Below are 143,672 nucleotides of genomic sequence, written 5' to 3' on the forward strand. Positions count from 1 at the left end.
ACTTGGGAATATTGTCAATCGGTTAGTACTCCGATATAAATAGTTTGTTCGTCTTATAAATGGTCATAAATGCCGCTTTGATGTGCTCATGTCCTTTTTGTTTTAATTAATGATGACAGTAATTATAATACTCATGGAAGCATGATGGTCAGTGGGCAAGAGTAGCAAATAGTATTGGCAGCCAAAGGAAGGAACACACCCAAGAGAATGTTCACTGCAGAGGTGGATCAATGAGATCAGCTCCTGTACAGATGCTAAGTGGATCGTTGCATCCCAGGACCGTGATAGACGGCGACTGCTTTGGGAGGCCTTCATCCAGCAGCGGCTTAATCGTGACTGACGATGTATAATAACAATTTCTCGCCTGCAGCCGCGCCCCTGGCAGCTGTCACTCGTCACCGGCCGAGGCTGTCGAGCGCCTGGGTGTCCCCGGAAACCCCGGGGCGGACCCGATGGTGGCCGGAGTGGGGGTGCCCGTGGGCGTGGGGGGTGGGCCTGGCATGCAGGTGGGTGTGAACAAGCCTGGAGAGGACTACGGCGGCGGAGGGGGAGGCGGCGGCGTTGGCCCCGGTGGAATGGACGGGCAGTCGTTGCCCATGGATCCGTCGGGCATGATGGAGCCCATGGGCATGGAGCCCCTGCAGTTCGACTACACGGGTGGCCAGGTCACCATGGAGTCGGGCGGAGGCAACCCCATGGGGCTGTTTGACTACGGGGCACAGCAGCAGCAACAGCAGCAGGTGGAAAAGCCCCCTTGCATGCGCCGACACCACTCGATGATTGCATTAAATAAGTTAGAACTCGGCCAGGTGCTTGCTCTAAGGTCTTATAGTTCAATGGCCCTTTTCCAGTTATCCTCGGTGACTTATGCTTGAATTCGCTCACTATATATTCTCATTGTTTACTGTAATATTGTCTTTTATTGACCCAGTTTATATTGTACTCTTAGTTATGTTTTATAACTCGTCCTCAAATGAAAGAGTCACTATTTAAGACCAATATAGTTTTTTTCTGTCCAAGGAGTCAGAACTCTTTCGTCCGTGCAGATGTTTCACTTGTACCGATCGTTTGGGTCGCCCAGCTCTGAATCGGCAAACGCGTGTGTTTCCAGCTTTTTCAAAGGTCCAGTGCTCTGGCGATGCAGCAGCAGATGTCCAGTGCACAGCAGCAGCAACAACAGCAGCAGCAACAGTATACCTTGGCCACTGCACAACAACCACCGCTGGGTAGGCACCCGCACACCTGTGCAGGACACTGCAATCGTCTTAACGTGCGCGCCCGCTCGTTCGGATTGCAAACACGTTTGCTTACTCTTGCGGCCTCGTGCTCCTGTTGAACAGAATGGAAGTCTCTGCGCGTGTCGCATTGTGCGCAGCTGCAACCTAGACGGCTCTATTTTGCTACTTTGCCCTTCATGATGCAGCCTCTCCTCCTCTCCTTCCACCAATGCTGATATTAATTTGATTCAAATGTAATATTAGATTGTGGAAGAGGCACCTATTTTTCCTACTTGGTGGCTATCACAAAGGGAGCTTTTGATGCAGCTAGCTAGCAAAGGAAGTACCATTTGTGCTCTTTAATTTGTTAGAAAGAGAACATGTTAATACTGTGACTAGCGTAATTTTTTTCACAAACCAGCATTTCCAGCCGTATGCACCTTTTCTTCAAACCAGTACTGCCGCAGTACAAGGTCAGCATGCAGGGACAGGCTTAAACTGGCGAAGACGTCCACTGAAATGTAGCTCTGGCCAAGCGAACATTAGAAGGGAAGAGGGCCTCACTGGGTACTCAATTTGCCAGCCTGTCGTTGGTTCCGCCGCGTGGATTTTTCAGTGTGCTCCGTTTCTGTGGTGTTCCCTCGGTAGGCATGTTTTCACCTGGCCTCGCCCCCGCCTTCATCCCCAACCCGTACATCATCGGTGCAGCCGGTCCACCTGGCTCTGACCCCTACTCATCGGGCTTGGCTGCTGCCACCCTCACGGGTAACCTTGCGTTTGTGGCCTGCCTGCTATATCCCTGGGCTTCTTGTTTGTACGAGTGTGTATCAATGAGGAAAACAGCCTTCTGGTATTATGTGTCTGTGGCATTTCGGTAGTGTGTTTTTTTTTATCCCCACATTTTGCCGATAGATGGGGGGACATTACATAACCAGCGGTTGGAGGCATACAGTTGCACAACTGAAAATGTTAGAGCATCAGCGAGGTGTTTATTTTTTTGGTTGTACACGGAGTGTTTAGAGACGACTGAAATGTATTGTGTGAAACTACAATATGGTGACAACTATGAATCTTTGCAACGTTTACAAATCAGCTGTATGGTTGCAATACTCCGTGAGAAATTTAATTTTCACAAAAAGTGTTCCTACGAGTATGAAACATGTGAATGGGACACTCAACTTAACTGGATCGCATTCATTCTACAATCCAGTATATAGTTTTTTTTGTTAGATGGGTTAGATTTTCGCGATCTAACCCCAAAAAACCTCTGGGTCATTTTGGTCGCAAAAGTGTACGTGTTTGAACTGTCAGTCTTCCATATCAGCCAGATTCCTAATTTAATGCAATATATGTTCTTATTGCATTAAATACTACCAATTTGTGAATGTTGTCATGATTCATAAAAACAATTATTTGACCATATATCACTTTCATAATTGGGGGTTTAAAAACCTTTTATAGTACAACAAAACGACAACGTTGACGTTAATCTTCCCGTTTTTTGGGCTGCCGGGTGCAGGTCCCACTGTGGTTCCCCCGCAGTACTACGGCATGCCCTGGGGGGTGTACCCCGCCAATCTCCTGCAGCCACAGGCGGCCGCTGCCATGGCCGCCTCCAACAGCGGCAACCAGCAGGGCAACCCGGGTCAGCCCAGCCAGCAGGTGAGCCCTCGTAGTCTCGTGCGCGCGCGTGTCTCGAGCAGTGGTTGCCCAGCGGTGTGTGAGCGTGCTGCGCTAAGAACCCCCGTCGACCCGAGTTCAAGTCCTACTTTTGTGACCAGTAACGCTGGCGAATACTTCAAACTGTCCTGGGCCTCCCATAGGTGAAAATGAGTGCCTGGTACAGCGTGTCAACGTCAGCACTGGGGAGACAAAGGCGGCCGGCCGTGATGTTCGCCACACTTCCTCTTGTTTGCCATGCCGGCCTTCACTGGTGCTTTCTAACAGCTCTTGCCATGGCAGTCTCTTAAAGGCTATACGAAGGGAGGAAAGGGAGTGGTTTCGTGACATGAAAACCATCTGCGACATAAAAACTGACAAAAACGGTGTTATTGAAACGATAAGTTCACCGAATTATCAGCTCTATATGTTGTATACATCTTAACTATTTTTATTATGCATTCAAAGGAGAGTATCCAACTGGAAAAAAAACCCACATTCTTTGTAGCCACTGTCTTAATTGCCACACAGGCCCTACTGCAATGACTTTCATAATGAAGGCTTTTGGGTTAGATCGCGTAAGTATAAATGTGTCTCAACCCTCCACCACCCGACACGGCCAATCAGTAAAAAAAGTGTCACGTTAACAAAACGCCAATTAGTTACTTCTTCAGCCCTCCGGTGTGTTTGAAGCATGAATCCACAACATTTAGAATTTGAGTACGACTTTTCGCTGGCAATTACATCCAGCATCTTCAGACGATTTGCCAAAATAGTGAAGACATCCACCTGCTTTCCGGTCTTAAATAGTGCAGGATGACGTCATCATTGAACCCCATCAGGTTTACAAGATCAGAGGTGGGGGGGGGTGGTTGCGACACATTTATTCTCACGCGATCTAACCCAAAAACCTTTATTATGAATAATACTGGTCGCGAAAGCCTACGCGTTAAACTGCTGTGCAACTTTAACGTCGTGCATGCACGTGTGCTTCTTTTAAAGATGCTGAGGGCTGGGAGTGGCCAGCGACCTATGACCCCTAACCAGAGTCCTCAAGGCCAGCAAGGGGACGCCATGGGTGCAGTGACAGCTGGGCAAGCTCTCGCCTTCGGACCGGGCCTCACCACAGGCGTACAAGGTGCGATGCGCACTCCTTTATCCCCCCCCCCCAACACTTATTCGAACTCGGGAGTGGCCGTGTGCGTGCACTCGTGCACATACGTGTGTCGACATTAATGTTGATGTTAAAAATGTTGAGGGTTCACCCTTTCACTTCCCCACGAAATCTGATGAGTTTTCACGATTTTGGGGTCAAATTATTTAATCCAATTATTTTGTTGTTTTTTATTGTTCCGTGTGAACTCCCTCTCGTGGCTATTACCTGTCTTGCTTGTACTGTCTGTTTATCTTTTTGTGTTGACTTTTTAGTACTTTCTCAGTTATGCATTATTTGTCACAGCCTAAATTAACAAAAACATTTGCGTACATATATGCATTGCATTATACATATGCATTGCATGATATGTGGGAAAACAAACTGTAAGATCTGTAAGAATTATACGCAAAAGCTATGCGAATGTTACTTTGAAGCAAATTGAGCCAACAAAAGCTATGAACAAATTACCATTGAGAATGTAAAAAGAACAACAAAGAACCCAAATAATCGACCCACGAATTTGTTAACAATTACGTCGAATCGCTGAGGAAAGGGGGGGGGGCAGAACCAATCGCCGCTCCGTGCCAAACACGGGTTTGTCGCTCGCCGTGTGCCCGTGTAATCACCCCCAACCCCCACGGCACAGGCTACCAGGTGCTGACGCCGGCGTACTACGACGCGTCGGGCGCGCTCGTCATGAACCCCGGCGCGGGCCGCTCCAGCCTGGGCGGCCCCGTGCGCCTCATGGGGCCCACGCCCGTGCTCATCAACCCCTCGGCGGCCGCGGCCGCTGCCGCCGCGGCAGCTCAGGCCGGTAAGACACCGGCCCCCCCCCCCCCTCGAGCCCCACCTCCACACCACCGCCCCCTTCACGCCCCTCGCACCCCCATGACCCACGTGGCTTGGGGAGTTCCTCATCTCACAGTGGATTGACAACGTTTATATTCTTGGTTCTTTCGGTATAGTCACGTAGATAGAAAATAAAAATAACAAATTTTATTCAAAATAAAAATAATCGAAAATAATAAAATAAAAAAACCCACGACGTTTCGATCGCAACACAAGCGGTCTTCATCAAGAGGGGGCAAGCCTCCAAATGCAACTGCTTATTATAAGGGTTTCCAAAGTGAGTGGGCGGGGGACGAGAGCTGGGAGGAGGAGAGCATTGCTTTACATTGTTTCGCATGTAAAGAGTAGCACAGAAATGCATGTATTGATGGTTAATCTCACATACAAGAGGAGATATAGTTGTTTGACCAGGGGTTCTCAACTGAGGGTACGCAAAGCCCTAGGGGTACTACATGGCAATGTTCCAGGGGGTACGTGAGGGTGATTTATACATTTGTGAAATTCTATCACGCATGAGTCCTTCGTGAATAATCATGAATGAATCTGCCAATATAACATAACTACAATAGAATTTAAATCCATATCGTAACCTAGAATGATATAAAAGACCTTTCTAACTCATTGATTGGAAACAATGTGGTATCCAAGAGTGACCAGCGAGTGCAAACAAATAACGGCACACGTGCAGGGTGTCCGCTGAATTTGTTTTATTCGCTTGCAGTTACTAGCTAGTTCGAATACCTAACAAAATGTGCAATTGGTTCAAATATTGATGTTCATTATTCATACATTTATTTCTCAGAACCATGTAGGGTCAGGCAAGGGGTGGGGGGGTTGTACAGTAGCCAAGCAAGGTTGAGAACCACTGTACATGCAGACAATAGTATAACGGCTCCTATCGTCCACACATATTTGCTTATCCACTCACAACGTCCGACCACATCACGGATGAGAAGATTTTCCACCGCTTTCACAACTTGCTTCGCACGCGGCAGGCGGTGGCGCTGGTGGAGCCGGCGGTCTGGCCGGCACCATCAACGGGCTGTTCCGCGGCGTGGGCCTGTCCAACCAGCATCACCAGCACCACCAGCAACAGCAGCAGTCCCAGCAGCAGCACCACCACCAGCAACAGCAGCAGCACCAGCAGCAACAGCAGCACCAGCAGCAACAGCAGCAGCAACAACAACAGCAGCAGCACCACCAGCAGCAGCAGCACCAGATGAGCAACGCGGCCGCCGCCGCAGCGGCCGCCGCCGCCCAGGGCCACCCGTCGGCGTTCTACGGCAACCACGGCGGCGGGATGGGAGGGCCGCTGTCCAGCCCGTCTCAGGGAGGTGCCGGCATGTCGGGCGGCGGGGGCGGCGGCGGCGGCGGCGGGGGCGGAGGATCGCTGTTCTCGCCCGGCCCGTCGCCCGGCGCCCACCAGCTCGGCAACGCGGGTTCACCGCTCGGGGGAGGGTTCGGCAACCACAGCGGCCAGACACAGGCGTCGCTGGGCGCCAGCATCGGCTCCGGACTGGGCTTTGGCAACACCGGTCAGTGCAGCCACTAGAAGCTTCAGCGTTTGTCAGGTTTTTCTGCTGGGTGGTGTTGCGGTCATGGTTTATGCCAGAATTTGTGGGATTGGCAGTGCGATCAGACTGCCAGGAGGTGGCAGTAAAGCAGGGGATTCTTGAATCCATCCGCGCAGAGCTTTTTTTTTATTGTTTTCATGTCGTAGGTACAGTCCCTCTCGTGTGTTGATTCATATTTTCTTTGGGTCAAGATTTATTTTAATCTGGTTTGCTCTCATGTGCCAAACTCGTGAACAAAGTCTTGAGACTTGAAAGTTTTCCTGGATTAAAAAGGTCAATTATTAAAATTATTTCCAGTTAACTGGCAACAGATTTGTTTCAAGTAGAAGGTATTTTCTAAACTCTTGGTTTAATTGCAAGTGCTTGCCCAGTGCAATTGCTTCTTCTCGGAACTGGGTAGTCTTTTACAAAAACATAAACGTAAGTATTTTTTATATCCTGAGGGGGCAAAGAGCACGGTCACATTATGCAAAAAGTCCTTGAATATTGCATGCTTAATAGCACATGATTCCATTTGCATGTATTTTAGAATGTGGGTTTGCAGTGAAAGGGCCCAAACTTTATCCATTAAACTCTTCTACGGACCTCATTAATATTCATGAACGTTTATTTGCCTATGTCTAGGGATGGCAATACTGCGCGCACATTAATATTCAGGGCGGCGTGCCCTTTAACAAGGTCGCCGTGCGTAGCGAGGTGCGTTCATGTCCTCCGTGTCGGCCCGACTTAGTTTTTGTGAGACAAACCTGGCCGTTGAAACGTGGAGCGCCAGCCCGCGCGACGTGAAGACATATCGTTCCGCTATATCCGCAGGCACGTCCGCCGCAAGCGGGGGGCCGCTGGGGTTACGACGTGACTCGCTGGGCGCAGCCCTTGACTATAAGCGACCCAGCAGCAGCCTGGCACCCATCGGGCAGCCCTTCTACAACGGCCTGGGATTCTCCACCTCGCCCGGACCACTCGGCATGCTGGGAGCCAGCCACGGACCACCCCACTCGCTCACTCCGCCGCCCTCGCTGTCCATCCCCTCGCATGGATCGGCGTCCAACCTCAACCTTGGCTGGTCGCCAGCCTTAGGTGAGTTTGCCCGCCTCTGCGCAAATCCGCTTTACCTACGTACGGCTCGTGTGCCCACATGAAACGTTTGTTGTACTTCGTGTATATACGCTCGACACAATTGTGTGCTGCATGGCAGGTGGCTTCAGGAGGCAGAACAGCATGGATTTGTCTGGTATTATATACACGGAGTTTGAGTCATTACAAATTGTTTTTTTTTAGAGGGCATGATCTGACGAGGAGAGCGGAGAAAACCCGATCTTAGTGGTAGAACTGACCACTGAGACAACAGCTTCTGCCAGCTATGAGTCGCAAAGCGATAGGCATTGAGCCAATACTGCTGAGTGTGCAACACTGCATACTCTTAGCAGGGATTGCAGGCCATTCATCACCCATTCATCGCGGTGAATTGACAACATCTTCAGACACGGCCGTAGTAGCGACATTGAGCCAATGGCACTGCCAAACCCAGTAATTTTTAATCGATGGACTTTTAAAGCACCACTGGCGCCTCTCCAGGCGACCCTGACGTACGGACTCGTGCCAACCGCCGCGATCTCCTCCCCAGGGGGTCTGACGAGTGGGAGCGGGCGCTTCGTGTCGGCGGCGCCAGGTGCCGAGGCCAAGTTCCGCAGCTCGGCCGGCATGGGCGTCGGCGTGGGCTCCGCCTCGGCGCTCTTCGGTAACTCGGGCAGCCAGCTCTTCCCGACCCAAGCAGCGGCCGCCGCGGCCGCCGCCGCCGCAGCCGCTGCGGCCGTCGGCGGGGGGAGCGGCAGCGCGGCGGGTGGGATGTGCGGCGTGGGCGGCGGAGCTCCGGCGATGCGGTTCCGTTACTGCGGCGGCGGCGGGGCCGGAGGTGGCCCTGGCGGTGGCGGCGGCGGCGGCGTCGGGGGAGGCGTCTGCGGCGGCGGTGGCGTCGGCGGCGGCGGCGTTGGAGGGGGACCCGGCGGGAAGATGGACGGACTGAACCCTGGTCGCAGTCGCCTGCTGGAAGACTTCCGCAACAACCGCTTCCCCAACCTGCAGCTGCGAGACCTCACGGGGCACATTGTGGAGTTTGCTCAAGACCAGCACGGCTCCAGGTGAGGGTGAATGCTGTGAAAGCCACGATGTACGAGGGACATTTTACGGCAAATCATCGCTGGCAGCCGTCACTGCCAGGGCATTTTGCTGTGAACGGTTATGGCAACTTGGTACGGCAATCCGATTCTGACAGTTCTGTCTACCCAACAAAAAATGTGTTTTTTTAAATGTGGTTTGTGAACATCAATTGGTTTACAGAACACACATCCACGGGTATTCATGCGACCGTTGTCACATGATTGGAAGTTGTCCCCATTTGTGGGCAAAAGTATATTTTTTACGATAAAAATATCGCAGTAACTTTTGCCGGTGGTTAGCTGAAACCAAGACATAGGTAAAATGATCAATTGCTGGTATATTTAGACGTGGCCTGGTCTGTAGCCGTGGCGTGAGGGCCTTGCATAGCGCTCTGCTCCTCCAGCAGCCGAGTGACCAATAGATCTGTCTCGCACGGCAGTTCTGTGTATCGGTGTCATTCAGAGTATCATTCAAAGTAGCCCCACTTTCCGCATGTTCACTTTTGAGCTGCCGGCTTCCGTTCGAAGAAGATTTCGATTGACACCTTCTGTTCCTGCGGGAAAGGCTCGAGGGCGTACCGGATCACTCGGCACCCGTACATCTGCGGCGCTAGAGGCAGATGGAGGATGTGTTGTCCTTCCCCCGCACCTCCGATTAGCACGGTTGGCTACGTACGGTGCGAAAAGGAGCTCAACGTACGTGCATACGTAGACGCGTCCAGGTTGACCGATGTCTCTCTGCACCAATGACGACGAGGTGTTTGGCATCGGTCGGCGCGCGCTTTGACGTCCGTTGCTATTGCATCGAGACGTCGGGCCTGTTGCTTGCTTGCTTGTCCGCTCGTCACAATTTTGTTCATTCACCACCCCCTCGTCTCTCCCCCACCGCCCAAGGTTCATCCAACAAAAGCTGGAGCGCGCGGGGCAGGCGGAGCGACAGCTGGTCTTCAATGAGATCCTGCAGGCCTCATACCAGCTGATGACCGACGTCTTTGGCAACTACGTCATTCAGAAGTTCTTCGAGGTGAGCAGTCGTCGAAGGGAGAGAGAGGCAAGAAAGATCTCCGTTTCATCATTGTGGGTCGCCATCGTTTGGCCAAAATCGGCGAGGTTTCCCCCCCCCCCCTCTTGGGAACCATAAAAACGGTAAACAAAAACAGTGTTATTGAAAGTACAAGTTCACTGAATTATCAGCTCTATACATTGTATTTATCCAAAAAAATTTTACATTTAAATGAGCTTCCAACTAGAAAAACATTCAGAAAATACACTCCCAACTAAAAAGAACAGCAGCAACCAATTCGTTTTTCAGATTGATCTTCAAGGTTCTCGCCTTAATGTCACTACAAATGAAAATCCAATAATGCCACTCGAGGTCCTTTCCCGCCCTCTCGATCTCTTGTTGCCTTTCCCAACTGCCCTGCTGACATCCGCCTATTTGCCCACTTCCCTCCCCCACCCCCACTACCCCCCCCCCACCTTCCCGCGTTACTACAGTTTGGCAGTCTGGAGCAGAAGCTGGCGTTGGCCCAGCGCATCCGTGGCCACGTGCTGCCCCTAGCGCTGCAGATGTACGGGTGCCGAGTGATCCAGCGTGCTCTCGAGTCTCTCCCGCAGGAACAGCAGGTATCAATGACATGTTTAGGGCGCTGACACTTTACCTGTAACCAAGTGTGGAAAGGCTAGATTCGGAGTGGTGTCCAGAGGTCCTCGTCGAAGAGGAGCAATGAAACGAACAAGACTGTTAAGCTGGGTCCACACCGGAGCAGTCCATCGTTTGACACCGCTTAAATTGCTCGCAATCAACGCAACTTAATTGCCCGCAGCAACCGGTTATTCGATTCTTCGCAACTAGTTGCAGGGACGTCCACGTAGAAGTCTCGCAGTCCCACGCCTACATCTGGCAAGCCCTGGTGGTCACCCATCCTAGTACAGTACATCCTAACACTGACCAGGCTCGGCCTCGCTTTGGGGAAGATGGTCATTGGCGTGTACAATACAATCGATATTAATTCTATCATGGGACCTTTTTGCCAGTATCAAAGTATGATGATATTGAACAATTGATGCGTTGTGAAATGGTAAAGTGGCGAGCGGTTGGCGGAGGAGTGCAGCGTTGTAAATTGCGCCTAATGCGTCTTTGCGCCATGCGGGCGGTGCAGACAGAGATGGTGGCCGAGCTTGACGGACACGTGCTCAAGTGCGTCAAGGATCAGAACGGAAACCACGTCGTTCAGAAGTGCATCGAGTGCGTGCAGCCGGTGGTGTTGCAGTTCGTCATCGACGCCTTCCACGGACAGGTAGGCTCGCCCGTCACGCGTGCGTCTGTCCGAATGTCGTTTTGGAAATCAAAAAGGGCGTGTTATTACAGGTCTCGTTAACGCTGCCTTAAATCGAGTTAAGTGGTGGGCCAATGTTTTGTGGGTAATGGTCAGTTCATAGAGTTGATTCATTTTTAGGTAATGGCTTGTCTGCAGACTATGCAATGTCCCTTTCGAGCAGGCTACTTCAGAAACATACTCTTTCTGTAAACATAAGGCCTGATTGTGTAGCACATTCTAAGTATCAGTGAATGTACAATTCATAGAATATTCAGTCACCAAATCGAAAACCATTTTATCAGGCTGTTCAACACACAATCGAAGCTTTCATCAATGAGAACAATTATTGAAAGTGTAACCGTCAACGTTACAGTCCCCTCTAGTGGTGCAAATGGGCATAACGCCCGCAACACGTGCGTCTTTAACTTCTTATCGCGTCTCGTGAACGAAGCTTCGAGCTTTACGCCTCGCAGCCCCGGGACAGAGGGCGTCGGGCAAACGTACAAGCCTAACACAGGCTCTCTACGTCAAACGTTTTGCTCGCTCTGCGTCTTCTAATAACACGTGGTACCGATCGGTTACAGCTGACGTGAAAATTCTGCTCGCTCACAAAAGGAACGAATAACTAATTCGTCCTCGTACACTCCCCCCCCCCCCCCCCGTAACTCCTCGCTGGGCCCGCGTGCGAAGGTGTTTGCGCTGTCGACGCACCCGTACGGCTGCCGCGTGATACAGAGGATCCTGGAGCACTGCACCCCGGAGCAAACCCTCCCCATCCTGGAGGAGCTGCATCAGCACACGGAGGCTCTCGTGCAGGTGGGACCCCTCGCCCATGAGCGCAACCGTCGGTTGTTTCAAATATCCCCGTGGGTGTGGGTGGGTGTGTGTGTGTAAGCGTGTGCCATTCCGGCCTTAATAGGTGCTCGCTAACAGCACTTGCCCCCCCACTGTTAAGGCTATATGGGGGATCTTTGTGTAAGTGTGCTGCCTACAGAATAACATGTTTAATTCGTCCATACTAAGAGGTTTTTTTCCCTGGGTTAGAGCGTGTAAATATAAATGTGTCGTTAAACCCAGCACCACCCGACACAGCCAATTAATTAATAAGCTTTGTCACCTCAACAAAACGTGCCAAATCCTTACAAGTGCAGCACACCGATATCTTGTTGAGTAATCCCAAAAACACAATTCGGTAATTACAACCAGCCTCATCGGGCGACAGCCAGAGTTGCATATCGCCTGCTGTGACGTATTTTATATACACACACACACACTGGAAACGTGGACACTGGATATTGCATACTATTCTTCTCTGTCTCCCCCTCCCCGTTTTAATTTTCGTCTTCCCCAATTTGCGCGAGGTCCCCAGCCTGGGATTGTTTATCCCGGTGACGTTCTGTACCCCATTGTTGGAACTTTTCGGTGTGGTTTGCCCGGGGCTCGCGTGTTGTTATCAAATTAAAAAAAAAACTCGCGCAACTTAGTGAACGCTTGTTCGCAAGTGACAAAAAATGTAATAACAAAAAACTTAAAATGCCGCAGCTCACGGCTTTTAATATTGAATCGTGTCGTCGCCGGCAGGATCAGTACGGCAACTACGTGATCCAACACGTCCTGGAGCACGGGCGGCCCGAGGATAAAAGCAAGATCGTGGCGGAGCTCCGGGGGAAGGTGCTCGCGTTGAGCCAGCACAAGTTCGCCAGGTACGCCTTGGCCCGCAGCTAAGCAGGGCGGCCCGCACCACCACCGCCCTGCGTCTGGCCTGTTGACCAAATCGCAAGGGGGTACCGCGAAATCGGCTACTTTGTGTGCGCCACGTAAAAAAAAGGAGAACGCAGCTTTCGTGGAATTTAAGACACGCACGAGAGATGTTTGGCTTTCATTGTGTTTAATTGGGCATCGGATTTGCGACCAAAAAAATATATATATATTTTTACGCTCGTGATAATGTGCGTTGAAGTTTGCGCGTAAGAATGGATTGTCGACAGTTGATGGAAATACTCAGCTTAACTGCTAATAATATGTTTAGGCTAACATGTGAAATGATAACCTCACTAACGAGACTAAAAACGAGACAAAACGGGCATTCTTCAATTGAATCTCTCCATCCCAAATGCCGAGGCGTGTTAATTACGCCTTGTGTCCATGGTAAGCGTTTGACAAAATAATATGTAGAAACAAGGAAGGAATAAGCATATGATAGCAATCTATCATGCATGTTAGAAAGCATTACAGAACACATGCAAGTGCATACATTTTCCCCAATACGTATTTAATTATCATTGGTAACTGTGCTGCTTTGGAATCTCCTCCCAGAGGTTGTTCTTCCAAACTCTCATAACCTTGCTCAATTAAGGCAACAAATACATTCTTAACTATTACAAGTGCAACACTGCTCTATCGATGGGACATTTTTGCCAGCATCAAAACTGATTAAAAATAAGAATAGTCTTTATCACGTTCTGGCTAGAAAACAGGAGGTGTTAGGATGTTCAAACACCACATAGATATATTTTGGAGGGCATCACGTCTGCATTAACCACACATACTTATGGCAAAACATGCAAATAAACATGCTCTGATCATATATGGCATTGTCTTTGAAACGTATTGACCGACACCAGCGACAGCCTTCTCCATGGCCTTGTCTCACCAGTATCAGACCGGAGAACGCTTAAAAGGCGAAACAGTACAGAGACAATTCAAGAATACTTACAGCTCGGATTGAGCAGTGAATGCACGCTTGATGCCTTGCAAAAGTTATCCAGTGTTCGAATGTCTTTCCACCTGTTTTATTGCCAGAAAGTGTAAAACATATTCATAAATGTTTTGAACAATGCTGTTTATTTGGGTCTCTGGAGCCTGTGCTCAACCCACCGTGACCAAAAAAAAGACGGGACCGATAATTAACAACGTTCAATCGGGATTCCTCCCGTCGGCAGCAACGTGGTGGAGAAGTGCGTGTCGCACTCGTCGCGTGCCGAGCGAGCCATGCTGATCGAGGAGGTGTGCGCGAGCGGCGAGGGCTCGCACGGACCGCTCTACGCCATGATGAAGGATCAGTACGCCAACTATGTTGTGCAGAAGATGATCGACGTGGCCGAGCCTCCGCAGCGCAAGATCCTCATGCACAAGGTGATGGGGCGGCGGAGGTTTTTGAGGGGTTAGGGTCGAGGGAGGGCGGGGGGTTAGTCCATTGCTGTCCGTGTTCAACAGAAAATTAGCGCCCTTAGGAAACGGTGGCAATGCCTGGGTCGATCGTCGCCAGCAGTCGTCGCCAGCAACGTATTTAATACAGCAGCTGGTTAAGAGAATGGGGTTTGGACGAGGCGATGGAAAGTGTGTTTGGTCAACGGTGCACAGCCTTGGATAGTCACGTTGGCATCTGTCTTGCGACTTGATTGTAAATTGGCTAAGCTGCCCACTCGGTGAAAAGAACGATCGTATACGATCTAATTTTGCCGACTACATTTTTTGCAATGGAAAATTGAGACAACCGTTGCCATTTACGCTTTGCCGACCATTGCCCTACATATTTTCCCCGAGTGCATCCACGGCATGAAGGTCTCCGAAGGTTTTGTTGACCGGCCGCCGCCCCCCCCCCCCACCTCTCCGTGCGCTTTCCCGTGTGCAGATCCGGCCCCACGTGGCGACCCTGCGCAAGTACACGTACGGAAAGCACATCCTGGCCAAGCTGGAGAAGTACTTCCTGAAGAACAGCGCCGATCTTGGGCCCCTCGGCGTGCCCACGGCCAACGGCATGATCTGAAACAGCGGCCGCCACCCACCCGTCGTCCCCAGCACCCACCCGCCATTGCCCACTCTCACGGGGCTTTATTCCCAGGCCGAGCCAGGTGAAAGGGCAGCCTTTCTTTTGCTCCGTCCTGCCTTCACCGTCGACCTGTGAGAGAGCTCATTAGAAAGGACCCCACTCCCCCCCTAAACGTCCCAGTGTAAAATTAACCAGTGTGTTACTTCCCGGGGTAATAATTTTCCTTTCTGTACATTATTATTTTTTAATATAAATAACCATCACAAAGACAAAACCTCTCTTGGTTCTCTTACTCCTGCCCACTCGCCACGCGATTCCTCCCAAGCGGCTGCGGCGGAGTTTGGTTTTTTAAAATCTCTCGCGCGAGCGTTTCGTCGGCACCAGCGCCGCGCGTGTTTCCTTTCTTTCACACGCCGGCGGTCCTCGCCGCGTGACCAATCGGCGCCTCCGTGTAGAAGCCATTTGTAAAATAGGTTTGTACATTACATTGGCCCCCGCATTGGGCACTGAAGGAGACGTTAAATCTTTAACCCACTCAGAGTTTGCCCACACAAACGGCCGCTTGCGAGGGCGATGCTCGGCGCGCCACTCACAGCCTTTAAATTGAGTAGCGTTTAATTTTACCCCGCGTTAACCTGTAACTAGATTGTCCATTTTTTCATAAGTTTGTAAAGAAATTTTGAGATTTGCAGTACAAGTTTTTAGTCGTAGATTTGCGTATATTTGAGGTTAAAAAAAATTTGTACAAAAGCATCGGTTTGTGATTTATCGTAGTGTCCATAGTGAGAAAAAAAAACCACAACATATTACATAGTTTGTGAATTGCTGTACATAACAAAAAGGCCAGGAGAAGAGTGGGTGTTAAGTGGTTCCTTACATGTGCTCATGTCCAGGGAAGCTGACTCGTGTTAAATGTCTTTGTAAAACTTGTCAGATGTTTGGACTCGATTTTTCAACAACAGATAATGCATATTCACGCGGTCTTCAACGAGTGGTCTCTCGGCTTCCCCCCCCCCCCCTTCCGTTGGTTCCCGGACCACCTTGTGCGAGTTGCACCCGAGTGTCGTCTTGTAGTTGCGGCCCCCCCCCCCCCACTGCGTCTGCCAACTCGTGTCAGACCACAACCGCGCGTGGCCGCTGAGGCCACACCGATTTCGCTCGACAGCGTGGCCATTCGGACTTCGTTCGGAGGGCGTCGATTGATTCGTTTGCATTTTTCAAAGACTTTTACCACCTATCGCTGTACACGTGTAAAGGTTCGTGTGGTGTGTGTGTGTACATGTGCGCTTGCCAAGCATACATATATATTTATACGTATACATATGTATTTTTTGGGGAGGGGGGCACGCGTTCGCCACCGACCTTTACGGGGTTACTTTGACCACCACAAGCCTTCCGTGCTTGCCTTCTTGAAAACATGGGAGAAGAAAGAAAGTTTGAAAACGAGACGACAGAAACAACACGTTGCGGGTAGTCGCGGGAGATAATAAGAGATGCGTCGACCTCGGACATTGGATTTGTTGCGAGTGACGACGAACGTGTCGCATGTTCTGCATCTTTCCACACCGCAGCCCCGAGCGGTGCGCACAGACATTGATTTGACCTCAAAAGAAAGTGAGGGATTTTTAAACATTAGCTTCTTTTTGTCACCGGTGGGTAGAGGAGGGGGAGGGCAATCGAACCCAGGGGGTGATGCATGGTACTGCGTGGTTTCAGTAGTAGCAGCTTTTTGCAACTTGTGCGGGTGTTTTCTTATTTTTTTGTAATTCACGGCTAACATCCGGAGAAGGGGATCTCGCTCGGGGCTGTCATTGTCATCATCCAGCATCTCTTTGGATTGACGACGCCAATTCTTATTTTCCCGTTCCACCCCTAACCCCCCCCCCCCCCCCCGAGGCTGAATGAGGTGTTGGGCTTTGCTGCTTTTAAACCACCTCCAAGCCAAGCCCAGCCCGGCTGGGAGTGGGTGGCAGGGCCTGCGTATCGAGGAAGAATCGACCGGTTCGGCCTCCTAGGGGTCTCGAATTGGGAGCCGACTTTGAGCCGTTGTGCTTTGCGTGCAGCCCCCCACAACGCACCTTGACACACCACGAGTTAGCCGGTCCCGATGCCGCCGTTTCGTTGGCACCATTTCGTAATATCTCAGTGGCCAGCAGATGGAAAGCCCCAAGTCTCTAAACCCTTCTGTCCTGCAGTGTCGTTTTTTCGCAGGTCTGTAAGCATTGTGTAGGATCCTAAGGCGTGTTGTTAACTTAGATACCATACATATATAGAAACCACGTTGGATTTTTATGTAATCTGAGATTGGATGCATTGTTAATTGTAGTATTGTATGAAATATATTAATCATGCTTGGGCTAATATTATTTTCTTCCCTGTATACAGTGTATGATGTCTTATTATGTATGAATAATACTGATGGTAATCAAAACAAACACTTCGTGTATGTTAGAGGTGCACAGTGTAATAATTAACATGATTGTACATTATATTTGTATACATTGTAAACCGGCTTACTGTATATGTGAAAATCTTGCTAAAAAAAGAAAAGAAAAAACAAACAAGCCAAGTTTGAATGCTGTGGAATCCTACATGTTGATGTACATTCTCTTATCTAGCTGTAATGTGGTGTAACATAAATTATACCCAAGTAACTTGAGTGGACATTTTTCAAGCTTTGTATAACTGAATGGGAGTCGTTCCCCTTTCGTGTCAATACTCTCGTGTAATTTTATTCTTTATCACTGTTAATACGTTTCAGATTACAGTTTTGTTTGGATTTTTATCATGGTTCGACTGCTGTGCATATACATAGTTAACGTTTGGCTTTATACTTTGCTCACCCCTTCTCTAACGTAGTTACCATGGAAAAAAATATAATGTAATGAATTTATTTCCTTGTAAAATCGGTGCCGATCCGGCTATATAAAGCGATGTACAGGAGGGAATTTGAGTTAAAAAGAAAAATGCACTCAAAACTATCTATATTCACCTTTTGCTTTCATCTTGGATTCGCGGTTAATTTTCAAAAGGGCACGGAAAGTTTCTGGTTTTTCACCCTCCCCCCTCAAGACTGTTTTTGAGTACGAAACCTGTGACCCGCGCGCGCTGCTCGTCACCGGCGTGGCAACTTTACGGCTCTTTCACGAACAAGAACACCACCACCGCCACCGAAACCTAAAATACGCGCAGAAAGTTACGAACCGTTCCAAGTGAAAAAAAGAGTCCGCTGTGTAAATGGGATGCATGCCCGTGAATTCCTTATCGTGGCTGCTACCGGTGCCCGCTCGCCCGCACGCCCTATTTGCTTTGTGAATGTGGTGATGTGCGCACGTTTTGGAACGCATCAAAAGCGAATCCCACGCATCTCTCTGGCCTTATCTTAAAAATTCAATTGCACCGTGTGTGCGTGCGTGCTGAAACTTGGAAGAAATGAAATTCAAACACGCCCCCCCCCCCGCCCATAATATTTGCCATCTTCATTTTGGGGACTCGCAAACACCGTTACGTGTCACGTACGTGTTAAAGGCTTCTTTGTTTCCATGGCAACTATTTTACTTACACACAAAAAACCCCCACGTATTACTGTAGTCAAATGGAGCCACGTTTTTCAACCCAGTGCCGTCTGCTTTTTGACCTCAATTTCACGCTTTTTTTCGCTCACCAAGCAACGATACTTATTAATACTGTATTAATGATGTATTAGTGATGCGTTGAGTATAAATTACGCTACTAATAAAGAAAGGAGAAAAAAACCCTCGGTTGTAACGATTTTGATTTTATTCGCTTGTGTGGCTTTGGTCGCTTGGGTGCGAGTCCACGGTGAAGACCGAGTGGCATTGGGCTCCATTCCCACAAACGGATCAAAGTGTCGGGTGTTGGTGAGCATCGTTATCAACCATGCTCTCTCCGCAGCAACATAAATCCAAAAGTTATCTCGTGATCCCACGATGCCAATTGTCCATCTTGCTGTTGCTACACGAGATGATCCCATTTTCTCCATCTGCTTTTGTGGTCTTAATTCCAGGTTTTGGATCGTTCGACTCATGCCATTGTCAGCCTCAACCATCGGTCATCATATCACTCTTCTTAATTCACGATTTGAAGCTTTTGTGACTGCAATGATTCATATTCTTAGGTTTTTTCGGTAAAGTCACGTAGGTAAAACATTAAAATTAATAAAAGTAAAATAAAATAAAAATCACGACGTTTCGGAGGCAACACAAGCTTCCGTCTTCAGGTGGAACCGTCACCGCCACGACACTTCTGAAGTCGTCTCTTAATTTGCATTGACGCATGTGTTCCTCTAAGCGTAATACCAACCATGCATCTTCACACTTTTCAGCATTTTTATTTGCTTTGTAGGTGTCTGATTTCGGTTTTCCTGGGGTAATAATGACAATTGTGAAATGTTTTTAGACGAATGTCCTTTATTTTGCGGTCGCCCAAATCTGTATCCTGAGCTTGTCTTTATTCAGGTACCATCAAATACGTTTTTATTCCTGAGAAGAATTGAATTGTGGTATGTTCGAGTCACTGGCTGACCGAACGAATCCTGCTGTGTCCGCCTTTCTCATCAGATCTGACACGAAGCAACATCTTACATAAAGGGCGAAACTAGCGTGTGTCGCCAGCAAACGTAGCAGGCGTGGGACTGCGAGTTTGCCAATAAATGATATTTCTGTTCTTGCCATCATGCTTTGTGGGGTTTCTCCAGGGTTTTCTGGATTCCTTCCACCACGACTGCGGGGGGAGTTCAAACATTTCCATCTGTGCATCACCAACAGGTGCAAACCGCATCTACTGCTGCCACGGTTTGTGCAGTGGATGCGGTTTGAGCTGAACCACGGGTATCGGTGGAAGATCAAAACCCAGGGAGTGAGGTTATTGGCTGTGGTGGTTATGCCTCAAACATTGGACTTGCACGTCCCATGGTTCCGTTCTGGGTGGCCACAGTCGCATCGGCTTCCCCGTGAGACTGTCTGCGTCGGGTCTGTAAATTTGTAAAGGCAGTACAGGGGACGAGCGGTCACAGGGGAGTAATGACAGGGGAATTAGCATAGGAAGAGACGAGGGGACAGATGAATGGGCAGACAGGGAAACGATCTGGGGTCTACGAGAAGGATCGAGAACAGGGGCTGTGGCCAAGTGACGGAAGGGGGCACGTGCGGATCAGGGACCGAGAGAAAGGGCGTGGCCACGGGTCAAGGGAGATGGCCACGCTGAGGATAAAGAGGGGTCGAGGAGAGGCTCGGAGCTGCTGTTGGAGTCGGGGTCTTCGTCTGTCGAGTGTGCGTGTCTTCAAACACATTCATGCGGAGCTGGTAGGAACGTTGGGTTGCTCGGTCAATGGCCAGGGTCAACGGCGGCGTGGTTTATTCCGCAAATATGCCCGACTGTGAGGGCGGGCACAAGCCGGCTTGAGTAGGTTAAACGTTGAGTTTTATAAGGGCACCACGGGGTGACCAGCCCCTCCCCACCCAGCCCCACCCACAACCTCCCCACCCAGCCCCTCCCCACCCTCCCCTCCCCACCCAGCCCTACCCTTCCCACCCAGCCCCTCCCCACCCTCCTCTCCCCACCCAGCCCCTCCCTCCCCACCCTCCTCTCCCCACCCAGCCCCTCCCTCCCCACCCAGCCCCTCCCTGCACGACGGACACAATAATCCCCTGTGGGCTGGTGTAACCAGAAGGTTCCTCCCAGTAAGATCACAAGAACAGCGTCTCGTGAAGTCGTTACACACTGATTTCAGTGTTGGCGCCACCCGGCGGACAGTGAGGAATTGCACTCAAAGCAAACATGGTTGAAGGGAAAGTCTTCACGAGAATCGGTCTCGAGCTAGACAGTTGTGTTAATATTTGCACACAAACTCGGGCTTAACTAACCGAACTGCTGATGAGGCCCACAGAGTCGAAACCGGTCTGGGGGTTTGCGTGCTTAAATGCTGCTGAATTTTGGTGTGGAAATCCAACAGGCAACAGATGAGAATTCAGTTTTATTCATGTTTCATTTACAGTATAAAGAAAACACATCCATAGGATGGTCTAGTAGCGGCTAGCGATAGATGAAGCAGCCAGGGCAGTAAGAGGCTAACTTTAATAAGAGATTAATTTCAATAAGAGACCAACTTTAATAACAGACAAACTTTAGCATCCTATCAGTTGCCAACAATAAGCACGGCCGCACCTCTGATGAGCAAGGTTGGCTACGTACGTACGGTGGAAAAGAAGTTCAACATACCATACATACCTTCAATTTCGAGAGTGCTGCTGTGAGTGGGAAACGGAACTTGAAATTCACTCAATGTTATTGGCAGGCCGGGGGTGTGTTGACACGGGGGTGCATTGACATCAAGTGCAGGCGTTTGCGATACAAACAAATCAGACCCAAATTAACAGATTCCACGGCGCATGCAAATGACAACGCCATGCGGTGTGTATATAGGAGGCCGCTACACTTTATTTACACAGCAGCGTACTACGTCCGGGGTAATGGATGGAACACGTTACAATCCACACAAAACGAAAACTCCAAATGCCTCTTTTTTAAAACCACACAATACAAAGCTAAAACGTAGCACAGTAGAATAGTGTTAAATCAAATGTCGAAAATAGAAACGCACTACATATATGCCGTCTGAACAAACTCCCAAACTAAAGAGACAGCTACATATATGGAAGAGAATGTCCTTGCACACGACAACCAAATATCTTCTGGGCCACCCTTACACGAAATTAAATAAATCATTCGGCCTTTGAGACAATTACTAAAAGCATAATTAAAATGACTCGTGCTGGGAAAACTTGTATTTTCACATCCCAAAGCCGCAACTTTGCAACATCATAAAATCTGCGCCCAGTGTACACGTGATCCACAGTCGTATATGTTTTTGGTGGTATGCCCCTGCTGGTTTGAAAACCATTTAAATGTTAAAAGAAAAAAGTCACCGGCTTTTTTTTCCCCGCTCCCACCAACGCAATATTCCACTAATGTCACGCTCACTCTCAAACGAAAGTTTCCACAAGATCCCTCTCGAAAGCACTTTATCGATAGTTCTCCCACGCGTTCTCCCGAGTTGTTCACAATGACGCCCACATTTTCGTTCCACGTTGCGGGGGAACTTCGTCAGTTCCAGTTCCACTCCGCGTGCGGCGGGAGCATCTTTGATTAAAAGTTCGCGAAGAAGCTCCCAAAGCACGCAGAGTGAAACATTGGGACACGCACACACATCGGAGAGCGATGTGGCCATATAACCGTGAAGACCTACGCAGTAGTATCATCACTTTTCCTATCTTCTAAAGACAGTACATCTAAAATGCATGTTGCACAGTCATCTTCAGGTTCACATTTGCTGCACACGTTTTTCAACATTATTATATTAGTGGTAGATTGAAACGAAATTAAATACTTCCTCAAAGTAAAATGTTCTGGAAGTAATGCTGCACAGCAGTGGCATGAGTGAAGGAACACACTACTGGCTTGTGCAATTACACCGGTGCATGCTATTTCATTAGAGTTTGGAATTGCCCTCTTAAATGTTCAATTGCCTTAATATTAGAATTCTGTGCCATTATCTTAGCACACACGGGTGTCGATATGAAGCAGCATCAATTAGATGCTGAGCCACAGTGTTGTTTGCAGTGCTGCGCAAACAAAAAAAAAACCCCAGGGTATTTCATTACGGGTGTTCTATAAATACCACGCGTCAGGTGCAGGGTGTGGGGGACCTGCAAGGCGACACAATCAAAAGAGTTGGATGTGCAACAGATGTAATCATGATGCCAACAGCCACACCTTACGTGTGGGATTAAAAACAACTCTGCCACGTAGGGAGCACAACACCAATTCGTATGAAGCGCTGCATTTGGCCTGGGTAAGGGTTGCAACCCTTCCCCACGCAATCAAACATAGGCCGGCCACACAACCTGGCAACAGCGAGATTAACAATGGCGTTTCTTAAGTGCTTTACCAAGTTATCCGTTAACTTTTGGGCAGATGTTTGCAAAAGGAACACACGACAAAAAAAAATTCAGCATTTTGTGTAATGACCGGATAGGAATTCAGGAAAAATATTTGGAAGGAATGTTCATGCTCGGGCCACCACTGGTAACTTTACTCTCAGCCTAACCATCAATTTATAGATGACACTATCCAAGCAAATGCAAGCATAGCAAGTCCTGATAACACTTTACTCGATGACCAGTAGATAAGCGTAGAGCTACGAACAATGCTAGTGAAAATAACTATCTTTTTAGAAAAAATACAAATAGCTAAACTGAGATTTCAATTAACTTCATAACCTACAAGACTGCAACACAATCTAGAGTTACCCCCACCCCTCCCCCCGTAACAATTCTGCTTTAAAAATTAATGTGACTAAACATTACACAAATTTAACACATTAGTATAAAAATCATAGGTTTTCATTTAAATGAACCTTTGCAAGTCTGTAAATACGTTACAGTGTAATACTATAAGCCCGTTATACTACAAATACCACCAACGCTTTTATTGTAAAGAAATTCTGATTGAACAGTCAATGCCCCAGTGTGAGTGAGTGTAAAGTGGGCCCACAGTCGGCAAACAACCATCAGGCAAAGTAACAAAGACGGTTGCACGGGGGGGGGGGCGTAGTTTTTTTGGGGACTCCTGCCCCCCTCAAAAACACCGACAGTAGCGGTGTTACAAGTCAGCTCGTCACAGTGGCACCGGGCAGTCTCCCGTCATTCTGCGGACGATGCAGACCACAGACCACACCGCGAGTGTTTCACGCACGCAAAGCTCCCCCACCCACACCACCAGCCCCATCGTATGGACCCCCTCTCAAGACTGTTGGGACGAGCGAGAGAGACCTGTGAAGGCGCGGACACAACACGAGAGGATCGGTCGTAGGGTTGGTTCGGCAAAATGCTCGGCCACCCCCATCGCAGCGTGAACGCACAGCATCAGATACTCATTGAAGGTGAGTTGAACCTGGGCAGGGCCCCGAGACCAACTGAGATACGTGCCACCGATGGTATCCATTACCAGGGATCGAACCCCAGGATTATCCAGATCTCAGCAGTGCACAAAAGCCACCGCACCACACACGCGCACGCGCGCGCACACACAGAACAAATTGTTTAAAATTAAATTAAAGTTCCCCAACAAAATGAATGTTAACATACATATAAATAGTTACACTTAAAAAAAGAACGCTTCAGCGATCAGTAGAAAACTATGCAAGGTGGACCCCCACTCGGTCGGCACGAAGACGCGCACCCCCTTGAGAAGCGAGCGGTTTCAAACTCCTGCTGCCGGGTTCGGGCCAACCCAAGTGAGCCATCGCCAAAACACTCCAACTGATCCAAGACACACCTCCATGTCGTCATACGGACCCTGCGGCCAGAGCAAGCAGAGACGAGTTCGGGGGGGGGGGGGGATCACAAGGAAGAGGCAGGAGACGCCGCCTCGCCCACGGCACCCAATGCGTGACCCCCCCCACCCCCCCGCCGAGAGGTGTCCCTCCACAGCCACAAAACTTTGGTTTTTTTTATCTCTCTCTCTCTAAGCGCAGTCTTGTGAGGTCCAAGATTAAGGTGCAACGGTGAATAACGATTAGGCATGCGATGATCTCAACTGCCAAGAAGATTCGATGAATTGCCATTATTCGAGGGTCTCCAGGATTAACATTGTCCCGTATTTTTTGTCGGGTGGCTTCGTCTCATTCGTGCAGTTTTGTTCACCGTATTAACCCGCACGCAATGGCAATTTATACCGCACAGATAATTTGCATACATTATAGTAGGTTGTCACATTCATGATGGGACGCGGACGCGCGCGTAACACTCGAGTGAACTCGTGAATCGACGCGCCGTTTGCATGCCTAACAATCGTCAACTTCCCCCGTGGCGACAAACAACAGAGCCTTGCGTGAGTTACGGGTCGGGCAAAGGGGGGTACACACACAGGTTGACGTGACGGGTGGAAAACTAACCAACGATTAAAAACGGGGAATGCTGACGACTAAAGATACAACCAGAAATTCCAATCGTCTGCATTGATATGGTGGGGGGGTGGGGGGCAGAGGATCACCGCAGAGGTTAGACCACAAAATAACCCGCAAATTGTTGTCAAGCGGGCGCGGTGTGCCGCCGATGACGGGAGCAGTTGCAAAAGCGTCAAGAATCCACGAATTAAAAAGGCACTCGTGGATTATTGGATTTTTTTTTTGCTCCAATTTCGGAAAAGCATTCTCCGAAAGACCAGCGCGATTCGAACCCGTTAACTAAAACTGTACCAAGACGCACCTGCAGCCTAAGCAGGCTGATTACCTTTCAACACGACGTCACCAGAAGCTGAATCCAAGGCGACCGTACATAATGTTAGTGGGGGGGGGGAAGAGATTTGGAACTTCGCCTCTGCCCGTTCTCACAGCTGTTCGTGTAACACAACGCTGGCTTACGGTCGCCGCCACTGCAGAGAACACTCCGCGTTTAATTTCCATTCAAACCCAATCCGTCTAGGGGGCAAACCCGCTGCTGGATTGGGACCTCATCCCACGCCCAAAGCCGTGGACTATTATTCCACCATGCTTCGCTACACTCGTCATTGCAGGTTGCAGGCGGGGTCGTAGTGATGCAAGCACGGTCATGGATGTTGAAACTGCTCGCTGCTGCGCGACCCATAACCACGCGAGCCTCTTCACGACTCTTTGTACACCCGTCCACGTACTATCCAGGCTCAAGCCCGCTTGCCACATTCCATGTAACTTGTCGAAGACATTGTGCATCTAATTTGAAGGAAAACAAACCTAAGTTGATGATGCAAAAACACATTATTATGTTTAACAAGCATACGCATTTCCCACGAAAGGAATTGGGTTATTTTTTTTGGCCTGGGCATTGGCACGTAAGGGTCTACTCCTGGCAGATTTCAGAGGGTCTTTAATATCCCTTCTACGGCAAACAGCGCACTTTGGTACTATCTCAGTTCCCAAATATGAACATACTGTGGCAAGATTTGCACGGTTCAACAAATCCCAACGAGCTTGTGGATGTTCCAGCTGCCAAGCCTGCACTAGAGGAAGTGCATTTGTCTCCCTAGGCTATCCGGCGAGCAGACGGAAAGCTTAAAAAACCACACACGGTTACAGCAACCGAGCGTTGGGTATGTACAGTCAAACGCAATGAGCCTTAATTAACGTTTGCAACTAAAAAAAAAAGCCTACATATTTAATAAACTGGTGTTAAAAGTTCCCCAATTCCATCTGCTTATTTTAATCTCTGTTTGCTCATCCTTGACCACGTTTCTAGATCAAGCCGTAATCGTCTTACTTGGTTGTGTACTCTGAATATCGGATCTCAACAACACTTTCTTTTTTCCCATGGACACACCAAAGGGAAGGTGATTAGTCGACGATGGATGGAAAAAGAAACGGGAAAGGATTTCGGGATAAAAGTGCCCAAGACGGACACCGAGGGCACGGCTCAAGATGAACAGCAGGGAGGAAAGGAAGGAGCACCTGGCAGGAAGGGGGAGGGACTGCCTGGGCCAAGATGTCAGTGATGAGAGAGGGTGATGATGAGAGCGGAGGGAAGAGGGAGAGAGAGAGAGGCAGCAAAGTGAGCCGCAGAGCGGCGTTAGGGGTGGCCACACAAACGTGACGCAATTTAAGTGAGGCTTCGGATGATCTAAACATAAACAAGGGCATCCAGCCACTCCGAAATGAGTCGTGCGCAGGATAAACGACGATGCTGCACGTGAGAAAGTATGCAAAGTGTCAAATAATATTACGAACCGCGTCGGGAAAAATTACACGTTATTTTTTGACAAACGTGACAGAAAAGAAACCGTTGAGTCACCTTGCAAACCGTTCTATGCCGATCAAATGGACCCACCGCTGTACCCAAAGGTAATTAAGAGACTGGATCAATACCTTGTCAAGTAAATTAGCACAGCACCTCATGTGAAATAAAACTGGACCCAACCGTTACAGTGAAATGTGGAGAACATTTAGCCTTTTTTTCTTTCAATCATCGTTAACCGACTACACAGTACAGCACAATTTAAAATAAATCTGTGCGCAGTACACCACCCACTACTGCCTCCCCCCAGCACCCTTGTTCAGCCTTTGTGCGATGGGATTTAGTTTCGCGCGTCACCTTTGTCGGGACGAGCAGACGAAACGCGCAGCTACGCCGACCAATGGGACCAGGCCAGCCGAGGTGTGCGATCCGCACCCCAACCATCCTTCTCACCCCTTATAGTCGACGTCACATCTGTCATTGTCCGCCCCCCCCCCACTGTAATTATTAGTCGAGGCTCGGACCTCGTAAATAGCGGGGATTGCTCCTCGTTTAATTACGTACGCCCTTCGTACGGCGGGGGGGGGGGGGGCCCTCCTCCTCGTCCCGGCCTTTACAATCGGATCGTCTTCGGCTTGCGGACGGAGCGCGTCTCCCCTCCCACAGGGCGCGACGCGGCAGAAGAGCAGTTAGCGTACATTCTCTCGTGTCCACGCGACCGCACGACGACGGTGAGCGCCATGGGCCCCCCCCCCCCAACCCCTTGCCCGCCCCCCACCCCTCGAGGCTTTTTGGTGGCACAGACTACCTCGACGCGGCAGCGCCGGCAAAGAACCACCCCGGTTACTGTCGGCTAGGGGTACGGTTGGGTTTTTAGCCGAGGGCCCAGGAAAAGGTGGGGGGGGCAAACACGACGCCACCACCGAGCCTCACTGCCCTAACCGCTTTGACAAGGCATTGGTCATACCCTATGCATATGCTAAATAAAGGCAACGTATACTTTATACACACGATGTTAGCAAAGGTGCTTGCCTCGTGTACAAACGGATCATTCTTTGCATTCTACGCAGGTCGCGTATTTTGCATGTTCTCGCGGTCACCACGGTGGTTGTTTTTCCGGACTGCGCGAGACAAAATGCAGACTTGGGTTTGAAAATAAATTGGCGCGCACACGGGGAGGGGGGGGGAGGCTTTCTGCTTGGAGATTGATTCAAGTGTTGTCTCGTTGTTATTTCTCATCAGCGGGCAGAGTGTAGATTCAGCGTACAGATGTGAGCATAAATTGTTTGGCATCCGATAGTGCAAAAAAAACACATCTCAGCAGACGAGCTCGCCCGTCCAGTTTCAGACCAGGCAAGAACAACATGTAATGCATGTTTGCCAGCGCTTGTTGTCATCGTCATCATCATCATCATCATCTGTAGAATTCTAAACCAGCAGTCCGCGTGCAAGGGGCGCCCCAGCGGTTAGCCGGACACTCCCGACATGTACAAACAACACACACCCCCATCAGGTGTGGCGTTAAGGCCATTTGTAGGAAACGCCGCCTACGCACGCCCGAAAGGATCCTTACGACAAGCATCAATCACCGCTGTTCGCACGTGCGCGTCTTTGGCTGCACACGCGAACGAAGAGCGTCGCGCCGTGGATGTTCCCCTCCGGCGTGCCACGCAGCGCTTTTTTTTTTTAAACATTCCGTTTATGTTTTTCTCCATCGCCACGTCACTCGAATTCGGGTGCTTCCATTTTGACGCTGCCACCGCCGCCGCTGCCGCCGCCGCCACCGCCGCCGCCACCTTGGTTGGCGAGCGCCAGGATGGAGTGGTTCACGGCCGCCATCTCCACCGCCAGTGAGATGGGGTCCGGCTGGTGCTCGCTCTGGCTCTCGTCCTATGGGTGCAGGGCAGATGGGTCGGAAGGTGGGGGCGAGAGGGTCAGAGAGATGCAAAAAAAAGTGGCAAGACGTACGTATGTAGGACTTCTTTCGCACCGTACGTAGCCGACCGTGCTAATCGGAGGCGCAGTTCAGATAATCGCGCGTGCCAATCATCGTGCTTGCAGGCAATTTACACGCAATGTGTCGTGCGTTCTAACCAGCCTGATGTACGCATGCGCTGTTGAGCCGTAGAACGTAATAGGCGCTACAAAGTCTTCTTCCGCGTTTTTTCCCCACTCACTCAGTCTGCATACTCCTCGGTATATTTCTCAACTCATTCCTGTCCTGGGCAACCATCTCCTGGTCCATTACAGCCCTTCGCATCTTGGCTCACAACTTCAAGCCACTTCTCCACCCCGACACTTCCACGTCCACCTCTTTGGCGATGCAATTTTCCCCTCTACTTGTGACAGACCCTAACTTGCCGAGTCCACTCGTTTCCAGGGGGTTAAAAAAAATACAGCCCCTCATATATATGGGCTGTCTGTTTGCCAATTTTGGTCAGCGTTTCGTAAAATGTATTCCACGTGGACCCCTAACGATGTAGTTGTCCGCTAATTGCTGATCTTTTCCATGCAAAGCCACTGCACATTACACACATCTGAGGGTTGGTGATCATGGAAAGCTGCACCATGGCATGAGATGGGGGGGGGGAATCACGAAGCTTAGCGTTTGAGAAACTAACTGTTAAGAAATGTAAGTGGGTTTGGGTAGCACTAGAAGGGCAGGTCATGGCTGCCGATGACGACAACACAAGTAAGAACGTCCACGGTCAAACAACGAGTCATAAACCGTAATGGCAGGAGCCCGCGAGAAATGATCACGCAAGCAGCGATAAACCCGGTCCCAGCACACCTGCTCCGAATACTCGGGACCCTCCACGTCGTCCGAGATGGAGTGAGCACCGGGACTCTGGACCTCCAGGCCGTGACTCTCCAGTATCGCTGCTTCTTTGGGAAAGACAAACGTGCTGTTACGACACTGCATATCGGGAACACATACGTCACGACACTGTAGGATTTCACAGATGTGCTTCACAGCTCTCAAATGAGTTTTCGGGTAATATCACGCGTTGCCCGGCTTGACGCCCGATGTACTCGCTCACGTGCCAGAAGCTTCTACCGAGACCTGAACCGAATTCCTGAAGAAACTTCTATCGCGCGGAGCGAAACGTCAGACGTGAGGCCAAACAATAACCCCGACAAATACATCGGAGAGCTGTGCGGTCGCGACCGCTGCAGAAGACCGTGCCTCCATCGCAGAGATCCTACGCTCGGTCCTTCGTTCCAGCACGAGACCGATATTCACGAGCTCAGCATTCGAGTAGCAATGTACATGGTGAATTGTAACAACTTAGGCGTCACGATTCAATTCTAGAAAATGCTTCGTCTTGTGATGTTACTATTTCCGTTGCAAAGGTTTTTTTTTCTCTTCTGTTCAGCTCTGTTTCCGCCCTTCCCCCCACCGAGCCTACATACAACATTCGTGTACTGATCGCCACAGCGCTTGCCGTACCACCACTGGGGCCGAGAGGGGGGGGGGGGGGGGGAGGTTTTGGCGTTGTTATTTTTTTTACAATTCTGCGCGATGGAAGCAGGGCCCATTGCCTCCGCCGCTGGGTTACAAGTGTGCGCCAAAATAAAGAAGGCCCCGAAAAAAGGCGAATGCCAGAAAAAACCGGGTCCTCCGGTTTTTCCCTCCACATTTTAGAAACATGCATTGGGATTATTTGGGTGCTATCAATGCCCAAACGATGGGCCACTTTGTTCAGCTGTCATTTGTCTCCAGCTCGCTTCTGAAAAAGTTAATATCGCAGTGGGCTTTGCCTGGTAGGATGGGGATGGTTTTTTTGTATGTGTTTCGGTGATTTGTTTACCTTTCTTGTACTCTGCACTAGTATCATGTTTTTGTACTGTTTGTTGTTGTAAAATTCTCACCCACCCGATTGGGACATCTGTGAAAAAGAGATTTATAGCTCATCGGAATCCTCCAGTATAAACAAATATTTCGATTCGATTTCTCTTACAAGGTCACGTCAACGCCAAAGGTGGCAAGTTGTTTTGTTTTGTTTGCTGGATCCCGGTGTTAAAAACGGCTTTGGTGGCGAACGCACCGGGGGGGCGGGGCGCTGGGTCATCGTCTAGCCGAGTCGTGGACAAGACGAAACGGGGCAAAGGTCGCGTGAACTCGAGGGCGTACCTATGTTGGCTCGCCTTTTGATCTCCTTCCGCCTGTTTGCGAACCAGTTGTACACCTTGAGTGGCGTAACTCGCTCCAGCTCGGACAGTTTCTTGCCTGTGATAGCAAAGCGACGGGGGGGGGGGGGGGGCAAACACGTTAACAGCGCAGCTGACGGGGGGAAAAAAACCGCTCCCCCCGCAACGCCAAGCTAGCGGGGAAAACTTACAGCGACCCCACACCGTTGATAAGGCCGGCTCTTGTCGAAATGAAATAACAATGCACGGATAACATGTGCGTGTAACTGTAGCAGCTGCTGTTATGATGTTTTGACTACTAGCCTTGAATTGTATTACTTCAATTGCCTGGTAACCCTTAACACCGAGCCAAAAATCGAAATTGTTAACTCGGTGTGCATTTTCTCAGTTGATGTCACTGGGACATCTCGACACAAATTACTCCACAACTTACGCGGTAATTGCCCCTCCCTAAAAATCAAGCGCGACCACACAGCACACGTAACATTCAGAGTTATTTTAGACCAGGCAAGGGGGGCATCAATCGGCACGTTGTTGGGAAGGCGCGCACACACGTACCAGGTTTTTGGATGACAGCATTGCAGGCGTTGGCTATCTCCTCCCTCTTAGCTTCATCTGGGTACTGGTTTTCACTGAAGTAGCTGCAAACATAAATCGCAGAGGCAATTTGGTAAAAAAAAACACAGAATTTGCCAGAGCAATCGCGTGCACAAAAGACATTTGAGTGTATTTATAACCGCAGCACCTGCGCTACTTAATGCAATCTGGTTTAACTGGTTTAAAGAGCAACTTCAGTAACAACAATCGCTGAAGCAATGCCTACTTCTTTTACAATGCGGTTACAACTAACCCTTTGCTCTATGCTTGATCTTGCTAATGTCAAAGTCATAACGTCATCAAGGCCCATGCCACTTTTACATCACTTCCATATTTTTGCTTTGTCCTGTAGTAGATCTCGAAAGCACGCTTTCAGAGCACCCCGCAATCTAGCTCGAGGTCTTTCCTTTGCTCACCTGGACCTCTGGGCATCAATCTAATGTATTGTAATCTTAGGATCAGAATATTTATTTATCCTGGAGGAATCCCATGAGCTGTAAAGCTCTTTTTCACAAATGTCCAATCGGGGCACGGGGTAAGAACGTTACAACAACAAACAATACAAATCACCCAAACGCATACAAATAAAACTGAAGCATCCCCATCCTACCAGGCAAAGCCTACTGAGGCATTAACTTCTTTTTCAGAAGCGACCTGGACACAAATTATAGCTTAACAAAGTAGCCCATCATTTGGATATCTGCCCTTTATGTGTCCTACCCCCATTACAACCACTCCTCCTCACCACATCTTCACTTTCTTGTCACATTACATTTAAAACTTACAAGACGCTGACCCGATTCTTACATGGAATTCCCAGCACCTTCAGTGCCTTTCACGAGTACATAAATTGAAAGACTATACACTTATTTTCTTGTTTCTTTGTCAAAGTCCAGCTTTCGGACTCGTACAGCAATACATAATTCATGCCTGTCAATATAACATATTGTGGCAAAATTAGAGAAAAATTAACTCGCACACGATTAGCGCTGTTGGCTACGTACGGTGTGAAAGAAGTTCAACTTACTTCCACTGCTGGATTATTATTTTTTCTGCCCGAGGACGACCGCTTGTGTTGCGATCGAAACGTCTTGATATATTATTTTTTACTTTTTTCATTTTTCTACCTACGTGACTTTACCGAAAGAACCAAAGAGTATGTACATACATCCGTCATGTCCTACGATATACGTGGCAGTGGTGTGGAACTAGAGGCGACGTGCTCAAGTGATCAGGATGAACTCTGGCCACTGCGTTTTAACACCGCCAGCGTGCAGCGATAACAAAATTACGCCATGAAACGGGCCCGGTTGTCGCTGGGGCGTACACACGCCAAAGCCCACAGAGGGATATGTAGAACCACCATGACCCAGAAGTTGAATGCGACTGTTGCCGACCTCAATAAAACGTTGTTCCACCAAAGTGGGCCAATTTCACTTGAAAATAATGTCACGTACGACAAACACTGCAAAGCTTTCAGGCCACGATAAATAACAAGCGACTTTACAGCAATCCGGTGTCGGCAAATTGTCACCGACAATGCATTCATTGCGAGCAACTATGGCAACTTGGAATGGCAATGGAAAAAGAGTGTCGGGATTTCTGTCTGGCCAATAAAAAAAGAGCGTGTTGGGTAACATCGCCTAGAGTTTGACCTCGGGGAGTCATGTGACCAGTCTGTGATTGGACTAGTAGTTACCATCCCAGGTGCCCACTAGAGCAGTCAAATTTGTCGATATCCAGGCGACTCAATAGGCAATGGTGCAGCAACTATTTGTCGATGTCAAAGAACAGTCCGGCACGCTCCATTCTACTGCTGAGAGCAGAACTCCTAAGTGGGCGGTGTCGGCAATTACACAGGAACCACGTGATCAACGACTACACTCCGAGTAAAATAGAGCACTAACAGGTTTATAGCCAACAGCATTTCGTGAGCACAGAAGCTAATCACGCAGTCTCCACCAACAAAATAATTCCAAAATTACACAGAATATAAAACAACGTCGATTGCTGGCTTGTGAAGGCCAACAGTTACTCAGCAGTAAAAATGATTTTTCCGGTCCCTCCACATTTACAATGCAGCTACTGCCCAAAGTCTTACAAGAAGCCCAGTGTTCTCTGTATATAAAGCAGGCGTGGGGAACGTTTTCCTTCATTGGAGGACCGAACAGAACTTTCAAATACCTCTGGTGCACCACACATAAGTTGACACAAAACTTTGATCACACGAGGACTGCATGCATTTACTGCGTGCTCGAAACTACTTGAAAGGCAAGAGCGTGCTGAAATAATTTCGCACATTTGGGTTTCGCTTAATTCTTTTTGTGGCAAGGCTATCACACAGGTGCTACGTTTCACGCAGTATGCAGTGGTAACAGGGAGCGCTGTTGCAATGTATAATCCCAATTGTAGGTAGTCTTCATGGAATTTGGCAAGCGTGGACCTTGACACCGACACGCCTGCTCATTTCAAATTACGCCAGGGAATGTTTAACGTCCATTGTGAAGCAGACGACGCTTATTTAGTGGTTTAATAGACACCGCTGCAATAACCAGGGTGACCTTACGGAGTCGAATCATGACATTCTCTACAACAAGCGGGCGAACGTGCTACCACTGGGGCCACGTCAACAGCCAAAAATATGAAAAACGGGGTTGCCAGGTCGAAAATATGTCTTACTTGTACTCAATTAGTGCAGCAAAGATGCCTGTGTTAAACTGATAAACATCATGTGGGCCTGGGAAATTTGAGGCCCGATGGGACACAGGGCCTGAGGATAAGGGGCATAACCAGTGCAAATTAGACCGGAGCTCGAATCGGAGAGATGGAAATTTAAAAAAATGCTCGTTTAGGTGGCCTCTAATGTTTTATTTTATTTATGTCAGGAGTGTTTTGGTTATATCCCCCCCCACCCTCGTCATCCCTTCCCCCTTACTTTAAATAACAAAAGTCACCCTGACCCCTTTCGGTGGGACCTACCCTGCCCCCCCGCCCCCCGTATGGTTTGGGGCAGCGAGCCCATTCCCCATCTTTCTATCCCCTGCTTTTCATAACCGGTTTGGCGTATTGTTGACGGTGTGTGTACGAACGTCACAACGTGATGCATCGGGCCCGCAAATTGCCTCAATAAAAAACATATTATATATATATATTTCACGTGAGCCGATGGGAAGCGAAAAAGCCTTGCATCGCCCACGCGCTGTACGAGACGACGCCGCGGGCCGTAGAGTGGGCTTCACCACCCAAGCTCTACTTCCCTTCCAACTGCAACGTTCAGGCGAAACGCATGCTACCGATGTCGGTGGGATTTTGGATGGTGGTGGTGGTGGGGGGGGGAAGGATGTCCACCACCTCTCCATGACGGTAAGGCACTCCTTGCGCCAGGTGAAGCGGCTGCCGCGCCGTACGCGAAGCGCTGCAGGGGTGCCCGTGCGCCAGTCTAATATTTCATCCTGCTGGTGCTGCTGCTGTTGCTGCTGCTGCTGTTGTTGCTGCTGCTGCTGGGGGCTGGGTGCAGGCCGCATGCTCAGGGTCGCTCCTACCAGAGCAAGTGCGCACACACACACACACAACACTTCATTGCCACGTTATCTTCTGAACGTCCACGCTGCTTACACTTTATACTTCTGTAAAAGAGTATTGTACTAATCAAGGAGCTGGAAGGACCGTTTATTGAGTCTGCAGCACAACATGTACACGTGGGGGAGATGTATTCCACATGGAGCCCCGAATTACCCCTATGCAGGTCTCATGTCCTCTCCCCAGACCTTCCCAAATGTTGCAGGTCAGCTCCTTTACCCTATCCTGAGTTTCCCTCCAACGGGTATCGAACTGACCCTCAATCACCATTTAAAATTGGCTACGTTTCCATCCTCCAAACTCGCCGTCCAATCGGAATAAAGCATCTGGCCCTGCTCCGAAAACGAGCAAGCCCTTGGCGAGCAGCCCATCAGCTCTCGCACCATGTACCCACTTGCTCTGTAGCCTAGAGTCAGCTCGAATTTCTCTCCTATCTCTCTCTCTCTCTGCCAGAAACATCAGCCGATTATATATTTTTTAAGTTACAAGTCGATGGTAATTATTAACACTCTCATTCCGATGATGCACACGCAACTGAAATAAAATAACTTTATCGGTACCGAGCCTCCCACAAGGCCATGCGGGAAGGGGCGTGTGGCACATTTTGATGCCAGCTATTACAGTGCGGTAGTGTCACTACAAGTTTTCTACGGTGAGTAGGCGCTATGCCTCTCTGAATAATATGAATGCTGCAACGCTTGCGAGATCCGAGCTTCGGCGGTGAACGGGACTCTGACCACCCAGCAAACTTGCTGATGTCACGGAACGGGCAAGGGTTCAGGTGGTGCGGTTTCAGGACGGCGTATTGGCTCTGTACCTGGATTGTGTTTTTCCAGCAGGTACCAGCGATAGAAGGCCCTCTTCTTCCCGTCGCTCATGTCGAGCCCATGCTGCAGCAGCCACTGAGAGATGTAGCTCTGGCTGATTCCTGCAAACACACGCAAACAGAGCCCAAGCTAAAAATGAATGGTCGACCAAACGTGACCAATCTCTGCCTCCGAAAGGCAATTAGCAGCTACAGATGCAATTCTCCGTGCAAGACAGTTCGTGTTGCTAATATTCAAGCGGCTATTTATTGATTTGTGTTGGAAAGCCTTGCCGAGTCTCAAGACGTTTAGTTTGTTTTTCCCACGAGGGTCCTACATTGGGATGTTTGGCCAATTCCGTTCAAAAATATTTTCAGGTGGGAGAAACCCGACTGGGCAAAATGAAAGGTCTGCACAGACGGGTTCCTAAACCCATTTGCTATTACTGCCATCGCCTGCAAACCTCGCTGCCCAATGGGCTTAGGAGTCTCACAATTATGTGATTCACCAATTATTGCCTTTCAAGTGGTGGATTAACGATGTGCACGTTTGTGTGGTGGTGCAAAACCATTAATTTGCAATTGAGCAGTTATCGTTCCTTAATTCTCCCCAACAAAATAGTTTATACAATCATTTTTGAAACTCTACATCTGATGCTAACAAGGCTCCCAATGCCACCTAAGAAGATCTTGAGCTGCCTGTCTCTAGGAGTGCTAAAAGCCGTGCTCCTAGGAGAGAGATTTGGGCAATTACAGGAGACCAGACGATTGCTTACTATACTTGGATGGGGCATAATAGGTATTATGCCTACACAGTTTTATAACATGGCAGTAAAGAAGCGAATCAATTCTAGATTTGAAGGTTTCGTGACTGCAAGGAATCATATTCTTAGGTTTTTTCGGTAAAGTCACGTAGGTAAAACATCAAAATTAATGAAAATAAAATAAAAACAAAAACAAAAATCACGACGTTTCGGAGGCAACACAAGTCTCCGTCATCAGGTGGGACCGTCAGCTAATGCAGCTAATTCGGCTGTGACGGTCCCACCTGATGACGGAGACTTGTGTTGCCTCCGAAACGTCGTGATTTTTTATTTATTTTTATTTTATTTTCATTAATTTTGATGTTTTACCTACGTGACTTTACCGAAAAAACCTAAGAATATGAAGCGAATCAAGCACTATCCACTGACGGTTTCAGGATAATGTTGAATAAAACAAATCTGTCACTGGCTTGCGATGGACAACATCTACTTGCCAGCAGTTAGGAAGCATTCTCTGGTTTCATCAGGATTAATAAACGCTGACAAGAAGCATCGTGTTCACTTTATAACTTCCCACTTGCCGTTTAAGACTTATTTATAATAACCACAATGTTTCGATAAACCTCGACAATTCTTGCGTGCAATTAATTTGACATGCTGACGTGATTTCTTGCAAAAGGTTTCTATGAGGTGTTTTAATGTCTTAACACATGTTTTATTGCCACAAATGGTAAAACCTAATGTTATTTTTCATACTTTGATACTGGAAAAAAAGTCTCAATTTGCAATTTATTACTTTGGAATATTTATAATAAATTATAGAGTTCCTGGCTTCATGCGATTAGACAAAACCTCATTTTTGCACAACAACGATTTACTAGGGGTACGAAGGTTCAGGTCACAGAATTCAAGTCGTGCAGGGAATATCCGATTCACAGTTCCATCAATTTGATCCTGGTCGAGGTTTTTTTGTTTTGTTTAACCAGGCAAGAAGAACTCACAAGACCAGGGGGGGGGTCTCATTTTCAAGAGTAACCTTGGTTCACCAAGACGATCAATTTGGTTTGCATTTTAATTAAACATATATTAAGCAACACTATTAAACTCAATTAATAACACAAACATCTAAGCTAATTATTATTTTAACCAAATTTCATTATTCATCCTGGAATATATCACTTCATGTTTAGCAAAGCATAGTAAAAAAAACATACATTAAATAATTAGGCTCATGCAGCCACCATCGATTCTCATGTCAAACATTGGTAAACATGAAGCGATTAACACATCAAACAAATCATGATGTGCATTTATTTTGCAAATTAAAAATTATATTTATTTTCTCACAGATGTAAAAACACATTGTTATTGTTGTGAGAGATCTTCATAAGTTACAACCTTGGTGTGCCTGTACGCCAACATGCAAACACACGCACACCGCAACGTCTCACAACACACTGGCAACTATTCACAAAGAAGGCCAACCTCGTACTATTCACAAAAGGACCCCTTTTCCACCCCACCCAGTTATCAGGGTGAATAGACGAGATTCGCCTGCAAATCTTTTGTTCCTCCGAGTCAAGAGCCGACAGTTTTCAGAAACTCTGGACGTGGCTTAAGGATCAAAGGCACTTTTTGCAACAAAGAAAATATGCACAAAACATGACGGCTCCCAGCCCGTTCCAAATTCTAAATCCCTCGCTGCCCTCCGTAAGACCCGCTGACTCCGTGTACATATTTCCATGACACCCAAAAAACACTTTTTTAAATAAAAAAAATGGGTTCAAATATAATGTTTAACTTAGAAGTCATGATCTCTGTATTATTGCGCCGATTTTAATCTCTCAACTTGTGCATCGTATAGTAACTGCAGATTACAGTTTCAGCTGTGAAGCGCTTGGTGAGGTTTTTCATCCTGAAAGGTTATCCTTTCTACACGTAATGGATGAAATGTAATTTCCACTCCTGTGCTCGGGGAAGCCAGTGGTGTGATATGGTTTCGCGCCCGGTCGGAGGCATGTCGCGTGTTTTTATTAGATCCCTCTCCTCCTCAGCCCAACAGCGGTCCCCCAATGGCAATAAAAAAAAATAAACCTCACACTGCCAAAACTCACTCACATGAGAGTTAAACACTGGTCATAAAAATCACTAAAACGCAAGCCAGAGGTTAAAGTATTAACTCGGCAGCAGTGGCTGGAAATACATTGTAACCTCTGTACTGATAAAATGTTACTTATTTTATTTGTGTAACACGGCTGTTAGACTTGGAGTTTGTTCAGCATTACAGGCTAGCCTCCATTCTGCTTCACAACGCTTTTCCATTGACGAGCAGTCACAACCACCCCCCGCCCCCACCTCTCTCTCTCCGCATTGGCATCCGTCTTGCAAAGATTCTAATCCCCGCGATTTGATGAATTGTCAAGAATGTTTCACTGTAAAATATGCCCACCCGTTCTGTATCGCATCTCGAAATGCAATTTCCTTTAAATGTCATGTAAGTCCAAAATGTATTGGATTTTAACAACCATTGTTTTCTACATTGGTGGGCTGCAGTGTCTCTCATACAGTTTATTCTAAACAAGCAAATCTTGCATACGTTATTAAATGCATGCATCGTAAGCAGAAAACATACATTTTAATACAATGAATTAAAGCATTGTTATACCTCTGACTGACAAACAGTTGGCAAGTCAGTCAGTTAGTCAGTCAGTTTATTTGGGCAAGACCCAAACAGCTATAAAGCTCTTTTTCAATGGCGACCCAGCCATGAAGGCTGATACGTTAGCAGACATGATAATAGGCTTTTAGCCTTTATTCTGGCAACAAAACAGTTGTGTTAAGATGTTAAAACACCAAACTGAAATCTTTTACAAGGAATCATGTCTGCATTAACCAAAATGCTTGTGGTCAGAATGCAAAAAAAAAACACACTTTGATAATATATGCATTGTCCTTGAAACGGATTGGTCCACACCAGACATCTTTCTTTTGAGCCTCGTCTCAAACGGTGTTAGACCAGAGGACGCCAAAAGGAGTACAGCCCAGAAAAAAGGGGAAAAACCTATCATCATATTTTGGTACTGGCAAAGGAGTTCCCATGATGTTAGCAGACATGTTACATAGGGACTGTTTACAGCGATTGCAAATAAAAGCAGGGAAATTATACACGTGACCAATAAACAAACAGACCGACGGAAAACGTAAACCTAGCTTGCAATCCGATATCACATTACGCACAACACTCGTGAGCACGGCTCAAACACTGCACGTGTCGGAGGGGCAGGGCGACCAGGGGGGTGGGCTTAATGTCCGTATCACTCACAATCCTCCCCTGTGCTCATCAAGTAAGAAGCACCCAAAAGACTGAGTGGCTCTGAGGTTGTGCTGACCTGTGACCTGTCCCACGATGGCCTGGGAGATGCGCCTGCTGGCCAGGAATGCCCTGATTTCTTCCTTGACCGTGCCACTGTCCCTCCTGCAGACCAGACCCAGGCCAGACACGCAGCGACGCCAATTTCAGAAAACGCACAAACACAGCTCTGCTCAGTCACACATACAAGTCCATGATCACTCGACAGCAAATTCAAACCAACAATAATTAATTTCGCACAAGATGTGATCATAGGAGTTACATGACCATAGTTCATGACGCTGGTCAGTGCAAATTGACGAAGACGAGCGTAGACGCGGGAGCATAGTACTGTACAACACATTTGCTGCACTCGTCTGCAGCCCGCAACATAGCCCCCAGCAGCCGACTACTACAGTGGCGTTCGACCTCGTCGTAAGATCTCAGAAGACAAGCAAGGTGGAGCCTGGATAAGTGCTTGTATGCACGAGTACAAGTATAAACAATTATTCCAAGAAAAGTGTTCAATCGAAACGCACTAAAACATTCCACATGCTCCGTTTTAGTTTCTGAAATAAAATAGTATCATCCATTGAAGCAATGGCTCACTTCTGCAATAAGATGCACAGTATTTTCACAATAAAGGTTAACAATATAAGTTAAGAATATTTTTTTTCCACGGCGTTGTATAGAAAAGTTCAGAGGAGCATTAGGCTATTTGCTACTATCCTAGAATAATGTTAGAAAAATCAATTATATACATCTAAACTTATCGATACCATACACAAATGACCCTAAGTGTATCATAACCATAATCAATTATTTGAATCTAGGAATTCTTAGAGCCCTTACAGAAATAAATAACACTGCAATGCATTTTAACACGTTTCTAATATACGACACAGAGTGCTTTTCTAAACGGCTCACAGATCGTATCATCAACGGGCTCAGTGTTTAAATGAAGTAAATCTATCCATATATCTAGGTGGGTATGTTTTAACACTTAATTTTAAATCAATGGATTTCAACCACACATCAAGATCCCACTTTCCCCTTGAACCATCCCAACCCCATTTCCTCCCTCCGCGCAGACAAAATGTGATTGTTGATCCCGTGCGACTCCCGTGATGCAGACCCCAATAAAAAACACACTCAAAGATCTGTGATCCGATTTGGGGTTAACCCTTCGAGCGGGGACCGAGCTCTCTCTCCGAGATGGCAAAACAACACACCCTGGCCATTGTGTAACAACCAACTGGTGAGCAGATGTCATATTATGCCTGTTGATACCACATGCTGAACATCAGGTGCTGGTGAAGATCAGCAAAAGCCAAAACGCACTGGGGCTCTTCGAATTAATTCATAAAGGATACATTTTCCCCTTGCGGATGCGGTCTCTATCAAACGCAAGTGTCAATAAATTAACAGCGTGGCTGCGTCACCTATCCGAACGTGTGCAATAATGATTCTAAATTGCACTTCCAACGGTGCGCTAATTGTGCGAGCGTTTAAATCAGCTTACAACGCCACAACACTGCGCCGTGTAGGGAAACGGTCCACGTCTGGAAAAGGCATTCCATTCACATGGCAAACCACCTCTTGTCCCAGGTCATTTGAAGGATGAATTGAATTCCGTATTTTCGAATGGACACAGCCAGTAGTAGAGTCATCACTCTTATAGAAGAATCGAAGTAATTCCTAGAACAAGACCACGCTCGACAAACAATACCACGGAAGAACCGTTGCATATTATCGAGTACTGAAATATGTATGTTTCTAAAAATTGAAATTCCCCAAAGGACTATTCATCTCAATAATTGCATTTATGATACAAAAAACACAACTTTAAAAAGTAATTGATCAAATGGCCCTAAATCAGGACTCTCCTAAGTTGTAAAATTCATTAGGGTCTCCCTGTATAAATATAAATAAGTCAAGCGACAAATCTAGACGTTTGGAATCTCTGTTGTATCGTGCCACTCATGATTTTCACAAGGACTGTATCAGGCACAGCATATTCACATACACCCTGGTTTGCTAAAACACAAAGGTGTAGGGATGTGACAGGGTTAAAAATATAGTCTACATCCATTAAATACAAAAGGTAGTGTGCCTACAATATCAAACAAGTGATGAGCAGTCTTCTTTAAAGTTTCCTTACCAAGCCAGTGGTGTAAATTCCACATTCCAGTAACAAGGCTACTCACAGGACAAGCACCGTTTACTTTAAACACATAGTTATGATGGGTGGAGTTGAATCACGCAAAAACACTGAAGAATGACAATTGCATTTAAAGCTGTAATTATGTCCATTCCTGTATTCAGTGGGTATGCAACAGGTGGAAAAGCCAGAGCTATTTTATTATTACACGCTTTCTTTTAACTCACTGTCTGTTGTATCCTCAAATTCTTGTAACTCTATTTTTACCCACTTCCCAATGTGGTATCGACTGCAAATTTGGTATACTTATGTCATACTAATGACAATACTATATTCTATCATTAAAAATAAATAATAAATATTTGTAAACATTTTTTTTTATATGTTATGTTTCGGCTTTGGGGCCATTTCCTGGAGTCGTGGAGTTCTGCCATTACTCGTACATTTCATAAAAGCGTGTTTAAAAAAGTTTTTTAAAATATTACTTATTTATTTTGTACAAATTACGAGCAGCCCGCACGTCCTTTGGACGTGACCATCAGTCCATCTCTCCCTCCGGCCAGCCAACCAGCAATAAACCTTTTTCCAATATAGTATGATAGCGTATCCCATGTGTTTGCGTGAGATGCATGAAAGGGGTGGGGGTTAGGGGGGGGCGTGACGAGGCATGAACGGGCTCAAAGCTGTGGAATGCAGGTGGTGCCATCACGCAGACGTTCCCGGTGACGTCACCACCGTGCACATGCACTTGGCCGCATGCCAGCCAGCGAGGAATTCAGGCAGGAATTTAGCAAGCAAAACTTTTGCTGATATCGTGTGACGTGATAATCCAATTGTTCTATTGTGTCACGTGATTGGATGAAGACATTTCCCACGAGGAAATCGCAGTTATTTAAGTACCACTCTGTGTCAGAAAATGGCTCTAGAAAATTATGCTGCGTAATTACTTCTGAAGTAATGTCCCTCTTTAACCGTGCCAGGGACATGCCTTCTGTATATGCCCTGCAAAGAATACTTGTTGCACACGAATCAAATTGAAACCATTGATTCTCAGAGCTTGAATAAGCTGAATTTTTTTTTAAATAGTCTGTGTGTGTGTGGTCATTCGTGATCAGGCTAAAAGCAAAAACTGTCTACAGCGGGGAACATGGTTTAATCACGAGTGGTCGAAACCCACGTCTCCTTATTATCCACCTCAATCATGACCACACAAGTACACCACAGTCCACTTCGCTCCTTCGCTGGCTTGCAGCTCACTCGCCAAACTCAACATGGCCATATCAACGTCGCCAACCAACTCCCCCATCGCAGGAATGGAGAAGGTGACCATCAACCTGAGCAACTCGAAAGCCTCAACCTTGCGTCGCCGCCGCCCCCCCCCACGTGCCGAGTCGCATTGCGTCACCTCGTCAGGTCCTCGACCCGCTCCTCCAACTCCAGGTCTTCCTCGCTCGCCTCAAAGCTGCACAGGCGTAGGTGGGCCAAGCCGTACGGTGTGCCGCCACTGCCGCCGGAGTAGCGCGGGGAGGCGAAACCGTTGGCGAGGCGCTCGTGCGGCAGGGCGGTGGGCGTTTCGCGCAGCGCGTGGTTCGTGGTGCTCGGGTTGCAGGGCGGTGGCGACGGCTCGTACATGTGGCCCTGCGATGACGTCGGGCTGCCGTACTGCGTCTGCGCTCAGGCGAGCAGAAAGAGGATCATCATCAGTTTCGCCAACGGGGTGGTGGGGAGCAGGATTGGCTGCAAGATGGCCAGGAGATGCCGGTAAACCAGTGGACTTCCTGAATCTATTTGTGCGAAGATTTCAGTTGTATACCCCTTTTGGTATGGGTGCTTTCCGGGTACCCTTGCTTTATTCCAGACGCCACTCGTTAACGGCAACGCACAAACATTCCCAAGGACCTTTTAGAAAGCGTCTTCAGGAAAAATAACAAAAAAAGCGGCTTGAGATTCAGTGAGCCTTTCTCGGGTACATAAATGCCATCGTAAATCAATGTATGCACGTGAAAAACATAGCTGAATGGAGTTTTAGAACAATTGTCACATTTAATTTAGTTGACAGTTGGTATTTTTGTAATGTTATTGACAATTTTTTTCCCCCACATTTGTTGAAACTTAAATTGGGTTGTTAATTTTTCCTACACGGATACATTTTGTCCATACATTCTTTGCACTACGGACCTCTTATGGCATCATTATGGCTTCCAGGTGTTCTCACTAGATTTTGAAACGAGGCAGACTTGTTGGCACAATGGCTTGCGTACTGCACAGTGAACCCAGCGACCAGAGTTACAATCCCGGCCACATCAGCGACAGGTGATATGGACAGCGGTCATCGGCCTCCAACCCACATTCACAAAGTTCTGGCTTTGACCAACTTAGTCAAGGGATGGTGAAACACCATCCAACACAGAATGGGGAGGGTTTTGATACGATGATGGATTGACAGAGATATGCAAATTACTTTATCGTTATTAAACAAGAACTAAAAAAATGTAATTGGATGGTTTTAAATTATGAGTTGTGGCCCGGGTGGGTGATTTGCACATCAATATTTGCGTGTTGCCAACGCCTGCTATGAGCGAGCGCAGTGGCGAAACTTAATATGAGAGCACATAGCCGCCATAATTAATATTTCAAAGATCCCTCTGGAAGCAGGCTCCCATCACACACACCTAAATTATTTATAAATTATTGTACCCCTGAATATAAACAATATGCCATATGGCGGTGCAATATTTGCATGCAATACAAGTTGTTATCATCCAGCCAGATTTTGGGCGAGGAGGCTTAGGCGGCAGCTCAACATCACCCGTGCGTGCCCTTGGAAAATATATTGAAAAAGCATATTTTTTACATATGGTTCTTCGAGCTTTTGTTCTAGACAAAGCGCACACATATACTCACTCACACCCCTATGCACAGCAGCAGCCAGTAGTCAGCACTAGGTAGATGTGGCACTTGTGCAAGGCTGGGTGGTCTTCTAGGCTATGCAGAGTGGCAAAGACTTGCTGTCAAAATGTCAAACGGGAAGAATCAGGTGTTGTCGGTTAAAGACTACACGCACACACGTGCCATATACCCAAGTCGTGGTGCCAAGTTAGATGTACGTTGAGGCCACATGCTGTGGGTTACACAAACCCCTCCCTACGCATAGAAATACGTAGACCCCTAGACACACACAAGCACACTCCGAAGCACAATCCCATGCCAGAAATAAAGATCCCCCATGAAGCCTTTAAACAGACTATTGGGGCAAGGGGGGTGGACATCCAACACCACGCCCGTTCGCCCATTGCTTATGTTTACACACCGCACCAGGTACTCGTTTAAGACTGAGTTGACCTAGGGAAGCACCCGGGGACCAGTTCAGGTTTTCTTCACCAATGTCGGTTGTGGGAGTCGAACTCGGGTCGCTGGGTTTATAGTAAAGTATAAGGATAAAGATCCCCCGTATAGCCTTTCAGACTGTTGGGGCAAGTGCTGTTAGCGAGAAACTATGAAAGCCGGCAGAGCACACGAGGGGGTGGGACACCAGTACCACGCCCTTCTGCCTTTGTCTCCCCAGTGGCGATGTTTTTACACACCGCACCAGGTACTCATTTGAGGCTGAGTCGACCTAGGGGAGACCCAGGACCGGTTCAGATCATCGTCAGTGGTGTTGGCTAGAACCCGGGTCGCTGGTTCGGAGCGCAGAGCGCTAACCGCTACATAGTGAAGCACTCACACACCGTCACTCACAACCCGCGCGCCAATGCCGACGCACACCTTGATGTCGCGCGTCGGCGCCGCCCCACTCATGGAAGTGAAATGTGACGACGGCGTCGACGACGATGATGGCGCCCCAAAGTTTCCGGCAGGCTCGGCAGCCGCTCCCGACGTTCCACGTCGCCCGAACTTCTCGCCGTGCTCGCGGTCCAGCCGCTCCATCGTGTCCATCGCCTGCACGATCTGCTGCGTGCTCATGCCCGAGCGACGCAGCCGCTGCAGCAGGTCGATCTGCTCGATGGTGTAGCGCGGCTCGTCCCCGTAGCCAGCCATGACCGCTCGCTCGTGCCCGCAGGCAACAGGGCGTGGAGACAAACCAGGAAAAGCAGTGGCCACGAGCACCCTGCGGAAGTGACGGCGCCACGGGGCGGTTGGCACAAACACACACAACGCGTCAGGTCAGCTAGAACGTTTATAGTCTGGAGTGCATTTGTTATTGTGCTTTTCTTTAACAACTTTATTTAAATTACCTGTGACAACATTTTGACTGTAAAGGAAAGCAAGTGGGCTTGGGCAGGGCACATCGCGAAAAAGGGAGGATGGCTGGTGGATTGACAAGAGCTGAACATTTAAATGTTTATTTCGATTGCCCTATGAACGTCATGTTGAGTCAAAGAGAAGTGCATCACCATGTGTTAGAGAACAGCCTGTGGAAGTAGTAATAGGTTTTTTACCCTTTCAACTGGTACACAACTGACACCTTTATACAAGTTTGCAAACATGATCCCTTGTATAAAGGTGGGTCAGAAGGTTGTGTACAAGTTGAAAGGGTAAAAAACCTATTACTATATTTTGCCACTGGTAAAGGAGGTCTCATAGTGTAAAAGCCTGTGGAAGGTGACATCGCAGAACTACTTTTGAAGTCCTTTCTAATGACTCTTGTCCGCACTCAGTGATGCACCTTCAAAAATGCCCTGACATAGAGGGCACGGTAACGTAGGTTATAATGGATCACGATAAGGCGAGAGGAGAACAAGAACAAGATTGCTGAAATGGCGGGAGATGACTGGTGTGGTGTGCGATAAGAGCTCCCCCCCCCCACAAGTTTGGTTGGAAGGGAAAAGTGTACAAGGCGATGGAGAGGCTGGTGCTGTTATATGGAGCCGAGTGCTGGGGCACAATAAAGAGGGAGGACCAAGCTATGGCAGGGACAGAGATGAGGATGTTGCGGTGGATGTTGGGTTTAACAAGCAAGAACAGGGTGAGAAATGAAGTGAGAGGAAGACTCAAGGTGGTCGAAATCACAGAGAAGATGAGAGAAAAGGCTGTGGTTCGGGCATGTTGAGATGAGACAGGAAAATTACGTGGGTCAGAAGGTGCAAGTAATGCAAGTGGAAGGAAAAAGATCAAGAGGAAGGCAGAAGAAGAGGTGGGGGGGGGCGATGTGGTGCAATCGGACACGGTGGCTCGAGGAGCGGAGAGAGAGATGTGCAGCGTGGAGAAAGTTGTCAATGACAGCAAACCCCACATGAGTGAGACAAATGCGTGGAAAAAGATAACATAGCTGATAAGAATTGCACGTTTATATATGTACCTACTTAATTAGCGTCACGAGGTACTAAAACCATGAATCTAGGTCGGCAGTGCTGGAATATTTCCGAAGAATTTATATTTTTGATGCAGTCGCTGATGTATCTACCGAGACCATAAACTTAATACACTTTACAGCCCAGTTTCATCACAGGGAACCAATCATATTCAAACCCTTGATCAGAGCAGTGCTGACTCAGTGCTAAGATCCAACCCCTCGGCCAAATCGGCCACCTAAACATAGTGTTATTTTAAACAAAATAAATACATCGTAACTGGCTTAATATTGTATTGTTTTTTTATTTGCTGGCCGTGTTACAAGCCCTGCTACTTTTTTCCAATGGGCAGTCTCTCCTCAACTTAAAAATAAATAATAAATATTTGTAAACATTTTTTTATATGTTATGTTTCGACTTCGGGGCCTTTGATGTCTAAAATCCCTTGCCATATTCACTTTGTACTACGGATTTTGTTTCCACATTTAAGACCTTGCTCAAGATTTCCTTTAACCATTCTCTACCCATGATTAAAGGCCAACCATTTCAAAGTTTTCATTTTCAATCTAATACTGTGGCTGCGTAACTCCCAAACGTTAACTCCAAATGTTAATAATATTTTCACTTATCGCCATCTTTAATATTTTCCTTTAATTGCATTCACAATTCTATCCCAATGCTATACAGGATTCTGAGATGTCGTCTGTTAAGTAATCATTCATTTCACACTGGACATGCATTCCTGAAAAGTGCCGTGTTAAACGAAAACCTCGCTAAGCGAATAATTACCGCACCGAATCGCATTTGCACTGTAAAAACAGCCGGCAGTAATCCCACGGCAGGACAAACCGAGATGAGGGTACGCCGCCGTGTGCTGCATCATTCCACGTACTCTATTATAGCGGTCAGCTGCGCGGCTCAAGGAAGTAGTTCGCCATCGACCGCTCAGAAACGGCGTTATAACGGTGCACGTTCCGCAGTGCGCGAAAAGTGTTTCCTGATCGAAGAACCGTGTCATTACGAAAACGCGTCAAGCAAGGACTTACCGTACTCGAACTTTAAATGTATCATTTGTAATTTGCTCAGGCCTGGCTTGCAAAAAGAGATGTGTATCCGATGACCTTACATCTGGGTAAATAAAGAGGCCAAATGTAATGTTTAACTTCTGGAGGTACTTCCCATGTTTTTCTGCACAACTAACCACATGTTACGTAACTCAAATACTTCAGATTATGCTGCAGAGCATTAACCACTGATCAGTTACACTGCAATTAACCTTCAAAAGAAACCAGACAAAATGCCCAACCAACACGGCATCTAATGAGGCCAATGTTTACTCGTAATTTTCAATGCAGCCCTTACCAGGACTGCCTGGAACAAGACGTGTTTCCTCTAAGTATTGTGTGGCAAAAAAGATATGCCAAATGATACCGAGAAGATTATTCCCCAGTGAAAACTTCAGCAACTAAATGGTGAATTGTTGTTGTTGTTAAACTCCCACATGCCATTAACAATGTACATACCTAACAGCATAATTGCAATGCATTGTCAAGATGTTCCTAGCAATTAATTGTGAAAAAAAACATGAAATCACACATAATTAAGCATGGCATTACATACGATGGAATGTGCGTCACAACAGGGCGTGCTTAAACTGTCCCATTAAAGGCTTTATTAAGCTTGACGCAACGCATAACCAAGCAATCGTTACTAAAAACTCAAACGAGGGGTTGCTGACTCTGCGCCCCCAAACACAGCCCGGGGTGCTGTACAAATCGGGCGACTGAAGCGCGGTTAATTTGGCGTAATGTGTCACCAAGGATGTAGCACGGCCCAAGACGGTTAACGTTAATAACCGAAAAAAACTAAAACGGTTTCCGCGGAAGACAACGCAGGAGGGGTGGCTGAACACCCACACAACAACACCAGCCATGTGCCAGCGATCGCTTGCGCGCTGAAAACGTTTTCAGAGAAGTATTTTGCTGCCACGGTAGGCTTTTGTATCTCTAATTATATCTGCACTACGTTTTTTTGTACGAGAGAGAAGTTGTGTGCATTTGTTTACTTTCACGTGCAACGATACCCATTTTTTATCTGGGGTGAGAACAACAACCGACATTCGCCACTGAGTGGCTGTCACGTCACCACGGCGCTTGTGCCAGGCTATGTGCACATTAAGGCCACGTGAAGTGTCGAACATCCGCTGTCAGGAGGTCACGGGACAAACCCAGGTGCCATGGGTCGACTGACTGAGATGACTGGCCGATGCATCACCTGTGCCACCCACTGTGCCAACTGTGGTGAAAAGCGCACACACATTCACGTGTCCTGTAACAGTCTTGGTTTGGCAGTTGTGAAAAGTTGAATAACAGTGTACAAAATTCTAAAAACATTACCTACAAAATATTATTAGAATGGTCCAGCATGGTGATTTTAGTCAATTACATTCGCAAACGTTTTGCGTGCAAGAGGAAAACCACAAACTCAAATTTCAGCACAGATTAGTTCATTATCCCACTTGCTGTACTGCAGTCCCCTGGCTTCCTCACAGCCCAAAGGGTTTGGAAATGTTACAATCTAGACAATCAATCAATCATTACCTTCAAAGTGCTGGACCACAGGTGGCACCGCCACAAACATTTTCGCTGTGACTTTATATCCTCCTCACGATCACTATCATGACGAGGATAATGATGAGACACGTTACGTGTGTTTTTGCAAATAGGGCTCGCTTGTAACTATTGTCGGCTTGTCATTCAATTACCCAGAAACCTAATTTAAAGTATCAAGTACTTTTTCCTGAAAACAACTGCTGTACATCTTCTTGGTTCTTTCGGTAAAGTCACGTAGAATGGAAAAAATAAAATAATAAAAATAAATATTATGTTTTATTTTTATTACTTTATTATTTCCATTCTACGTGACTTTACCGAAAGAACCAAGAAGATTCATCCCTGCAGTCACGAAAGCTTTAAATCGAAATTTAACTGCTGTACAGCCAGGAGAAGACACTACTGCAAGTTGGTTTGTGAACCCATCCATGTGTTTATTTCAGTTCTATCCCCTTGTATGCATGCATTTCCTTCCACATGAAAAACAATCCTTAAAAAGGAAATGGCCAAACATCCCAAACCATGAGTGAGGCTTCCCTGAATAAGTAAATAATAATCATACTATTATTATATTGGGCAATGCATTGATGAATTGCCAGATGAACCTGCCGACCTGCGTTCGATACCCAGTGATATTTAACATTCGTGGAGGACAGTGTAGAAAATCCACTGCTATAATATACTTAGTATGCACCAACCTCTGTCTATGCTTCCCAACTTCACCAATACCAATAGCCGTCATTCGCCACTAAGTGACGGTGACATCGCCACGGCGCGTGTGCAAGGCCAGATGCACTTTAAGGCCACGTGAAGTGTTGAAGGCTCGCTGACAGGAGGTCACGGGACAGAACCAGGTGGTGCCATGGGTTGGCTGACTGAGATGACTGGTACATGCACGAGCCATACCCCCTGACTTCACAAACACCACACCGACCAGCGTGAAGTACGCGCAACAACCTCCATAAGCAATATAGCTTGACAAAGGGCTGATAACGATCCTTGGACGACACTTTTTGGTATCTGCACGTTCCCAATCAATATGGCATGCAAGAATACCCATTACCTAATCGTGCCACTAACTGCAGATGTTTATAATCCTCATTATTATTAATAATAATTCTTGTTACACTTTTGTACACTTTAAATCAGTAGTTCAACCTTATTTGGCTACTGCACCCCCTTGGTTGAAACAAAATTCAACTGAGTACCCCTCTAGCTGACCCAACAGTTCTGAGAAATAAATGTATGAATACTGAACATCAATATTTTTACAAATTGCCCATTCCGTGAGGTACCCTGACTATCGTAGTAACTGCGAGCAAATAAAAACTAAATCAACAGACGCTCTGCACGCGTGGCGTAATTTGTTCTTCCTCGCTGGTTCCTCCTGGAAACCCGCATTGTTTACGATGAAATGAGTTTCGAAAGGTCTTTTTTAATCCACATGTAAGCATGTGGATTCAAAATGTTATCGTAGTTATTTTCATTGGCAGATGCATACATGGTTACTCACCAATTAATCTAACGTATGATATAATTTCACGCGTTTCTAAATCAACTCACGTACTCTCTGCAATACGTACCATACACCCCTCACCCTTACCACGAATGACGGTGAAATAGTTTTAAACAATAATCATGACCACTCAAATATTGTCGCTATTGCAATCGTAATTATCCTGTCATTATATTCGGCTGCAGGTACAACTGCACTGATGTAATTACCATCCCTAAACCTATCCTTGACTTTCACTAGAGCGTATCATCACTGCCACTGTCCACTTGAATCATCAATATTATCACTTGCAATATTTTTGTATGACCAAAAGTACTTCGAAATATTAGGTTGTGTAAATAATGCCTCCTCAATCATGTACCCCTACTACAATTGTCACTCTCATGATCATCATCAGCGCTCTTCCTAACATTGGTCAAACCATGCAGGATTCTTCCAGAAATGATCCCAAAACTTGCTCAAGTAAAATGAATGACAGCGTGGAGATATTATCCGGTCCTGCACATGATGATCACATTCACCTGGGCGAGCAAGGCTCGGATATTGCCATGCTCACCCCCCCCCACCACCGCCATCATCGTCACGACTGCAATTCAAGTTTAGAGAACACTTGCCAACTTCCGACAAATTGATGCTCATTTTCTCAATCACGGGGAAAACGAAGCGACCTTACCCACTTGCAAATCGCGTACTGTAGTACTCCAACCGATGTGGGTTAGGTCAATGTGGGAGTTCAAATATCACTTCGCTACTTTATGTTAGCCATGATCAGGAATGAAACTCGATCGATCGGGTTCGTAGCACAATGGCCCTAACCACTGTTGCCACCTCTGCACCACAAATTCTGCTCGTCAATTGTGTTAATAGTGTGGTAGTTAGTAGTTTGTTACTACAGTATTGGAAAGAGGCATTTTCTCTGTTCCTTATGATCGCTATTTAATCAGCACACAATGTAATGCTATCGATCCTTATTACTGTAGTTTAAACAAAAACGTTGCCTGGGGCAAGTGGTCCAGCTAATGCCTTCACTATTAGTAATGCAGCTTTCACGCTGTAATTATTATCATCAATATCATAAATTATATTATAGTTTTACTCAAGAGGTCCAGATATTGCCTCCCACAAAACCTGCTACTCTGACTACCTCTTGTATCACTTGCACACCAACATCAATCGATTTGACGGTTAACAGAATTTGCCTGCACAAGAGTTTCTGCCAATGCTTCAAAAACCGTGCATCCCTAACTCCATTATCACGTCACTTTTAACTTCACAATCAGCCATCATCTATCCACTGCTAGATCCTTTCAACTCGTCGCTTTTCACACAGAGAGCTCCATCCCACGGTGGACATCTCCCGGGGGAAGGGGGAGGGGAGTGGTCCTCTCCATTAGCTGCAACTCCGTCCTATGTTTTGACAATCGACCGTTCACAACCGTGAAATATTTATCGTTCCGAAAGGTTCGTGCAGCCCTTTGTGATTAATAAAAGTCACGTGGAGGACAAGGCGAGGGAGGGTTGGGGGGGGGGGTCCCCAGTCCATCTAATCGCCTTCTATGCTACCGTTATTTAACCGCCGAACCCCGCCCGACCGTGTGAACCCAGAGCCCTGCTAGTCGAGTCCCACTGACCCCCCCCACCCCTGGTCTCCGTTCTCTTTCACCAGGTTGCCTTGCCGATGTCCATTCTCCGCCTCCATCCGCTCCCCCTACCTCACGACCCTCCCCCAGCACCCCGACCCCACTGCTCCCCCTTGCTCCGGTTCCACCCCCCCCCCCAAACTCTGCCACTGCTCTAACTCGGGATATGTCCACACCACCTCCTGCTACCCCAAACTGCTAAATACCCCCGTTCCCTCTAGATTAGAAGTTGAAATTTGTGATTTTATTTATTTTATACCTACTTGACTTTACCGAAAGAACCAAAGAGTATGGACCCCCGTCCTCCTCCTCATGTCCCCTCCCGCTCCCGTCCCTGATCTCCGTTCTCATCTCCTTACCACGGGGCTCTCTCCCTCCCCCGACTCGCTCTCCTCCCGCGTCCCCTCGGGTTCCCTCTACACCTGCTCCTCCTCCTCCCCGTGTGTCCATCCCCTCTCTCTCATCGTCCTCTCACTGCCCCCGCCACCACCACCACTACGCATGCTCCCTCCCCGTTCCATCCACGATGATTCTCCTGTAAACGCCTCTCCCATTCCCTCCCTGGGTCATTCCTTTCCCGACTCCTCTCGTCCGACTCCTCTCCCTCGTGTTCCCTTTACCCTCCACCCCTCCTCCTCCTCCTCTCTCTCACCCCCTTCCCCGTCCCTCGTGTCCCCAACCCGCCGCTCTCCGTCTCCCCTGCTGCTACCCCCCCCCACACACACCGCCTGTCCCGTAGCCGCCGCCACCGCCGCCGCCGCGTCCCTCACCGGCCACGGTGGGGGAGGAAAGACGCGGCCTGGACTCAACAATGGACAAAGGCGAGCGAAGCGTGGCGGTCGGGGGGGGGGTGTATCGGATCGATTCCGACCTCCTCTAGCGATTACATTCACGGAAATCGATTCCTCCCTTTGGAAAATCACGATCGCGCCTACCAGACGGCTCGCGAACACAGCGGCGCCACGGCTTTCACTCAAGCTTCTTATTGTTCTTATTGTTTGTTTGTTGTTGTTGTTACTCTATCGATCGCTTCGATCGCTGGGACCGCGATCGTTAAATTCTCCTTTCGCTGAAAGGCGCGTGGCCAATAGCAGATTCGCGCACTTCGCTGTTCCAACTCGTGCCACTCAAGTATTCTCCCCATCGGCAAACTTGACGCAAAAGTTCCTTTGAAGGCTAAAGGACGCAGGCGCAACAATGCCGACTTTTATTATCCATGCGCCGCGAAGAAGGCCCGTTGGCCGAAAACGTCGCCTATCACTTTTCATTTTCCAAGGTGCGCGTTTACAGCTTGTGTAGCGAAGGGTCATGCCCCGAAACGTCACCCGCTATATTATTTCCTATTGACAAAACGTATTTGACTTTGTGTTGTTGCTGCTGCTATAAGACACTGGCTATGACGCAAAGTACAAAGAGTACAATGAGAATCGATTCCCTTTGAATCGAGGGCTATCGATGAATCGTCTCACACGCGCGCGCACGGGGGGGGGCGCCTCAACTCGGCTGGCAAACATCGCGGCCCAACAAAACAACCGGGAATCGAACAATCGATTGAGGCGAACCACCGAATCGCCCCACGCCGTTGTACGAATCGATTGCGCGTCACGGTAAATCGCACGAATCGATTCCTCGCGAGGAGCCCGGGGTAGGGGGGGGAGAGGGGGGGGGTGATGGAGGAGGAGGGGGGGGGAGGAGGAGGACGAGGGGGGGGGGAAGGAGAAGGAGGAGGAGGAGGGGGGGGGAGGAGGGGGGGGGAGGTGGAGGGGGGGGAGGTGGGGGGGGGGGGAGGTGGGGGGGGGGAGGTGGAGGGAGGTGGAGGGGGGGGTGGAGGGGAGGTGGAGGGGAGGTGGAGGGGGGGGTGGAGGGGAGGTGGGAGGGGGGGTGGAGGAGGGGTGTGGAGGGGAGGTGGAGGGGAGGTGGAGGGGGGGGAGGAGGAGGGGGTTGTGGAGGGGGGGTCGCCGCCAACAACTCCTCGCGCGCCGCGCGTACTCACCGGCTCACATGTCCGGCGTGCCGCCACCACCACCCAACCAGCGGACACCCCGGCGCGTTCGCTTTTCCAACTAACCGCGGCCGCTCGCCGAGCCTCGGGACGATCGTCTACGAGCCGCTGGGCCCGCCCGCCGCCGTCGCTTCCACCTCAAGCGCCGCGCTCCGCTCCTCAGCCGCGCGCCTCCATTGCGATGCCGCGGCGCATTGTGGGGGAGACGCGACCTTTGAACTTGGCCCCGCCCCTATTTTATAGACCACACCCCCTCTTCTCAGTTTGTCCCGCCTCGTTTCGATGCCCCGCCCCTCTTCACTCAAGCACTCCCCCTCCCTCCCATGACAATAGACGCGGATCAACCCGATGCACAAATGTAACATTAAAAACTCCCCTCCAGTGTGCGATTGTGGTCATCCCGTAGGTACAGCGTGTGACGAGTGCCAATGGCCCGATCCACAAATACAAAAGGAGACATCACTGCGATGATACACTCCGCTGCTGCTCACGCGGTTGTCTGGGCTTGACCATGTGGCATTGTAGCTGCTGCTGCATCTACAACAGCAGCAGTCGGACTGTTGTTTCTGCTCCGCCCCCTTCTTTAAGCTCCGCCCCCTTCTTTAAGCCCCCTCCCCCTGGCCCCCCGTCGCTGGCCCCCCCCCGGCCCTGGCCCACCCCCCCGTCCCAGGCACCCCCCCCGTCCGTGGCCCCACCCCCCCCCGTCGCTGGCCCCACCCCGTCCTGGCCCCACCCCCTCCGTCGCTGGCCCCACCCCCCCCGTCGCTGGCCCCCCCCCCCGTCCCTGGCCCCACCCCCCCCGTCGCTGGCCCCACCCCCTCCGTCGCTGGCCCCACCCCCCCCGTCGCTGGCCCCCCCCCCGTCCCTGGCCCCACCCCCTCCGTCGCTGGCCCCACCCCCCCCGTCGCTGGCCCCCCCCCCGTCCCCTGGCCCCACCCCCCCGTCGCTGGCCCCCCCCCCCGTCGCTGGCCCCACCCCCCCGTCGCTGGCCCCCCCCCCGTCGCTGGCCCCACCCCCCCGCCCGTGGGTCTTCCCCCCCGCCCCTCTGGCCCATTACTCCGCCTTCCCGATCCGAGCCATGTGGGTGCGCGTCACACAAAGTGGCCGAGTGAGCATGCACTCGAGAGACGGGAGTGAGATTTGAAAATGTAATTGTTCACTATTTGATGCTATTTCGTGCATTAGCAGTGGTGTGCTCGCACAATTAAGGATCAAGCTCAACACGTTCCGTATCAATAACACTCTGGCCTTAAAAGGAAAAATGTATAATAGGTGACGTTTCCGGCAATTAATCGTTCTTTTTTTACAATATTATCTATCCTGGAGGAATCCGATGAGCAAAAAAGCGTTTTTTCAAAGATGTCCAGTAGGGGCGGGTGAGAAAGTTACAACAACAAACAGTCAGTCCCTCCAGAAAAACGCGATTATGCGATCGCAAGATTTCACGCAAAATCAGCCAAAGTCCGCATATTTATGCGGGGGACGCGTTTTTTCAAATACGCCGCACTTTCGCCGCATAAATTGCAGATTTCCGCGCGCAAATGCGGGCTTGCATGATTTCATAATCCCCGCATTTTCGTTGCAAAAAGTCACATATATCTTAGCAGAAAGTTGAAAAATGTTGCGTTTACTTCACACAAGCGCAGCCATTTCCCCTGTTGCCATGGGAACGTTATGACGTGACGTCACTCATTACGCGACATCATTGAAAAGCTGCAAAGCCCGCGATGCCAATGACACCATGATGAAGCCCGCACATCTTTCTCATTTGCCAACAAACATAAGCGCAAAAGACCGCGCAAAGCAGTTCCCCAGTGTGTTACATGACAGTGGGGGCAAATTATTTTGCATAGCTACCTCTGTAAAACAGGAAGCACACATTTTATTTTTTAATATTCTATTTATTCATTTTTACAGAAGTTACATGTAGCATATTCATTTTGTAAAGCTACAGAACTTGTTCGACTCAATGTTTTGTAAGTTTGAGCCATCTGTTTGTTAAGGTCTGAAATAAAACAAGATGAGAACTTAAATATTCCCAGCACTTTCTGTGATGTAGTATGCTTACTTATCATAGGAAGTAATAAGAAATGACTCTTTACATTAAAGTAGTAGCCTAGTGAATAGGGTGTTGGGGGAATCACTTATTTTTTCTCTTTTTCATCAAACCGCAGTTTTTGCAAGTTCCCACAATTTTTGCAAGTTCCCGCAATTTTTGCAAGTTCCCGCAATTTAATCGCATAAAATTGCATAAATATCCCGCATATTCCATCGCATTTTTTAAGAAAACGTGCCGCATAATCAACGATTTTTGCCCGCAACAATCACCAAAAAACTCCGCGTTTTTCTGGAGGGACTGAACAGTACAAACACCGATATGGGTGCAAAGTACAGTCTTATAAAGGTAAGCAAATCATTAAAAATAAATAAATGGCACAAAAAAATGTCTATTATATATTTCCGTCTAATGCCACAGTGGTATTGACGACTGTGATGAATTTTTTTTGTTAAACAAAATCGCGTGCCAAAATTTCGTGCTGCCTATCCTTCCTTTTGTGTTTATTCTTCTTTACTTTCCGTTAAATTCTCTCTGCTGCTGCGAAGTCAAACATTTTATCATACAACACTGCGGTACATACATTAAAATTTTCATTTCGTAACAGATCGTCTTCCACAATGCAGGTTTTTTGGGTTAGATCGCGTAAATATATGTGTCGTTAAACCCGCCACCACCCGACACAGCCAACTAGTAAGGTTTGTCACGTAAACAGAACGTGCCAATTCATTACTAGTACAGCACACCCGTGTGTTCAAAGCCACAACATTTACAAATACACAACATTTACATGGCTTTGCTCTCCAACACGCCGGTGTGCTATTAACATACATTTGTTAACATGTTACGGTGTTCTTTTTCCATTAAAAACGAGTCCCATATAAGTGTTAAATTTACTGTATCACTTGATACAGTAAATTTAGCTGTGACGGTCCCACCTAATGACGGAGACTTGTGTTGCCTCCGAAACGTCGTGAATTATAATTTTATTTCTATTATTATTTGTATTATTTTATTGTTAATTTTTATTTTTACCTGCGTGACTTTACCGAAAAAACCTAAGAGTATGAATCCTTGCAGTCACGAAAGCACATTGTCAGTAGACCCCCCCCCCGCCCCCATACGCAAGCTACCCATTTGTGTTAACCCCCAGCTCCCCACTCCATGCGTACGCACTAAGTAAGAGGACGGCTCCTACCACCACGTGTGTGAGAGAGACACGTGGGTTTTACCGAGCACACGCAGAGCTCGCGGCAACGGCGGTGCATGTCGCCTCTGCCGCGCACCTCGGCGTGGGCACGGCCATACGAGCCTAACTCAGACGAGCATCAATAACCCTGTCCTGCTCACGGCAGCGCGTTGTTGTTGTTATTGTTGTTGTTGTTTATACCACAGCACTGACGCGACTTCGATTCATATTATATCCGTCGAAGGGGAGAGAGAGGGGGGTGGTATTGTTTTCTTCCTCGCGGCGACCTCTTAGAACAACAAAAACCTCCCCACACGGACATGAAGCTGGTGAGAGAATTGAATTCTGGCCTTGCTTTTAGCACGGCGCGTTTACTTAAAATGCGTTTGCAGTCGTTCACTCTACGCACGCGATGGGCCTGTGATTAAGTCTCGGTTAACGTGCTCCAACGCAGCGTTCACTACCGTTAACCTCGCTCACTAAGCGTACCATAAACCCTGGTTTTATGTACGAGAGTTTAGACCTCCGCCTTGTCAGGAGGCCGTTGTTGACCATACTTCACCGTGCCGGTCACCGCGTGGAGACACGGACACGATCCGCCACTGAAGTCGGCTTGGCAAGCTGTAATCCCGTAGCCGCAGTGGCGATGTTCACGCGGTTTGAAGTCCAGCGACCCCGGTTAGATTCCCCGACGCGACTTTTGTCACGAGTGGTGGGTGATTAATGGATTCAAGCCTGGACTGGGCCTCGTTTAAGTCGGCTCGGCCTAAAATGAGCCCGAGTGATGTGTACATGGCTTGTGGTGTGCACGGCTTGGCTTGTGGTGTGTGAATGAATGAGCGTCAGCACTGTGGGGAGCGGTGGTGCAGCGGTTAGCGCGCTGCACTACGAACCCGGCGACCCGGGTTCGATTCCCGCTCACGGCCAGCACCAGTGACGATTTTCTGAACCGGTCCCGGGCCTCCCCTAGGTCGACTCAGCCTCAAATGAGTACTTGGTGCGGTGAGTAAATATCGCCACTAGGGAGACAAAGGCGGTCGGGCGTGGTGTTGGCCACCCACCCCCTCGTGTGCCGTGCCGGCCTTCATAGGTGCTCGCTAACAGCACTTGCCCCAACAGTCTGTTAAGGCTAAATGGGGGATCTTTGTCTTGTCTTTGTCAGTGTATATATAACAACACATCTGAGTAAATAGTGGTCATTGGCATGTATATAATCTATAGCGATTTGTGTACGGTATTGTTACATGTATGTGTATATGGGGTAGAACTGGGTGCTATAGACTACTGCGGGGCTACGTGGTGGGCAGCAGAGGGCAGTACGTCAACATGCATTGTTGTACTCTACTTCTATGTCCCCACGTCTATGCTCCCCGCCTTCACCAACCCGGCGTGGCGAAGTATGGTCAAATAGCCCTCAGCCCGCAGTGGATTGACAAAGGGCTCGTGACATGTAACCTTGTCGATTGAGAAAGACTGTGTGTTTTGAGCACCTATTTATGTTTCTGCAGTGTTAGATTCAGATAACCATCATTACAGCAATACCTTCATTAGATCATTATTCTAGCTCTGTCTTCAGAAGAGAGGGAGGTGGGGTTGCAGTTTACAACAGCTGGGCACTTTTATGCAACAAAGCTCAGATTTAGAACTCCATGCGTTACACTCGGTCCTTGGACTTATCCCAGTTTAGCCTCGGCCGATATTGATCACTCAAGATGCTGTTGCCTCTGTAGAGGGTCTAGAGATGTTGCATTAGGGCACTGCATAGTGGTGACACGTATAGCTATTACATGTGAAATGTAACAGGTATATCCATTTACATTGATTGACTTTATAAGTTGCATTGTCAAGGTCCACAATGTCAAATGTTGATGGTAAACTGCGTTTTTGCGGGCTCTAGAAAAACATTTATGATTGTACGGACACACGAAACAAGATGAAATAATGGGACCTCCTTTGCCAGTAGCAAAATATGAGAATAGGTTTTCTCCTTTTTTCTGGCAACAAAACAGGTGTTAAGATGTTAAACCACCAAACTGAAACCTTTTACAAGGAATCATGTCTGCATTAACCACAATACTTGGCGTCCTCTGGTCACCGTTTGAGACTAGGCTCTAAAGAAAGCTATCTCTGGTGTGGACCAATCCGTTTCAAAGACAATGCATATAATATCATGGTATGTTTTTTTTTTTGCATTCTGACCACAAGTATTGTGGTTAATGCAGACATGATTCCTTGTCAAAGGTTTCAGTTTGGTGTTTTAACATCTTAACACCTGTTTTGTTGCCAGAAAAAAGGGGAAAACCTATTCTCATAGGATGAATTAATAATATATAATCGGTTGCCAATAGACATTGCATGAATATACAGGGGAAAGGACAAAGAGCAAGGGTCGTCCAAGCAAGTTGTGGAGTGAAATGCCAAGGGAGGACTTGGGAGATAGCGGTGAGAGTTGGAGGGTGGTGCATGTGTATATGTTAAATTTATTTAGCACCGTAAGGAAGCCAACCATCCTCATCGGAGATGCGGGGAATCGGAGGAAAGCGGAGGGATTGGAGGATGTGGACAACGTTTGCACTCCGACGTACTCGGTGACACGCTGGCTGGAGTGAAGCGAGGATGGAAACGATAATAATCCTTGGGCTGTATTCAAATAAGCAGCAGGCTGGATAAACTATAAACCGTATTAATGCTCAACTTTGAGCTGGCTTATTTATCCTATCGTTCGAGGAGACATGATTACATTTGGTTGGCAAAAAAGAGGCTAAAAGCAAGTTAGAAGGCGGAGTTATGGCCGCAGCCCTAACTATCATCATAATAATCAGTTCTTTACGTAAACCCACAAGAGAGAGCCCATCGAGACCCCAATTGTTTTCGAGGCAGATAGTCACATGTCAATGAAATATATACTGCATGTATAGACACAACCCTTAATCCACTGCCGGACGAAGTCACCCGACACTGCAGGTCTTGGTGGTTATGTGGCCATACTTCACCACGCCGGTCAGTGCGGGTTGGTGACGGCGAAAGGGGGGGGAGCTTAGACGCGGGAGCATAGAAATACAGTGTAACAATGACATTTTGCAGCATGCACTGCTCAGCATGCTATCACAACCTGCCATGCATGGCGGTCGCATTGCAATACACATGTCAACAAACCCGCATAATTTTCACCAGCAGATCACATGACGGAGCATGCTGGCCTCATTACTTACTAAGAATTAGCTATGGGGATGAATAAGATAAGAAGTAAGCTCCTTCCACATGCCAGGACTTAAGCTCCTTATTGTAACAATGAATGTGGATGATTGAGAATCAGACATCAGCCTGGATTATTAATGTATTATTATTTATCGTCAATGTATGATGCACAGACCTTTATAAAGTGATTGATTAGCCCAGGACTGGTTATGACATCGCTTGCCACTGATGTGAACCAGAGCCAGGAATCGAACTTGGCTCATCCAATTCATAGTGCAGTGCGCCAACCTCTGCGCCACCGCTCCACCCAAATGCAGTGCAGCGTATTATTAATAGCAACGTAATTTATCCAGGAAAGCCTCGCTAAGTCTCAAGACTTTTTCATTAGGTTCCTACATTTGGATGTTTCGCCACCTTTTCAAATAGCGTGTTTTATGTGCGAGGAAACCGGAGTAACCAGAGAACACCCACACACGTCAGGAGAATGTTGCTGTCTCGATGTGTTGTCGCATGTGCCGATGGCCGGTACCAGCGGTGTTAAAATCGGCCTCCGAGGAGTAGGTTTGTGAAGGATGCTGCTGAGGAGTTGGAGGCAGTCGCCCTCCAGTAACAACGGAGGGTAGAGGAGTGACGCTCACAACAACGAGCGGAGCGGCTAAAACGCAGAGATTTGTCACAGTGGGGAGCACAGTTGGTGCATCCGCCAGCCGTCTCAGTCAACCCATGGCACCTGGGTCTGTCCTATGACCTCCTGCCAGCGGGCCGTCGACACTTTATGTGGCCTGAAAGTGCACCTATCATAGCACAAGCGCCATGGTGATGTCACCGCCACTTAGTGGTGAACGGCGGTTGTTGTCGCTGATGGTTGATGCCATCACCGGTACACCGTGATACACTCGGACAATTTTTGGGCAATTGTCTCCGGCAATCATCACCGGAAAAGCATTTACTCTGACCAACTGTAGCAACTCGGCACAGCAGTGGTATGGAGTGACAGAATTTAGCCTCACCAATGTAAACAGAGTTTGTGGAAGAGTATGATTGACGAAGAGTGATTGGTCAGGAGAGCACACAGCCTTGGGAAGTCATGTGGACCTGATTGGAAGTTTACATCACAGTTGGCCACGAAGCAAGCAATTTTTTGTTACAATAGAAAATGCTACAATAGCTACTCTTGGTGACTACTGCCAGCTATGATTTACCCTGAGTTTACTTTGTTGAACCAGGTTAGAAAATCAAGAGACCAGCTTGAGTCTCATTTATAAAGAATGACCTGGGGCAGGAGTCTGCCAGTAGGGGTGACGATTGCTTTTCTATTATCCTAATCGATGAATTAGCGGGTAATTTTTTTAATTTGGACCATGACTCCAGCACACAATGTCCCACTCATGCGAATGACATCAGGGGATCTTTGACGTCCACTGTGCAATTGACGGGAGTGTCGTATTGTCACGGTCATTACGCCCACTGGCGGAGCCAGTGGGGGGTGGGGTGGCACGTGCCCCCCCAATGATCCGATCGAAATCCCACTGCCACTGTGTAGCATATTATTACGTGCCAGGGACTCTATGAGATGATAGGACAATAGTCTGAGTCCATAATTGGCAATAAGTAATGGGAAAGCAGTTATAAGCGACTCACAGACTTGTGCGCAGTTGTGTATACAGGACACGACTTCCCTGAAGGCAAACACCTTCAGCGAGCGCGATGCCAATCAGACAACGCGGTTCGAATTCGACCCTCGATCGATGGTTGCGCCATTGCCGCACACGCGTCAAATAAAAAGCAAGGGACAAGTCCTGACTAACAACTATCATTTTTCATTGCTGGAGGGGTTGCCCCCCCTACCTGAAAATCCTGGCTCCGCCATTGATTACGCCCACGGTAACGATGAGCGCGACCACTCGATTTGAAACCACGATTGCCTGAGTGCCCAAGCACACGCCCTGTCGCTGTCCCACAGTACTGCCTGTCCGGGCACCCGACCCTGCCGTGTAACGTCCTCAAGTTCAAGGCCACCACGGTGATGCTGGACTGTGGCCTGGACTTCTCGTCGGCGCTGCACTTCCTGCCGCTCACGCTTGTCCACAGGTGAGCTCTGTCGGTGGCCGCAGCGTTCTCTCCCAGCCGGCTTCTATATATTTATATATATCGGCCAGAATCTATATCGAAATGTCTTACGTGGGCATCCACTGCAGGCATTGGAAACTTAGTTGTTTCCAGGAGAAGATTTTGCGATTTCCGGCTAGGAATTGTGACAATTGCCCACTTTTAGTGTGCGCGTTCTGATGGATAGCAGCATTTCAATTTCAAAACCGGGTGGATTGGCACAGACGTGCAATCCAGTCCTTTGGAGGCAAGGGTTGGTGGATCATGCAGAGATTGGTGAAACTTCCCATATCCCCACTGGGCTGTGAAGTGCCAATACGGGAAGTGGATAGTGAACCCTTCCGTGTAGAAATGTGCAGAAATGTGCGTGTTATCCCCTGGAATCAATGCAGGACCCTCCTGAAAAAAGAGTCTTGAGACTGAGTAATAGAAACTTTTATTACATCTACACCATAATGAGGGCAAAGATCCCCCAGTTAGCCATGTGGGCTGTAAGGGGCAAGTTTTGTTAATGAGCTGCTATTAAGGCCAAAATGGCATAGGATAGAAAGGAGCGGTGAGCAATTCGACAGCAGCATTGTGAGCAGGCAATTGGGGGACCGCTCCTTTGCCTTGTATGTATTTTTGTTCTTCAAAGACAAAAAAACCTTCATTGCTTGTTCTGTGAATCCGCCTACTGTCAGTGCCAGCTAGGATACGCATCCATTGTTGGGATAAGTAAAGCATGTGTGTGTGTGTGTGTTTATCCGTTTATCATTCTCAGTGCTCGCTTGGCAAAGCTGCCCAACTGGGTCTCCAAAGACGGAAACAAGACACTGGAAAAGGTCAGTGGTAGCGGAAGCGTTCACTCCTGGCAGTTGCGTAAATCGTTTGGCTTTTAAATTGAGTCTGTAACGATCCAGTGAACAGAAATATACTCTTACGCTCACAATTACGTGCACTGAATGATGCGTGTGAGATTCGATTAGTCATGCAACGTACATGTGAACCTTACCTTGGGGCTGATGGCACGAAACAGACGCAGCAAAAAAAAAAGACGGAATATACAAGTCAGGCAATATAATTTTTTAATCAAATCATGAACGCAAATTATGATAAATCCACCAAATCCTGGAGTGTGTTTTCATTACATAAATCTTGAAAATAATAGAACTATGGCTTTTATTTATTTCGGCAGGTAGGGCCCAGTGAGCTGGTAGCTTCTATTTTGTGAGCACCCTGCGATGGTGCAGACGTCACACAGTACAGACTTCACAGAGTACAGCTCATGACACAGTACAGACGTCACACAGTACAGCTCATGACACAGTACAGCTCATGACACAGTACAGCTCATGACACAGTACACCCAATCTTTGGGTTACGTAGGTGGCGGTGCAAAACAGCAAGAATCGGTTCACGCTTCACACTGTTATGGGTGACCCACCAACTGAAGCATTTTGTTCTTTCTGTAAATTAGACCGCCCACGTTCAAATCATCCGGCAAGTATTTTTTCGTGCCGCGCTTCTGCTCTTGAGAGTTTGCGCGGATGATGTCTTTTGTCAGGAGCTGAAGGAATGTGCTGGCCGGACGTTCGTAGACTCTGCCCCAGAGTTCTGCATACCCGAGGTACATGCTCCACTCCGTCAACCCCCCAAGGGATAACTCGCCCACGCTGGGGTGAAGAACGGCATTAACTGTTAACTTATAACCCTGATAGTTAACGTAAATAGCGTCGGCTATTTAACCATTTCCCGTTCAGAGACGTGTGAAAGTTGTGGGGGGTGGGGGGGTGGGTCCCGTTCAACGCTGATTCTCGGACCGTGCAAGTGGTTTTTTAAAGACATTGTACTCACCCCGCGCTTTCAGATGCGCTTTTGCTGCCGTCTGGAACGCTCTTCCTCCAGATATTAGGAAGTCACTAGAGCTATGCACTTTTAAATCATCGAGATTGAAAACGAATTTTCTCAGTACTGCTTTTTTGTGTTTAGTTTGTTGTCCTTCCCCCGCACCTTCGATTACCACGGTTGGCTACGTACGGTGCGAAATAAGTTCAACGTACATACAAACATACTCACGTACATCCTGGCGCGAAACAGACAGAGCTGATCGACCTCTCCACTGTGGACGCCATCCTCATCTCCAACTACCACAGCATGATGGCGTTGCCGTATGTCACGGAGCGCACCGGCTTCACGGGCATCGTCTACGCCACCGAGCCCACGCTGCAGATCGGGCGGTGCGTCTCACTTCGACCCCGGCTGCTGCTTACCCCACCACGGCCACCACTACTGCCACTGCCAACACCACCACCGTCACCACCACCGCTACCACCAACCTTGCCAACACTATCACAAAACCACTACCAATGCTGCGGCCAACATTGCTACCGACATGGCCACTGCTGCTGCCACTGCCACCACGGCTACAAACACCACCACCGCCACAACCACCGCTACCACCAACCTTGCCAACACTACCACACAACCACTACCAATGCTGCGGCCAACATTGCTACCGACATGGCCACCGCTGCTGCCACTGCCACCACGGCTACCAACACCACCACCGCCACAACCACCGCTACCACCAACCTTGCCAACACTACCACACAACCACTACCAATACTGCGGCCAACATTGCTACCGACATGGCCACTGCTGCTGCCAATGCCACCACTGCTAGCACCACCGCTACCACCAACCCTGCCACCACTACCACAAAACCACTTGTTTTTTTATTATTAATTGAGGGTATTTCTTGAAAACTGGGAAATGAATGCAATCTTTCGCTTGAGTGAATTAAATAAACATACATTATTATCCACTCAAGTACAATGTATGAATGTGGCTTATTTAAATTATTAATAATTCACATCAAAAGGAAATTGAACATATAAGCCGTCAGCGTTCACTCAGTTAAATAGACAAATCCTGCAGCGTTAGCCCCTGGGGCTCATGCAGGGTTAGCCCCTGGGGCTCGTTGTGGGAGTTTAATCAGTCAGTTTTAGTTTATTTATTTGGTATAGCCCTGTGAGCCATTCGGCTCTTGAATCGGGTGCAACCGCAACAAACAAAACATCAACAAGTAACATCTTAAAGTGCCTACGTGTCAATGATGAGGACTCCGAGACAAGGGCACCTGCCGTGCTCGTTTGTGCGTGCGTAGTGAGTGATGCGTCCTGGCGGGTTTGTGCGTCTGCCCTGGCAGGCAGCTCATGGAGGAGCTCGTGTCCTTCGTCGAGCGGGTTCCCAAGCCCAAGACGGCATGCAAGTGGAAGAACAAGGACATCCTCAGGTCGGCCTTGCCTGAGCGCGCATGCACAAATACAAAGATCTCCCATGTAGTCTATAACATACTGTTGGGGTAAGCGCTGTTAGCGAGCACCTATGAAGGCCGGCAAGGCATACGAGGGGGTGGGTGGCCAGCACTACGCCCAAGCGCCTTTGTCTCCCCGATGGCGATGTTTACACACTGCACTGGGTACTCATTTGAGGCCGAGTTGACCTAGAGGAGGCCCAGGACCAGTTCGGATAATCGTCACCGGTGGTGGCCGTGAGCGGGAATCGAACCTGGAGAGTGGGGTCGGCTCACGGAGAAGAAGGAAAATTTTATCGTGCTCTATTTAGCAATCGGAAACCAACTGTGCTATTTCAGAGTCGGGTTCCAACAAGCGGAGAGAGTCCACTGTGTCCTAGCCATTGCCGAACCTCCGCACGGTTTCAGTCGCATCCTCCCCCCCCCCCTGCAGGAATCTGCCAGCGCCGCTCAAGGACGCGGCGGAGGTGGCGGCGTGGCGCAAGTGCTACGGCATGGCCGACGTGAACGCCGCGCTGAGCAAGGTGCAGCTCGTCGGCTACTCGCAGAGGACGGTGGGTGTCTTGCGCGCTCGCTCGCTAACTCGCTCGTTGGCTCGCCAATCCAGCCGTGCCGCTCGCCTGCCCGCGCTGGCGGGCGGATCGCGAGGTGCAGGAGGCGGGGGGGATTAACCCGGGGCGCAACCTGGATTAGCCGGACACGGCAGCCGTCAACCACGTGCATGCCCGAGGGGGCGACTGCCGGAGGACTCGGTGTACGTATGTTGCAATTATTTCTCGCCGGGCTAATCGGAGGTCAGAATCAGAATATTTATTACTGGAGGAATCCGATGAGCTAAAAGCTCTTTTTCACAGATGTCCGGTTGGGGCGGGTCAGAACTTTACAACAACAAACAATCCAAAAACACAATAGGAGTGCGGGGGAAGGAAAAACTAAACACAAAAAGCAGTTCTAAAGAAATTAGTTTTCAGAAGACATGTTACTGTCATATCGCAGAATGGATGAAAATCCGTGCGTACATTTGTTTGCCAGGAAAAGGCTTCAGTTGACGTGCTGCGGATTATTTTGATGCCCCCCCCCCTCCTCCATTGAACGTTCCCAATGCTGCTGCGTGGTCGATGTTCTGGTCGTCGTTTCCGCAGCAGCACACTCAAGGCAGTGGGCACGTCCGCTGCGGGATGCCACGGGTGGCAATGTTTTAGACATCGCTGTTTGCTCTTCGGCCAAACGGATGACATTCACGGTTGCGTTTAGAACGCTTAACAGGTGAACCTCGCGAAAGATGTAATCGCTCATTCACACGTTTTTTTTTAAATTATCAACATTTCTCAAACTTACGGGTGGCAAGCCCCCTGGATCATCGTCAAGACGGTGCTCGCATTCCTAAGCGACGGGGAGGAAACGACATTGATCGGTTACCGCTGTTGGGTGTGAGGGGTAGCAGTTTGGACGTCCGCGTGGGTGGCACTGAGAGTCCTAAGATGCAGCCGGGGAATCAATAACCATTTCCATGTTCTTCTGGAAACACGGGCTGCCATGCGTTCTATATGAATTGATTCGCTTGTTCTAAAACTCAATGTATTTAACCAGGAGGTGCCTCTCAATAGCTCACTATAAAAAAATTGCTTACTTAAATTTAATAATAATGCAATAATAATGTTGCTTCGGCAATACACTGTCGGATGAAGGCTTCCCCACACCGTATCGGTTGAGAGGGTTGTTTGACCATACTTCACCATGCTAGTCAACGTGCGTTGGCAAAAGTGGGATCCAGGTCCGGTTCAATTATTGCTCGCCACCGATGTTGGCCGTGGAAGGTAATTAAACTCACGTTAGCCGGGTCCCTAGTGCAGTACGCAAATCACCGTTCAACCCCAATTGCTAATTTGGCAGAACAAAACAAATACAAGTCCCATTGGTCCTGACAGACACCCACGCTTGGGCCTCTTCAGCCTGAGCGATACATTGCCCACGCCACTTCTTACTCTCCCAGCCCGCTCGAGGTGAGAGCGTAGGTTTGTCAACAGCTCTCCTGATCCCCCAAGGGTTATGACTTCCCCCCCCCCACATACAAGGGCATCCCGGAGTGAAGAGGGTTTGAGAAACCACGCCGCGGTTAGCTGTGTCGATCACGCGGGATGTGGCACATTTAATCCGAGTGTACGGCAGGTTAATCCTCGTGTCTGTGTGTGTGTGTGTGTGCCTGGTGGTCACTGCCGCTTACAATCTAGCTGACGCACACGAGGTTGAGATTAGGTTGTGCAGCTGCCGTGGGCGTTGCTAACCAACGTGGAGCTCGTCTGCTCGACCTTGTGAAGTCATTCTTCAGCAAAGGCAATGTTTTCTTTATAATGTTGTAGCCCAGACCCTAATTTTGAAAATTAAACGTAACTGATGCATTACGTAACAATTACATATCTTGACTTAAAGCTTTCGTGACTTCAGGAATTAAAGAATATAATTAGATATCTGATGCATAGCTTACTTCTTCCTGCCATTGCTCCCACCCATGTGGGGTCTGCCTCTCTGCTCCTCTTCCTCCACTCCGCTCCTGAGACATTTCCACATCCACTCCACGCTCCTTCATGCCCCTTGCTTCGCTTCGAGGGACACCTCCGATGCTGACATGTTCATCACCGTTCTTCCGATGTGCTTTTCCTCGCTCTTACGCCGTGTCCCAGCCATTCGAGTTGACGTTTTCCCGCTGCTTGTTCGAGACGGGTAGCACTCTTTGCTTTCTTTCTCGTCCCGTCATTCCTCACCCTGACCGTCACGCTAAACTGAACTCCCGCCATGTTAGCAGTGGGGAATTTCCTCCACCGTCTCAACACCGTGAAACGGGAGATAGGCGTTGCCCCACACTCATTTCAAAGGTGGAAACAATAAGACTCGAATACAAATTCATAAAATCAATCTTTTAATTCGAATAAAGAGGCTTGCGGTTTTCGCTTTGTCGGCTCACACCGGGAACAGACTCACGCTCCCAGCCTTTGTCACCGTCCCTCTCTCTCACACCGGGAACAGACTCACGCTCCCAGCCTTTGTCACCGTCCCTCTCTCTCACACCGGGAACAGACTCACGCTCCGAGCCTTTGTCACCGTCCCTCTCTCTCACACCGGGAACAGACTCACGCTCCGAGCCTTTGTCACCGTCCCTCTCTCTCACACCGGGAACAGACTCACGCTCCCAGCCTTTGTCACCGTCCCTCTCTCTCACACCGGGAACAGACTCACGCTCCCAGACTTAGTCACCGTCCCTCTCTCTCACACCGGGAACAGACTCACGCTCCCAGCCTTTGTCACCGTCCCTCTCTCTCACACCGGGAACAGACTCACGCTCCCAGACTAGTCACAGTCCCTCTCTCTCACACCGGGAACAGACTCACACTCCCAGCCTTTGTCACCGTCCCTCTCTCTCACACCGGGAACAGACTCACACTCCTAGCCTTTGTCACCGTCCCTCTCTCTCACACCGGGAACAGACTCACACTCCCAGCCTTTGTCACCGTGCCTCTCTCTCACACCGGGAACAGACTCACGCTCCCAGACTTTGTACCCGTGCCTCTCTCTCACACCGGGAACAGACTCACGCTCCCGGCCTTTGTCACCGTCCCTCTCTCTCACACCGGGAACAGACTCACGCTCCCGGCCTTTGTCACCGTCCCTCTCTCTCTCGCCATTCACGAAGAAAGCGCTCTCGCCCCACCGCGCAGGAGCTGTTCGGCGCCGTCTCCGTGACGCCGTTGAGCTCCGGCTACTGCCTTGGCAGCTGCAACTGGCTCATCCAGTCCCAGCACGAGAAGGTGGCTTACGTGTCCGGCTCCTCGCTGCTCACCACTCACCCGCAGGTATGGACAGCGGTGGCCACAGGAGGCCGGGGGGGGGTGGCTCACAGTTGGTGAGTCAGCTGCAGAGGGACCGTGCCTGGGAGCAGTAGAATCAGGAACGGCGATGCTTCGTTGACACACTTTGATGGCCCAGGAACAGCCCATGGACGGCTCGGGAGTAATAGGACGGCTGGGTGAAGGCTCCGAATCATGGCAATGTAGTGCGCCACAGTGCCGAAATGTTAAATACCGCCTGTTATACGGATGGTCGTGGGTTTGATCCCGACCATGACCCCTGTATTTTTGGAGTTTGCATGCCTCTCTCTCTCTCCCCTTGGTTGTGTGGATTTTTGTTTGGTTCCTCTGGTTTTTCCCTCCGCATTTAGAAACAACACGCGTTTTAGCGTATTTGGTTGCTCAAAATTTCCACATGATCAGCCGCTTCGTTAAGCTATCGTTTGCGGCCAGGTAGCTTCTAAAAAAGAGCTATATAGCTCAGTGGGCCTTACTCGGTAAAATAAAAAAATAGCTTTTCTATTTCGTAGTTTACTATCGAATTACCGCGGAGGTGCAAATCGCTCCGTGGACAACAATGCCGTTGTTTTCTTTCCTCTCCCCGTCCTACCCTCTTCCCCTCTAGCCCATGGAGCATGCACCGCTCAGAGGCAGCGACGCGATGATTCTGACCGGGCTGACCCAGATCCCGCTGGCAAACCCGGACAACATGGTGGGGGATTTCTGCAGCAACCTGGGTGCGTACCGACGGAGGAGACCGCAACAGTGCCCGGCAAGAACATTTAGATTAGGAGCCGACGCAGCCTTGTGTCATTTCTCGCCGTGAGATTGCAGTTGTTGAGAATCCGTCGATGCGCCGTGTATGAAATTGCATTCACCGGTGCGATGGTCGAATGGAATTCATTGCAATTGACCTGTGATTTGGCTCTTAACATTTGGCTGCATAGTCCTGGCGCATTCGAGCATTTGTGACTTGTGCGTTGGCAGTGTGGTTCTCGCATCGGGCTTCAATGCAGGAACCTTTGCAAGGAAACGAGAGGATCGCATTGTAAACGCGTTCACGCAGCGTTACGTAAAACAGCCCGTGCCTGTTGCGGGCATTCACGTTCGTAGGCCTCTGTCGCGCTGCACATTCACTTGGGCACACATCTTAGCGCAGACTAAGTGTGCATGCACTTGCACTCTTAAAATAACAAAACAGGCTTTTGAAGCAAGCAAGTGCTGTTAGCGAGCAGCTATGAAGCGGGGTGGGTGGCCAGCACCACGCCCAGCTGCCTTTGTCTCCCAAGTGATGATGTTTACACACCGCACCTGGTACTCATTCGAGGCCGAGTCGACGTAGGGGAGGCCCAGGACCGGGTCAGATAACTGTCACTGGTGTTGGCCATGAGCGGGAATCGAACTCGGGTTACCGGGTTCGCAGCGCAGAGCGCTAACCTCTGCACCACTGCTCCCCACACTCATGCACACACACTCATGCTCGCTTGCACACTTGTGTTAATGTGCACTAACACTTCCAGGCATCGTAAGTGCGGGGGAAGGACAACAAACCAAACACAAAAAGCAGTTTTAAAGACGTAAGTTTTCAATCTAGATTTAAAAGTGGCTTCCCAATATCGGAAGGAAGAGCATTCCAGACGGCCGCAGAAGCGCATCTGAAAGCGCCGTGTGATGCAGTGGTCACCCCTTTCCCCTGCCCGCTGTCCGATGCGTACCCTTCCAATCTTGTGGCACTTCCGAGATGTTTGCTTAACGCTATTCAGCGGCTTACAAATGAAAGCTGCTGTAGTTTGTTTGTTTAAGTTTGTTGAACCAGCTGGCCAGGATTTGGGAAGAACTTCAACCACTTTTCAACCAGGAGACTGGAGAACACAGACTTTAGTGTTTCTAACCGAACGATAAAACTAACCATAACATATTTAAGAATCACAGTTAAGAGACAAACAGACAAACATGAATACTATAAAACAAATTACCAGGTAAGGCCCACTGAGCTGTATAGCTCTTTTTCAGAAGCCACCTGGCCACAAATGATAGCTCAGTGAAGTGGCTTATCACGTGGAAATTTATAGCAGCCAAATACTTTCACGCATGTTTCTCAATGTGGAGGGAAAAACACGGCGGTACCCGGAGAAAGAAAGAGAGACACAGGCAAACTCCAAATATACAATGGGCGTCAGGATCGGAATCGAACCCACCGTCTCCTAATTCTAGATTTGAAGCTTTCGTGACTGCAAGGATTCATACTCAGTAAAGTGACGTAGGTAAAAAATGAAATTAAAATTAATAAAAATAAAATAATAAAAATCACGACGTTTCGGAGGCAACACAAGTCTCCGTCATCAGGTGGGACCGTCACAGCCAGATTTGCTGTATCAAGGCAAGGTAGTTAACATCTCGGTAAAAAAATTCACTTAAAATTCCTGTGGTTGCACGTCGCAGCGGTGACGATCAGGAGCGGTGGCAACGTGCTGGTACCCTGCTTCCCGTCGGGCGTCATCTACGATCTGCTGGAGTGCCTCTACCAGTACATGGACTCTGCGAACCTCTCCTCCGTGCCACTCTACTTCATCTCGCCCGTCGCCAGCAGCTCCCTCGAGTTCTCGCAGATCTTCGCCGAGTGGTGGGGCGGGGTAGGGGAGGGGGGGGTGAAATAGAACTGTGGTGGTTGTGTGGGGGAACACGGAAAGGCGGGGGGCGGGAGCCGGCAGAGGGCGTGTACTTGCTGGAGCGGTCTCAGCCGCTAACAGTCGTCGCATGCCGGAACAGCGCGGGGGCGTCCACTGTGCGTCTTGCGTTGCTGGTCGCGACGCTGCACGTAAGCGGAACGCGCTTCACGCGCGCGAGCGGTCGCTGCGGTAATGGCCGCACCCGCCAGCGTCGTAGCCGGCGTGTGAAACTACCGAGCATCCGTGAAAGACTGGACATCTGTGAACAAGAGTTTTATAGCTCATCGGATTCCTCCAGTGTAAATAAATACTCTGATTCAGCAGTAGGAACCCCCGGAGCGCAGATCGTTGACTTACCATTGCTGGCTTCGTGTCGTACGTTCTACACTTGGTTACCTCACTAATTGGTTGTGTCGGGTGGTGGCGGGTTTAACGACACATTTATATTTACGCCATCGAACCGCAAAACACTTGCATTATGGATCTACACTTGGTGTTTTCTCTGTAAAGTGCATTGGAAATTGCAGAATATTTTTTTTGTGTATGAGGGTTGGCAGATATGGCAAGGAGTTGTATTGTCCACTTGTTTATATTGCAAGCATTAATCACTTTGATGAGTGTAAGAATGTGTATTTTCACGAATATATCAGTATTTTTTACGACCCATATTCACTGCAGTGATCCCAACGATGACGTGTTACACGCGTTTTCATTCGTGACAGGTCGTATTTTTATTCCCGCAGGCTGTGTCAATCCAAGCAATCCAAGGTCTACTTGCCAGAGCCGCCATTTCTTCACGCGGAGGTACGGTCATTGTTCCCGTTGTCATACTCTCGCGTGATAATCGTTCTGGAATTCGTGCGATCGATCTGAAAAGATTTCGGTGCCGTGTCTTGCAAGGCAGGTGGTCAACAACAGCGATTGAGAATGCACATTTTGTACAAGTCCTCTGGAGAAGGGCCATTGCCCAAAACGTCGTCTGTTATATATTTTCCCTTTTAAGGCCACGCAGTGGATTGACGCAAGTGCTCTACGTGTGCACGATGAAATAAATAAATAAAATTCACTTGCCATAGCCTAATGGAGCCATGTCCAGATGCGGTGGCACACTTGCCAATTAGCCATTCACTTTGCCATTCAGCAGCAAATGAAGGCAGTGCAGCGGTCAGCGCACTCGCCGCTGAGCCAGATTAAAAGGGGGTTCGCGAGGTCAAATCCCGCAGTCAGCTGCTAATGCTGTGGGCCATAACGAAGCAGGCCATATGCTGCGAGGTCAGTGTTTTTACACCGTGTGCGTGCGTGCGTGCTGTGTTTTCATTCATTATTTTGCTCCCAATTACATTCCCGTTGCGTCAGCGGGGTCACAGAGGGAATATCAGATGGTGAATTGCCACGGCTAGCAGAGTGCAACCGCCCTCGTGTGACGCGAGATTCTCGGGATGGTTCACAATGTCGTGGGTAAATCCTGAAATTAATTTAGTTGAGGCCATCGACTCGGTGACATCTGAGGATCTCGTTTAATTCCGAGCGCGTGAGCGTTGCCAGCTCACGTTCTGAGCCTCCCAGCCGCCAGCTGCCCTGCGACTTCTTCATGTCTCTTGCGTACCAGTCTCGCAAACTCAAATCTAAACAATCGTGTGTAACTACAGTGCTTGCAAATCTACAATGAGCTGCGTGCACAGTGCCATTACCCAGGTCTCTCCGGGCAAGAGAGAGGCATTGTGTCAGATGATTTTCAAAGAGCATTCGTTAACTTTCGTGTCAACTCTGAATGCCACGACACGTAGGCTCGAACCTGCCAGAGCTCGTGTGGAAGCCTCCATGACCACACACCCAGACACAACCTTCCTCTCCACACATCTCCGTATGCCCATGTGCACGTATGTCTTTCCACCTCCATCCATCCCTGGTTCGTTCGTCCATCCACGTGTTCCTTGGTCTGTCCGTCGGCCTCATCCATCGGTCCATCTGTCCATCCATCTGGACGTCTGTCCGGTTTACCCATCCATTCCGTCGTCTGTAATTTCCGTCTGCCTGCTCACCCGTCCGCCCGTGCGCCAACCAGCTCATCCAGATGAACCGGCTGAAGCATTACCCGAGCATCCACGGCGACTTCAGCTCCGAGTTCCGGCAGCCGTGCGTGGTGTTCGCCGGGCACCCGTCGCTGCGCTGCGGCGACGTTGTCCACTTCCTGGAGCTGTGGGGGAAGAACAACCTCAACACGGTCATCTTCACGGGTACGCCGCCAGCCCCTGCGGTGCCACCGCTACGCCGGGTGGAGGAGTGTGGCTGGCATGGGTGCAGAAATTAGTTTGTCAACCTAGATGATGATTTAAAAGTGCATAGCTCCAGTGGCTTCCTAATATCAGAAGGAAGAGCGTTCCAGACGGCCGCAGAAGCGCATCTGAAAGTGCCGCGATGCGGTGACCACCGTCTTTGTTTGATGGATAGGCCCTGGTACCGTTGCAACGCCCGCATACCACGATAGCTACGCCTGTCAACCGAGTCTTTCTAGGGCTATCGGTCTCAATGTCTCTATGCGAGACTGTGGATGTCTATGCAAGTCTGTGAGCATGTGTTCAAGTCTGAGTGTCTCTGTGCAAGCCGACGCATCTCTTTTTAATGAGTGGCGCTGCACGGTTTGTATTGGCCTTAGGCAAGGAATGAAATGAGACCCTTGTCCAATTTTCCTTGAGTGTGCGTGCGTGCGCTTACACACACACACACATTATTCATGCCTTCTTGCCACAGTGCAGACTAAACACGGTGTAATTGTGTTCAACAAATTTCTGACAGTGCGCTAACGAATGGAGATTGTTTTGCTAATTGGTCTCACTTTAACGTCCCCTCTGGATGCATGTGTTTATTGAGGGCAGTGTTAAATGTGTCCCCGCCTCGGGCGTGTCTGCTCCAATAGTATTCAAAACTTTTACTCGTGAGGGGAGCCGATGGGTTGCTGTTGTTGTTGGGTTGTTATTGAAGCTGGGATATCCGATTAGTTCAGTAATCGATTACCGTACCAATTATCGGTTCATTTAGTCAACTAATCATTTTGACACAGAAATATTTGGGGAAAAAAGCATCGCCTCCGGTTCCTGTGTGTTCCTGTTGGACTGGAGGCGATGGACGGGGCTGTGTGACATCACCAGCGTCGTCACACGCATCACAATGAGCGGAGCTTGGAGGGGGGGTTTCCCCTCTCTCGGGAGGCAACATTTCTGGGTGTGTTTGAGTTGACTGATCGACTTACTCGACGAATTAAACAAACTACGGTAAAACTCACCACACAGTTTACTAATAACAGTGGCCACATCTTTATAGTTTTTGGGAAAGATGGGAAATTATATACTTTCAAAAAGCGTTAAAAATAAACATTTCACCGCGTACCAATGCAACCAGCGCACGTGCGTGAAAATGTGTGCGTCCATACACTTTTCTGCGCGTAGGAGGATCCAAAATCGGAGACTTATCAGGCCGTTTACTTTATTGCTGTGCCTCTGAGCATATTCACTGTTAAGAAAAAAAGATAGGTGACTTGCGCAGGATATACCGCTTGCTCGAAGGGATGACGATTGATGAATGGCGATGGAATGGCAGCCAACAAGAGGAGACACGCCCGAGACGTCGCCCACCGTGGTAGATGTGGGCAGCGACAAAATCTGCCGGACAGCCTTCAGCCTCGCGCGACCGCGAGAGAAAGCGGCGACTTTCGAAGGCCTAGATCATGGCTGATTACGACGACGACGATGATTTCGACTGCGGTTTCAGAGCCAGACTTCCCGTACATGGAGGCGCTGGCCCCGTACCAGCCGCTGGCCATGAAGGCGGTGTACTGCCCCATCGACACCCGCCTCAACTTCATGCAGGTGTCCAAGCTGCTCAAGGACCTGCAGGTAACGGCGCCGCCCGCTCCCGTTTTGCGTGCCGCTGACCTCCCGCTGCGATCCGCGCTGCAAGGCCACGCCGGCACCCGTGCCGCGTTCGTCGGACGAGTGCGCGTGCTTTTTAGCGCAACCTGCGCCCCGCGTTACAATTCCCAATCGGGGCTAGCTACAGCGTCGGCGGTGAGTGCTATCTGATCCGGTCCTGAGCCTTGTAACGTTTAGACCTTTCCCTTACTGGACATCTGTGAAAAAGAGTTTTACAGCTCATCGGATCCCTCCAGTAATAAATAAGTATTCTGATCAACTCGTCCTTAATTTGATTGCAGTGTGTAAAACTCGGGATTGGAGAGGTGAAGGCAGCCAGGTGTATGATGCTGGCCACGCCACGCGCTCGTGCGTCGTGCCGGCCTTCATAGGCGTTCGCTCGGGAGCACTTGCCTCAGAAGACCCTTAGTGGCTACACGGGGGACCTTTGATCTGTGTGTGTGTGTGCGTGGGGAGCGGTAGTGTACATGAATGGGTGCTAGAAAAAATAATTGTGCAGGCACTTCCCTGTACAGCTATAACATTGAATTATTGCTGGGTTTCATTGTGTTCGCTTGTGCACCTGTCGCACTGTGTGTGTGTCTGTGTGGATGTCTTTGTCGTAGTGGGGAGCGGGAGTGTAGCGGTTAGCGCACCGTGCCCCGAACCCGGCAACCCGAGTTCGATTCCCGCTCATTGCCAGCAGCAGTGACGATTATCTAAACCGGTCCTGGACCTCCCCTAGGTCGACTCAACTTCAAATGAGTACCTCGCAATGTGTATAAATATCGCCAACCGGGGAGACAAAGACGGCCGGTCGTGGTGCTGGCCACCCACCCCCTAGTTTACCGTGCCAGCCTTCATAGGTGCTCACGTAACGCACTTGCCCCAACAGCCTGTTAAGCCTACATGGGGGTTCTTTGTCTTTGTGTGAGTGCGCAGCCTCTGCACATCGTGTGCCCCGAGCAGTACACGCAGCCGCCGCCCACGCAGGCTCACCGCACCGACCTCGTGGTCGACTCGCAGCCCCCACCGCTCCCCTACCGGCGCGCCGACGTCATCTCCCTGCCGGTCAAGCGGCACTACGAGCGCATCGAGATCGCGCCAGAGGTGATGGCCACCGCCACCGCCATTCGCCAATGGCACCAACTCCTATGCCACCACCACTGCTACCGTCACCATCACCGCTACCACCTCCACCACCACCTCCCCCACCTCCACCACCTCCACCACCCCCACCCGCACCACCCCCACCACCACCCCCACCATCCCCACCCGCACCACCCCCACCACCCCCACCCGCACCACCACCACCCGCACCACCCCCACCACCCCCACCATCTCTACCACCAATGTCACCACCTCCCACGCCACCGTTTTCACCTTAATACAGTAAATTCAGATGTGACGGTCACACCTGATGACGGAGACTTGTGTTGCCTCCGAAACGTCGTGATTTATTATTTTATTTCTATTATTATTTCTATTGTTATTATTTAAGTTTATTATTTATTTTTACCTACATGACTTTACCGAAAAAAAACCTAAGAGTACGTTTCCACCTTTCCCCACCACCACTACCACCACCCCATAGCCTCTACCGGCCATCCCCTCCGGTTGCTGGGAATAGAAAGGCACAGGAGTATGGGCTGAACAGAGCTATGGTGGAACAAACTCATGTTAGGGTGGCGGCAGGTTCAGCGTTACGAGCACGGCGGCACCGCGCTGCATGCTGTGTTCACCGCCGCAGGCGATTGTGGTCCGAATTAAGCTTAATGAATCTATTCTCCAATTTTAGGTAAGCACCTGTCTGAGCTAATGTATAAGCTCTGCGTCTTTACTGGATAGCCAATACCCAGCACTTAAGCTTAATTAGGATTGTAATCATGTCCAATTAAGGATTACATTCGAATAAGCGAACCTCGGTTAAGACAGGCTCGACTCGGTATTTAGGGAACAATCTGCTCTCTTGAGGCGTTTAATGATTGAATTTTAAATCCCACCACCACCGATTTCTCTCTTGTAATTATTCAACAATGAGAGACTGCCTGCTTGTGTAGCCTAACGATTCAACACAAACACGCGGTGTGTGTTTGTAAATCACAATCGAGCAGTGAAAGATATAACTTTATTAGATGATGTATCACACCATCAGCTGGGTGTCACGTGGCCTTGTAGAGGGAGGAGGGGGGGCGGTTCCTGCCTTTGTTGAGGCAGGGTGTCTGGTCAGCCGCTATTTTTTTTCGTTCAAAGTTGAGTTCATCAACAACGAATGAGTGGTCGATTACAACTTTTAGTCGAGGCGCGTGACGAACCGTCCCAGCTGTAACGTTGCTGCTCTCTCGTGCACCACCGGCAGCTGGCGGACTCCCTCATCCCCATGGAGATCAAGCCGGGCGTCGCGGTGGCCACCGTGGTGGGATCGCTGTCCACCCGCGACAACAAACACACGCTGCAGGTGATGCCGCCGTGCCACACCCCCGCCCCACCATCCCCAAGGGCACGCCCCACCCTACCGTCCCCGCCCTACCGTCCCCACCCTACCGTCCCCGCCCTACCGTCCCCGCCCTACCCTCCCCGCCCTACCGTCCCCACCCTACCGTCCCCACCCTACCGTCCTCACCCTACCGTCCCCACCCTACCGTCCCCACCCTACCGTCCCCACCCTACCGTCCCCGCCCTACCGTCCCCGCCCTACCGTCGCCGCCCTACCGTCCCCGCCCTACCGTCCGCGCCCTACCGTCCCCGCCCTACCGTCCCCACCCTACCGTCGCCGCCCTACCGTCCCCGCCCTACCGTCCCCGCCCTACCGTCCCCGCCCTACCGTCCGCGCCCTACCGTCCCCACCCTACCGTCCCCACCCTACCGTCCTCACCCTACCGTCCCCACCCTACCGTCCCCACCCTACCGTCCTCACCCTACCGTCCCCACCCTACCGTCCCCGCCCTACCGTCCCCGCCCTACCGTCCTCGCCCTACCGTCCCCACCCTACCGTCCCCACCCTACCGTCCTCACCCTACCGTCCCCACCCTACCGTCCCCACCCTACCGTCCTCACCCTACCGTCCCCACCCTACCGTCCCCGCCCTACCGTCCCCGCCCTACCGTCCTCGCCCTACCGTCCTCGCCCTACCGTCCCCGCCCTACCGTCCCCGCCCTACCGTCCCCGCCCTACCGTCCCCACCCTACCGTCCCCACCCTACCGTCCCCACCCTACCGTCCTCACCCTACCGTCCCCACCCTACCGTCCCCACCCTACCGTCCCCACCCTACCGTCCCCACCCTACCGTCCCCACCCTACCGTCCCCACCAAGCCAGTGTCTGAAATATTGACTTGACTCACTGTTGCCGGGCACAGCCCCCAATAGGCTCAAAACGTTAAGCGGCCAGCAACAAACATCACGACTTAAACTTGTCACAGATGAGGTAACGACATGTTTCTTTAATCGAGCAAGATATGGCGACGCTACAATATATCGTACGATAATCACGTCGCCCGTTTTACTATACATCGTCACGTGATTATCTTAAATTGATGACGGAGCTGTAATGACGGCATAGTTTCCATGGTAGAGCGGATAAGCGGTTCCATGACCAAATCATTGGGTCAAAGGTAAACAATGCACATTCTAAATCGCATAACCTAGATATCATAAGCAGCGCATCTACTTGTCATTTCAAATTAATTCTCATTCATTGAAATCGGTGGAACGGCCGAGGAGAAACTCCAAACATTACGGATTGTTGTGCAGATATATAGCCCCCTAGGAGATTCCACGTGGAAGTGTCCCACGCGTTTCCCAAGGGGCAGGCAGGAGAACGCCCGCGTCCGTTTACGTATGCACGTTGAACTTCTTTCGCACCCGAACGTAAGCCAAACGTGCTAATCGGAGGTGTGAGGGGAAGGTCAACAAACTAGAGGCTCTACCCAGTGAACACGCAACGCAGTGAGAACTAAATTGGGGGAGACAAAAAAAGCTGAGATTCAAATCCCAACATTTTTTGTAAATTGAGAAAATTCATAAAAATGAAAATTTTATTACGTGGAAGCTGGAAACAAAGTCACTTCACAATATTTTTCTTAACCCCAGATGCTGCCCAAGGTGGCGCAGCCGTGCGGCATCAGGAAGCGCAAGTGCGCGGAGGACGCGGTGGAGAGCAAACCTCCCAGGCCGCTGCTGTGGGGCAGCCTCTCCATCGACCAGTTCCTGCAGAGCCTGGCGAAGGTGAAACGACGGCCCTCCACAAGCCCCCTCCCCCGCCGCCGCCGTGCCCGACTAACGGTGGCGTTGACGCGGCACGGCGGTGGCGCGTTCGTTCGCCGCCGCAGCTTCTTGCCGATGTTTGCATTTTCGAATCCGGCAGGCCCCCCTGGTTAAGAATGCACGCAGAATGCACGCAGTCTGCGACGTGGTGGGCCGTTAAAAAAATATTTGACGCGCCATTCGCAACGAGCAGGAGGCCATCGTGCGCCGGCGTGACGGTCAAAATTTGCGGAATTCGTAAAAAATCGCACCGGTAAATTAATTGGGATTGCACCGAGATCATTGCGCCCCCTCCTGGCAGGTTAATGCCAAGTGTTGAGCTGCCTTTTACCTACGATGTATATAAAACATGAACACATCTTGCGGGGGTTCCTTTGATTCTTAAGTCACGTTAAAGCAAAAAATAATTAGGAAGGAACCTAACCGCATGGTCATGGTCATGGTTTCCGCACCATCCGATTAGCACGGTTGGCTACGCACGGTGCGAAAGAAGTTCAGCGTACGTTTCTATTTTTTTCCACATTTTCGGGACGCCGCCGGCATTGGCAGCACGGGATAATGGACGCGCGCGTGGAGGACTCTGCGGACGGTCACGTGATCCACCTGCCGGGCGAGGACACTGTGATCCAAGCCTCGGAGGACTCCACGCACATCATGTGCGCCAACAACGAGATAATGCGGCAGAAGCTGCGTGACGTCCTGCTCAAGCTGCTGCAGAAGCTCTGACTCCGGCGTGATGGCAGCGCGTGTCGCAACAACTCCACACTATTACTAAACTGTTTTTTATTTCAGCAGGTAAGGCCCCACTGAGCTTATGAGCTCTTTTTCAGAAGCGACCTTGCCATCACGAATGACAGCTCAATGAAGTGGCTTATCACCATGTGGAAATGTATAGCAGCCAAATGCTCCGAATGCGTGTTTCTAACTCGACACGTTTCGCGAGTTTGAATCCCAGTACAGAGCGTTGACCAAACCCATCATCCGTCCAGGGTCGATAAAATTTCTACCACTGTGGGGAAGTCAACAGTGGTTGTTGTGCGATGCGTAGACTCACAATAATTATCCTGGAGAAATCTGAGGAGCTATGAAGCTCTTTTTCAAAGATGTCCAGTTGTTGACTCGCCCACGATCATAGAAATGTGGAATTTGCACCAATGGCTCAGGGCTGTAAATGGGAGATGAGCACTTCACTGCTCATTTGAGGAGCTGGAGATTGATTTGACTTTTGACTTGGAGGGAAACAAATATATAACAGGCAACGTCTCGGGCTATGGGCTATGGCCTGAGAAGGAGATATGCTATTAATTGGAAACTGTTTGGGCAGTGGCCCAAACGGTTTCCAATTTAAAACACATTTCTCTGTTGGACACTGTTATTGACAAATACGTGGAGTTTAAAAAAAATAAATATTTTTTGTACAGTTGCTCCACACACACAGCTCTCCTTTGTCAAGCCACTGCTGGATGAGGACCTCCCCATGCCACGCAGGTGGTGGGGGTTATCCAAAATAGGGGGTTATTTGACCATGAGGGTTATTCGACCATGCTTCACCACGCCGGTCAGCAAGGGTTGACGGTGGGGAGCGGAAATGTTACGGCATGTAAAGTGCAACGGATGTTTCTGCATTGCTCTCTGCTGTACGTGGTGGGGTGGTACATGATGAGGAAAGAGGTTGAAAGGTGTCTGGCCCAGCACACAGATTATAAAGTTCATTTTTGTTCTTGACTTTGGAGTCGAAAGGCTAAGTGGCGTAACGCGCAAACGAACGCACTATTTTATAACAGATTCACACCTATTGTAAGTTATACCTCCTCGCTCCGCACGTCGTTAATCGAATAAACAATTCACTTGTAATACATGCAGAGAATGGATTATTTTACATTCGTCACGTTATCTTTCTGGACCCACATCCCACTTGTGGTTCAATAAATTGTCACGAGTCAGGATTCGATTAAAATATACATGTTTTTTTTTTACAATTGTTTACACTGGTGGATCTAAGTGCCACAGTCATTACGTTTCGATTTAAAGCTTTCGTGACTGCAGGGATTCATCTTCTTGGTTCTTTCGGTAAAGTCACGTAGAAGGGAAATAATAAAAATAAAACATAATAAAATACAATTCTCACTGGTGAGAATTGTAACCACTTGACTTCTACGTGACTTTACCGAAAGAACCAAGAAGAGTCATTACGCTGTATGGTTTACACGCAGATTCTTGCGCACGCAGTTTCGAAGCATGTATGATGAGCGCAAATAAAATGTATTACTTCGCTCATGATACAATAATCGAATGTGTGCATGTGATATTCTGCAATTTCTTCTCAAACTAATTTTATTAATGAACAACGGCAGAACAAAGAAGTATAAATGCAATACTAGGTGACAAAAGTAAAATAGAAATGGGACAAGATACACAGCATAAATGAGCAAACATTACAAAAATGAGACCAACAAGACAATGAAATGGGGAATTTTGACCCGTTATGGTGACAATTCATTGTGGGGCTTTTGTGCAAATATAAAAAAACGAATATTTTCATTTTACTAGGTAATGCTCACCGGGCTATAGAGCTCTTTTTTTCAGAAGCGACATGGCCACAAATGATAGCTCAAACAAGTGGCTTATCATGTGGAAATTTATAGCAGCCAAATACCCCAAACGCGTGATGTTGATTCTAAATGTGGAGGGAAAAATCGGAGGACCCGGAGAAAAATCCATGCGACCACGGGGAGACCATGCAAACTCCAAACATATAGGCGTCGGGATCGAACCCATGACATCCTGTATACCTGGCGAGGTAGTTAACATCTCCCCCACATGGCACCCTTGCAAACGTAAACGGCTCCCCTCAAACTATCCACATCTATTTTAATACCGGGGTGTGCAGTAAATAGCAAAACATACTTGGTCAAACGATATTCAGCAACCACTTGCTTTCCACATTGATTTTGTAAAACCAGCTCCACCGATGTTGTTCAGCGTTCAATTCCCCTGTACAGTCGTACGTGAATAAAGACTCTGGCGTGCTTTTTACTGGCCGTGCAGTCTTCTCTCCATCGCGACAGTGGGCAAGAGGCATGCCCTTCAGCTTGTATGTATGTTGAACTTCCTTCGCAACGTACGTCGCACAACCGTGCTATATCGGAGGTGCGAAACAACGCAAGTTGGTTGACCCGGTGGCAAGAGACGACTGGACGATCACACTCGCAGCGATGGGCATTTTATAAAACTTTATTCAACGTCCCGTGCTCGATGCCTTTATTCCAGTGGTTTCTATCGTGGCCGTGACAAAGCTGTAGCAACCCTCGTGGGCAACGTAGGGCCCCGGCTCCTCCGCTCGTCGCTCAGTACCCAAACCGCGATTTGCTCCCCCCCCCCCCCTACCTGCCCGACGAAGGGGTTCAACCGTGCTTCACCACGCTGGTCAGTGCAGCTTGGTGAAGGGAGAGGACAGGGCCAGGGTCAAGTTCGGATATCATTTTGCCAGTTACGTTTTACCATGGCTGGGAATCGAACTCGGGTCTTAGGGCTCCGTAGCAGTGAGTATTGCCAACCACCTCACCATGCCTGTTACCCTCCAACCCTTTCCGAGACGACGGCAAGTTGCGGGGTGGGGGCGGGGGGGGTGTCCCGTTCACCGGAATGCGCAAACGGTTCAGCGTTCATTTTATTTAGAGAAGCGTATTGCGCGGTGGTTTTTAAAGACATTGGACTCACCGCAGAGAACCGTAGGGACACGACCACACACCGATGATAGTTGGCGCCAAACTGTGCCGCACGCCCTCCCCGCACGGCCTTGGGGGAGAGCCTCAGTAGCGATAAAGTTATTACATTTTTTCTTCCGGTTCCGTTTCTGACGACGTACACGTACGCCATCGGAACGGGAAAGGGTTCATGCGTTGTAACCTGTTGACATTGCGAGGATGTAGCTTTGTCGTCAGGGCATTAAACGAGTGCCGTTTTGAAATGGCGGACGGGTTCCCTCCGGGCCAGGGTGCACCGTAGCACAGTTCACAAACGCATTCACCAACGACGACGAAGATGCAGCCGAAGCTGCCGGGTTAATCATTTGGTCGAGGCCAACTGCCCGACGGTCGGAGGAGCAGTGGCTGCCAAGCCCCACGAAAGGGGAACTCGCCCACGCACGAAAATCACACACACAATGGAGCTAATATAGCTTTGCATTTGTAACAAAGTATGGGCATTAATAATCCTTACGTTGTACACGCGGCTCTCCCGGTGTAAGACTTACGGGGTACGTCTACCCACATCGGGACCTTGACTCCCACTCTGGTGGACAAATGGTGACGTGGGGTTAAACCAAGCGTCGCACCCGATAAAAGCTTAAAAAATATATATACAAAAAAATTGAATAAATATCACTTAGCCTAATTGAATCGACAATATCCACAACGTTACAAGAGAATGCAACTCTTGTGTTAACTACAGGCATCCCATAACATCGGCATCATGCCACACGCCAACAGGACATAGACAACATGTTATGTAAACATTACTTTCTTCACGGCCGTTCAGAGGTGAGTAACCTCAGGATTTTACACGCAAAACACATATACTGTATATATATAAAGACGGCTCGCAAAAATCGTCAGTCTTTATCGTAATATTGTAATCGAGTACAGTGTAACCTGCCTAACGTTAACCCGGTTTAAACGTTAACCCGGTTTAAATGCACCTAGCCGGTGGTCAGGCAGCAACTTGCCCGAATTCCGATCGGCACATCGGTAAGACGCATCGGTGCGACGTGCCGGGAATACGCTTGCTGTCACGCGCGAGCACATTCTGAAATCGCCTTTTATCTTTTTAATACAAAATTTAGTCAAATACAGTAACACTGTCAATATACCACACGATGGCTGGGCAGAATTGTGACTATGGCGACATCAAATAACGATACCAAACGTACATCAACAATTACCTGGGTCAGCTCCCCCGATGTGTATTCTGGGGACGTACCGCATGTTGCTCTGCGTGATGTCCGACGTTCCGCTCTGCACGCTAGGCAGCTTCTTTGGGGGGGGGCGGGGGGGGGGGTCTGAATTAAATTCCCCAATTATGCAGAGGAACTTCTGGAACATTTCAAGAACCGATTCCAGCAGGTGCCGCCCTGAATATGTGGGGCATCGTGCCTAACAACGCGTAGCGGGCACAACCACAAGTCACATCAAAGAAATACACAGCCATAACTGGGACAACTTACACAGTGGAATCATCTCGCCGAGCACAATCAAAGTCTGCCACCGGCAAACTCCTCCAAGAACTCGGGAGACACGAAATCGAATTTTTAGAATATTAAAAAAATAATAGAGGATAATCTTTTGATGTTTTCGATCAGTATCTTGCACAGCTGCTCATATATATAATGTAGAAGCGAAACGTAACTTTTTACAGAGCTCAGAAAAGTTCCGTCCGGGATGTGGCGAGACAAAGGGGTACGATTGGCGCTCTCGCCGCTACGGGAACAACGGAGCGAGCACGGTCTGTTGCAGGAGACAAAACTAAACGCCAAGTTTGTTCCCGTAGGGTTTTTAAATTTATCTGCAGTTTTGTCATCGCAGTGGAACTGATATTTATGGACAGATGTCTCCGTGTCAATCAGGGCGTAAAAATTGTTAGAAGCGACGGGCATGAGTGACAAAAGTCCATCAACAACAAAATAAAACCGTCCGCCTTTTTAACTCGTTAAGTCGGTCGAAATGTAAAAGCCTCCGGCAGATCCGGTTTTATCAAAGCAGGTCATCGGGACGGCTATGTTTCCATTAAAATGCGGTTAATTCTTTATTTTGCTGCACGTCTGAAGGTCGCATTAACTTCCTTTTGCAACGTACACAACCCGTCCGTGCGATCGGGTCTGCGTATGCGCGTTGCTAAGAGTGATACGGGTTTCCACGGGGTTTTTTTTTCCACCCACCACTGCCCACCGCCAATAAAGATTCCCGTACAGACGGCCAAACGTAAACGCCACTGCGCCCAACTTCTCGCAAAAAACCCCGAGCCCCTTAATGCAACAATACATAGCACTGGTCTAAAATCTATTTCTTACAGATAGAGGAGGTTACTACACTGGAGTGGGGCAAGAGATACGCTCACACCAAATAGATTCACAGCGACCCTACAATGTATTTTTGTTCTTTTTTAAATCGATCGAATAAAGTATCTACCATCCCCGCATGTGCTGACGACAGTCCGAAGAATTAAACGGCAGTGAACTACGACGTGAAATGACGGAAGAATCCAACGGAGAAGGCTGCACGGTTGAAATGCAAATTCCAAAGCAACGGTCATGTACAACTTTGCTAAATAAAACGAAATAATTGTTGGAGAGACAAGTTTGACAATTTTTTTTAAGGCAGGCCAGGATCAAAATGATGACATAAACGAGGTGAGTGAGGGCAAAATGTGGTGCTTTTGAAACTTCAAAGTTAATAACGAAAAGAAGCATACCAATGTGCGTAAAGTGTTGTCCGTTGATGCACAATGTCAGTTATGACAGAAAAAAACTGAAAAAGTACGCAAAAGTAGCATGCAGAGGTACATGCCTGGGAATTACACCAAGAGACGAACACAACAGAGACATCGTAGCGATGTTTCGTCCAAGTGGCCTTGGGCGAGACATCACAAGAGTGGGATGATGGCCGATGGGCGAGGCTGGCGATGGCATGGTAGCCAAAAAGGAGGAAATTCCCGCAGAGGGTGACCACGGCGGAGACGGAGTAACAGGCAATCGGCGACGTTGTGGGGAGGTCTCCATCCAGCAGTGGTTACACAATGAATGATAACGATGACAGTCTCGCAATGAGTCACGTGTGTGTGTGTATATATAGAGTATATAAACCATGACAATATAATTACGGGGTGCAGTGCTCACAATGAGCCTTGTGGCTGCGATGACACCGCAACTTATGGGGACGGCACAGCTTGATAATCGCGTGCCACGCCAAATGGAGAATAATCACCAAAATCCCGGTCTAATTTTATTTCGCCCATTGTTAGATGAAGGTCGCCGCCTAGCAATATCCCAGCACAATGGAAAGGTCAGCGGCTTTTATTTATTTTTTCAGCGGCCTGCTTTTTTGATTGGCCGTCTGTGCCAACGCGAGTTTCACATCTGTATCTTTATTTTGCCGTTTTGTGTCCGTTTCCATTGAAATTTTAATTTAGCCGCAACAAATGTTGGTACCCTGCCAAGTTTTTTTATCGTCTTTTGTTAACAACACGCTACAGTATATATATATGCGTGTGTATAATCTTATATAGTCATCGGTTACAGTGTTTAATATCCATTAATGCGTTATCTGGCTGTCGCCTGATGAAGCGAGTTGTAATTACTAGTGAAAAGTCACTCAAGATTGTAAATCTTGTGGATTTGCTCTCCAACAACAACGGTGTGCTGTACACTAGTAACGAATTGGCACGTTCTGTTTACGAGACAAACCTTACTAATTGGCCGTGTCGGGTGGTGGCGGGTTTAACGACACATTTATAGTTACGTGATGTAACCCAAAAAACCTTTGTTACGGATAATGCGGTAAGATTGCACGAAAAATTTGCGAACATCGCTTTGTTTAATGGAAACACAGCCTGCGTAGCGGGGCATGTTTCTTTTGTGGCTTGGCAGCATACCGTGTTTAACATCTAAAATACGAAAGCCACTTATGCCTTTACATCATCGCGCGGGGAGGGTCAACAGAACCACAAATAAATACAGTACTTACGCGTCATAAACTGCATTCGGCATTCGCTTCCTGTGATGGGTTCAAGTCACGTGTGAGAAATAAATAAGCGTCAACCAGCGAAACCAAATCCCGACAGTCGATACGAGCTTCCCTTGGGCGCATTCCCTGGGCGTCGCGCGACTCTTCGCGATGAACATCGTCGCGCGCAAGCCTTAGGGGCTTTCAGTTCTAACAGGAATAATTTAGGCGCCCGCAACTCTTGCAGACGGGGCGTCCAAAACCAACTCAAACCATACGACGAAGGAGGAGCAGAATCTCCACAGATCGTTCTCCTGCCACCCCTGGTGTCACACAGGCTCACCCCGCCTCCCCCGCCGAGGCTCGCCGACGGGGTCGGTGGCAAAGACGATGACCGGGGACCGCCTCTCCTCTTCCCCCTCCTCCTCCGCCTCCTCCTTCATATGAACTTAAAGCATTTGGTTTTGTCGTGCGGCAGCCGCGTCTTGAAGAGCACCGAGTCGGCGCGGAACTGCGTGTAGAGCAGCGGCATGTAGCCGTACACCTTGACGAAGAAGTTGATGCAGCGGTGGCGCTCGTGGAAGTGGGACTCGTCGTGCGAGAGCGCCTGGGGACAGCCCGGGCAGCGGAACGTCCAGCGGGACGTCACCTGCGAAGTGAGCAAACGGACGGAGACCGGACCAGACATCGGACCAGACCTGTGTTAGGCCACCTTTCCAGGGATCCGTTCTTTACGAACCGAGGCAAATCCATTCCGACGTGCGAGAATTCCCATGGCATGAAGCAGTAGCACAACTGCAATTTAATACAGAAAAGGAAATAAAATAATAAAACCAAAATCTTTAAAAAATTTTAACCAAGATCTTTAAAAAAACACACTGGAGGAAGGTCACCTTGATGGGCGGCTTGCGCGTGATGTGGGAGACGAGGAAGTTCATGGCGATGTCTTCGCAGTTGATGTACTCGTCGACCATGTCGCGGATGGCTTGGGGCATCACGTACGAGTACAGGTAGGCGTAGTACTGCAGCACAGCGCACCACCCGCAGGGCCATTAGTTTCTCTAGTCACAGTATCTATGAATAAAATATACAGCTTCACAATGCGGCTGTGTCTCAAGATGCTACGGAAGAACAGTGGGCATATTTGTTTGATATGGAGAGGGAGAGAGACGCAATCCGTTAGACAGAAGAAAAGGTATAGAGCCCGTACTTGAACAGGGGCAGGGAGTTGACATCACGGATTGCTGAGGAGGGGGGACTTCACAATTTGGGGTCGTGTTTATATTTAAGAAATAGTTCATCTCATCTCTACTGTCCGACTCATCCATATTTTCTAATTTATTCCAGCTAATTCGTTGAGCATTAGCCTAAAGGAAATCGGCATCTAATTTACATGAAATAAAACAAAGTTATTACGACGCGTGACTAGTTAATCTCTCGGTGAGATGACCGCAAGGCGATATTAAACTGTGGGAGTGGCGTCACAATTGCATCACGAAAGAGTTATCATGGCGTGGCTCACTACAGATTCCAATTAGAGAATTCTTTCTTAAAGAGTTTTCATCTCAACAGCGGAGCTTCAAGCCCTGTGTTGCACAGCACGCGAACATGGGCCTAGGGCACACAGCTGCAAGATCAGGGCTGTTGTTGGCATGGCGAGATGTTAAAGACCTCACCTGGTATACAGGACGTCGTGGATTGGATCCCGACCTTGACGGCAGTATATTTGGAGTTTACATATTCTCTCTCTTGCCGTGGTTGTGTGGATTTTTCTCCGGGTCCTCCCGGTTTTCCCTCCACATTTAGAATCAACGTGCATTTAGAGTATTTGGGCGCTGTACATTTCAACGTGATAAGCCACTTCGTTGAGCTATCATTTGTGGCCAGATCACTTCTGAAAAAGAGCTACGTAATAAGCTCAGTGGGCCTTACCTGGTCAAATAAAAAAATTGTTTAGTTTCGTTTCAGTTGTTTGGGCCGTGTCTAAACTATAAAGGGAATGCCCCGTGGCTCGATTAAAATGCAAATGAGCAGATCTCACCTTGTGGAAGAAGGCTGCCCCTGTGAGCACCATGGAGAGCTCGCATGAGTAGTTGGAGTTGTAGAGCCACGACTGGTGCAGCGAGTCCCAGGCGTGGTAGCGCCCCGGGAACCCCACGATGCGGTCACGTGCCTCCCGCCAAACCCTGGGCGCCAAAATCACCCAGGTGAAGAGAAACACCGGGAGAGTTCCCCCCCCCCACCACCCCCATGCATTCCGTCAAGGGCGTTGTGTAGGAGACACCACCAGAGATGCAATTTGACGTTCCAGCCAGCGAACACGCACGCATGCAGTGTAAAATAAATGCGGGGAAAACAAGAAAGGGAGTGAAATTCAATTCCAACGTTCTGTAAATTGAGAAAATCCACCAGAAAAGGAAAATGTGTGCAAGCTGGATACAAACAAATTTCACAACACACGAATGGTGTGTTGCTCACAAACAACAGGAAGACACAGCACCCATTATATACCACGTGGTCACCACGTTGCATGTTCGATGCTCTCTCAGCCTTGTCCAGACCACCAGCTTAAGAGCTGAATGTATGCGCATATTTTTGCATCGACTCTCAATTCAAAGGGTTGAAAATTGTTGCCATCCCATCAGGCATTGCTGCTCTCAAAAAAGCTACGGCAAGTGTTAATGACTATATACCCTGTATGTAAATGTAACGGTCCATGCCATTCCACCTTTGGCAACCACACTGTTTCGTGTGGCCTGCTCGCGGTGGCTGGACAGCGAGAGTGGACGCACTTTATTTCCCACTATCCAACCTGTTGCCGACCTTTCTTTTAGGCGGGGGGGTGGGGGAGCGAAAGGTCGCATCAGTTCAAAGCAAAAGCCACACCAAAATAAACGCTCCCGCGTTGAGCAAGTGACATGTGCCCGGACACTGACCACCACACCTCCCACTCACTCCTCCACTGGACTGGTTTGGTCAGTGTGAGAGAGGGGAAAACGAATGCGGCATTTTTTGTTGTTGTTGAGCAAAGGCGTCCAATAACTGAAGGTGTTAATTCGCAGCCTTTGAATGGCGTGTTTTAATCCTCACCTAATTACAATCCAATTGTGCTACGGGCATTCGCAGAGATGAGCAAATATCCATTCAGTATCCCTCACTACAGGCAACTCCCCCACCACCGCGTGTCAGAATAGGCCCTTGAAGATAACATCACAGAAGGACGACTGAAGCCATTCGAATGGGCTTCTTTTAAGCCACACCAGGAGGCACACCTTTTATATGCCCTGCAAAGGGTAAAGGCACAGCGCTGCAAAGCGATCGGTCAAGCCACTGCTGGTGAAATGGGCCTCCGCGAGAGACCCCTTTCTAAGAGGGTATTTTGGCCAACTCTTCCATGACCGATTAATACTGCTGGGAGTATACAGAGGCACACACGGGGGGGATTTAAGAAACCTGCACCATTATTTCAACTGTGCCGTGCCAGCAGAATGAACTCGCGACCTCTGGATTGCAAGCCCAGCGTGATAACCGTTACAACGCGGCAAAGACTGTGTGATCGCACGTCAATTAAAACATTTATTTAATAAAAAATTGTTTTAACGTAACGTGATTTCGCAGTCATTGGTGACAAGGTTGACATCGTCAAGCCACCACACTTGAAAACCTGGTTCCAGGGTCTCAGCGGAGCCGGCTCAGTGCTCTGCAGGAATAATCCAACGCGGTCCAACCTCTTCAAAACACCATTTGCCCAAGGGCGTTTTTTTGCATAAAACCCACCTGAAGCCAAACATGATTTCGTCGTGTCGAAGATGTGCATCGTCGTCGATGGACAGGATCGCCTCTGTCTCGATGGCATCGTACGGCAGGAATCTGTTGTTCAGGCTGTTCTTCTTTGTCTTCACAACCTGCGACGTGCGGCCGGGGGGAGGGACAGCGATCATGTAACCCGTAGATTACGGGGCAACAACGCGCAATATAAGTGTCATCATATTTTGATTTAAAGCTTTCGTGACTGCAGGGATTCATATTCTTGGTTCTTTCGGTAAAGTCACGTAGAAGGGAAATAATAATAAAATAATATAAATATAAAACAATAAAAATTCTCACGACGTTTCGACTGCAACACAATCAATCATCATCAGGTGTGAAATCCACAGCAAGACATTTTTTTTTCAAATTTTCTTGCTGTGGATTTCACACCTGATGATGATTGCTTGTGTTGCAGTCGAAACGTCGTGAAAATTTTTATTGTTTTATATTAATATTGTTTTGTTATTTCCCTTCTAAGTGACTTTACCGAAAGAACCAAGAATATGTCATCATATTGCCTAATAAAAAAACTCACAAAAAAACGAAACTCTTTTTTCTTCTGCCAGGTAAGGCCCACTGAGCTACGTAGATATTTTTCAGAAGCGACCTGGTTATCACAAATGATAGCTCAATGAGGTAGGTGGCTTAGCATCGTGTGTAAATTTGTAGCAACCAACTACTCTAAATGCGTGTTGTTGATTTAAATGGAGGGAAAAACTGGAGGACCCAGAATAAAATCCACACGACTATGGGGAGAACATGGAAACTCCAAATATACAGCAGGCGTCAGGGTCGGGATCGAACCCACAACTTCCTGTATACCAGGCGAGGAAGTTAACATATCGCCACCATGGCTCCCAAGCTCACTTGATAAACGTATTAAGTGAGCTTGGGCAGCATAGGTCACTAGAGGTGATGATGGTCGGGGGTTGAGACTCATGACAGTGGCAGCCAAAAGAGGCAAAACACGCCCGAGAGAGAGGACGTCCACTGTGGAGATGGAGCATTGACAACTGCTCATGTGCTCATTGGATCGCTGCATCGCAAGACAGTGAGAGATGGCGAAGGCTTGGGCAGGCAATAATCCAGCAGTGGATTAATCATGGCTGATGATGATGAAAATTACAAACAATTCATGACCAAACCCTTTCGCTTAAAAGACAAGGTTCTTAACACAAAACACACAGACACACTGAATGATCAAGCCTCTTAGATGCACCGGTGTATACTCGGCAGTGTCCGGAGGCAAAGGAGTTGACAATGCGTCCGTGCTCTATGCCCGTATTATCAGTGAGAGATAAGCCTATTGTGAGAGCACTTCTCGTCAAGGTATTCAGAGAAGAAGCCTGCACTATGCATTTGTCCTCCAGGTCCCCTCTGCAAGAGGGGCTTGGGCTACTTCCACGAGCTCTCACCTGGTAAAAAAAAAAAACGCTGGCCCCGATTGGTTACACAAAACTGCATTTAGGCACACAGAATTCAATACGTCTCTCCAGCCCGCATTGTTCAACGGCTGACCCAGCAGGGATACCCGCTGGACTAATGGACAGGCAAGGTCATAGGTTATTAGAAACCGCTACCTGCATCTCGCCGACAACCACTTCTCGGTTCCCTGTCGTTGGCTCCACAAAGTGCTGATGCAAATCTTTTGAGAATTCTGTCATGCTTTTATATCGGAAAGGATGAGGAAACACGAACAAATAGCTCTTACATTGGCTCGGGGTCTTGTCCCACGTAGAGTTTGAACATCAATGAGAACAAAAATATATTTGAAGTGGCTGGTCAAGCACAGCCACCACAGGAAAATTTTGTCTTGCAGCCACACAAACCGAATGGTACAAAAAAATGTTGGGTTTGGCCACAATAACCTGGCCAAATTTCTGTCGCAAGACCCTCCCATCAGCCAACACAGCCAAACCCATTAAACTGCAACTCGTACAAGCGTTTGACGCGCCAATTACTAGTGTTACAATTTTCACATCCTAATTTGAGCAATTATACACGATGTTTCACTTGCCACTACGAGATAGGAACTGTTCGCTTTCTGGGGATGAAAGTAGCAAAGGACACCTACAAATACCAGCCCTGGCCACAAGCACTGAATTCTTACATTTGAAAACACCCCATGATATGTTTTATTTCCCAAAAGACACACACACACTTGCATGGCAGCATGCCTTTTAAAACCACAGAACAAAGCGAAGCCAGATGCTATCTTCAAAGACGCACAAACTTGCACTGCGGCGGGAGTTGTAGAGGTTCCACGGATCGCCGAACAAAGGAGGCTGAAATGCAGACGAGCTGCAATCCTCGCAACAATTTCTGCTTATTTATTTTCTGTCACGCAACCCACCCCCATCACCATGGGCCGGAATGCCACCCACTGAAAACACATCAGCTTACGAATTAATTTATTTGTTTGCAATGAGAATGTGGGAGGGAGAGGGGGGGATGGCCATGGAATATCTTGGAATATTTCTAGAAAAATATAGAACCTCACACACGCACACAAAATAACTACTGCGAGTGCATGGGGGGGGTCCTAAACAGCGGTTGTTCGAGGCGTGGCAAGCTTGCGCTCGAGAGCACACTCCAAGCCGCATCGATCGCTACCGTCTACACATATCAACCCCGCAGTTAGCGCCGGCGAAAATGAAAGTATATCAGCACACGCGCCGAAGGTGTGTTTTAGTCACATTGTGACTGTCCGTAGAGGACTTACAAAGCACCCTTTTCACAAGCCAACAACAACAACAAAACGAACTGGGTGCGTAACGGTGGAGCAACGATTCCAAAGCCGACCACCCGAGTTTGATTTGCCGGCCGCGGATAACATCAGTGGCGGGTGATAACTGAACCAGTCCTGTGCACCACCCCCACCGCCCTTCACCATCCTGCACTGACAAGCGTGGTGAGAGATGGTCAAGCAAATCCCTAATGACTGACACGACACACGAAGCTCTTCATTCAGCAATGGATTTACAACATAAATAAAAATGTAAAATTCTAAATATGTTATTATATTAAAGCTGAAGCTGCCCTTAGCATAGTAAAGCAGATGAACAAGGAATATTGACATCAGAGTAATAAGGTTTTTTTTCAGTGGGCAGAATCCACAGTGCAGATAAAACACAGCTTTAACAAAACAAATTCACTTCAGAAACATATCCACCCATAACATTACAATAGGTGTGCTAGGCACAATTGGCCACGTACAATGAAAGGCACTTGACATTCCATTGAAAAACCCAAGTTCAAAAGGAGAGTTTACACTAAATAATAGTAATAAATAATGAAATGCCAAAACATCTATGATGTCAAAGAAAAAAAGAGGTCTGCTCATTAAATCCATATCTTTGCCTTTATCCAGGCACGCCACTATCTTGCATCAGGAGCTTGACTTTTAGATACACATCTACAAACAGTGGCACGAAGAGCAGTAACCATACTACCAATGACTACGGATTGATCACGCACGTCCAGTACATGTACACGTATCAGCATTCGTGAAGCACTATGTACGAATCATGCTGGGGACATTGCTGTCCCTGCTCTCAGCAATGGGATACAAACATTAATTAAGTACTTTAAACCGAGGTGAAGACGTCACCACACCCTCGTGATCGCTTCCTTCCCGAAGATCCTCTAGTTCAATGGTTCTTAACCTTGACTGCAGCCTGCACCTCTTTGGTTCTCAATCGTAATAAAAATGTATGTTAATACATACATAGAGTATTCTTGGTTGTTTCGGTAAAGTCACGTAGAAGGGAAATAATAAAATAATAAAAATAAAACAATACAATTCTCACGACGTTTCGATTGCAACACAAGCAATCATCATCGGTGTGAAAACCACAGCAAGAAAATGTTCTTGTCGTGAGAATTAGATTTTTATTATTTTATTATTTCCCTTCTACGTGACTTTACTGAAAGAACCAAGAATATGAATCCCTGCAGTCACGAAAGCTTTAAATCGAAAAATACATAGAGGTTTCATGGCCATGTCTCGCACCCCCAGGAAGGGCATCTCGCATCCCCAGGTAAAGAAGAAGAACCACTGCTCTCGTTGTTGCAAATTCACACCTGACCTCCAAGGACTGCTGTTGCAATGCATCACGTGTGGCTTCAGGTCTCTTTACTTGACCACTCCAATGTTTACAGCAGCAACCTTCCCTCCTCCTTCCTGCACGCACGTTCTACCCATCAAAACGTCTTCTTCCATACCACACCTCAAGTGTTTTGTTGTTATATTCTATTCCACACCTCCACGTGGCTTAGCATTTTAAATGAAATTCCTAGCATCGTCCGCATGAACATGTATTTTTTTAGTGCAAAGAATTTTCATTCATATAACATTTTTAAACTGTTTTAATTGCATCGTAATTGCATTCTAATTGTTTTTCTTGACTTAATTAAACCCTGGCATCTCTTGAAAAAAGAAGACTCCTGGTCTCAATGGACCCTTTCTTGCCTGGTTATATATCGAAGGCCATTTATCTATCGATCCCGATGTTATTTCCGCGTAGTACGCTAAAGTTGGGACAAAAAAAATCGCGCTCTGCCGTGCCACGTACGCGCAATAGCATCGACGTACCGTGACAGGGACGCCGATGTCGGGCCAGACCAACTCCTCGGAGGGCAGCTTGGGCGCATTCCAGACCACCACCACCTTGTTGAGGTAGGGCAGCCCGTTGAGACGTCGCACCGAGTCCATGAGCACCTCCTCGCGCTCGTACGTGAGCATCACCACCGTGAACTGCTCCCTCGGCAGGTTCCCACCCAGCGCCTCCTGAAACTCCTTGCCCGTGCCGCCGGCGCCGCCGCCGATCGGCCGGAAGCCCGCGCCGGAGCCGAGGAACTGAGCCTCGGACGGCAAAACGGGGTCGAGCGGCGTGAAGGGGAACAGGTAGAAAGGTCCCGGCGGGGAGTTCCAGCTGCGGTCGGCGTCCAGCATGACGAGCGTGTAATTGCGCTTGTATCGCTCCGAGGCATAGGGCGGCTCGTTCTCCGCGGGCCCCAGCTCCAGGTCGCCCATCTCGGACGGCGGGTTGAGGCCGTCGGTGGGCACCCTGGCGGAGCGGTGCGGGATCTCGGGCGACGGCTCCTCGGGGACAGGTGCCGGCGGGATGTGGGCGCGCGCCCGCACGGTGGCCAGCGCGGCGCCCAGCGCGCTCTCGGCCGACGCCAGGTACGTCTCCCACAGGAAGCGGCCCTGGCGGCGCATGGCGAGCAGGTCGTTGTCGGGCACGCTGCGCAGCAGGAAGTGCAGCTCCGTGACGCGCGCCTTGGGCAGCAGCACGGCCGCGCGCTCCCAGCGAATCGTCTCGGCGAAGGGGAGGCGGGCGCGGTCGCCGCCCAGCACCACCGGTACGGCGCCGGCCTCCAGCGCCTCGTACACGCGCGTCGACGCGAGCTGCGACGCGGAGAGGCGCGGGTCGCCGGCGGCCACCACCAGCGAGAACGTGGAGCGGCGCAGCACCTCGATGCGCGACGTGTGGTCACCGCACAGCGCCCACTCCGATGGGGAGCCGCCGCCGGTGGGGCTGCCGCCGCCGCCACCGGCTGCGGGGCCGTCGCACGTCAAGTCAACCAGAACGCTCTCCTGGCCGCCGGCGACGATCGCCTTGAGCACGGACACGATGTGGATGTCGTAGAGGTCGATTTTCCTGCCTTCGCCGCCTCCTGAAAGGCGATTTAACAAAAAAAGAAGTGTTTTTCGTTTCCTCGGATCGCGCTGGAAATTGAAGCTTGTTTATTAAATACATGCGTGTATTTTTCTGAAAGCATTTTCACACTATATACTTGGCACGTAACAATGCATCAATTTTGATTATTTCTAATGCTCGCATCGATGTTCATACAAATTATTTTTCAATGTTAAAATTGGTTGAATATTCGCAAAGACTGTAAAATAAATCAATAACCATAAGATGACAAAGAATAGAGAAAATTTTTGATTCAAGAATCCAATGGTGATCCTGATAGTCCATGGACCAGAACAGAAATTGGTACCGCTTTTAGTACCGAATTATTTCCATGGCTCAAAAGAGTAGATTATTTTATAACCCAGTAATGTCAAATGGTTAACTTTCAATTAACGGTTGTTAGCCACACAACGAAATTGGAACCACTCAAGCGATGCCGTTTTGGGTGGTAGCAACAAGTGAAATATCTGATCTGAGCTCATGAGCTGTGAATTGTAAAACCCCTAACCAAAACAAATCATCAAATTGCTGGTGGCGTAAAGAATTATGCCAACTGTGAAGTAGAAATACAGCACAGCCAACAATGCAGTGGGTATTAAATTCATACCCTTCCTATCCTTAACAACTTTAACACACGTGTTTTATGGAATTGTAAAAAAATGTTGCAAAAAACGAACTCGCAAAGCACAAAACAACTTTACGAGGCATGGTAAAAGTTAACCGAGGCTATTCCATGCCGTTAATTCATCTGACTTTAATGCTCCTACCTCGACTCGGGTAGCATTGGAGTGGCCATTACAACACAATCAAACAACCGATAGGGCGCTTTGATGAGAAAAACGCGACACCACGCTAAAACTGCGCTCTAGATCAATGTCCCATTTAGTGCCCGCTCCTTCAAGATGGGCATTGATTCACACTTGGAAACAATCTCGTGGAACCTAGGGGCACAGCACCAGGGTTATAGTTCGAGTTCGAATTCAGGTGAGGGGTAAGTATCAGCGCCAGAGCTCGGCTTCAGTTTCCACAAGACGATCGCTAACAACGGGGATGTATACGTTTTACCCCCTCTACGAATCGGAGCAATTCGGGGCCGCACTGCAATTCACGCACACATTCTATGTCTGCCATTGCGGTGCACGTCGAATGTACGGTGTTGTGAAGCTATAAAATCTATAAATCACAAGGACAGAAATAAATCCAAATATAATTATCGGGGGCTCTATGGTGGGCTGCATTTGGTAGGACACCAAAAGACATTTAACATGTAGGCTTTCGTGACAAATATCATCCATAATACAGGTTTTTTTTGGGTTAGATCGTGTAAATATAAATGTATCGTTAAACCTGCCACCACCCGGCAGACAATTAGTAAGGTTTGTCACGTAAACAGAACATGCCAATTCGTTGCTAGCACAAATCTGGCTGTCGCCTGAGGAAACTAGTTGCAATTACTGGCGAAACGTCGTACTCAGATTGTAAATGTTCATGGGTTTACTCTCCAACACACCGGTGTGCTGTACTAGTAATGAATCGGCATGTTCTTTCTACGTGACAAACATTAATAATTGGCTGTGTCGGGTAGTGGCAGGTTTAACGACACCATTTATATTTACTCGAGCTAACCCAGAAAAATTATATTATGGACAAAAATCCATCATTGTACATTACTTAGATGCCACATCTATGCACCTCACCTTCATTCACCAGCGTAGCAAATATACGTTCAAATAACCCTCAAGACCCGCACGACGTGGGGAGACCCTCATTCATTAGTGTATTGACAAATTGGCTGCACATACACAATCGAAAATAATAGATTCTTACATGCAAGTAGAATGGGTACAAAAATCCATCCAAAGCAATGAATAGATGAATTGTTGCATGCCTAGCTAATAAGGGTCTGCTTGGCATTTCATCGTGCGTTCATATTCAACTAAGATGGAATCCAAAAAATCTCGTATTTTGGGTTGTCCAATACAAGCTTGCTATTATGGCGTGGAGCAGTAGCACAGTATGCTAACCCCTGTTTTAATGAACCCGGCAAATCTGACATCCTTTGCCAGCCACAGCTAACATCGTTGTGATATGTGAACGGGCTCCGAGCACCCCCTTTCACCAACCTGCGCTGAACAGCATGGTGAAATATGATCACACAACCCAAATGACCGGCACAGCATGCGGAGGCCTTCATCCAGTAGCGGATTAACAAAGGGCTGTATATCATAACAAGTCATTCGTATTATTATTGTAGTGACGACAATATATTTGAAATATACATCCTGGCGACTTAAAAAAAAACCCTAGGAATTCAGCCCTGAAATACCCGACACTACTGCGGTGGTCGAGACTGGAAGACACGTACAGGCAGTAATGTATAGTTGCTCACAAAAGATGAATTATTTATCCCTGTATACAAGATGCTAAATGTCTTGTATAAGGGTCGTGCAAAGAGCCTGTAACACCTACATACCAAAGACATCTCACTGGGTCTCTTGGACCCAGCAGAACACAAATAGAATGCCCACCACATAAACCACGTTAACATGCCATGCATCACAATGAAAAGTACATAGCCAGTCCCTTTGTTGGTTGAGGGCCTCCCCATGCCGTACAGGTTGTGGGGGTGATTTGACCACTCTGAATGCGGGGTAGCAATAGACGTGGTGCCATAGAAGTACAGTCCAACAACGTGTTTTGCTGCACTGCCTTCTGCTGACCCCATTCCCGCGTTGTGGCTTCCCCCATGCAAGCACTCTCGAGGATCGAGCCAGCTCCGCTTACGAGACCGTACAAAGGTCGGGCACAGGCCGGAGCGCCGCGTGCGAAATTCGGTCACCTGCTTCCTCGCCCTCTCCGCCCTCCTCGCCGACACGGCCCCGTGACACGCTCAGCTCGCTCTCGCCCTGGAAGCTGAGCAGGTACTTGCGCTTGGCCGGAACCTGCGGCGGCAGCTGCAGGAAGTTGGGCTCGGCCATGGCGTTGACGAGCGGCGGCATGACGACGTCGAAGCCCGGCCGGTACTGCGCCTCGGCGAACACGGGCTGCGCCAGCATCGCCCGACCCGTGCTCACGCCGTCCAACAGGTTCCGCGTGGCGCTCTCCCGCCGCGACAGGCTCAGCAGCAGGTGGTTGCGTCCGTCCGACCGCCAGTGCGGCAGCGCGTGGAGGTGGCGCTCGAGTTCGGCGGAGGGCAGCGCCGACCCATCCTGCACGTCGCCGACCAGCACGACGTAGAGGCACGCCACCTTGGGGTCCTGCGTCGCGTACACGCTGGCCCGCAGCGCCGACTGCACGGCCTGCCGCACCAACGGGTCCAGCGCGTCTCCCAGGAGACCCTCCGAGGGGTACAGGTAGACGGGAAAGCCCGACGTGAGCGGGCAGCGGGAGAAGTCGAAGCAGCTGTAAAAGCGGCACTGCTGCGCGGATTTGGGCAGCGGCAGCATGGGGTCCGAGTCGTCGGGGAGCAGGCGGATGGGCAGCGAGAGCTTGGGCTGGTTCTGCGCCAGCATCTCGCGGTAAGAGCGCTCCGTCTGGCTGATGGTGTTCTTCAGCTGCTGCAGCTCCTGCTTGGCACCTTCGACGCCGCGCCGCGCCACCTCGAGCCGCGCCCCCAGCTTCGCGATCTCCCCGTTCAGCTCTTGGCGCCGCGCCTCCAGCTGCAGCAGCTCCTCGCTCACCGATTCGCGGATCCGGCACAGGTCCTCCACGTGCCGGCCCTGGCAAAGGCTGGCGCCGCTCGCGCCAGGGTGCCAGGGCCCCACAGGTGGCCTGCCGGGGTCACGGTTCTGCACGTGGTTCCCCTTTCCGCCGGTGCTGTCCAGGTCGACGGCCAGGTAGTAGTGGGCCACCAGCGGGATCGTCACCAGGATGACGAGCAGCAGGCATATCAGCCGCGTCAGGCGCATGCCGTTGGTCCACCACTGGATGCAACCAATGCATCCAGCGCGTGACATGGTAACGGTTCTGTTAGGCTTCCTCTCTGTGCTGCGGACAGTCAGCGACTGATTCCATTGCGAGGGCTCAATGCGCGACGAGTGACTCGATCAATACGCGTCCACGGGCATCTTTACAGGCAAATTATTGGGGATGCGGCGACGGCCGTCATTGATACGTCAACTTGACTGGCAGATCAATCGCCCGCGGCAATAAAAAGGGAGAATTTCATTTCCATTATCCAAAGCCGCACGTGGATGCTGGAAATGATGAGGTCAAACCTCGCTCATAAATGTTTGCTTAGCCGTGGTTGAAAAACGCAATATTTATCGCCTGCCTGCATGACAAAACATTTCATCGGGACGTGGCAGGATGTGCAGCACCATTCATCTCAGTTCTTGGTGACATGCCGCTCTCCCATCAGGAAGCATTTTCACAGCCTGAAAAACAAGCAATTCAGTGTCGTTTAACAGACATAAATTAAATCGCTTAATGTTCAAAACATCTGTCAAGAAGACAATGTCAGAGCCCAACATATGGGTTCCACACCCGAGCATGAAGGCATACAAAATGCCAAGTGATTGTTTTACAATCCGACTGCAGTCGTGTGATATCAAAGTGCCCCTTCAGCAGTAAAAATTGCAGACTTATAGCAAAAGTTCTACTTGGTTCACGACACTCGCCTGTTGTTTTCCTGTGTTATGCATGAGAGCGATTTTGGTAATTACTGTGGAACTACCGCAACAGATTGAAATCTCTTCCCACGAGGATGTCAAGAGATTGTTAACATGGCACTTTCATATGCATCCCCAAGTGAGTGCTGGAAAGCTGCCAAGTCTTAGAGGCAAGATGCAACCTGAAACCCTGAAGGTGCACATACTATTTATTCCAAAGCAGCATCTCAAAATAGCAGCATCAATGACTGCACAAAGGTGACCTCTCAATATGTGAAACCGTCAAGAGCACTGAGCCAGTACTGATAAAAATGTAAGTTTGACTATGGGGCTCAGTCACCCATGATTAAAACTGGGTTCTCATGTGTAGTGAGCGAATGGTCTCAGCCCAGTTACCAATGATTGCACAAACGAAAGCATAATGTAAAATTTGGCATATTCCACCTCTAAGGATTAGGAATTGTGATTTTAATAACGTGCGGCAAACACTCTTTGAAGGGGCAATGAAAGGTATTGCCTTTAGTGTGATTAAAAAAAAGCCTCTTGAAAAGAATTCAGTAGTTCTGGGACATCATTTACTGGCAAGGTGGTACACTTCTCACCTTGAGATCTCCGCATGTAAATGTCACAATCTAATGACAGCATGACACCTACGGCACAATTGGAATTCAACCCGGAGAAGAGGGGAAAAAAAAAAACCCAAAAAGGGTATTGTACATAACGACCCGTCGACTGGCAAATCAACAGATAAGCGACTTCAGATGGCGATAGTAAACGCTCGCCGCTCGGGTAGATTGAGCCATGGTGCTATCCAGGCGGTCGGGTTTGCGCTCCTGTGCGCGCATCTACTGGGACAGCTGAGCCACTGCCTCAAACGTTGGAGGCTTAGAGATTCATTTCCCAGACAGCGTGGCATTCCATGGCGCCCATCCATCACTGGGAGCATCTAACCCGCAGTGCCGCCTGTTATCGCTCCTGCCCCGCCATCGGCGACGTGCAGCTTGATATTCAACTTTGCAAAGCACGCTCCGAAAATATTGCACCGTTGGCGTTTGTCAGTAAAACCACCGTGTATGTATGGCAATTCTGAAAAAATATTATATAGCTTGCCAAAACTTTAATATTCTCATTGCAACCACAAAGACTGACGTTTACAGGAGAGAATGGACAATTTCCTAAGGCAGATTGAAATAAAGATATTTCCTAGATTGCAATTGTGTAAAATCTACTTAAGGGTTTGCTTTATCCGGCTGTAAGCACAATAGAAAATAATTTCATCAAGTAATACTCCATGCGGTATTACATTTTTGATCAGCTTTTGCACACGTATAGCCTTTCGAATTTCAATAACTTATACAGATGGCAGAGTTCTAAAAAACGGATACACTGGCTGACTAAGGACAAAAGAAACAATGCAAATCCTAACTCTGTTAATAAGCTGAGCTCTCGCAATCAGAGGAGTAGCACGCTGCACACACACAATGTGCTAAAAATGCATTTAGTTCTAGATTTGAAGCTTTCGTGACTGCAATGATTCATATTCTCAGGTTTTTTCGGTAAAGTCACGTAGGCAAAACATCAAAAGTAATGAAAGTAAAATAAAACAAAACAAAAATAAAAATAAAATTCACGACGTTTCGGAGGCAACACAAGTCTCCGTCGTTTCGACGTTTCGGAGGCAACACATGACGGTCCCACCTGATGACGGAGACTTGTGTTGCCTCCGAAACGTCGTGAATTTTATTTTTATTTTTGTTTTGTTTTATTTTACTTTCATTACTTTTGATGTTTTGCCTACGTGACTTTACCGAAAAAACCTGAGAATATGCATTTAGTTATTTGCACATTTGGTTTGCATTCAAAAACGACCGAGCACAAACCCACCCAATCGACGCAAATACATGCATACAAATTAAATTCGGCCCACACACAACAAGCGGGCGACATGAGATGACACAGACATAGACAGCAAACAGAACTGTCAGTCAGTCACAGCACAGACCCAACACTTTAAAATACCCCCCCCCATACCCCCTCGTTTTCTGCACAAACACTGGCCGGGGCGGGGGGCAAACAAGATTGCCACCCAAGTACGTGCCAGGAAATGCTCTTTCATCACAGACTCGTGCCAACTCGAGTGAAGAGGTCAAGCTCTGTGTGTAACCACCACACAAAACCAGCAGCAGCACCGCCGTGCTCAAATGTCGTGCGAATCCACGAAGAGCCACGCTAGTGCCACAAAGGCCTTACACACAGCTGCTAACTTCTGCACGATTTGTCTGTCGGAAGGAAAAAGTAATCCCTTAGAACAAGAGAAGGACGTGGTTGAAATCCGAATGCACCCAAAAGCCTTGCCATCAAGCATTATAAGGCGACGTATAACAGAAGCCTTTAAAAAAAAACTATCAAAATAGCTGTTTAAGAACTATGCCAAAGCTATATTTTGACTGCCGATGGTGTAATGAAAAATGCAAGGATTTTCCTGATGCTACGTTTACTAAGATAGCTTAGGTGTACTCAGCGGAGCCCTGCTGCGAATTCAAAATGCCACTCGATTCATTTTAAAGCTCCACGCTCGCAGGTTCGCGTTACTGTGCAATGCAACGTGTGAAAACGTAAAGGACATAGGAAAGTGGTTAGCACAATGCACACAATACGCCTGATAACCCGAGTTTGATTGCCAGCCACGGACGAACATCTGTGGCGACAGATAGATCCGAACCATTCCCAAGCCTCGCCCGCCGTTTGCCAAGTGACACGGACGAGCATGGAAAAGCACGATCAAACTGCATGACCGTAACGGCATGGGAAGGGTGACCTTTATCCAGCAGTGGGTGAACAAAGGACCGTGAATTATTACTGTAATTACACAAAGGCCATCACTCGGAAAGATTTTGAGCTTGCACTGGTAAATGCTGCCATGAGACCTTAAGTTCCTTTGGATGACATATGCAAGAGGTCAAGGCAGAGAGGCACACAGAACTGCCTTTATTTCTTTCCCACTACATTCAGGCGCTGGCCACTTATTTCAAGCCACAGGGAGACTTGTGGGGGGAGGGTGGGGGAGCCAATTGCTGCACATAAGAGTGTGGACTCAAACAGTGAACCCCAGGATAAGCCCAGAGCACACCATCTTCAATCACTTGCATAACGTGCAACTATTGAATTCAATCCGGTAGCGGAACAAAAGGCAACAGGGCAGCTCATTAACAAGCACGTACACACATCCTCACACAAAATTAAGCAGTGGGTATGTACAGTAGAGTAATACATGAGGTATTAATACAATCAGTGTGAAGACAAGATAATTGTTTTTTAATCACATCCACCAGCATACCTGCTAGAAAGAGGAAAGACCATTTAGGGCAATTAGTCAGTCCTAAGCATGGTCATCATTTTAGATCGAGTCACAAATGGTGATGAAAGGACTTGAGCATGCAACCGTGTTAAAGCGACGACGCTGTCACCTGGCAAGACATCACACTTTGGCAATGACAGATGAGAAGTGCTCAGACATAATCTCATGCGGGCTTGGCTACGTCGAGCGGTAAAGAACGCGCACAAGATCAGTCTCTAATGTCCATGTTAAGCGGAACAGCCAAAAAATATATCTTGGAAAATGAACAAACATTTTTGGGCCATGGGCCATGGCACTTGTTCAGAGTTGGACGATGACAACCAGGCCACGTGGACGTCATCCGTATCTGCAACTACAGACGGAGAATAAATGACAACGCACATCTTGTAAATGCCATAAAAGGTGAATGCGTGTGCCGACTGCTGCAAGTGTGGGTTCCCACAAATGTACCCCCACCACAACATATATTTTGTTAAAATCCACATTTTGAGCATTTCGTTACAGGAGCACCCGTGATAAAGAGCTTTGTAGAACTCATCGGATTCGTCCGGCGGAAAGATCCCGATGATGGGGGCGCGTTGTTGGCTAGGTGGCAAGGACCCTTTACTACTGCCCCAGAGAATTTGTCGATTCACTGCCACGTCTAGAGAGCATCGGCGGTGTTATCTAAACACGTGCTGGCTTACCCCCCTTCACCAACCCGCACTGACCACTGCTGACCATCAACAACAACAAGAACCCGCCAAATTTTGATTTAAAGCTTACGTGACTGCAGGGATTCATATTCTTCGTTCTTTCGGTAAAGTCACGTAGAAGGAAAATAATAAAATAATATAAATATAAAACAATAAAAAAATTCTCACGACGTTTCGACTGCAACACAAGCAATCATCATCAGGTGTGAAATCCACAGCAAAAAAAATTCTTCCTGTGGAAATCCACAGCAAGAAAATTTTCTTCCTGTGGACTTTTCTTGCTGTGGATTTCACACCTGATGATGATTGCTTGTGTTGCAGTCGAAACGTCGTGAGCATTTTGTATTGTTTTATATTTATTTTATTATTTCTCTTCTACGTGACTTTACCGGAAGAACCAAGAATAAGAACCCGCCAGTGACAGGGCATGGGGGAAGAAAGCCTTGGTCCATCAGTGGACTTTGACGAAGGGCCTGCACGATTCATCATCACCGGGGTTCACAAAGCAGTGGGTCTTACTTAGAATAAGGTCGCCAAATGTGTTTTTTTTGGCCACCACCATTTAATCTGGGAGTTCAGGTGGTTCTCCTCTGTATCGGCAAAAGAGAACCCTTACATTATCAACAAATACAGGGGTGTTTCTTCCTTTTCATTATTTTAATTACTTGTGGAAAATCTACCCTCGGCCTCGAGTCACTGGGCACAGATGCTTCCGTTCTGGATCGATACGAATTATTTTATATTTTACACACACAGACTGAGTAATGAACTTAACATCTGTTTTTAAACCTTGCGTGGTCATAAAAAAAACTGTGACTACAACACTGTACGGTCCTTCCTCCTCCTCCCCAGCTGCGCGTTAATTATTAACAGCTTATTAAAATTAGCTTTTTAGAACATCAAAAGGACGACGCTGACACAAGCTGCTGAACTTTTAAACAACAAAATAAGCCATCTTCTTAGTTCTTTCGGTAAAGTCACGTAGAAGGGAAATAATAAAATAATAAAAATAAAACATAATAAAATAATTCTCACGACGTTTCTTCACCTGAGGACGGCTGCTTGCGTTGTGGCCGAAACATCGTGAGAATTATTTTATCATGTTTCATGTTTATTATTTCCCTTCTACGTGACTTTACCGAAAGAACCAAGAAGATGAATCCCTGCAGTCATGAAAGCTTTAAATCGAAACAAAATAAGCCACCGCTGAACTTTTTAGATGCGCAAAGCTGCGTGTCCAGCCCCTCCCAATATAACAGCACCCATTAACTTCAACTTCCCAAGACGATATTTAGAATTTCTAGCGAAAAAACCCCATATAGTTCAAACTCCAAAGTCTGTGGCACATTTCTCTGCACACTAAACATGAGTAACAGCAATCTCGTCAGTTTCATAATACATTTGGCAGAGTATGATACGACGGGTCACACACATTCCTGTAAACCTTGCCCGCCTTGTTCATGTGAATAACGTGCACTAGCAAATAATGTACACAGTAGTGTACACACACACAAATTCAACATACACACACGTGTGTGTGTATGTTGAATTTCTTTCGCACCGTACGTAGGACAACAAACAAGACACAAAAAAGCAGTCTGAAATAGACAAATACACAGGGTAGTGCACAAAACACTGCAGAGTTATTGCATCAGGACACACACACACATTACGTTACACAACACAGCACACATAGTGCTGATAACACACAACACAGTGCATAAGAAGTGTGCACAATACATGTGTGCACAGCCGATGTAGTGGTGGTGAGTCTTATAAAATATTGAAACAGTATAAGCAATGCATCTTCCTCAATAACAGACGCGGTACAAATAACACCTCACGGTACAGAACACACCATGTAGTACACACATCACAGTACACACACACACCTTGTCCGCTAACAAGTCGTGTATTCAGTCGTGGGAACTGGATATCTGTAAACAAAACAAACGCTTAGTAGCTCATCGGATTTCGTCAGGCTAAAGATTCCGATTTAAAGCAGGCGCGTTTTAAGCGATGTAATATGTTGAACACGGTCAATATGAAGCTGGTATATACACTTGCACAGTTATAAGCAAACACAGTACACACAGCAAAATACACAAAGCAAGAGACAACTCACTCCCGAATGGCAAGTTGTGAATACGGTCGTGAGTGTACAACAAGAATTACCTTCACAAAGTCACATTTTTACGCAAACTATTAAACATTGGACACCGTGGCAGGGACGTGTAGGCAGGCGAGGTGGGACACCACGATGCACTACAATTAATTTGCACAATTGCGTTAGTTTAATTGGTAAACATTAAGAGGCTTTCGAAAGAAACCCACGTTGTAAAATGTGAGGCTTGCAAGGCGCCACAGCGATTACCACACTCGAAAATATTTAATCTTAAAATCAAGCCACCGATTTAACACGTTGCACAAATTTTACTCAACGTCCTCAATCGTTTACCATAATCGCCCCCCGCGTTATCATCACAATCGAACGTTAAACAACCATCGATAACAGGCAGCGAACACCGATAAAGACAAATTAACAGTGACCGCGAATCCGGTAGGCCGCAACCGGCGCGCACGAAGCCTAGCACCTTTCCTACAAGCCCTGCCGGCCAGGTCGCACCGGACACGGCAGCGGTGGTGCTATTGGGGGGGGGGGGGGGGACATCCTCGTACGGTCCCGTCTTTTAGTCACCTGTGAACGAAACTAACACACACGCCTTGGTGTGAAGTCTTCTCTCGCACCTTGGTGTGAAGTCTCCTCTCTCACCTGGTCGCCTCCAAGCTGTTTTTTCCTCTCTCTCTCTTCGTTTTAACCCGAGAAGACGCGACTCAGCCGAAGGGCGGGAGGAGCGTGGCGACGATGATGGTCATCGCGGGGCGGAGCAACGCGCAATGCGCGTTAACAGTCTAGAAATGCAGTCTATAAGTACATTGTTTTAATATTCTTTCGCGGTTTTTTTTGGTTCGTTTGTTAGCTACACACTTTCTATCGAACTCGACTGGTTTTTTTTTACGGACTGCATTCTGCAAAAGTTGGTGGTCGTCCACCTCGCGTTAGCATTTAAAGTAGGTACGGCCTATGCATGCAGTATGGGCCGAATGTATGTTGTGTTGTGTTAAGTTAAATGCAGCCTTAGCTGAAATATGTTGACAGTTGTATGAATGCAAGAATTTGTAGTAGCACTGCGATGTTTAGTGGCGATAGAGGCTTGTAAAATTAAAAGCGCGGCCCTGCAATTTCCTACACACGCCACTTGCTGACGGTAAAGCCGTCCACAAGAGGGAGGGTGTTTTTGGCCTCCTCTTCCACACTGAACAAGACGTTTCAGACTATAAATGCAGTCTATGTATACTGTATGGTAATGTTATTCCTTTGCGCACTGAAGTGTGGTCTAACTACAATGCTATACCTACTTGCTGTACTCCATGTGTTATTGATTTAGTCCTTAAATGAAGTCTATGCTTTTCTGCACAGGTATATATTGTTTAAGTATACTGTAGAGCACAGATGACTAATGATGCCCTCGTGTATATAATCTATATACAGTACTATCACTACAATATATATCCCACTCCTTCCCACCTAGCATTCAAAATAAATATATTTTACATACATATATAGCATCAGGATATATACCTGATTTGTATTCCCTGTGTATTATCATACTTCATGTGTTTTTTTTTTAGACCACTCAAATCATTCGAATAACCCTATCATTAAATCCACGTGAGATAGTGTTAAAGTGTCACCATCGCCGAGGCTGCGATTCAATGCAGCTAATTGTCATCAATTCGCAGATATCAGATGCACAGAAAGGTCTACAATTAAACCCCTAAAATTGGGTTTAATGTTCTGGGTGAATACATCATTATTACTTGAGTCTCAAGACAATTGTTGTACATTGGGAGGCGGCGTTGCTGTGTGTAATCCAAATAGAGTCAAATTTTAAGGTAAAAATTGTCCAGATATTTGGGACAATGCCAGTTACAGCTTATGGTGGTTTGTTTTATATTTGGAAGGAGGAAATCCACACATCTCAGGGTGGGAGAACATTCACACTTCACAATTGAAAGGGGCCCGAATTGGGAATTGAACCCAGGTCTTTCTTGCTGTGATGCACTAGTGCAGTGGTTATTCTTCTTAGCCTGGGGGTGCACGCCCTGGGGGTGCAAGATGCCCTTTTTGGGGATGCGAGATGCCCTTTCTGGGGGTACAATATGCCCTTTTTGGGGGTGCGAGACATGGCCAGATTTTTTTTGAAGGTAAAACATCGAAAACACAAATTCAGCATGGGAACATAAATACAACTACTTTGTTTCATCAAACCTCTATGTATTTATTAGCATACATTTTTTTACGATTAGAGAACCAAGGAAAGGGGGTGCAAGGTCTGCAGTAAATGTTAAGAACCACTGCACAAGTGTTACCACTGCCACCACCTTGCCCACCCTATTCGCGATATGGACATCATTTTCATTCTGAAATCTCACGTGTGACGTTAACTATCATCTGCCGGCCGCATGGAGCTTGTTAATGGTTGTATACTCTGTGGGCACCAATAAGTGTGGTGATTTAACGACGAACGTAACATAGGGGACATTTTATTTTCGCCGTGTGCCTCATGGCTACACTTTTACTGGATTCGCAGACAATATTCCCGCTCAGAAATTATGGTTTCAGCAAAACCATTGCCGCCTTCCGCCAATTCTACAAGAGTCATCATTTTTAGCTGCCTTTCGGTGGGATGTAAAATAACCCCCTCCATAAACCGAATATTAACAAAGCAATATATAATTAACTATTAAAATACAGAACTCTTCCATTTGCAAATGGCAGCAATTGCTCAAACTATTACACGAATGGCTTTCTTTGTCTGTTTTTCAGGTGCAAAACAATCTGAGGCCGTAAGATTCGCAAAGGTGTGGAGAGTCGTGCACTATTTCTTACACTAACATTAAACAAGAATGATGGCCCTTTGCTAATCTACAACTGGGTGAAGGCCTCACAATATGTATGTGCATTTTGATTTAAAGCTTTTGTGACTGCAGGGATTCATATTTTTGGTTCTTTCGGTAAAGTCACGTAGAAGGGAAATAATAAAATAAGAAAAATATGAAACAATACAATTTTAACGACGTTTCGACTGCAACACAAGCAATCATCATCAGCTGTGGATTTCACACCTGTGGATTTCACACCTGATGACGATTGCTTGTGTTGCAGTCGAAACGTCGTGAAAATGTAATTGTTTGATATTTTTATTATTGTATTATTTCCCTTCTACGTGACTTTACCGAAAGAACCAAGAATATGAATATAATGTGTATGTGATCGGGGTTCCTATATAGGATGGCCACCTTTTCCGCTGACAAAACATAAACACGTCTCAGCATAAGTATCAAAACGGCAGTTTTCGCATAGTACGTATACGCCAGTAGTTAACGGGGCATACATAATGCTGCGTAGTTAAATTGCAATGCCAGGAATTGCCGTTTTCATGTTAATCATCTGATGTGATATACTCTGTGTTGCGTTTCTCTGGCAGTAACACTCAAGCTTATCGCCAACGGAGAACAGCGGGGAGGGATCATGGAACTCGGCGAGATCGGCTCCGTTAGTGCTACATTTGAGAACATTCCTCTGCACCCAACTCTCAATCGGGCATTTCTTGCTGAGTTCGCGAAGCAAGAGACAGATCCTGCCGAGCAGAAGGTTAGGCGTTCACTCTGCGTGCTATGTAAACCATCACGCGGTACTCCGGTCATCTTTGCAGCGGGTTTTGGATAGCCATTGAACAAAGATGGTCACTGCATCGCGCGCTTTCTGGATGTGCTTCTGCGGCCATCTGGAACGCTTTTCCTTCCGATATTAGAAAGCCACTGCAGCTATGCACTTTTAAATCTAGATTGAAAGCTAATTTCTTTAAAACTGCTTTTTGTGTTTAGTTTGTTGTCCTTGCGAAATAAGTTCAGCATACATGTAAGTTTTCGCGGTTGTGCTGTGTACATTTCTCTGATGTGTTTTCGGGCTGTGCCGCGTGTTGTTGGAGGAATAGGTAAACCCTGAGGAGGGAGAAGCTCCCCAGCACACGGATCGAAACGTTAGACTTTGTGCCGAACAACAACGCGGCAAAACCCGAAAACATAACGGAGAGAGCCTCACAGCAGAGCTCCCTGGAATGTCCAACCACTCAAACCTGTCTTGACCAGAAGTGCAGTGGGCTGATGCAGTCAATCATCACCCTTGACAAAGGCATTTTATGATCTGCTGAAGCTCCCAGAATTGATGCTGGAAGGCAAACCCAATCGATGCCAGTTGACCGTCTGCTTATATTGCAGTGAGCTGAGGTTGTGAAGACAGCTAATTCACTACAGCATGTGCTTTATTTAAATTGGCCCCCCTCCACCCATTACTAATTTAAGGACCTAAAGACTTGAAGGAGAAAAAAAACTGCTGCATTCGCCCAGACTCAGCAGTCCAATCTTGACACATTAAATAAAACATGAAGATGACGCGACTGACCCTCTTAACTAGAAATGCCACACTCTCCTGCTTACGCATCTAGAAAATAAGCAATAAGATGAAATAATTTATACCGTGAGCCACCCGATATATACGAACACCCAGCGACACTGCTGCGATGGCTCTCCTTGTTTTCAATACGGGGCTCTGGTCCCGTATTGTTTTTTAAATAATATTTCACTGGACTGTGGGGAGTTGATGTGTATATTAAAAAAAGCTGGCAGAAAATATGACAGTTGTATTTTACCCCTTTCGTTGACAAGTAATGTTTACTCTGTCCACACAGTTGCCCTGTTTGTCGTGCATTTTTCGTGTAATTGCAACGTGCATGGATAATGAAATGCTGTAAACAGTTTAGTCATGTGCCGGCTGAACAAATGAATACTCACTCGGACACCTAGTCGTGACATTTCTGCTGTTGAAATAACCAATGTGTATTTTCCGTGATTAATTTCACATCGGTTTATTAAAAAGGGTCACTTCAATGTCTCTGAACGTGACGCTTATGCAATGCCAAGAATCTGACATTTTGTTTTAATCTTTTGTCAATAAAATGCAAGCAAAGGTTTCATCTTGACCGTATGCGTAGATAATTAGTATTTTTCAGTGTTGTACTTGAAATCGAGATATTTATTTTTAACAGTTGGATTTGCTCGCTCTTGAGAAAATGCTGGACGATGGAGCGGATATCAATTGCTCTCATGAACATGGTCAAACTGCATTGCATCAGGTTGGCAACACGCCATTCATTAACATTTAATATTGCAAGATGACTTAAAAATACGCACGTGTACAGTCATTTTGTCAATCCACTGCTGGATGAAGGCCTCCATATGTTCTGCGTGTCGTGGACTATCTTACCATACTTCATCATGCTGGTCAATGCAAGTTGGTTAAGGTGGGTGCGTAGATGTGGGAGCATAGAGAACAACAGTGTGTTTGGCTGCATGACTGTCTGCTGCCCACAATGCAGGCCTCGCAGCAGCCTATAACACTTGTTCTTATGCATGGTAGTCGCCCATTCAAGCACTACCAAAGCCAAAAATCCTGCTTAGCTTCTGAGATCTGACGAGATTGGAACATTCTTGGTGATTTGATCGTGCGCCACCTTACCCGACCTTAAATATTTTTGCCAAACATCCTAAGCAGCACCCTCGTTAATAAGCCTGGTGCCTCGCTGAGAATGTCATGGTTAAAAAGGCCAAAGCATCACAATAAAACAACCAGACCATTGTGTTCACTTTACCAAAGGATATTGTTGCTAATCACGACAATTTGTTTTGACATTTCCGGAGCTGACACGGCGATTATCATCATCATCGCCAACTCCCGTCTTGATTCCTCTGCCGCCAGGTCGCACTCATTCACAGCGCCAAGGTTGCTGAGTTTCTGCTGGCGAAGGGAGCGGACGCCAACGGGGTTGACGCTCTCGGCTGCACGCCACTGCACGTAGCGGCCACTGCCAACAGCGTGGAGGTGCTGCGAGTTCTGGTGCACAGCGGCGGTAGGTGGCTCGCAGCGGACCGCACAAACGTCACCGCTTCCGCTCAATCAATAATTAGAAATGAGAATATTTATTTTATACTGGAGGAATCCGATGAGCTAGAAAGCTCTCTTTCACGGATGTCCACTAGGGTCACAGGGTCGGAACGTTACAACAAGAAACAATTTGCAAACACGATAAGGGTGCAAAATAGTAATGCCGTATGTTGTGATAACTTTTTTTGGTTTGTGCTTTTTATTTGGGTGCCATTTCTTAATTTGTTTATTAATTTTTGATTTTGCTGAGCTATATAGCTTTTTTTCAGAAGCGACCTGCCCACAAATGACAGCTCAACGAAGTGGCTTATCGCGTGGCCATTTATAGCAGCCAAATACTCTAAAACGCATGTTTATAAATGTGGCGGGGGAAAACCGGAGGACCGGGAGAAAAATCCACGCGGCCACGGAGAGAACATGCAAGCTCTAAATATACAGGCATCAGGGTCGGGATCGAACACACGACCTCCTGTATACCAGGCGAGGTAGCTAACATCTGGCCACCATGGCACCCACTCTGCCATAGCGCCACCCACTGTTGTAGCATTACACTGTGTAACAAAAAAAAATGTTCCTGGGTAGTAAGTGTTATTTCCTAATTGCTTATGCCTCAAAAGTACAGAAAATGTCTATTATTCCCCACAAACTTTGCTTTTGTGACCAGGACAGTGATATTTTTTAATTTACCTATTTTCAATGAGAAAATGCGGTGTGCATTTGTGTCATTCCTTCACATGAAGTCCTGGTCACAAAAGCAAAGTTTGTGGGGAATAATAGCCACTTTCTATACTTTTTAGGCATAAGCAAATAAAAAATAACACTTAGTACCCGGGGACAAAAATCGTGTTACATAGTGAATTATCATTTATATACCAGGGTAAAACGTCAGTTTGTGTCAAGACTCTTTTTTTTCAAGAGCGGCTTACATTTGGGATGTTTAGCTGTTTCCAATTTAAATGAGTACTTTGTATCATGGAGGAAACCAGTGTACCCGGAGAAAACCCCCAACCTTTGAGGAAATATCACCAAAAGCTACGCGAACTCATTTACTGACACTGGATCTCCTTGGCCACCTTAGAACCCAGAGAATTCTGGAGGTTCGCAAATCCACGTCATACATCAAACCTTTCCTTCAAAACTTTGGATTCCAGGCACCTGCCGCCGCAGCAGGTAAGATATTGGAATTAGAAATGTATTGCTATAGAAGGAAACTGCATCTAAACTGGACCCAGAGAGTGACCAACGTAGATCGTAAGAAAACGGTTGCAGATAGAAGAAGACGACCTGATGATGATAATGATGTTGCGGGCAGTGATGAGAAGGAAACTGGCACGATTTGGACACCACATGCAGCATGGACAACAACACGAATATTAATAGCGTGTTGTTGTTGTTCAGAAAAATGGAAGGAACCGGAAAGTGAGGAAGACCTCGCAGAGAACGGCTTGACGACGACATCACGGGAGATTGGTGCCAGAAATATGTGGCCACTACTTGAGTTCATTAGCACAAGACAGAGAGGAAAGTGGAAACAACAAATGACTAAATGTGCAGAGGACATCTACCGCGGGTTACCTGCCCATGTATCGTGACGATGATGATGATGATGCCACCACAGCTCCTGACAGTTTTTTTTTTGCCAGAGGCAGCGCAGTGATAAGCAACGCCTCTGTAAACCCGTTTGCTCTGATTTGTTGTACATACCACAGAGTCTGTTTTGTTTATTTATAAAATAGACGTGTGCGTCCCAAAGGCCTTACTGTATCTTTTTTTCCAAGTATAAGTGTCATAGCCAGAATTTCAAATGTTTTAATCCTCCACAAAATTGCATTTTAAAGACTAAACCCCAAGACAAGGAAGGGAGCCACGATACAGTCCTTACTGAAGCACACAAAACGACTTTAATCCAGGTCCGATTGACAATATCAGGTCCCACCATAATGCAAAGACGTTCTCTGTCCATGACAATACTTTTGTGCTTCCCCCCCACCTCTTCACCAACCCGCACTGACCGGCGTGATGTATAACCACGGCACGCCACGTCGCCTGGGGAGAGGCCCTCATCCAGCAGTGGATCGTCAGAAGGGCCCCGCACGTTACGCGTTGTCATTATTGCTGCCGTTACTGAAGTCTCGAACGTCGTCATCGATGCAGCCAGCGTGGAGGCGAGGACGACGGGAGAGCTGCAGACGCCCTTGCACCACGCGGCCAAGCGCGGCGCGACTGCCGCGGTGAAGGCCATGGAATTGCACGGGGCGGACATGCACGCCAGGGACCGCCAGGGCCGCACGCCTCTACACATAGCCGTGATGCATGGTATGAAATACACACACACACTGCTGCTGGTGAGGTTCACCTTGGTGTTGATTGGCTCATGGTGGTGCTGGTCTCGTGGCATTGATGGTCTCATGGTATTTATGGTCAAGATGTTGATGGTCTCATGGTGTTTAGGGCCATGGTGTTGAGGTCTCGTAATGTTAATGGTCTCAAGGCGTTTATGGTCATGGTGTTGGTTGTTAAATACTGCACCTCCCATAAAGAACATTTGCAGACAACCTGTGGCATTCCAGCTGTTTACCAAATAACACTACAGATATGTATCAACGATTAAAAAAAGAAATTGATCAGACTATACACCTCCTTCACGTATCCATCCCTGTATCTAAAAGTATATTTTACACATCCCACGAGCCAAACAGCCTTCTTGGAGCATGTCAACATTTCAACAGCATTTTGTTCAACACAAAACTCTGGTTCGGTTTCGACTTATAGTGTTTCATCAGCAGTCAGGCTTGCTTCAACCAATCTCTGTTGAACTGCCTGATGTTTATAGGCAAGGACTCTGGAAAAAAAGGTTTGATTCTTCAACTGAATTACAATTCCAAATTGTGGCAATCCATTAAATCGCTGGGGAAATCATTATTTTACTTACCTGCTCATCACTACTCGGAAACAAAAAGCCACCACAAAGAATTGATATCTTCTGATTGCGTACAATGAACCACACCGCACCCCTCTTAATTCTCACTAAATGTGGTTATCCACCAAACGTTCACAAAGATAGCATCTTGGCACTTTGACATAACAGAATTTGTACAAAACAGACATCCTGATTGGGTGGAGAGTTACGGACGAATGCAATATCTTGTTACTAAAAAATGACACACGTCTGAAATAGATATTCATTTCAAGAACAGTGTTGGCAAAGAACACTGGTTTTATTTCGATTTAAAGCTTTCGTGACTGCAGGGATTCATCTTCTTGGTTCTTTCGGTAAAGTCACGTAGAAGGGAAGTAATAATTCAGACGCTGTCTCCCCGACAGACCTGGTCTTCACCTGAGGACGGCTGCTTGCGTTGTGGCCGAAACGTCGTGAGAATTATTTTATTATGTTTTCTTTTTATAATTTTATTACTTCCCTTCTACGTGACTTTACCGAAAGAACCAAGAAGATGAACACTGGTTTTCTTTTTACCGAGAGTGTGTGGTACAACCCTCACAGCTTTGGAGGAAAAACTGCGAGCGTAAAAACACCTGCCTGCGATAACATCATGCGATGTTGGCACAACTCATTCCTTGCACGCTCACCCATGGCCCGACTTCTCAGCTTGAATGAAATGGAATTCTGTCGATGGCTATTATGCGGCGCTCTTGTGCACGCATAATAAATAATACAGACGCACAACCCGTTGTCAATCCACTGCTTGAATGTATGTACGCGTGTTGAACTTCTTTCGCACCGTACGTAGCCAACCGAGCTAGTCGGAGGAGCGGGGGAATGACAACAATCTCAACACAAAAGGCAGTTCTCAAGAAATGTGTTTTCAAGCTAGATTTAATCTAGAATGAAGACCACGTCGCTCATGGGGGTTGTTTGACCATATTTCACCACGCTGGTCAATGTGGGTTTCGGAAGGTGAGTCGATGATCGTTTCAGATATCGCTCACCACTGATGTCAGCCATTGACGGGAATCGAACTCGTGTCATCAAGTTCCTGGCACAGTGCTTTCTAATCGCTGCACCACCACTCCACCTTTATTGTCTTCATGCATGGCACATGCACATATACTGCACACGTACGGTAGTGTATATTCAATGACAAACACGTTTAAAATAAACTCACAAGGTTCGTCATTAACACTGGCTTTCAGTAGAAAGATATATAATGGGCTGACGTTTCAGGCAATGGATCTTATTCAGAATACAGCGATGGTATAGACCAGGGGTCGGCAACCAAAATAACAAGAAGAGCCATTTCTTTCCAATTCGGTACAAAATTCAGTATTTCAAGAGCCGCAATGCATCTGAGTACATACTGTACTCACGTACATATCGTCAAGAAGCAGCCCGTAAAGAGCCGCATGCGGCTCCGGAGCCGTAGGTTGCCGACCCCTGGTATAGACTATAGAGAGATTGAGTCACTTAAGGTTGAAGATTGCACTTTAATCTCTGTTGCCTTTACTGTGAATAATAATGCCGTTTGGTTCACCACGTAGGCTTTCGTGACCAATATTATCCGTGAGAGGTTTTTTTTTTGGGTAGATCACGTAAATATAAATGTGTCGTTAAACCCGCCACCACCCGACACAGCCAATTAGTAAGGTTCGTGACGTAGGCAAAACATGCCAATTAGTTACTAGTTCAGCACTAATCGGTTGTGCGTTGGAGAGTAAACCCACTACAACGTTTACAATTCGAGCACCGTGACATTTCGCCGGTGATTACAACAACCAGCATCATCAGGCGACAGCCAGATTTGTTAGATAAATCCTCTTGTTTCGTTCTTAAATAGAGGGATAATACTGCCTTTTATTTACCCAGGAAAGCTGTGCTGGGTCTCAAGGATGTTTTTTTTTTCAGGAAGGGTTCCGTTCGTGAGTGTTTTGCGTGTGGAAGGAGACCAAAAAAATTTACCCAAAAAAAAACCTTTTGCATTTTAGGGAACATGCGACGTTTCACACAGATGGTATTCGATATCATTATCCAGCGTCATCTCCTGGCCACGTAGCAGGCCGAGCCAACGTTCCACAGTAATGCCAGTCAGTCTCGCATCCATGTACTCGCCAGGCTTAATTCGGCTTACCTTAAATAGTTTATAAATTGCATATTAACTCATATAGTTGGTGGGTTTTGTTTAATATAGTGCTGTATTAATTGATCATCTTAATAACACGCAGCAAATGGCAGATGTTCAAATAATGTCAAATCATATACTTTCCTTTAAATATCGACATGTATATTATAATTTTTAACGATTGAAATACTTAAATGAGAAACTCCTTGCTGAGAATGAAGGCCTCACCGTTCTCATTACGATGATGTTCAATGTGAAAAGGGAATTTCAGTGTTGAAAGGAACGGTGGCTGGGAGGCATTGAGTTGGTACCCATCTAATAATCGTTGAGAAACAGGGTCATGGTGGAGAACGTTAGACTATAAGTAATAATGTGTATATGTACAGTCCTTTGTCCATCCACTGCTGGATGAGGGCCTCCCCACGCCGTATGGGTTGTTGGGATTAGGTGACGATGCTTCACAGTGCTGGTCTGTGTGGGTTGGTGAAGGCGGGGAGCATAGATGTGCGAGTATAGTACTAACCAACAATGTATTTTCCTGCACTTCCCTCTGCTGCCCACAGAGTAATACAATAAATGAATGCCCTTTGCACAGAAAAGCATCACATGACTCTCAGGGCTCTTTATCAGGAGGGTCCTGCCATGTTTTCCACAGCAGGGCCGATGCCTTGCTCCGTAATTTAAAGGCATTCTTTTCAAAATGGGAGCGAGCATGTTACGGTTAATACACACCACGTGATAAACCAAGAGGGCTGGCGGCGGCCGTCGGAATTCGAACGGTGAACCTCTGCAACGAGTGGCGAACGGGCCGCGGCTGGGCCCGCGTCACGCGCCCCGAGGAGGCGATGCCACCGTGGTGGGCCACGCCGCCGTGTGAAATGCGCCGTGTGCGAGTGGCCTTCTGCCCTCTCTCGTCCCTCCGTGCTCAGGCCACAGGGAAACGGCCCAGCTGCTTATCGACCTGGGGGCCGACTCGAGTGCAGAGGATGACTTGGGCCAATCGTGCCTCTCACTTATTCTGCTCAAGATGCCCCCTGTGGTGAGCTTTCTTCTGCAACCGTCTTGGTGTAGAGAAAAAAAAAACCATTGCGTTTAATATTTTTCTCGTTTTCCCCCCAATGAGACGAAGTACCCATTTGGTTCTCTCAATGAGCAGTGCACCCCCCCCCCAACCCCGTGTTTGAGAATGGCCCATGGAAGCAGACACCGCAGAGCTACTGCTGAGATCCCTTTAAGTTAACTTTGGTCCACAGGACTTTCCCACGTGCCCTATCGCACAGCGTAATATTTGTCGCCATTCGAACTGATATTTTTAAGACTTGCAGAGCTGCAATTGATCAGATTTTCGCAAAATTAAGAGCAGAACCAAATTTAATGTTTAGGGGTGTTTTTTTGTTTGCATCCATTGCTGTCTGGACCGAAGCCATCAACTTACTCCACTTGAGAACCCAGTTTAATTAAAAAAGACAGCTTGAGGACGTTTTCAAATTCCAGTTGATGAGTTAGGCCACATTAAACAACAGGACGGACCAAAGCCACTGGTGGAGTTTTCTCCCAAAATATATTGAACGGTCCGACACCGCAGTGTTTTTATGGCAGTCAAGTCGCTGACAATATTAGTTCTTTTGTTGTTACAGCGTTGATCCGATTGGCGCTCAGGCTCCAGAAAGCAGGGGAGACGTTTCATCTCGTGGAGTCGTGACAAAATAAATCTGGGAGATGAACCCAATTGACCTTTGCTAGGGGGGAGAGGACGGGAAGGGGGGGGCTGAGATCCACACAAAAAAAATAGAGAGACGTGCCAGAAAACACCCACGCACACACGGGTAACCCAGCGATCATACCCCCCTCCATACTCTTAGGTTTTTTCGGCAAAGTCACGTAGGTAAAAATAAATAATAAAAATCAAATAATAGAAATAATTATCGAAATCAAATAATAAATCACGACGTTTCAGAAGCAACACAAGTCTCCGTCATCAGGTGGGACCGTCACAGCCAGATTTACTGTATCAAGTGACGGTGCCACCTGATGACGGAGACTTGTGTTGCCTCCGAAACGTCGTGATTTATTATTTTATTTCTATAATTTTTATTATTTATTTTTACCTACGTGACTTTACCAAAAAAACCTAAGAGTACGAATCCTTGCAGTCACGAAAGCTTTAAATCTAAAATTAATACCCGCCTCCGTCGGTCGGATATCTCGCACGGCGGCATAGAATTTTAGTCACGGGAATATATTCGCCAACCGCCGGAAGATGTACAATCCCCCGTGTGTGAACGCGAACCGTGAACGCTTACTTTAAGTCGAGCCCATGCGTTACGAAGCATGCCCGGGGTTTTTGTGATACACCGCGCGTGCACACTCATTCAATCTCCCCATCCCCGTCTCCCCGCTTCCAGGCTTATAAGGCTTTAGGTCGGTTCTACGACTGTGACCCCATTCGCCGGCACCAATGCTTCAACCTGACATGCCTGGAGCCAAAGCCGAACGCAGGTATTGCTATGGAAGCCGCTGTTGTCCTTGTGTTACAGTACTAAGCTCTGTATGTGTGTTGAACTTGATTTGAAGCTTTCGTCACTGCAGGAATCCATACTTTTTGGTTCTTTCGGTAAAGTTACGTAGTTAGAAATAAATAAAATCACGACGTGATTTGTTTTATTTAGAGTATGTGTTGAACTTCTTTCGCACCGCATGTAGCCAACAGTGCTAATAGTGGTTACGTTTGTGACCGATAAACATTTTGGCCAACATGCACTACGCTGCAACTTTCACTCACTCAAAAACACCTGCCTTGGATCCTGCAGGCTCGCACCTACAACACCTGGCATGCATTGGTGGTTACCCATCCAATTGCGCCAATGTCTGGTATGCAGGAGGTCGCGGGTTCGATCCCGACCCTGGCGCCTGTCCATTTGGAGTTTGCATGTCTCTCTCCACGAGGTCGCGTGGATTTTTCTCGGGGTCCTCTCGTTGTTCCCTCCACATTTAGAAACGTGCGTTTAGAGTATTTGACTGCTATAAATGTCCACATGATAAGCCACTTCGTTGAGATATCATTTGTGGCCAGGTCGCTTCTGAAAAAGGAACTACATGAGCCTTAAATGGTAAAATAAAAATAAACAGCTGAGTTTTAGTTTAATTACTGATCAGGCTCGGCCCTGCTTAGCTTGCAAGAACCAATGAGATGGGACACGGTAATTCACTCTACACACATTGGCCTGTCCCATCCACCCTTCCCCCTCCCATCCTCTCTCTCCCACTCCGTCACCCTGAGAGCAATGCAACACCTGTTTGCATTGCTTGAAACGAGGAACATTTAATACGTTGAGACATTCCACCGCGCTGTTGTGCGCACTGTACACGCTATTCAAACACCTCTAAATATAAACCCCTGGCAGTCGAGGAGAGTGTCACAATGCTCCGGGTCGTGGGACACGTTGATCCGCTGTGGGAATCTGTGAATACCGTGCACTGGGCGTGGATTATGAGAGCACCCTCCGATTAGCACGGTTGGCTACGTGCGGTGCGAAACAGGTTCAACATACACACCTACATTCGGAATTTAATTGAAGTCATTCAGATTTCGAAAAGTCCAATTTTATGGATAAATAAACACAAAAGCACACCGTGCCAGTTATTTGTGTCGTCAGTAGCGCCGTGTGGTTGGCATGCACCCTGCCTCCTGCGTCCCTTCAGCCCACGGAACCCGGCGCAGTTGCACCGTCTGCACATTCCATAGTTGCACCGTTCGATCCTCACCCATTGTTCAGTGTTCAGTTAGAGGGGAAATCTGTAAGACTCTGTAATGGATCGATCGTTCTGTGCACTGGAATGGATTCTTGCTCAAAGACAATCTACTTTTTGTACGCATTTTTTTTTTCGTGGAATTATAGTATGCTTATTTTAGGAATTAAGCCTCATAGGGCCTTTAACTACATTTCCGTCCAGATTAATTCGTACCATGTTTCGTACGCATGTTTTAGATTGCCCACGGACGTTGATTGTCAGTTCCTAACAAAGTCCTGTCAAAAATAAAAAATTGTTTCTCTCTCTGCCCAAATGAGCAATGCAATGTCAGTTGCTGTATATCCAGTATTAATCTCGAATCAGTGGTGGAAATTCTGTATTCCCTCGACGGACCAGTGTATCCACGGGATGGCCATTGTATGTTGAATTACGTACGTTAAACCTCTTTCGCGCCATACGTTGTTGCCTTTCCACCGTGCGGTACTCATTTTATCGATCCCAAAGGATGACCCCTCAAAGTCTTTACCATTTGTGGAGGGCTCCTTGTCAATCCACTGCTGGATGAGGGCCTCCCAACACCGTGTACGTCATGGGGGCAATTTAACCAAATTTCACAACACTGGTCGGTTTGGATTGGTGAAAGCTGGGATTATAGACATAGGAGCACAGAAGTACTGTACAATTACTGTGGATTTTGCTGAATCGCACCCTCTGCTGTCCACCGTGCAGCCCTGTAGTCTACAGCCGACAACGCCTGTCATATGGCCTCGCAATTATTTACGCGGGAGCTCATAAAACCGTGTATAGCTCTCGCGTGAGTGTTTTCGGGAAACTTGAATTCAGTTCAGGGGAGCAAATCTTGCCAAACGGCACGCACACGACACATCGGAAATCTGCACCGCACAATCCGCGAAAAAAAAACGCCTGCGCGGTAATGCTCCCAAAACCGTTGGCAACGTTCCCGACATCTTTGCGTTTGTCTTTTTTCAGAACACAAGGAGACGTACAGAACCCCGGTGAGCGGAGGCAGTAGTGAGCACAATCCAACTCCGCATGTTAAATTTGACCTGAGGATCTGCGCCGTTTGAGAAATATGACATTGGCCAAGGGTGTGCAGACTTTTTTTTTGTCCCTTCTTTTCAGCTGAAGGTCATTGTCTCGAACCAACTGTTTGACGTCATTAAACATCCCTTGGTCAAGAAGTTCATCGACTTGAAGTGGAACAGCTATGGATAGTAAGAGCAATGCAAAGGCCCTGTTTCTAACAAAACACATGTTCTCATTTCCCCACCAACACACCCCCCCCCCACCCCTTGCTCTCAACCAAACTCGTTATTATTTTTTGATTTGTGGCGGCCACGATTGTGGGCCAAACTTTGCCGCGAGGGTAGGTGGGGCCCCTCCGGTGTTTCATCGCCGAGTTGAAACGAGACGGTAACGTGCGCGGTGCAGTCGCCGTAGCGTTCATTGCAGCTGTGAAAGCAAAATCATTAATTCTGCCGGTCGATCTTCACGATCTGGCCGGGCGGACGCAGGTGCCGGAGCGTTGCAGATCGCGTTTGGAGCGTCGCGAGCTCAAGTCCCCGGTCGCAGGTCGACTCGCCGGGGGGAGAGGAGGGAGAGTTGTTAAAACTGAATGCCACTTTGTGGAGAGACTTGCCCCTGCCATAGGAATGTGGTATTTCCATACTTGGCTCAGTGCTAGTAAATAGATGAGCACCATCCCATGCATCCAATAATTGTGTTACATCATCCTGAAGTTATCTGTGTATATAAGAGCAGATGCAGCACATTGAGTGACCGCAGCCACTCCCTTGCCATGTGTTCATCTGATATTGCGTTCTGCGATGCAGCTGCCATCTGCCAGCAAAAATATATTTATCTATAAAAATAACAAACAATTCCTACTCCCTTCTAAGATGTCTTTGTGCACGGCTTCCTATTGGCCCTTTGCCTTGAGACGTGGGCACATTTAGACACTTAAAAAATATAATTAACTTTGTGTTGTGAAGTACCCGGCACCATGATGCTGATGCTTTTGGCGATGAACGTGGCCATCTGGTACACGTAGTGTTCTTGACAATAACAATCTCGCAGCCCGGCAGTATCTGTTTAACAGGCCTGACTGCTGATGGGACCCTGACGGTCGACGCAGTCTTGAGAGTTTTCTTGTTAAACCGGATTTGCTGCTGGATAATTTCTATCCAGAAAGCCAAATCGGCTGACGGACTCATCGCATTTCATCACCAAAGCGGAGGAGACGAACGACAGTGAAATACTTACTCATTCACCTTCATATTTCTTCACTCAAAACGCCGATGCTGTCGTCTCTGCCTTCTGGCACCGTGCCATCGTTTGATGTTGGCCGGTGCTTCACGCGAGCGCTCTATTTACCGGCTTGCCTCTGTCGCCGCATGCCTTTGTCGTCCTGTCCTGCAGTGCAGCGACCTGGTTCCACCTGGTGTTGGAGTTTGTTTACATCTTACTTTGGACCGTGCTCTGCCTGTCTCTTCCCCTGAGGAGCTCCCACCTCGCTCCCAAGTCCAGCAAGGCGAGCTGTCACGCACGTCACTTCTCGACAACCCCACCAGGGACAGAATGAGACACCACCGCAGGCCTGGCGAAACAGGATATCTTACTTAAGGAGATAGCAATGGATTAAATGTATCTACGCAGAGCTTTCAGTGTTATCCCACATATGAGTGGGTTATATTAAGATACTGTACTCCAGTTTCTATGCACACGCCATCAATAATTGAACTGGCCAAATATCTCAGTTGACCAAAATAACCCTCGTCTGGATGTGTTACATCTTAAAAAAAAATATTCAGCATACTTGAAACATCTTTGAACAACATCCTTCGTAAGCGTGACAATCTTGTCGGGAGGTGGAGGGTTATTGACGAGACTTTCACCACAAACCACCACCACCACCACGTGGCCTAACCTACAAGACAAAAATTGATCTGTATTTAAACAGATTTGATGGAACCCATGTCGCCCTCGCTGCACCGTGGCCACTAGTGGGCGGCGAGATGTTAACTACCTCGCCTGGTATGCAGGAGGTCATGGGTTCGATCCCGACCCTGATGCCTGTGTATTTAGAGCTTGCATGTTCTCTCCGTGGTCGCATGGATTTTTGTCCCGGTCCTCCGGTTTTCCCCTGCCACATTTATAAACATGCGTTTTAGAGTATTTGGGCTGCTATACATTTCCACGTGCCAAGCCACTTTGTTGAGCTATCATTTGTGGCCAGATCGCTTCTGAAAAATAGCTTTATGGCTCAGTGGGCTTTACCTGGCAAAATAAAAAAAAGTGTGAATGAAGTTCCATGTGTCTCAATGAGATTATTTCATCTGCTGGTCATGTAAAGGATACTGACTAAGCCATGACCTCAGGTGAAACTTGGTCAGGCTCATATAGGTCGTGGAATGATTCGCTATTACAATAAAAAATGTGAATGGACTTGTAACTCCTTCCTGGCATTTAAACTCTTCCTATTGACTGTGTCACAGCACTGAGCCAATAAAACTGAGATCCTGAGTTTGAATCCAGCTTGCAGCTACCCATGAATAAACCACATTCTCACGTGTACTGAAATGATGATCTCAGCCTGACCTCAGCATTCACGACGACTGCACCGGATGATGTCTGCGTCCCGTTGGACTTGCAGGACGCGTGGAAGTGGGCGCTCCTGATGGTGTGCGGGGTGTGGCTGCTTTACAAGGTGGTGCGCGAAATCTTGGACTTCTGCAAGTCCCGGGCTCAGTTGGCTCGCTGGCGCTGCAGATACCAGCACGCCCTGGAGGAAGATCTGAGCTTCTGCAACCCCAAGTGGCCCCAGGTCTGTCATGTTGCTGCTGTGGGTGTGGCCAGGTACCGGATTAATAAGGCCCTCAGTTTTTTTTTTAGGCCCTCATTTAGGTCCTCGCTTCCACGTTGAAGGTACACAGGAGTGACGGTGGTGCAGCCATCGGAAAAAAAGTTTGTCCTTGAACGACGATGACAGCGTTCGTGATGGCTAAAGCTGGAAAAAAAAATTTGTTTGAAGAAATTAGTCGAGCGAGTGATTTATGTTTGATGGGTTTACCTTGAGTCGTATAAATGTGTTAATTTTGCATCGGTAAATAAATACACTTTGGACGACTTACAAAAAAGTTTTGCAATAATATGTAATATGTACTCCGGACCTTCACATCTCATTAGCATTAGGCCCCTCATGACCTGAATCCGGCCCTGGGTGTGACGTGTTCACCTGGTCAAAGGGAGAAGCGAAATAAATAATAAATGACCCGAAATTCACCTGTAGTTTCCAAATCATTCATCTCATTCCACCATGCCAGTGATAAACTATCGGAATAATTTGGTGGGAAAACATTTAAAAGCCGAGTTACAGGGTCCCCATACTCAAATGAGCATGCTTGTGTGCAGTGACCCGCAGCCAGAAGTGGAAATTCCACATTGCCTATGGCAGGGTCAAGTCGTTTCATAAGTCAACCACTGCTAACGTCTCACAAAGCGGGTACCTAATTTATCAATCCCGTGGGGATGATGGGCCAAATCAGATTTATTGTGCAGCGTTTGGCATTGCGCGTGTGTCTCTTTTTTCATTTCAGGAAGAAGTTTACATCAGGAGGGAAATGGAAGAACTAAGTAATATGAAATCATATTATTTAAATGATTATTGGTATGTATCTTACACCGTTTGTGCTTTCAATTGTCTAGTGCCCAAGCGTCCCCGATTTACAATTCGTTCGTGGGATTTTTTGTTGTTGCCGTCAGCGAACATTGAGTTTGAGTGACAAATAACCAAAAAATCAATGTCCCTATTTATAACCACATCTAAACGCTGTCAGATACAATAAACGTCCTGGCATTAGTGACCATCTATTGGATCAATAGTGCAATCAATCTGCAATGCCTTGACATGTCTTAAATGCTGCCAAATGCAGTGGGTAATAGCTAAATCTTTGGTTTAGAATTTACACTTTCGTAAGACCCCCTGTCCACTCATTGTCTTTCTCTGACAGTTTCCTGTTATCCTGCTGCAGGCACCAAAAATATCCACCACTGGCTTATGAACCACTAATAATAATTCATAACAAGTTTACTTATTTACCTATCCAGGAAAGCCACACTGAGTTGTAGGAACTCTTTTTTTTCGGATGGGTCCTGCACCGGGTCGAATTTTTTATATTTATTTTTCAGCAAATGAACGATGAGTGTTCAGTTGTACATATTCTTATGTTTTTTCGGTAAAGTTACGTAGGTAAAAAATAAAAATTAATAAAAGTAAAATAAAAATAAAAATCACGACGTTTCGACGGCAACACAAGCTTCCGTCTTCAGGTGGTACCGTCACAGCATGATAGCTGTATCAAGTGAAATGTTCAGTGTACACTTAGGAGGAAACCGCAGCGCCTGGGGAAAACCCAAACGAGCGAGGGGGGGGAGAGCAACGCTCTATCCCCGTACAGATGGAAACAGATGGCTATTAGTCCACTCGCTATGCTGCCTTCTGGCGAGCCAGGGTGCGGCACCTCCTCGACGCCCACGGGAAGGGAGTTTCGCACCGTCTGTGTGCTGTGTGTGCGGCGATCCACCAAGCCCTCGCTGCTGCCTCCACAGGGCTGGGTTACAGGCGGCCACGTGCAGCAGCAGCAGCAGCGTAGCCACCACGAACAATGAGCGCCGCCCAACGCCTGTTGTAATGCAAAGGAACACGCTCCTAAATTAAAGTGGCCCATTACATTTACAGTGACAATCTCTTCTGAGGTGGCCCACTGGCTCGGGTCACGGCACGAAGGTGGTACCACTGAGGCTCCTGGGTTTAAATCCAGGTCACAGCAGCCACCCGCGATTAAACCGAGTTCTCAAGTGCGGCGAGTTGCTGGTCTCAGGCCGGTCACCAGCAGCTGCGCAAGCGAATCACACGGACGTAGCTTCGCACCTCCGACTAGCACAGTTGGCTACGTACGGTGTGAAAGAAGTTCAGCATACATGAATAATTGAGCTAAATTCCAGCTCCACGAGGTAAACATATCAATGTAATTATCGAGCGGCAATCTCATACCAGTATGCATGGAAACGCGCAACCCCTGCTGTGCTGTAAAGGGTTCTGTGTGCCTGATTGTGTGCATGTAAGCGTGTGCATGCGTGCGCGTTCAATTCCCGCTCACTCCTAACAGCGTCAAATATCTGAACCAATCCTGGGCTTCCCCCCTAGTTCGACTCGGCCTCAAATGAGTACCCAGTGCGGTTCGTAGACATCGCCACTGGGGAGACGAAGGTGGCCCGGGCGTTCCGCTGGCCACACCGCTCTTGGGTGCGCCGTGCCGGCCTTCACAGGTGCTCGCGAACACCACATGTAGGCTACCGGGGGGAGGATCTTTGTCTTTGCCTTCGCGTGCACGCTGGCAGGAACATACACGACTGGCTGGTGAACCTGCTGCTGCTGGCGCTGCTGGTGGTGCATGCGGTGCACGCGATCCGCCCAGGCGACGCGGTGGCGCTGCTGCACGTGCGTGTAGCTGCTGTCGCCCTCGTCCCACTCTGGCTGAGCAACCTCAAGCACATTCGTGCATTCAGGTCTCCAGCCTCTCCGCCGCCAAACCCACGCCCGCTCATCTGCCTGCCTAACTGCCTAACCACATACTGATATACCTGCCCATGCATCCACCTACCTACCCACCCCCCCATCCACCGGGCCCACTCACCCACCCACCTAACCAATAACCAACCACCCACCAACTCGCCAACCCACCTGCCTGCCCACTCACCCACCTGACCACCCACACACCCACCCGCTCAACCACACATCCACCCACTCACCGAACCAACCAACCACCCACCAACTCACCAACCCACCTGCCTGCCCACCCACCCACCTGTGCACCCACACACCCACCCGCTCACCTAACCAACTAATCACCCACCAACTCACCAACCCACCCACCAGCCCACCCACCCACCTGACCACCCACACACCCACCCGCTCACCCACACACCTACCCGCTCACCTAACCAACTAACCACCCGCCAACTCACCAACCCACCCACCAGCCCACCCACCCACCTGCGCACCCACACACCCACCCGCTCAACCACACACCCACCCGCTCACCGAACCAACCAACCACCCACCAACTCACCAACCCACCTGCCTGCCCACCCACCCACCTGACCACCCACACACCCACCCGCTCACCTAACCAACTAACCACCCGCCAACTCACCAACCCACCCACTAGCCCACCCACCCACCTGACCACCCACACACCCACCCGCTCACCTAACCAACCAACCACCTGCCAACTCACCAACCCACCCACCAGCCCACCGACCCTCCTGCCCACACACCCACCCACCAACCCAATCACCTAACCGCCCACCCTCTCGCCTACCCGTCCACTCGCCCACTAATTGTGACTTTTTCCACTGCAGCTTTCTGGGCCCCTTCGTGGTGATGCTGGGCAAGATCGTGCGCTACACCTTCAAGTTCATCTTCCTCTCGGCGCAGTTCTTCATCCCCTTCTTCTTCTCCTTCTGGATCATCTTTGGCAGTGAGCGAGATCCCACGCGAGACGACAGCGAGCGGGCAGGGCTGCGTCACGTGTTCGCGCGCACGACGCGAGCTCTGCGCTTACAGCAAAGGGAGGCCCAAAGGCCAAGTGGTTTTCCATGCCCGCGAGAAATACGGCGAGGCCGCTCATCTCATTCTTAAAGTCCTGAACCATTGATGGACATTCCTCCATATTCCTATGGGCTTTGTCTGGTAGGCTGGGGATGGTTGAGTGTTGTATTTGTACGTGTTTGGGCGATTTGTTCAACCTTTCATGTGCTTTGCACTCCTTTCGTGTTTGTTTTATTGTTTGTTGTTATAACGTTCTGACCCCGTGCCCCCTCGACTTGAAATCTGTGAAAAAGAGCTTCATAGCTCATCGGATTGCTCCAGTAATAAATAAAGATTCTGATTCCATCGGACAATCACCGTTGACTTCCCACAACGTGGCACTTATTTTATCAACCACCCCCCGCCCCCCAGAGGGATGATGGGCTGAGTTAATTGCTGACGATGAGCGGAATTCAACATTACAAACATATCCCCAGGCACATTACTAATACCTCCCATAACTTATTCTTATTTTTCATACTTTGATACTGGCAAAAAGGTCCCATAGATACTGCTCAACCTGAGCTATGAATGGTCTGATATGTGTGGCATTGTCTCTGTTCTGTTCGCCTTTTGGGGTTCTTTGGTCTGACACTGGTAGTGAGACGAGGCCCTAACGAAGGCTGTCGTCTCTGGTGTAGGCCAATCGGTTTCAAAGACAATGCGTAAGTTATCAAAGCCACGTGTTCGTTTGCGTGTTTTGCCACAAGTACGTGTGGTTAATGCAGACTTGATTCCTTGCAGAAGGTATTTATCTGGTGTTTGAACATCTTAACTCCTGTTTTATTGCCAGAAAGGGTAAAACCTATTTTTATTTTTCATAAATATATTATTATTCCTACTTCAGGATGACCACGGGCAATGTCGCGAGATGTCTGGCCGGCGTGCAAGAGGTGAACAAATCACTCTCCAGAGCGCCCTCTAGCGGGGACTCTTCCGCCGGCAGTGGCGCGAGCGAGCGATTGCAGGGCTGCACCTTTGCCCTCTTGCCCTAGACAACGAGAGCATACCCTGGATGCAGACGGTGGACACCATGCTGTTCACCATGTTCCGCATGAGCGTCATCGACCATTACCCCTACATGGAGATGTGCGCCGTCGACACGCCGATGACCTACATCCTGGTGGCCTCCTTCCTGCTCTTCACCGCCATCCTCTGCAACAACATCTTCATCGCTATGCTCAACTACGCCTTCGCCACGTAAGGGCACGCACGCACGCGGGCACGTACGCACGTAGGCACGCATGCACGTGGGCACGCACGCACGTAGGCACGCACGCACGTGGGCACGCACGCACGTGGGCACGCACGCACGTGGGCACGCACGCACGTGGGCACGCACGCACGTAGGCACGCACGCACGACCGGTGGATTCCTCATCAACACCATAAGAGCCACCGGTGCCGATCTCAGCTTCAGTTCGAACGACGCGTCTGAACACGAGCGTGCATTGATGAGTGCGGCGGCTGTCCGTACGTTGGTGGCATTTCCGTCGTTGTCATGGTCGGATAGGAGCAGCAGAAGCAGCAACAGAATCATCAGCAGATCCAACAGCAGTAGAAACAACTCATCAGCAATCATCAGAAATCCAACAGCAGTAGAAACAAAGCTCATCAGCAGCAGCAACAGAATCATCATTCTTGGCTTTCCGCAGCATCATTGTCGTCATCATTATCATGAATCGCCATCAGTAGATATAGATTTTGTACATGTATATGTACAGTGTGCATGCTCGATCTAGCCACTCACCAATCTAACACATGCCTGTCAACCCATACGGTGTACCCGTATTCTTGTACAGGGAAATTGAGTTTTCAGGTCCATACGTCATACAGCCGTTTCAATACCGGAAACAAAAATTGTGTCTATTTGTTTGTGTTTCTCCCTTGTGATGGAACTTTGTAGGATGAACGTTGAGATTTATAAGGGCACGGGGTGACCAATAAGGTCTGAATTGGTCTGTAATAAGGTAGGGCACTGATAAGGGGTTGACAGGTGTGGTGACATAATCTCCCTGATGACAGGTTCCTCGTGGACACCAGCTGCTATTTTCCAGCAAGTGGCATAGACATCAGCACAAAACTCGTGCCAGGATAGGTGCACTTTGAATGATGGAGGCTCTCTGGCAAGAGGCTTAAGGGACCTATCCAGTTCTGGACGCCACGGTGGCTTGATGTTAATTATCTCGCCGAGTATACAGGAGGTCGTGGGTTTGATCCCGACCCTGACGCCTGTTGTATATTTGGAGCTTGCATGTTCTCCCCATGGACCGTGCTGTTCTGACTCTTCCCCTGAGGAGCTCCCACATCGCTCCCAAGTCCAGCAAGGCGAGCTGTGACGCACATCACTTCTCGACAACCCCGCCAGAGACAGAATGAGACACCACCGCAGGCCTGGTGAAACAGGATATCTTACTTAAGGAGATAGCAATGGATTAAATGTATCTACGCAGAGCTTTCAATGTTATCCCACATATGAGTGGGTCATATTAAGATACTGTACTCCAGTTTCTACACACACGCCATTAATAAATGAACTGGCCAAATATCTCAGTTGACCAAAATAACCCTCGTCTGGATGTGTTACATCTTTAGAAACAAATATTCAGCATACTTGAAACATATTTGAACAACATCCTTCGTAAGCGTGACGATCTTGTCGGGTGGTGGAGGGTTATTGACGAGAATTTCACCACAAACCATCACCACCACGTGGCCTAACCCACAAGACAAAAGTGGATCTGTATTTAAACAGATTTGATGGAACCCATGTCGCCTTCGCTGCACCGTGGCGCCTAGTGGGCGCCAAGGTGACGAGATGTTAATTACCTCTCCTGGTATACAGGAGGTCCTGGATTCGATCCCGACACTGATGCCTGTGTATTTGGAGTTTGCATATCTCTCTTCCCGTGGTCGTGTGGATTTTTTTTACCAGGTCCTCCGGTTTTTCCCTCCACATTTAGAATCAACATCACGCGTTTAGAGTATATGGGGCTGCTATGAAAGTCCACATAAGTGGACTATCATTTGTGGCCAGGTGGCTTCTGAAAAAGAGCTATGCAGCTCAGCGGGCCTTACCTGGTAAAATAAAATAGTAACAAAAATTGTTCTAGGTCAAAATATATTTTTAGAATTCAATAAAATACTATTTCAAGAGCCAACATGGTACATGTCTTGCCAGTATCAAAGTATAAGAATTGGTTTTACCCTTTCTGGCAATAAAACAGTTGTGTTAAGATGTTTAAACACCAAAGAGAAAACCTTTGCAAGGAATTAAGGGCTGCATTAACTGCACGACCTGTGGAGAACATGCAAACAAAAACATGCTCTGGTAATATTTGCATTGTCTTTGAAACGGATTGGTCTACACCAGAGACAGCTTTCTTTAGGACCTAGTCTCAGCCAGTGTTGTTCGCCTTTTGGCGTTCTCAGTTTCAAAGACAATGCAAATATTATCAGAGCATGTTTTTGTTTGCATGTTCACCACAGGTACGTGTGGTTAATGCAGACATGATTCCTTGGAAAAAGTTTCTGTTTGATGTTTTAACATCTTAACACAGCTGTTTTATTGCCGGAAAGGGTAAAACCTGTTGCTATATTTCAAGAACCGCAATGCCCGTGAATACGAGACGGTGACCCTCGATAAATAACGTCACCAAGCGGTCCTTAGAGAAGAGCCAGCAAGCACCACGGCTCCGGAGCCGCGGGTTGCCGACCCCTGTGGCTCAGGTCGAGAGACCGGAGTGACTGGCAGACGCGCCACCTACACCGCCTTCACACAAACTCACACACATTCACCCCCCTCGCTTTGGCGCAGGGTGTACCACGACATGGAGGGGAACGTGTACATGCAGCGTGCGAGCATCCTGCTGGAGGCGGAGGACGTGGGGGCCCTGTGGGGGCTGCGCGAGAAGGCGCGTCGCCGCGTGCACGAGGAGGGGGCGGCACTGGTCGCTCCGTGGGACCCCACGGCGACCGCCGCGGAAAAGGGTCGCGGGGCGGCGTTCGGGATCAAGGTGATCGCCGCCGCCACCATCTCCGCCACCGTCCTCATGTTGCCCTCATTGCGATCGTCATCGTCCTCATTGTCGCCTTGATCGCGATCACCCTCATCGTCATTTTCATCGCGATCATCTTCGCCCTCATTGTCGTTTTCATCGCGATCGTCATCGCCCTCATCGTCGCCTTCATCGCGATCATCTTCGCCCTCATCATCGCCCTTGTCGCGATCGTCATCGCCCTCATCATCGCCTTCATTGCGATCATCTTTGCCCTCATCGTCGTTTTCATCGCGATCGTCATCGCCCTCATCGTCGTCTTCATCGCGATCCTCATCGCTCTCATCGTCGTTTTCATCGCGATCGTCATCGCCTTCATCGCGATCATCTTCGCCCTCATCGTCGTTTTCATCGCGATCATCATCCCCTCATCATCGCCCTCATCGCGATCGTCATCGCCTTCATCGCGATCGTCATCGCCCTCATCGTCGTTTTCATCGCGATCATCTTCGCCCTCATTGTCGTTTTCATCGCGATCGTCATCGCCTTCATCGCGATCATCTTCGCCCTCATCGTCGTTTTCATCGCGATCATCATCCCCTCATCATCGCCCTCATCGCGATCGTCATCGCCTTCATCGCGATCGTCATCGCCCTCATCGTCGTTTTCATCGCGATCATCTTCGCCCTCATTGTCGCCCTTGTCGCGATCGTCATCGCCCTCATCGAAGTTATCAGTGGTCGTAATTATCCTTGCCGATGACCAAAATCCTACGACCCGCATGGCACGGTGCGGGCCGTGGCTTGTTTTTTAATCCAATGACCAAATCAATCGTGACGCAGCTGAGCTCGTCAGAAATTGTCATATCTCTTTAAGCTAAGCAGGTATGAGCCTGGATAGTGCTTGGATGGGCGAGAACCATGCATAAAACAACAGGTGCAGTCGGGTACACGGTGGGCAGCGGATGGCAGTGCAGAAAGATATATTGTAGCACTGTACTTCTATGCTCCCAACATCTGTGCTCCCAGCATCATAAAGCCTCAGTTACAAAGCGTGGCGAAGTATGTTCAAACAACCCCCATCACCCAGCAGTCAATGGACAACTTGGTTGCACGTGTACGAAATCATCTTAATTTGATTTGCGTTTGACATTTCTCAACGCTGGTAACGTAATTATCATCATCATATTTATCTTGTGTACACTGCCATCACCGGCGACAGCACCTGCGATCATCATCATCATATGATTATCAGCATCATCAATTCAAATCAGAGACGTTGGCGTAAGCGCTACTTTCAATACGTATGAACGCTATAGTCATCATCATTATCATCATCGCCAATACGCGCGTAGCGGCAGTGTCAATGCTGGTTAACATGTGCCAGACATGTGGTACCGTATCTGCAAATGCAGTTTAAAACCTCACGGTGGCACTACTTCCACGCTGCAGTGGCAAATTGAGCCCTCCCCTGCCTATGCCTAAAGTGCAAGGAATAATGATAACGCGTACGACTGTCCACTCGCTCGTGCCGTGTGTCCACTGGGAAGAGAGCCGGCTTGATTCACGAACTGAGCTAGCGGGCTCCACACGGATCCCCCCACAGCAGCTTCGCTATGCCGACCAACTCACCGCTTCCCCTTGCAAATAGTCAAGAGCTCAAGTTCAATTTCATAAAGAGACCAAGGTGGTCTCAATTTGCAAAGGGGACCTGGGTCAGTTGCAAGAGGGCCGGAGTGAACGACCTCCTGCCCATTGACCCCAGGCCACGTCCATGTGGAAGACTCGCGGTCGCTGAACTGAGGTGCCACGGCAGTGAGATGCTACCTGCCTCGCCTGGTATACAGGAGGTTGTGGGTTCGATCCCGATCCTGGCACCGCTATATTTTGAGTTTGCATGTTCTCCCCGTGGTCATGTGAATTTTTCTCCGGGTCCTCCGGTTTTTCCCTCCACCTTTAGAAACATGCGTTTAAGAGTATTTGGCTGCTATAAACTATACAGCTTAGTGGGCCTTGCCTGGTAAAATAAAAATTAATTGTTTAGTTCATAGTTTGAACTTGCATCTGTTCATCGCTCAGAAAAACCATAGCCCCTGGTCGGGCCGTGGCTCAGCGGGCCACCCCAAGGGCCTTTCACTCTCCACATTAGCTAAAAAAATTAAAAAAACATCTCTTATAACCAAATGAATGTTTGATGTCAGGAGGAGCTGGACAACTTTCTCGATTCCGTGAGAGTCCGGGATGATCGCGAACCGAGTCAGCCAGACGTCAAGAGCATCGGGCGGCCGCAGAAAAGGTAATGAGGGCACCTGGCGTGCCATTCGATCAGAAACCCCGAACCCCGGTAATTAGGAGGTGTGTGATCGGTCGTAATTTGCGTCCCAGTTTGGCAGGGACTGGTTTCCTCTGGGGATGGTTTCCGCAAGAACAGGGCGCTCTGGGTTTGACGTCCGACTGAAAATTTCCATCCTTTACCCCACGCTTGATAAAAATATAGCTCTTACAAACAAATTTAGCCCAAGGGCTGTTGTCACCTGCAGTGACTCATATATTTGCTGGACGTTGACTGCCAGAAAACTCCACGATAAAATTCTGAAAAGCATCATTAAATGTGCAAACGTGCAGGCACATACATATGTGTACACAATTCTAAAGCAACGTTACACATTGCAGATTGTGTTTTCTTTATACTTCATGAGCTAGATTCACATCAATGTGAAAAAATGACCGAAGCACATGACCTTGGTGATTTGCCCCATTGCTGGTGATGTAAACATGCCTTGAACCTGGCCCTAAACGCAAGCGCGTTTATATGTACCACCACCACATTCGCATATGCACGTACAAATATAACGATGTCATTTGTTTGTCTAGGAAAGCCTCACCGAGTCTCGAGACTCTTGCACGGAGGGTCATACAATGGGATGTTCGGCAACACTAAAACTTACACATTCGGGCATGAACGTACAAACAGACGCACGCTCATCAGACACAATTGTGGTTTCCGTCCCACACACTCATGAATGGAATCGGCCAAACATCACAATGCGTGGACCATCCTGACAGAGAGCCTTGAGACCCGGTCAGGGTTTACAGGGTAAATAAAGGGCATTACCAATATCAATGATTAGAACACTCTGTTCTTTAGATAGTTACCTGCAATGCACTTTGATCAATAGAACGAAAGCTAAAAGGTTCCTGTACAAGGGCAGAGATGTGTACGCTTGGAATCACACTGAGAGACAGAGAAACACATGGCTTAGAGAACATCATCATCATCATCACGATCCATGAGCAGACAGCCCGCAGGTGTCCACTGCACATTTCGTCATTTGTTGTTTCCACTTTCCTCTGTGTCTTGGTGCCAATGTGCTCAAGTAGTGGCCACATATTTCTGGCACCAATCTCCCGTGATGTCGTCGTCATCGTCAAGCCGTTCTCTGTGAGGTCTTCCTCTCTTTCCAGTTCCTTACATTTTTCCGAACAACAACAACAACACGCTTTTAATATTCCTGTTGTTGTCCATGCTACACGTGTCCAAATCGTGCCAGTTTCCTGCTCATCACTGCCTGCAACATCATCATCATCAGGTCGTCGTCTTCTATGTGCAACCTTCTTCTTACTTTCTACGTCGGTCACCCATTGGGTCTAGTTTAGATGCAGCATCCTTCGTCAAGCCATACTCTGTAAGGGAACATGCGCACGTCGAAGCCGTCACGTGAACTTTGAGAAAATCAAGTTGGTCCTGAGAAGGACTCGTCGCGAGACGGGATGGGGGAGCCGATGCCCAAGCCTAAGCGAAAGGGTGGCAGCCGAAAGGAGAAAACTCCGAGTGGGAAAACGACCGCCACGGAGACGGAGCGGCGAAATCGGCGTGCGTGCAGGCGCCGCACGGACCGTCACGGCGAGAGATCGCGGCCGTGGATAGTTCACGGCTGCTCATGATGTTGATGGTCATTCAGGGCACTTCGCACCTCCAATTAGCACGGTCATCTATGCACTGCGCGAAAGAAGTTCAGCGTACATGCGTTAACACGCTCGATCTGCCAGTACAGATGTGTGCACGTGCGTTGAACTTCTTTCGCACCGTCCGTAGCCAACCGCGCTAATCGGAGGCGCGGGGGAAGGACCACAAATAAGCACAAAAAAGCAGTTCTCAAGAAATGAGTTTTCAATCCAGGTGATTTCAAAGTGCACAGCTCCAGTGGGGTTTCCTAACATCGGTAGGATGACGAGGCTGTCGTGACGTCCGCGCCGTGCTTCCCGCAGGGCCGTGTTGCGCTTCCGACGCGAACTCGAGATCCTGCGCCGGGAGGTGGCCGAGCAGCGGCGGGCGCTGGACCGACACTTCCACCGCGCGCACCTCGGCCTGCACTCGGCCGTCGACGCGCTGGAGCCGCCCCACGACGCCACGGCATGAAGGCGCCGTCGCCGTGGGTTGGCGTCGACGAGTGTGCTCGTCGCCCGCGCCCCCGTTGAGTTACGTCGCCCCCGTTGAGTTGAGTCGTCCTCGTTGGGTGAGTCGCCCCCGTTGGGTTGCGTCGCCCCCGTTGGGTGAGTCGCCCCGTTGGGTGAGTCGTCCCCGTTGGGTGTGTCGGCCCCGTTGGGTGAGTCGTCCCCGTTGAGTGAGTCGTCCCCGTTGAGTTGCGTCGCCCCCGTTGAGTTGCGTCATCCCCGTTGGGTGAGTCGTCCCCGTTGAGTGAGTCGCCCCCGTTGGGTGAGTCGCCCCCGTTGAGTGAGTCGCCCCCGTTGAGTGAGTCGCCCTCGTTGAGTTGCGTCGCCCCCGTTGGGTGAGTCGCCCCCGTTGGGTGAGTCGCCCCCGTTGAGTGAGTCGCCCCCGTTTGGTGAGTCGTCCCCGTTGAGTGAGTCGTCCCCGTTGAGTTGCGTCGCCCCCGTTGGGTGAGTCGCCCCCGTTGAGTTGCGTCGTCCCCGTTGGGTGAGTCGTCCCCGTTGAGTGAGTCGCCCCCGTTGGGTGAGTCGCCCCCGTTGGGTGAGTCGCCCCCGTTGAGTGAGTCGCCCTCGTTGAGTTGCGTCGCCCCTGTTGAGTTGCGTCGCCCCTGTTGAGTTGCGTCGCCCCCGTTGGGTGAGTCGCCCCCGTTGGGTGAGTCGCCCCCGTTGAGTGAGTCGCCCCCGTTTGGTGAGTCATCCCCGTTGAGTGAGTCGCCCCCGTTGGGTGAGTCACTCCCGTTGGGTGAGTCGCCCCCGTTGGGTAGAACGCCCGTCCTCCAAGAGGGCTATGGAGCCGAGCTTGGCTGGCATGATGGGCCCTCGTGCAAGGAATGAAGTGGCCCACTCCCCGTCCCCACCCCCCACCCCCCCTAGTCCCCAGGTTCCCGTCTAATTATAGCCCGGCACCTGGACCCCTCTAACCGGTAGGCCCCCTGCTCAGTTGCACCGCCTGCACACTCGATAGCTACGCCACGGTAACCACTGCTTGCGTTTAGTTTGTCGTCCTTCCCCCGCACCTGCGATTAGCGCGGTTGGCTACGTACGGTGCGAAAGAAGTTCAACGTACATACACACAGACGTAATGGGCAATGGTTGAACAGGCGTGGCAGAGAAGTCACTCCCTTGGTAGAATGGTAAGGGTCCGCATCGCGAAATTTCGAGTTAAAATCCAGGCCAGGGTTTGGCTGAACCATCCATTACCATGAGCACCGCCTGATGAACAATCGCTGCGTAAACGTCGACAGAGGTCGTCCCGTGAATGGAATGGTCCTGGTATTGTGCAACTTCATCACTGCCAACAGAGATGGGCGCGAGGGACGATTTTACAAGCGGCGTCGAACTTTCCTACATCTACTCACAGTAAACGGTTAGATGCGGCACGCCCCGGTGCCTCGGGGTTGAGCGGCAGTGCTGCTGGTTGCGCTATCAACATCTGGTGACCCGAGTTCAATTCCAGGCCCATGAATAACACTGGCGGTGAGCGATATCTAAGTCCTGGCTACGGCCCCTCACCACCAAGCCACACCACCCACCTGAGTGTGCTTGTTTTAATTGCACACAGCTGCCAACGCGGTGTTTTTGTTACGTGAACACACGCGGCTGTGCGTGTGTACATGTGCCGTACACACGCGCAGTCGCGGCGGCGAGTATGCAGGAGGTCGTGGGTTCGATCCGACCCTGACAATGCCTGCCGTGTATTTGGAGTCTGCGTGTTCTCTCCGTGGTTGCGTGGATTTTTCTCCGGGTCCTCCGGTTTTTCCCCTCTGGATTTAGAATCAACATCACGTGTTTTGAGAGTATTTTACTGCTTTACATTTCCACGTGATAGGCCACATTGGTTGAGCGATAATTTGTGATAGCCAGGTCGCTTCTGAAAAAGAGCTACATAGCTCAGTGGGCCTTACTTGATAAAATAAAAAAATATTTGCATACTTTATAGTACATATGTGTGCCATGTGGGGAGAGCAACAGCGCAGCGGTAAGAACACTGCACTACGAACTCCGCGATCAGAGTTACATTTTTGTGTGCACGGCTAACATCGGTGATGGGTGATTTTCTGAACGAGTCTCTGCTCTCACCACCCCCTTCACACCCACGCTGACCAGCATGGCGAGGTATGGCTCAAACAATCCCCACGTGACCCGAAACGGCATGCGGGAGGGCCTTCAATCCAGAAGCGGGTCGACGCAAAGGGCTGTAAATGATGAAGATCAAACAATTAATTGCGGTGCCCCAAAGGGGGTGCTGCGGTGCGACTGCCCGGGCGAACGCAGATAGAAGGCGGTGATGGCGCTGCAATTGCTCCAGTGTATGAAAAAAAAATCTCACGACTCGGAGGGTTAACGCTGGAGGCCGAATGTCCTAATTCCCCTTCGTAGCCGTTAGCCGCTCGCGACGCGCGCGATTGGTTCGAAACCCGCCGTCCGTTGTTGTTGCTGCTGCTGTTTGAGCTAAATAAATAAAACAGCTCTGTTGTTTATCCTCGCGTGCCTGAAATCAAAGGGTGACCGTGAAAAGGATCGTTAATTCACCATCAACACGCACGCAACACACAACACTATCACGGACACCGCCCCGCCACCCCCCGTCAGCATTTAAATATTTTAGCAAAGCGCGCGTAACGGAATTGCTACCGATAAAAAACAACGCATTAAAACCCCGTCGCAGAAATCGACGGCGCACTGTGCCCAGTTGCTGTGTACATTGCCAACAATGGCCTTACAAGTGGTGTTCGAGTGGACGGGGCGGGCGAGCGGCGCAGAAAAAAAACCTAAACATTAAATCGGCAATTCAAACAATGAAAAGTGCCTCTCCCCCCCCCCCTCTTTATCGGCTGGGTGAACAAACCAAAGAACAACAAGCGGCTGATTAAAACCCCGCGGGGACAGCTGCCTCGTCTCCTCTCTCTTTCGCAACGTCGTCGTCGTCGTCCGCGCGCGTAACCAAAACAGAGAGACGTCCGTGCCGTTTCCACGCTGTGGCTTCACGGCGCGTGGTGGCCGTGCCGTGGCTGGTGAGCGTGCAGGCGGTGTGCAACTGGCCCACTTGCTGGATGGGGGCCCAGGTACTGAGCTGCGAAGAGGGGTGATGATGTTGAAGAGGGCCCATGCCAAGCCCCCACCGCCTCCCGCTACTGAGACCCATATGCTTACATAACGACCCACGGATTTACAAAAAGACTCGTCGACTCGCATGTAGACCCATAGACTCCCATAGAGACCCATGGACTTACGTAGAGACCCATTGGCCTAACATAGGACCCAGTGGCATA

General features: G+C 48.6%; 5 protein-coding genes and 1 long non-coding RNA gene across 21 annotated transcripts in view; 4 read left to right on the forward strand and 2 right to left on the reverse strand.

Moving 5' to 3' along the window:
• LOC144725009 (pumilio homolog 2-like) overlaps positions 1 to 17,358 on the forward strand; it is a 39,036-nt gene extending 21,678 nt beyond the window's left edge. For 8 of the 12 annotated variants that reach the window (XM_078604426.1, XM_078604427.1, XM_078604431.1 and 5 more), the window contains 16 exons: positions 371 to 740; positions 1,112 to 1,226; positions 1,866 to 1,982; positions 2,737 to 2,879; positions 3,879 to 4,014; positions 4,679 to 4,846; positions 5,877 to 6,416; positions 7,269 to 7,532; positions 8,080 to 8,593; positions 9,506 to 9,635; positions 10,109 to 10,236; positions 10,764 to 10,911; positions 11,623 to 11,748; positions 12,514 to 12,635; positions 13,875 to 14,067; positions 14,567 to 17,358. In XM_078604426.1, the coding sequence (XP_078460552.1) occupies positions 371 to 740; positions 1,112 to 1,226; positions 1,866 to 1,982; positions 2,737 to 2,879; positions 3,879 to 4,014; positions 4,679 to 4,846; positions 5,877 to 6,416; positions 7,269 to 7,532; positions 8,080 to 8,593; positions 9,506 to 9,635; positions 10,109 to 10,236; positions 10,764 to 10,911; positions 11,623 to 11,748; positions 12,514 to 12,635; positions 13,875 to 14,067; positions 14,567 to 14,701 (3,349 nt within the window). In that variant the 3' untranslated portion in view covers positions 14,702 to 17,358. Of the gene's footprint in view, positions 1 to 370; positions 741 to 1,111; positions 1,227 to 1,865; positions 1,983 to 2,736; positions 2,880 to 3,878; positions 4,015 to 4,678; positions 4,847 to 5,876; positions 6,417 to 7,268; positions 7,533 to 8,079; positions 8,594 to 9,505; positions 9,636 to 10,108; positions 10,238 to 10,763; positions 10,912 to 11,622; positions 11,749 to 12,513; positions 12,636 to 13,874; positions 14,068 to 14,566 lie in introns of all 12 variants that reach the window. The other 4 variants (XM_078604428.1, XM_078604438.1, XM_078604437.1 and 1 more) reach the window with 2 other exon arrangements.
• A 10,747-nt stretch (positions 17,359 to 28,105) lies between these two features.
• On the reverse strand, positions 28,106 to 55,144 carry HMBOX1 (homeobox containing 1). 2 transcript variants are annotated; one of them, XM_078604440.1, is made up of 10 exons: positions 54,950 to 55,144; positions 45,663 to 46,005; positions 43,303 to 43,565; positions 39,777 to 39,862; positions 35,636 to 35,746; positions 34,591 to 34,777; positions 31,201 to 31,283; positions 30,626 to 30,721; positions 29,282 to 29,373; positions 28,106 to 28,380 (listed from the first exon to the last, which is right to left on the reverse strand). In XM_078604440.1, the coding sequence occupies exons 2-10, from the start codon at positions 45,933 to 45,935 to the stop codon at positions 28,213 to 28,215; spliced, it is 1,359 nt and encodes a 452-aa protein (XP_078460566.1). In that variant the 5' UTR covers positions 45,936 to 46,005; positions 54,950 to 55,144; the 3' UTR covers positions 28,106 to 28,212. The 2 variants fall into 2 exon arrangements, with proteins under 2 accessions (XP_078460566.1, XP_078460565.1); XM_078604439.1 differs by having other exon boundaries at positions 29,282 to 29,376.
• A 3,067-nt stretch (positions 55,145 to 58,211) lies between these two features.
• INTS9 (integrator complex subunit 9) lies at positions 58,212 to 84,527 on the forward strand. The gene is made up of 17 exons (XM_078604448.1): positions 58,212 to 58,532; positions 63,365 to 63,492; positions 64,274 to 64,334; positions 65,057 to 65,119; positions 65,590 to 65,729; positions 66,701 to 66,787; positions 67,242 to 67,362; positions 70,522 to 70,656; positions 71,276 to 71,387; positions 73,093 to 73,273; positions 74,063 to 74,123; positions 75,385 to 75,556; positions 77,088 to 77,212; positions 78,170 to 78,337; positions 79,587 to 79,685; positions 81,318 to 81,452; positions 82,041 to 84,527. The coding sequence occupies exons 1-17, from the start codon at positions 58,524 to 58,526 to the stop codon at positions 82,215 to 82,217; spliced, it is 1,974 nt and encodes a 657-aa protein (XP_078460574.1). The 5' UTR covers positions 58,212 to 58,523; the 3' UTR covers positions 82,218 to 84,527.
• Positions 84,528 to 84,709: 182 nt separating this feature from the next.
• Positions 84,710 to 110,271, reverse strand: EXTL3 (exostosin like glycosyltransferase 3). 4 transcript variants are annotated; one of them, XM_078604445.1, is made up of 7 exons: positions 110,136 to 110,271; positions 101,564 to 103,100; positions 97,614 to 98,701; positions 92,987 to 93,114; positions 91,251 to 91,395; positions 90,098 to 90,231; positions 84,710 to 89,853 (listed from the first exon to the last, which is right to left on the reverse strand). In XM_078604445.1, the coding sequence occupies exons 2-7, from the start codon at positions 102,678 to 102,680 to the stop codon at positions 89,649 to 89,651; spliced, it is 2,817 nt and encodes a 938-aa protein (XP_078460571.1). In that variant the 5' UTR covers positions 102,681 to 103,100; positions 110,136 to 110,271; the 3' UTR covers positions 84,710 to 89,648. The 4 variants fall into 4 exon arrangements, with proteins under 4 accessions (XP_078460571.1, XP_078460570.1, XP_078460572.1 ...); XM_078604444.1 differs by having other exon boundaries at positions 110,086 to 110,271; XM_078604446.1 differs by having other exon boundaries at positions 110,161 to 110,268.
• LOC144725017 (uncharacterized) lies at positions 110,262 to 114,648 on the forward strand. The gene is made up of 4 exons (XR_013586603.1): positions 110,262 to 110,459; positions 112,279 to 112,313; positions 112,940 to 113,106; positions 114,560 to 114,648. It is a non-coding gene; the product is annotated as an uncharacterized LOC144725017 (long non-coding RNA).
• A 2,899-nt stretch (positions 114,649 to 117,547) lies between these two features.
• On the forward strand, positions 117,548 to 136,051 carry LOC144725120 (transient receptor potential cation channel subfamily V member 5-like). Its single transcript, XM_078604590.1, has 11 exons — positions 117,548 to 117,771; positions 121,460 to 121,569; positions 122,936 to 123,029; positions 125,274 to 125,299; positions 125,427 to 125,518; positions 126,723 to 126,834; positions 127,957 to 128,159; positions 130,704 to 130,871; positions 131,727 to 131,845; positions 132,951 to 133,155; positions 135,772 to 136,051. Exons 1-11 carry the CDS (start codon positions 117,696 to 117,698, stop codon positions 136,049 to 136,051), a joined length of 1,485 nt encoding a protein of 494 aa, XP_078460716.1. The 5' UTR covers positions 117,548 to 117,695.
• Positions 136,052 to 143,672: the final 7,621 nt, after the last annotated feature.

This window comes from Lampetra planeri, chromosome 22 (assembly GCF_965212315.1).
Source record: "Lampetra planeri chromosome 22, kcLamPlan1.2.h2, whole genome shotgun sequence".
NCBI classification, from domain to species: Eukaryota; Metazoa; Chordata; class Hyperoartia; order Petromyzontiformes; family Petromyzontidae; genus Lampetra; species Lampetra planeri.

Excerpts from the sequence above, each read along its gene's own strand:
- EXTL3 (XM_078604445.1), bottom strand. The coding sequence starts at position 102,680 with ATGTCACGCGCTGGATGCATTGGTTGCATCCAGTGGTGGACCAACGGC. Across the intron at positions 93,115-97,613 it reads ACATCGGCGTCCCTGTCACG|GTTGTGAAGACAAAGAAGAA; the intron begins GTACGTCGATGC and ends CGCACGTCGCAG. Across the intron at positions 90,232-91,250 it reads GGGCAGCCTTCTTCCACAAG|TACTACGCCTACCTGTACTC; the intron begins GTGAGATCTGCT and ends GCTGTGCTGCAG.
- LOC144725120 (XM_078604590.1), top strand. The coding sequence starts at position 117,696 with ATGGAATTGCACGGGGCGGACATGCACGCCAGGGACCGCCAGGGCCGC. Across the intron at positions 121,570-122,935 it reads TGCTCAAGATGCCCCCTGTG|GCTTATAAGGCTTTAGGTCG; the intron begins GTGAGCTTTCTT and ends CCCCGCTTCCAG. Across the intron at positions 123,030-125,273 it reads GGAGCCAAAGCCGAACGCAG|AACACAAGGAGACGTACAGA; the intron begins GTATTGCTATGG and ends GTCTTTTTTCAG.
- HMBOX1 (XM_078604439.1), bottom strand. The coding sequence starts at position 45,935 with ATGGCTGGCTACGGGGACGAGCCGCGCTACACCATCGAGCAGATCGAC. Across the intron at positions 34,778-35,635 it reads GCTGGAAAAACACAATCCAG|GAGCGACCCTGAGCATGCGG; the intron begins GTACAGAGCCAA and ends TTGCTCTGGTAG. Across the intron at positions 29,377-30,625 it reads CAAAAGGCGAGCCAACATAG|AAGCAGCGATACTGGAGAGT; the intron begins GTACGCCCTCGA and ends TCTTTCCCAAAG.
- INTS9 (XM_078604448.1), top strand. Across the intron at positions 64,335-65,056 it reads GAAACAAGACACTGGAAAAG|GAGCTGAAGGAATGTGCTGG; the intron begins GTCAGTGGTAGC and ends GTCTTTTGTCAG. Across the intron at positions 77,213-78,169 it reads AGCTGCTCAAGGACCTGCAG|CCTCTGCACATCGTGTGCCC; the intron begins GTAACGGCGCCG and ends GTGAGTGCGCAG.